General features: G+C 37.5%; 1 protein-coding gene across 4 annotated transcripts; it reads right to left on the bottom strand.

The window, feature by feature from the left end:
* Window positions 1-1,532: 1,532 nt before the first annotated feature.
* On the bottom strand, window positions 1,533-84,757 carry DDHD1 (DDHD domain containing 1). 4 transcript variants are annotated; one of them, XM_004739314.3, is made up of 14 exons: window positions 83,717-84,756; window positions 53,616-53,789; window positions 46,345-46,446; window positions 44,308-44,436; window positions 42,884-43,031; window positions 36,798-36,904; window positions 31,476-31,582; window positions 23,362-23,624; window positions 21,891-21,966; window positions 16,697-16,846; window positions 14,469-14,721; window positions 12,871-13,062; window positions 10,323-10,406; window positions 1,533-4,246 (listed from the first exon to the last, which is right to left on the bottom strand). In XM_004739314.3, the coding sequence occupies exons 1-14, from the start codon at window positions 84,549-84,551 to the stop codon at window positions 4,065-4,067; spliced, it is 2,802 nt and encodes a 933-aa protein (XP_004739371.2). In that variant the 5' UTR covers window positions 84,552-84,756; the 3' UTR covers window positions 1,533-4,064. The 4 variants fall into 4 exon arrangements, with proteins under 4 accessions (XP_004739371.2, XP_044925462.1, XP_044925467.1 ...); XM_045069527.1 differs by lacking the exon at window positions 10,323-10,406 and having other exon boundaries at window positions 83,717-84,757; XM_045069532.1 differs by lacking the exon at window positions 46,345-46,446 and having other exon boundaries at window positions 83,717-84,755.
* Between the last annotated feature and the right edge of the window lie 59,422 nt (window positions 84,758-144,179).

Raw genomic sequence — 144,179 nt, forward strand, 5'->3', positions numbered from 1 at the left:
GACCTCTACAAGCTGTACAAACCCCAAGATTTTAGGATTCTTTGCATATTATCACAAACATCCACCAAAGACCAAAACAGGATGTTTATAACTGAGGCTGTTCCCATCACAGCAGTCAGGTTTACTAAATGAGAACTTTGAGATGAAATTCTATAGCCTGCCATTTTGTACACGGCTCTAAACTCAATACAGTATTTCCTTGCGACTTCCTTTCCTCTCGACTAATGCAAAAGGAGAATATACAGGGACACAGTGTGGGTTGTACAAGCCCCCTAGACCCATCATAGAAGTGACAGAGTTAAGAATCCAGTGGCAGTGCTTCCTGCCAAATCTGCTCTTTGCAGGTGCAATGAAAGGCTTATCATGTAAGTAAATTCTTACAAAACATTAGGAAACTATACATATGGACCATACCTAATTATAAAGATATTTAGTGCATGTATTTCAAATCCAGGCAGAGTACAATCCAATTCCTGGCAGAGATGTGAGGTCCAGGGACGACAGAATACTGATAGACAACTTGAGATTATCCACGGAAGTCAACTAGCCAACACTCACAGTTTAGTAAAATTCTAGTTCTTTCTCTAGTGTAGGATTACTATATCCTCTTTCTTGCTCTGTCTTGACCCTTCTTCAATGTCACACATTTTCTTCTTTAGCCCCACTTCTATGCCAATAAGATTGCTGAAAAATACTTTTATGATGGGGCGCCTGGGCGGCTCAGTCAGAAGAGCAAGCAACTCTTGTTGCTTTTGGTGTTGTGAGTTCAAGCTCCAGGCTGGGTATAGAGATTACTTAAGGAAACTTAAAAGAATATTAAAAGAAACACTTTTAAGACATACATTCAAATTAACTTTCTCAAATTACCCAGATGTAGTAGCTGAGAAGACAGAAATATTAACTAACCTAATTAACAAGAGAGCCATTCAACTGCTTTTCCTCCACTGCAGGCCTTACAGTGAAATCTCTAGGTCTAGTCCGCTCTACTTTTAGGGGCTCAGGTGCCATTACTGCAACCTGCGCGGGACACCACTGCTTTTCCTAGTCTACTCTTCAGGGCACTGCAAAGTGGGGGTATGGTGTGTGAAATGCCTGCAGACTAGGATACTTCAGCCCCCAGTGAGGAAACAACAGAGAGAAGAGGATGATGACGAATGCTCACACGTCACTATCTGAAGGCTTCGACAGAACATGTGCAGTGTGAGAGTTTCCAAAGGCTGAGGATGCTATTCAATTGAAAGAAGTAAAAGATGCTTACCATTTGCTTCACATATAAAGGGATAGTTCCAGTACATTCTGTAATTATGTTCTATAATACAATAATGATGGATTGGAACACAAACATAATTACTGCTGAAAATAAAGTTATGAACCAATAAAAGGCTTTCACAAAAGCTTGTTTCAAAGTAAAAATAAGGTAAGTTTTAATCCAAAACATTCTGCTTATTCTAAGTTTTGATAATTCCTGGGATCCTAACTGGGTAAAAACTGAATGATCTAATCAGAAGAATCATCATAGCATGTACACAAAATAGAGAATAAAATTTTAATGGTATCAAAAACAGAACTTTTTGGCCAATTTAGTACTTGCTGGAATAAAGTGGCAAAATGTTACTCAGTAACGGACTTAGCTTCTAAATCAAGCTGGAATTACACATACTCTGTATATTACTTGAGTATATACAAGTACATTCCATGATAACATGCAGAGACATGGGAACAAGAAGAGTACTATCAAATCAAGATCACCATCTCTATTGAAGAAATAATGAGTTGAAATCAAAACACCTGTTGAGTAATCCAGAATACCTCACTTTGCCAAGGGGGTTTTAAATGTTGCTCTTTTCAAGAATTCAAATAAACTCCATATGGTTAAATTTAATTTTGTTTTCTCAACATGAAAAATGAGAAGCAGATAATATGGTATGGCTATGGGTATATCTTTTTTTTTTTTTTCCTTCCACTCAGTAGCAAATTAAAGGGTTTGATAGACTTTACTCTTCTCAGGTAAAAAGGGGTCTTCACATTCTAGAGGTTAAGAATGAATCCCTTAAAGCTCCTAGACATCTGAGTGTCACACCACCTACAGCAACATATGCTCAAGTACCTTTAAGATACAGTCATATGAGACAGGAGTTTAATTTTCCTGAGAACTAAATTAGACTTATGAAATAAAACAGGGTATGAAAATGACCTGAGTTCACAGGAATCTCTCAATTCAAAAGAGATTGCTTCAGCTTTGCTAAGATTTCATCAAAAGCCCTCTATAGCAAGCGCATCTTGGAGAGTCACATATTTGGTTATGGAGCCTTGGGATCTTTTTAAGCACTAAGAGGTGCTTTCTGTTGTGCAAATTCAGTGAAGGGTCAGAACAGACAAGAGGACTGATGGTGCTGCAGGAAAACCTACACGTGAGCCTATGGATTCCCCTAGTTTGTAAAGAAAGGAGTAGGTGAGATATGCAACTGATCCAACTTTGCTCCCAGTCTGACAACCATTACTGGGCCGCTAAGAAAATGCCTGTAAGATAAGTGAACACAGCACCTTAAGTGGAACTTTGTAGAAGCCACTGAGAAGTGAGGGTTGGTTGGGGTAGAGATGGTCCCCTCTGAGTAACTCTCCTCTGCTGTGAGAACCGCAGAACATATTTGAAAAGTAGGGTAAAATACTGGCTTCACAGTCTCTTCTCCAAATTATGCATTGCAACTTCTGTGATTATTATTGTTTGCATACTACTAAGAGGTCACATGTGAATTACTAGTCACTGAACAGCATATAAAAGAATATAGTCTAGCCTCAATCTGAGCTCTTCTGTTTGCTCTGTAATCTAATTCAAGGCACTTTAAAATGTTTTGGTGCCTTAGTGTATTAACACGTAACATGAGAAAAACACTCATTTACTTACCGCAAGGAGCTACCACACAGATGACTGAACCTTAAAGCACTTTGAGCTCCTCAGATGAAAAGCACTGTGGAGGCAATCACAGCAGAGGAAAACTCTCCCAGTGCCTTGGAATCCTGATCTGTGTACCTTGTGTCTCAACAGGATTTTCTTAAAATACTTCACATGTAAAATGTGTTAGCGGCACTCCGTCCCTTATATATGTTAACTGTTTGGCACACAGATGTTTATATATTTCAAGTAGTACTCACTATTCCAAAGTTGTTTACTAATTGTCCAATAAAGTTAATGAAATGTAGCCACAATGGGAGTACTCCGTGTCAAATTTAGAAAACTTTTTAGCTTTCACTTAGGTACGTGTGACATAATAGAAAGTTCATTTCTTTCAAAACAACTAGTGTTAATTATGTGAAACCACAAGTTTTTAATGAAAAAAATACTGAAAATATGCCACAGTGTCTATATATTCATCTGAAGAGTACAAAGATGGAGTTTTGAGGGAAAAAGGACTTAATGCTATAGAAAACAAAGGTGGTTCTTAAATTGTTCAAAGGAAACAATTTTGATTTTAAAAATGTCATGTTTGATATATTGAAATAAAGCCGTTAGAGGTAATAAATTATAAATACAGTAGTTCATTGTTTCTTTCTTAGCATTAATTTTTCTAAGCAAGTTAAAGTCAAAACACTTGAAATCTGTTATCCTCTTGTTTCAAAGGAACTGTGGAAATAGAAGCTTTCATGGAAATCTACAACAGTGATAACACCTGTGATCTTTACATAGACTATACTGGATGTTGGCCATTTCAGATTTACAACATATTTTGGTTAATACATTAGATTCAACTCATTAATATGCCTTTATATTTGGGAGAAATTAGATTGTGATTTATAATCTTACCGTTTACCTAAACTCAATTCTAGGTCGTGCTTGATTTTCGGCAGGGGGTTCTGTCAGACTCATAATTAAAATGATGAAAACTGTAAATAATTTCTTTTAGACTGAAAAAATATTTTTGTTTTTTAAATAAAGTGCTTTTAAATTCAAATGTTTCTTGCCCTAAACAAAACTGAAACACACTTAAACCTGAAATCTTCATATCTTGATACACATATTTTAACAGAAAGAAATCAGTTTTGGGCCATAAATGTCCTTCAAGAGTTCAGATTGGATCTAAATTGGGTTTTGCATTATTGTCGTGCTCATGTTTGTACATGAAGGTTAAAAGAAAGAGGGCAACATCCAAGGACGACCAATAGGCAGTATGTGATGTAACAGCAGACCAGTAGCGGCTTTCCACAAGTCCCTCTCTGAGTTCAAAATCAATTCTGTGATCCAATTCCACTAAAAAGAAAATAAAACAAAGGAAGAAGTATTATAATATGTTCTATATAGACTTCACCTAGAGTAGAGAATAAAAATTTAGCTAAAAGAAGTGATTATCTTAATAATTATCTTTTTTTTTCCCCTTTAGTGACTTTCCACTCCAAGCTTATGGGGGGAAAAAACCCCAAAAAACACAACACCCAAAACAGCCTCAATAGCTCAGGATTCTATTTGGTGGAGTCCTTTCTTTAGTATACTCAGGTCAGTATGGAATAATAAAAGAATACAACAAAAAAACTTATTTAGTATCACAGAGTGTATTTGGAGTAAAAAACACTGGCCTCAAATCTTAGACTTCCCATTTACTTTTTATTCCTAATTTGTAAAACAAGGAAAACAGCCCTCCTGCAAAATTGGGGGCCAGGCTTATGTGCCATAATGTCTGTGGGGGTGCCAGGTCACTCAAAGGCTCTTTGCCTGAGGAGGACTGGTCCATCACCTCACTCAGTGGTGACTTTTTGCAGTCCCAGACTCCCCACTTGGCTGCCATCACACTGCCTGGTCCCCATGCAGTCAGCAGGGCCTCACGTGCACCAGGGACATACAAGTGCTCACTAAACGTATGATCAATAAAGAATGCACTGGGTGGCTGGGACAGTTAGATCGGGAGGAACAGTGGTGATCCTTGGGAGGAAGAACTTCATTTTTAACAGGGCTGTCCTCAAACAAATCAGTCAATTCAATGAAGTCTTTTTCTAAAACCCACAGAAAGTTCTTGCAATACTTGTTAGAGAAAAATCAAGGCCATAAGAGAATTACAAAGGATTCATTTAATACGTCCTTAGAGGTAAAACACTTAGAAAAACAACACTTTGATTTAGGAACTCCTTTAAAATTGTCACTGAGCTATATGTTATTTTGAAGGAACGCTCTTAGAAACCAAAAACACTCAAATTGTTGTTCAGAGTGCCAGAAGATGTGGAAAGTAAAAGGTGGCAAAAATAAAGAGAGGCTGGAACAAAAGTTGGGTTTTGCTTTCCACTGAATTTGATAATTGCACATAGAAAATCCTATCACTCAAGAGAATGCTTTGATATGTTTAGCTAATGCTTATTTTAAAATAGGTACTTAAAAATGCATATAGTTGTTACTTTTCTATTCAACTATGCTTTTCTGACAAGGAAAGTCCATGGATCTATCTGTTTTCAGACAAGATTACCCTTAAGCAGTATAAATACCAATTAGATTATAAAACACTTGTAAAATATATTGACACACGGGGTGCCTGGGTGGCCCAGTGGGTTAAAGCCTCTGCCTTCTGCTCAGGTTACGATCCCACGGTCCAGGGATCGAGCCCCACATGAAGCCCCACATCGGGCTCTCTGCTCAGCAGGGAGCCTGTTTCCTCCTCTCTCTCTGCCTGCCTCTCTGCCTACTTGTGATCTCTGTCCAGTAAGTAAATAAAATCTTTAAAAATATATATATATTGACACAGGCCTTTTACAATTTTTTTAAACTGCCATTTTTCTCATTTAAGTTACAATAAGCTAATCACAATACATCAGAAATAGCTGAAATCTATATGTGGAACTGTGGGGTAGTAATGTCTGAATCTTTTGGCTTTTGTATTCCATGGGACATTTGAACTTGATTTGTAGCCACATTCTAGCACAACAGATAGGAAGATGAAAAAAGAAGGAAACGAATTCTCAAGCATGATGAAGAGAAGTCATACTGGAGTTAGTCTTAGTCATAAAGAGAAGAGGAGAAACAAGAGGAAAAACAGAAGAGATGAGAAAAATACACATTAATATTGGCGAGGACCACCAAGTTATAATTTCTACTTTAAAATGCCACTGTTGAATATCTTCCTAGTCTAAGAGTCTTAAGTTGAATTGTTATTTTAGAATCAAAGAAAGGGAAATTTTTTCTGTTATAGCAAGTATTACTTGGCTTTGATTTCGTGTCCCTGACATTTATTCTTAAATGCTTTACATTCGTGAAACACTGCCTTTCATTTCACTCAAATGCTGTATTTAATTATCACCTGTTATAGCCTTTGCCATTCTTATCACCTACAGGGACTCTATCTCCCTTGCTATTTATCTGTAGGCTGTCTTCATCAAAATGGGAATAAGGTAGCCGGCCTCTACCTGATGAATTGGTTTTAGTCTCTCATTTTCCTTAAAAGGTTTACAACAGGCAGTCAGGCTGCTAGTGCAACTGACTTCACATATGTTGGTTCTGCAGGTGGAGAGATGGCGGTTAGGTGGGCCCAGGTCTCATCTTTCCCTCCCTTTTATGCAGATCTCAAATTTCCAAGGGAGTAAGGGTCTAGATGGCAGTACCATTCTTCATGTGCTGCGAGATGTAGTCTTGGCCAAAGCAGGCCCAAATCTCTAAGGGACTGCCTTGGATCTACTTTCTCATGATTAGCGTATCAAAAATGGGTGGCACAACACAGCTTGTAGTTTTTCCTAGTTTCTCTCACCGAATTAGGTCAAAGAGAAAGGAAAACATAAAATCATTACTTTGTCCTTTCTTCTCTCTTTTGAGTGCCTAAGGACTAGAATACCTTGATCCACACAGAAAAGACAGATCCTGAAAAACTGAAGAGAAGTAAAACTGAGAAAAAGACTGTTAAATTTTAACAATCCTTAGCAGTTTGCTTCTACTTCTTGAAAATGTGGATTCTTTTCTTTTCTGGGGAGTCTTGCATACAGCCCTGTTTCTCTTCCTTTCCCCTAAAGTGAATGTCTGCAGTTCATGAAGTATGGAAGTAAAGTGTCATCAGTACTGTCTTTTCATCAGAGAACTCTCTGCACAAGGGTCCACATGGATGTAGAATTAAAAAAAAATATGTGTGAACAGAAAGGGAGCATCTTAGTATTAAAATGTGTACTAACTCGACAGGTTTCTACTGTTTTTTATTTTTTATTTTTTTAAAAGATTTTATTTATTTATTTGACAGACAGAGATCACAGAGAAGCAGGCGGAGAGAGAGGAGGAAACAGTCTCCCTGCTGAGCAGAGAGCCTGACGTGGGGCTTGATAATAGGACGCTGGGATCACAGCCTGAGCCGAACGCAGAGGCTTTAAGCCACTGAGCTACCCAGGTGCCCCCAGGTTTCTACTGTTTTAATGGAAACATCTTAACTTCCCTGGAGAGAATTTTTCAAAAACTTACCAGTTACCTTGGGGCACCTGGGTGACTTAAAGTGTCCAACTCTTGGTTTCAGCTCAGGTCTTCATTTCAGGGTCATGAGATTGAGCCCTAAATCAGCCCCTGCACTCAGCAGGGAGTTGGCTTGGGATCTTCCTCTTCCTCTCCCCTCCCCCTCACTCTCTCTCTCAAATAAATAAATCTTAAAAAAAGTTATCTTATTTGTAAGTAGTAATTATGGTCATAACTGCATGATTTTTGGTTAAAGGCAGACACCAAGAAAAATAGTAGTAAAGGAAACTGTGTTTTCAAATGACTGGCAGATTCTTTCATAAAAAAGATTATGCTGAGTTCTTGTTGGTAAATTATGCCTTCTTATTTTTGTGCTGCTTCAGCGCAGCTATACATTTCATGTGGTTAGGTGTTTTGGACATTCAAGGAATATTTACATTTTGAGAACTGTTATAATTTCAAATATACTTAAGAATATTCTCCAACTGTCCTTTATTTGAAAAACAAAAACAAAAACACTCTAAAATGAGCTTTATAGGGGCCCCCTGGGTGGCTCAGTGGGTTAAGTCTCTACCTTTGGCTCAGGTCATGATCTCAGGGTCCTGGAAACGAGCCCCGAGCCCTGGGCTCTCGGCTCAGCAGGGAGCCTGCTTCCCTCCCTCTCTCTGTGCCTCTCAGCCTACTTGTGATCTGTCAAATAAATAAATAAAATCTTTTAAAAAAAATGAGCTTTATAATTAGTTTTCATATCTGCCAAAATAATTTCCCAACACTAATCTATCCTGAAAAATACTCAAAATACCTCATATTTGATAAAGATGGGCTTTACTGGTAAATATATGCTCTATGGGTAAAGTTTGAATACAAAAAACTCCAGGAGATGGCCAGATTTGTTGGATCCCTTTACAATCCTTTTTTTTTTTTTTTTAAAAAGATTTATTTATTTGACAGAGATATCACAAGTAGGGAGAGAGGCAGGCAGAAAGAGAGAGGGAAGCAGGATCCCAGCTGAGCAGAGAGCCTGATGCGGGGCTTGATCCCACGACCCTGAGATCATGACCTGAGCTGAAGACAGAGGCTTTAACCCACTGAGCCACCCAGGCACCCCTACAATCTGGTTTAAGAAACTTTTCCATGGGACGCCTGGGTGGCTCAGTTGGTTGGACGACTGCCTTCCGCTCAGGTCATGATCCTGGAGTCCCGGGATCGAGTCCCGCATCGGGCTCCCAGCTCCATGGGGAGTCTGCTTCTCTCTCTGACCTTCTCCTCGTTCATGCTCTCTCTCACTGTCTCTCTCTCAAGTAAATAAATAAAATCTTTAAAAAAAAAAAAAAAAAAAAGAAACTTTTCCAATAGTATTTAGAACTCTTTCCTTCCCCTCAACTCTCTTCTGGTTCTCGCTATACCCTGTGCTTTGCTTATGTGGTTTCTCCTCCTAAAACATCTTTTCACCTCTGTATGTCCAAATCCTACTACCACAGAGCCATAAAAGGTGAAGGCATTTTCTCTTTCCCTAGAACTGACAGAATCTTTACCTGTATCTTTGTTATGTGGCTCACCATAGTCTACCATATACTATAATTATTCATGTAGTTATCTACCTTCCTACTAGAATAAATATTCTCTAGGAAATATTTAATTTCCACACCAGCATTTAACATCTTTGTGGGCAGTACTGAAGTCTGTTTCATTTTGGTATCTTTCCTAGTGTCGAGCTTGGTACCTTGGCTCATGGCAAACCTTTAACAAGCAATTGTTAAATGAAAAAAAGCAGAGGAAAAGAAATAGAAGCCATACACATATTACCATTTGAAACAGTTTGGTGTAGTTATGATTAGTGGTCTAGTTGCCTAAGATGGAGGGGATGGCTTTAAGATCGTAGATATAAGGGTTACTTGAATGCAGGATAAATGAATGGATTAATATTCCTTCATCTGATTAAATATGCAAAAAACACAAGTTAAATAATTTCTTCATGGATTTGACTATTTACATGAGCAGGGGCAAGAGAGAGCACTTATATAAGATCATTCCTTGAGGGAAATTCACGAAATTACATCAACACAAACTGTTGCTAGGGAATAAAAAAACCCCAAATCAGTCTGTTATATTAAAATACTGTTTTGGAATTTTTATCAAGAAAGAGGGTTTGTTTTTTTTTTCTCTTTGAAAATAGAAAAAAAGAAAAAGGATAGGATATTAGCAATTAAATAGAGAAGTTGTAAAATTAGATGTGGTTAAAAATCAAAGGAAAAACCTCCAACATATTTTCTGTTAAAATCAAATCCAATATTAAAAAAAAAAAAAAAGAAGAAGTAAAAGAAAAAGGAAAGAGAGAGCAGCTGTGTAAAAAGAAATGAAAGTTAACGATAAAAGTGATTTTAAACTAAGATTAATCCTTAGTGATACATTTAGAATTGGCTGTAAATTAAGAGACTGAAAATATCTCCTACATTATAAAATACTAATTTTTAAAAGCAACCCTACCCCTCTTAAAGAAGATTAAGTATTTGTGTTGAAACCACATACCAGCAGCTCTGGCACACCTCCAGCCCTAAGGCGTGATGTTACTGACACCTGAAATAACTGGGAATGATTATATTTCTTATACTATGAAACTTTTTTATATCTAAATGTCTTACATGAAAAGAACAGTGAACCTCTTTGGAGCCTTTAGGACAATAAAGAAGGAAAATGGCCTAATGCTTTTTCTTCCCTCTTTGTAAGTTTCCTTCTTTGTAGAAACATACAGAGTATCATTTTAGCACATTAAGTGGCTAATCAACACTTTGGTTTCAGGATACTGCTACTTAAAAATAGAAAGTACATATAAAATAGTCTACAATGGTGACATTCAAGCTGATCTCATAGAAGAACTGATGCACAGTATTCTGAATGCTATTCCTGACATATACCATACCGAGGGTATTATCTTTATTCTGCATTACATTTTCCGGAAAAAGAAGTTGTGGGAGATTAAAGAACGATTCCTGAAGTCTGAAATCTGTGAAAAAAAAAACACAAGATGCTGTAAAGTGTTGGCTGACGGTTACAGAGGGCCTTCAGTGATGTAGTGGCCAAAAGTTAGAATACTATTCCCAAATATGCTGATTAAAGCTAGCATACATAAAGAAGTACACACTTTGGTTTTTATGAAGAGCTCTTTCATGGAAAATGTAAGTGTAATTAACTTGGAAATACAATGTCATAATCTGTTAACACCCAGATATCCCCCAAATGTATAGCTCATATAAGTTCTAATGTAGAGGCAAAACGTGCTAAAAGAAACTTTTCTTCATAAGATGTTAAAAACACAGGGGAGTACAAGAAATGGAATCATAAAACCACTGTATATAAACCTGGAATTTTCAAAAGAAATGAAGAATAACTATCATAGATGCTTCAACTTGATGACAATAAAGTGGTTTCAACAGACAACAACACATACTCTTCAAAGACAGAAACCCTGATTGATTCATGAATTCAGTCTGTGTCCATCTTACCCTCATAAAGCAAGAGAATCAAAGAGTCCATAGCTTCAGAATAAAGGTTATCAAGAACTGAGGCAATCAATGTAAGCAGAAAGAAGGAAGGAAGCCAGAATCACCTAATCACAATGACCAAATTCCAGAAAGAAGATTTAAGGAAGAAAGGCTTTATGATTTGCAAGATAGAGCAAGTATGACATAAGGAATGTCGAAATCAGGATTATATAGAAAAGTGCATTATTGAAGCGAGTCTAAGAATTAGTAGGGCAAATCTTGGGAATTTGGTTTAAAAGGTGGAATTCTCTAATAGTTTAATTACATAGATGTCTAGAGATAAATATATGCTAACTAAGAGTCATGATTAGGTCAAATTTGGTGCAGTCTACAGTCCACAAGGAATTTACCAATAGGACCAACGAAGAATTTATATGCAAGAATAACAGAAAGTGTATTGTTATTAAAATATAATGATGCAATATACCTAAGCATCTCTCTAACTGTTGTCCTGAAAGAAGAAACAGGTTTCTCTATCATTGAAATTATCATTCTCTCTCATGAAATTACTATGTTAAATAGTAAAAAGACCTAAAAAACAGCTTTTTTCCCTCAGATTCTATAGATTCTTTCTTTATGTCTTCGTTACCCTTTCTCGGGGCATTAACATTACAAGGAATTGTAACTTTATACCTGCCATCTTACCCAATTCTTTGAAAGTATTTTTCCTCAGAAGTTTAGAGTTTTGACCTCTGCATGTTACAATATAATTGTGTTTTTTTATAGTCACATTCCTGATATTAAATAGAAGTGAAATCTTAAATCACCAATAGTATAGGAACTTATGTAAGAAACTAAAAAAATGAAGTCTGTACAAATATCAAAGTCTAAAATGAATTCTCTATGCACTGTTCAAAAGGCTTACAATTTTCAGTATTCAGAGTATGACATAAATAGGATTAAGGTTAAAAAAATGCTACTGGTCCAAATTGGAATGTCCAACTTGGGGATGTCCAGGGTAATTCCTTTTGTAGTAGGGATGACTGTGGAGAAAGATCCAGCCTCTAGGACTGCCACGCCTGAGATTGCTTTTTAAGCACATTTTATGGATGACAATGGATTCTGGTCATTTGAAAATTTAGAGAGCAGACACAGCAAGAAAATAAGGTTACAAGTATCTGAAATAAAATCTGTTTAAACATTTATTGAGAAAGGAAGGAAAGTTTTCTGCTTGCTATATAGTCAAAAAAAGCAGCCAGTTTGAGAATCCACATTTGCTTATGTGAATTAATAGAAACATAGGACTCATTAGTCTTATTTTAATGGACACTTAAAAATAAGGTTCAAATTTAGATGCTTGGAATTAAATATATGCTAAATGTATAAGAGTTTCACAACTATTCAAGATTTTAAACCTTAGAAATCTACTGGAAAAAATTAAATAAGTCCAGCTTAACATTCATTCCCTCACTTCTTGAATATCTACTTCTGTTAGGTAGCTGAAAAAGGACTGAAAGCCATACAGTGGATCCAATACAATACTGTAAGCTTGAAAGTCTTATAATTTGGTTGGATGAAGGGGACTGTGGAATTAGCAGCAAGGATGGGTTTGGCATAGTAGCTTTTAAAAAGTATCAAAAATATACACAGCATAGGTTTGAAGCACTTACATGAATTTTTAAGGTCATATTTAAAAAAATCTACTTTATAAAAATCAGGGGGTACTCATTTCAAAGAAATCTGTTATATACCAGGCCCTGATTATTAGTTCTTAATTAATTAATAATTAATTCACCAATGCAGAGAGTAAAACTGCATTTACCTGGGAATTATATTTAAAAATATAATCAAAGTATTTTTTCTTTAAAAGCAAACTTATGCTTTAGATTTTAGAGTTGACTGCTCCTGTCAGTGTCTTAATCCTCTCTGCCCTCAAGTTGTAAGAGATAATGGCATAAACATAAGGAAAAACGAGTATGAACTAACATGCAGAATCCAGAAAGCCAGAACTGCTGTGTGGAAGGGTTTGCGTTGCTACAGTAGTTGTGGGGAGCGAGGCAACTGGCTTCTTCTCATCTTCTATTGAGTCTTTTGATGCCTCAGACGCCTGTGATGTAGATGAACGTCCAAATCTTGAAAACAACATTCCTCCAAGGCCCTTTCCAATGCTAGCGGCCCCTGCATTTCACAAAACAGGGCAGTCAGTCTGCTGAATTATACCACATACCAAGCTAAAGAACACCAGCCATAGTTACAGCCAACTGGCAGAGGAACCAAGCCCTACTCATATTTTTCCAGGGTGGGAACATAGGAAAACTGCAATTCATATTGTTGGTTTCTAAGTAAAAATGGTGTTGAATAGAATGAGAGTTGTACAAACGGTAGGAATAGAGCTTACCAAAAAAGGGATAAAGATTCTATTTTATTCAAGTGTTCATTGTTTATTAAAGTGTGTTAAGATTAAAAACTTTAATAACAGAACCATGGCATCAACATGGGTCTATATTTACTACTGATATGCTTTATTACGGAAATTAAGTGAATATTTTACAAAAAGCTATCATAAATAATCTGTATGACAGTGAAATATCAATGAAAAGCCTATTTATAGTGCCATCTTGTGGCATTTTATATTAAGAAAACCCAGAACCAATGGACTGATTCAAGTGGCACATAATTGAGCTCCAGCTCTACACCAACAAACACTGTGGCTGGTGATCATGTAAAGAGAAATTAAATAACCTGTTTTGCTCCCAGGATGGATGCGGTTTGAGAGACACGAATCAGAGAATGGGTTGGCAGGGGCACCCTTAGAACTCACATATTCCCTCATTTTACAGATGAAGCAGACTATTAAAAATGATGTGACTTGGGGAGCCTGGGTGGCTCAGTGGGTTAAAGCCTCTGACTTTGGCTCAGGTCATGATCTCAGGGTCCTGGGATCAAGCCCCACATCGGGCTCACTGCTTGGCAGAGAGCCTGCTTCCTCCTCTCTCTTTCTGCCTGCCTCTCTGCCTACTTGTGAACTCTGTCAAATAAATAAATAAAATCTTAAAAAAAAAATGATGTGACTTGGGCGTCTGGGTGGCTCAGTTGGTTAAGCAATTGTCTTCAGCTCAGGTCGTGATCCTGGAGGACTGGGATTCAGTCACCCATTGGGCTTCCAGCTCCGTGGGGAGTCTGCTTCTCCCTCTGAACCTCTCCTCTCTCATGCTCTATCACTGTCTCTCTCTCAAATAAATAAATAAAATCTCTAAAAAAATAAAAAATAAAAAAAATAATGTGACTTATCCAAGATCTCACAGTAGGTGGCAGGGCCAAGATTAAAATGAGGGCCTTGATTCCCAGACCTTCTCTTGTTTCTCCAACTACCTCATAGTCTAAATTATAAGATCTGATTTAATTAAAGAAGCTTTAGGGCTTTTGGCTCACAATATGAACAGTGAGAGGGTAGTTCTTTCTAAACACAGGGATTAAATATTGGATGTTTTATAATACATAGAATATCTTTAAGAACTCCAAATTTAATGCCTATCTAAGAAAGCACTTATATTTACTAATAAGAAATACTTATGAGATATTACCTAATATACTTGCTTTGCCTATATTTGTTATAGATTCCCCATAGTGCCGGCGGGACAAGACTGGTGAGGTCACAGGGCTTGGTACTGTTGAAACGCCTTCATTCTCTGAAATTGAGGTAGGTTCTTTTGCTGGATGGAGAAAGCTTGGCTTCATATATTCATAAGGTAGAGGATTGGAAGTATTATACCAATGGATCTGAACAGGTGAAATGTTGCTGTAGTGTTTCAGTATTAATGGTTCTAATCTATAAGCCTTGAATTTAAAAAAATTCAAAGAAACACAACATTAAGGCACAATGTTTGGATTTTACTAAACTGTTTTTCTTCTATTGCATGCTCAGCAGACCTTAGGGAATTAAAATAAAAAACCCTGGTATTTCTAACATGCATTCCTATTTTTTACTGTTAATAATATGTAATTGGTCTAATTATATATCTTTAATGATGAGATTATTAAAAAACCAATTAGCACCGGTCTAAGCTAACAGTGCCCATTAATTTGTTTTTTAGAGAAACAGATTCATTTCATGATGTTCTGATATCATCTAACAATTAGATTTATTACCTCACCAACAAAGCTGAAGCAGTAAACTAGAACACAATAAATAGGTCAATCTATAATATAATCTTACAATCTATATATATATATATATTTATATTTACCTATAATATGTGTCTATAAATCTATAAATATAATTTATAATATAATCTTAGGAGCTCTTAGTAAGCTCTAAATTTGCAAACAGATTAACATAATAACACAAAGTAGATGCTGATACAAGACCATTTGTCTAATATGAAGAAGGGATGACAGAGCAGAAAAGGCAATGAATGGATTTGGCCAATTAGAATTAGAATTCCCCAAGTTCACATTCTGGCCTCTGTTGTTTATTAACTGTGTAACACCCGCCAAGTTGTAAGGTCTCAGAGATACCATTTCCTGAGCTCTAGGAAGGAGATTGACTTTTCCTGCCTCACAAGGATGTTGGGAAGAACAGATAATGTTTGTAAATACTGCCTAGCACAGTTCTAACATAAACTTTGTTAAAAAAAACTATACTTTAAAGAATCACAGGAAAACTGTAAAATGAATAATAAAAATAACTTAAAATAATACAATGACTTTGGAGCACCCCTTTATAATATAACAAAGTTAAGATTATATCCAGAAAAGAGTATACAATGAAAACTCAGAGTTCCCCTATGAACTCAAGTTCATGTTCAAGTTATAAGGCAATGAGTAAAATGAATGTATATTAATGAAATACTTAATGTCTAGCTGGGGGTTTTCATATACGTTTTACTTAATACTAACAACCTTATGAGGTAAAATATTATCATCTGTATCCTACAGATAACGAAGAGTCTCAGGAGACACTTGGGCAAGATTGTGCAGTCTGTATTTTAATGTAATACTAAGTTTCCAACTCAAGTAAAATTCATTTCATAAATATAGTGGTTTTGATTCTTTAACATATAGGACATTTTCTGAAACTCTTTTATTTAATCAATGCTATATTTACTTGGTACTAGCTAAAGATCTTTTAGAAGACAAAGCTATTTTTCTGAGAATGAATGCTACTTAAAATGGTTTGTTTTACATTTAGTTATACCTAGCTTTGTCCCCAAAAGGATTTAAGGAAGCATTTTTCTCACCTAAAAATCTTACTTGGTATTAAATGCTCTACCTGGATGCGAGATCACTGGAGTGTTTACATTAAAAAATTATTAACAGTACAAATATAACAGAGAAAAACCTCAAATTTTATAATCCCATCAGGCTAAAATAACTTCATTCCTTTATTCATGATTAACATAATATTCAAATATTTTCATTTTGTACCTACTACAGGTGACCTACTAGACACATTTCAATATTGAAGCATGCTTTAGAGAAAGAAGACCTTAGAGTGGGGTTTTAAATTTATGCTTGTTGGGTTACTGGTATCACAACTGATAATGGCTTGACAGTCGAGAAGACTCCTATTCCAGGAACTAATTGTCCAGAGATAATATTTTTCATTATGCTCTTACACTATAACACATACAGATCATCTCTACCTAAATTAACCAAAACACAAACGTCTTAAAAATATGCATCTATGAAAATATAATCAGACAAATGAAATCATTTCTCATTAGTTCAGTTGTACCTTGCAATATTTCTTAGAGGGTCTTTTAAGAAGGACTTAATATTGAGAGGAAAAACATCTACAACTGCAACTCACCACTGGATCTGTTGGATGAAAAATATTTAGTAACCGGTTACAAATTTCTCTGGGCAAAATATGGTCTTGACTTCCAGTGTTTCCTGGGCGGATGCCACGCAATGCCAAGAAAACTGCTAGTGGGGATCCCATGCAGAAGAAATTCTCAACCTAAAATGATAGTTATCTTAAATTTTAAAGCCGGTGAAGGGTTTTTCAGCAGAATTTGGGCACAACATAATACATGGTAAAAATGTGAATAATAAAATTATCTTCAAATATAAGTTTTCTTTTCATGAGCTTGGTTCAGATGGTATCTGCAATTATTTAATTATATGCCAACTATTAATTATTCTAAAAATCTATTTTCAGAAGCAACCTTCATTTTCCTTAACTCAAATAGAAAACAATGAATGAGAACGAGGAGGAAGACCTTCACCTTCTTAGCTTCACTGAGCTATTGCTTTGTGGTAATATTCTAGGTTCTGTGAAGTCTATGGAGACCACTGTGTAGAGCTTCTGTGCTCAGAGTTTACAACCCTGTGCAGGAGGCAGAAAAAACAAATGAAAAGTGGGAAAGATTGCTCTAAGAGAGTAAAGAAAGGAATAATTCCAATTCTGAGGGTGTTTATACAGGAAGAAGCATTTTATCCTCCACATTGTGTGAAGTTTTTTTTCTTTTAATTGCAGTGTAATGAACAGTGTTTATTAGTTTCAGGTTTATAGTATAGTGATTCAGCAACTCTCAACATTACTCAGAGCTTGTTTCAGTAAGTGTCCTCTTAATCCCCTTCACCTAGTTCACCCATCACCCCCTGCCCCCACCTCTCCTCTGGCAACTACCAATTAGTTCTCTTATTTAAGAGTCTATTTGTCGGGGCGCCTGGGTGGCTCAGTTGGTTGGACGACTGCCTTCGGCTCAGGTCATGATCCGGGAGTCCCAGGATCGAGTCCCACATCGGGCTCCCAGCTCCATGGGGAGTCTGCTTCTCCCTCTGACCTTCTCCTCGCTCATGTTCTCTCTCACTGTCTCTCTCTCAAATGAATAAATAAAATCTTTAAAAAAAAAAAAAAAAAAAGAGAGTCTATTTGTCTTTTTGTCAATTTGTTTTGTTGAATTCCACAAATGAGTGAAATCATAATGTTATCGGTCTTTCTCTGACTGACTTATTTCACACAGCATTATATCCACTAGATCCATTCATGTTGCTGTAAAAGGCAATATTTCATTCTTTTTTATGGCTAATATTCCATGGTGTGTGTGTGTGTATATCTATATATCTGTATATATATCTATATGCATATATATATATATATATATATATATATATATATATCACATCTTCATCCATTCATCTATTGATGGACATTCACGTTTCTTCCATTATTTGGTTATTGTAAATAATGCTGCAGTAAACATAGCACTGAATATCTTTTCAAATTAGTGTTTCTGTGTATTCTTTGGGTTTGCACCCAGTAGTGGAATTTGGATTGTACGGTAATTCTATTTTTAATGTTTTGAGGAACCTCCATACTGTCTTCCATACTGGCTGCACCAGTTTGCATTCCTACCAACAGTCCATGATGGTTCCTTTTTCTCCATATCCTCACCCACACTTGCTGTTTCTTATGTTGTTAATTTTAGCCTTTCTGACAGGTGTGAGATGGTATCTCATTGAGGTTTTGATTTGCATTTCCCAGGTGGGGATTGATGTGGGGAGTGATGTGGTAATTTTTCATGTGTCTGTGGGCAATCTGTATGTTTTCTTTGGAGAAATGTCTGTTCATGTCTTCTACAGAGGAGGAAGCATTCGCCTTGGCGATAAAAGGTAAAAAGGATTTCTACATTTGGAGCTGATCATTGGGGCCAGAAGGGACATTTGAGATTGACAGAATCACTGTGAACTAAAGCAGAGGCAGGAGAAAATCTGGCTCAATTTAGAAAATAGAAATAGTTGGACAGAGTTGAAAAATTGCATGTCAGGAAAATGTAACTTGGAATGAGAATGTATGGAACCTTGACTATCTGACTAAATAAAGTAGGGCTTAATTGATTTTGTAGGTAGTAAAGAAGAACAGGATTTAGGAGGTTAGTAAACCTGGTAGTAGTGTGTGGACGAACTGGAAAACAGAGTCTGATGACTCAGAGATGAGTTAGGAAACTACTCCAAGTGCTTAGGCAAAAGATAATTTGAACTGGCCAGGACAAGATGTTCCATTCAGAAATGGAAATGGGAGGGGAGAGGGTATAATCGACATGACTGAATGGAGATGGGGATGAGGAACGGGTCAGAGGCAAGTTACAAGCTTTGGGTCTGGCTGACTGGGAAGACAGTGGTTCCATTTACTATAACAGGAGACTCTAGGTAGTCTTGTTTTTGTTCATATTAAGCCTGAAGTATCTGTAACATATCTAATGGGCTGAAGTTTTAGGGTAAGAAAAATGTAGAGTTGGATATGTCTTCTCCCAAGTCTAGGTGTCACCATTACAGAAGTGACATGTAAAGCCAGAGAAGGGGTAAGATGGCTTAGGAACTGCACAGAGTAAGAGAGGGCTTTAGCTGGAAATAGGAGCAATGTCTACATTTGATTAGCAGGAGAAGGAGACTACAAAAGGGAGAGTGAAAAGAAAAGGAGAACCAGGATAATGCAGTATACATGGAAGCCATGGGAGAGGGCTTCTAGAAAACGAGTGTAGTCAGCAGCATTGGATTATATACAGAATGTGACACCTCTTCCTCCTAAAGTCACCCTATATCTCTCATATGTCCCATTACCCTGATGCAGGACACTCCCAATTCTCTCCTTCCCAACATCAAAGAAGTTATTCTAACAGACTCTAACACTGCTCCCCATGGCCTCCAATCTGGACTGCACTGTAACTATACTGTACCTAACTTGTTCCTGGCACCAATTTCATGTACCTTTAATCTCCCCCCACCCCACCGCATCTGAAGTGATTCCTCTTTTTTCCCAAATGAATCAATATTTATTTTGAAAATGGTACCTTTATGTTAAAGAATGTATGAGAAAGTTTTTGTTTTTCAAGGACTGGGTAACATCAACATGTCTGAGGGCTGAAGAAAATTAACTTGTCAATTAAAATTATAGGAAAAAGCATTTGAAATAGTGACACAGATGAAAACATTAATTTTGAAAGGATTAAGATAATTAAGAAAGGATAAAGATAAGAAAATAGTTGAGATAGAAGCTATTTAAATCCTTTCTTTTTTCTCTTATTCTCTCTCTCTCTTTGTAAATCCTTCTGCTATTTGATAGACACATATACATACATACATAGCCTAGCAAAATGCTTTATCCTTTGGTCAGGCGTTTCATAAATGTTTGTTAAATTGCTAAATCCCTGGAATTAATAACTTTTATGATTGGTATGCAGGTCACAGACAAACATACCAAGTAATTATTGTAGGAGTAATGACTGCCTTAGTGAGCTCTACATCCATCAAGGAACTTCAAAGGTGAAAAAGAGCTTCAGACATCTAGTCTAACCTCCGTGTCCATAGAGGAGCAAACAGATGAATTTGAGATTTTAAATGGATTTGGCTGACATTACATAACCAGTTAGCAGCAAAGCTTCATGATCAGAAACAAAGTTTCCCACTCTCCAGACCAGTATTTTTCAAGTTTAAGTTCAGTGGTCACCTATAACAATTTTAACACCTGTCTTCTCAAAGTAAATCCATCTATTCTGTTCCTGTTAGATCTCTGGAGTCCTAAATATTTGCCAGTTCATCAGATATTCTTTTTTAAATTTCAGATTTCTGTATTTTCTCCTCTATGAGTAATTAAATAACAATTAAAAATCCATATTACTAGATGACATGACTATGTTTTAGAAGAATACACGGTTAGTGTATAAGTTCTACAAATATGGTATTAAATTTTGAGAACCATTAAATACTTGGTGGATCATACTCAACTCTCCAGTAAAAAACCCAGGACTTGAAATACAAGAATTAACTTTTTCTATTAAATCAATTCTACATATTTAACACATTGATCATATAATAATGGTGGTAGAGATGGAACTCAAATTCCAGGTGATGAGTCCAAAGACCATGCTCATACGATTTTTAAATATAATTTTACCATGTGGCTTTTAAATGTGTTAAGTTTAAAAGGAAAATATTGTAAGTCATAGAGACATGCTCAGTAAGAAAATTCTTACCGCTTTAAAAAAAAATGTCTACATCATTTCACTTAACCTGGATACTAAGTTCCTGTAATAAAGAGATTTCAGTATAATACACTATCCCTGGGTATATATTCAAAAGCAAATGAATATTAGGGAAGTTATGCCATGCTCCATTTAACATTGCAAACAAGTTCTCTGTTATTCAGTTATAGACTGTGTCCTTTCCAACAGTCAGATCAATGTCCACATCTCTGTCATTCTTTATTCTTCTAAACCACTGCTTTCAACAGCTCCATTCTGAAGCTCAAGAACCCTGAGAAGTTTCCCACTGTCCAGTGAAATATAAGTTCTTCATTTCTGGCTTTTCCTGTATCCCACAGCCCACTGCCTGATCTTATGCATTCTAGCTAAACTGTTTTGCCTGCCCCAAACTAACCACATACACTCCCATCTTGTGTTTTTGTCATACACTGCTCATTGAGTGAAATGCCAGTTCTCCAGCCCTAAAATTGCCACTGATTATACTTCTGCTTATTTTTCTTATCAGTCACAACTAGCTGATTACTAAGGTTTATTAATTTTAAATACTAAATATTTCCCAAATCTCTTTCTCTTTTCACTATTTGAGATTATCTCATGTTTCATGAGGTACTATGAGGTCATACTCTGCCACACCTTTGTTATGCCGTTTCTTTTACACAGAATAGCAATTCTCCTTTCCTCCACTCGGCAAGATGCAATTTACTGAGATCAAGTACAAATGTCATTCCTCTGCAAACCTTTCTGGGCAAAATTAAAACCCCTCTCTCATGTATGTATTGTTCTATACACTAGTAGTACCAGTAACACTGTGTTACAGATCCTGAGGGCTGAGAACATTCTTGTCCATTCTTTTCCTTGTAGAACCCCCAATTAGCAATGTCCAACCACTGTATGTGCTCAATATATACTCATTTGAAAGAAAAATTCAGATCTCACTTGAATGCTAATATCATGCTTCAAATGATGTTTGAAAAGAAACTGAGATAAATAATGAAAATCTCATCTCTCTTTCCCTACCTTAAATTTTAAGGCAGGTGTTTGTGTCATGGATGATGCCTTCAATCCATGTAGCCGTTCTTCTATTTCTCTCAGCCTAGAAAGCAGCATGAGGTTATGAATGCATATTTATACTTATAATTTCATAAATATTAGATGCTCACTAGTTCACTCAAGAAAATGATGGCCCATTATCCAGTTCCTCACATTAATCCCTATTGACAGTATTTAATAAATGCACCTGCTGTAGTCTATAAATGGTTATAAAATGATTAGTAAAACTAGTCCTACTCTTCATAATAGCTGCTGTTAGTAGCTTTTTGGGAAGATCCTTCAGAAAACCGTGAGACAAATACAAGCATATATACATCTTAAAAAAAAAAACCAACCACACTGAATGCTCATACCATATACACTATTCTATGCCTTTTTTTCTACATTTAATAATGAATCTTGGAGGTCTTTTCATTTCATTGCCTCCTGATCTACTTCAATCTTTGTAACAGCTGTGTAATTGTCCTTCAAACAAATCAACCACAGTTTATTAATACTCTGCTGATGAACATTTGGGTTATTTTAATTTTTCCTCATTATAATGTTCTATATCTACTTACATTTAATAAAGAACAGAACTAAATTTTTTTTTTGAAGGTGCAGTTCACTTTCTAAACTTTTTTTTTTTTTACTGGATTTTTTTTTAAAATCTCAAATGCTGCTCTGGGTTTGCTTATATTTTCTTTCAAAACTATCAATTATTTTGATACTACAAAATTTACATATCTAGCCTATGGTACTTAATAATATTCTAAATGAAATCCTTAGACAACTTCTATAAGACTAAAACAAATGCAAGGCTTCTGGAATAAAAGTTTCAGTCAACTAAATTGTTTGTTTTTATACGATGCTAATTATCAAAATCAGTGGCTTTTCACTGCTCCACTAGAATTGATGAGATGCATTAAGAGGACAAAGAAGAGCAGAGCATGTAACTATAGAAGAAGATAGGAATGTGTTAAAGAATTATAAGATAGTATCAGGAAGGCCACAAGTGATCAAGTAACTGTAAATCTGTGAAAATAGTTATTTGTCAAGGAAAAAACTGTTTTTAAAATTATTTTCAGAATAATAAGATAAAGGTCCATCTCTAAGATTTGTAAGAACTACAAAGGATTATAAACTGGTAAACACTTTTGATAAGGATTCTGTGTGGTGACTCAGCTTGGAATAAGTTTTAGATTTCACTCCTAATAAACTGTGAAGAAGAGATGGAAGGAAAAAGTAGATGGTGACCAAACAACTTATTTTGTGCTACTGGAACACACATGAATTAACATGAAAATTAACAAAACTAGCTGGTCAGGCGCATTCTCTAATAATCTTTGCACTCCGAATAATACATTTTTCTTTATCATGAAAATCTTACAGTGCTCACATAAGAAGTCCACTAATTTCCCAAAGACTTAAAATGCTTTGCAGAGACTTGGTATTTTACCGTCGTTTTGTTATATAGAGTTCATCCAGCAGATGTCGCTCTTCATAGCTCATCCACCGTTCATCTGGCAACTCTTCTTCCTTCTGCAGCAACTGTTCATAGAGCCGAACCGGATTCCAGCCAGTCATTATGTCATAAGTGATTACACATCCCAAAGAATGTGACACTATTGAGACTTTACCCCCTTTTTCTTCAAAGTCTGGATTCCGAGAACAGAAAAGGGAATATAATCGATTCAGCTCTTGCTGAAGGCCTTTAACTAGCTGTTTGAAATAAGAAAACATTATCATATTAGAGTAGTCACTGACTTTGCTGTAGACTTTATCTCTAAACTCAAGTATATTATGAAAGAAAAACAGACATTACTAACCAAATATGTCTAGGTCATTAAAATTAATTCAGGTGCTTCAAACCTTGCAGAAAATGAAGAAAAGTATGCATAATGCGTACTCCATCTCATCACTAAAGAATAAAGGCAGATATACCCACCTGGAACTTTTCACAGTCCTTATACCAACTATATGAACCAGCAGTTTCATAGATTAAAAAAAGTTCCATGCAGATTCCCATATGTTTTTCCAAGAGACCCTTCAAATTTTTTCTTCATTGCAACCTACTCATATGCTACTCTAAATTTTTACACCTTGTAGTTTTAAGCTATAGTGAATTTTAGATAAAGAATTTATCTGAGTTTATGCCAATAGATGTGCCAACATACATACTATTTCATTATGCATTTAGGTAAGAGTAATGTAAAGGCCATCGAAGGATTGAAAAAAAGCTAATGTTGATCTACTTGATATTCCAACATTCCTATTAAGTTGGCAGTATGGATATGAGTAAAAAGTTATTTTATTTATTTATTTATTTATTTTTTGAGTAAAATGTTATTTTATGTGGCTGCTAAGCAGGGCTTAAGGCGTAAGGTGGGAAGTATCTTAGTCATTTTTCTTTGTAAAATTGCTTCCTTTGAAATTTAGCTTTAACAAATATTAACTGAAATATTCCATAAGGTCAGAAAAATGTTTATTACCCAACCCATACTGGGCCCTGATCTGAGTTTTAAGGCAGTCCTTGCCTCTTCTTCTCATTGCTTACTACTATTTGAGTATAAATTTCCTGCTTGATATTAACTGAATTCCTCATTTCAATATTTCTTAATATGCCTACATACAATTATGTGTTACTTCTATTTTTGGTCTTGTTATTCTATCTCAACAGTTAACTAGGCTCCACTAGATTTTACTGAACATTTCTACCTCTGATGTTAACTGAAAATCATCTGAGCATCCATGCTTGGCAGGATTAGCAGTGACATGAACGAAGGCAAGGTGCTCTCTCATGATTGCTGGCATCACAGACTCTACAATGCAATACGGAGGTCTGCTTAAAGCTACTGAAAGCTCGTGTTGGGTCTGATGACCTATTCATCCAATGAAGAAGAGGAGGATAGGAAGAGCTGCTAGCATGTGGAAGGGTGATAAGCTGCCCTTTTTCTAGGGAGAAATGGAAATGTTTTCTTTAATTGGACATTTCAATTTTTTTCTTGGGAAAAGCCAACTCAAACTTTCAAAGTGCATCAGAATCACATGGAGGGCTTATGAAGGACAGATCGCTAGGCTCCAATCCAGACTGATTCAGCAGTTCTGTGTACCGCATTTTAGGAACTACTATACTGCCTTAGTGGCAAACGCATATAAAAACCTTCTAAGACATGGGTTGTAGATAATTACAGTTTAAAGAGTATGCACCATGATATGAATATTATAGGGCTCTGTTCAAAGGGAGCTATAGTGTAGTGCTTTGAACTTAGCTTTGAGAAGAATATCAGGAAACCCTTAAAATTTATAATTTTCTTGATTTATAGTCTACATGAAAGGAAGTCCAGAAAAAGCTAATGTATAGTCAAGATAAATTCCTTCAAAAGCAACATTTGTTAACAGCTTTACTTTTGATGTCCTTGATTTTAAGACACACCATGTAAATCTAGACACACTAAAAGACAAACACTTAAATATTCTGGCAAAAGGTATCGAATCTTTTGTTTTAAAATACTACCCTCCCCATCAAAATTTAAAAATTAATAAAAGGGGAAAGATCTACCAGCATCTCTACCAGTGATTAACCTATCTTATATAAAAAAAGTTTAAAGCATTTCTCACTATATCCAATACTTCAGTAATCATATATGGATAACAAAACAAGGATAAATATCCAAGACAGAGAAAGTCCATTTGATGTTAAAATAATTTCACCATGGAATGAATACACAGAATGCACAGTTTCTGAAGAGCTGATGCTTTCATTTAATAATTGTATACTTGAACAGAAGTGGTCTTCATGTTTCCTTATTGGAACATATCTAGATTTCGTAGCATTTTTAATCTTTGCCCATAGCTTACATATACAGGAATGTTTGTGTTCCAAAACATTATGATCTTGAAAGCCAAGTTTAAACAATTGTATACAACCTTAGGATGGATAAACCATCCAGTCAGCAGCAAAAGGAGAACTCTACCTCTATTTTGTGTCCATAAAGTCAACACTATTTAGGGTTTTTTCTCCTTCTCTTCAATGATCCAATTTTATATATATATATATATATTTTTTTCCCCCAATTATATTCTTCCAGCTAGGATCCCTTTGTGACCAAGTATATTCTTTTGATATATATGAACCACGATTAATGATATACCCTGTGATATTAATTTATTAATTCTACAATATTATCTAATCAACCTCTTACATGGTAGGTAACTGACAGGTTTTCAGAAGCTTAAGTTTTTAATTTTCATAGCTGCTTAGAAGTTAAAATTTATGAAGAAAATCAACTGAAAAGGAAAAAGTCAGCAGTTTCAAGAGAGAATCCAAACTGACAAAGTATGGCTAAAGAATATAATTACTCCTTTGTCCTTCTCTCTGCTTTAGGAAATTTTAATGAGAAAAGGTAATTTACAGAGTTTTAATCATATGCAGCAGTTGAATGATTTTCAAGTAAAAATAACAAGAGATGGCCATGACCATTCTCTTTAAGATTATTGTTAAAAGTAATTGAAAAGAGAGTTCAGATGTACAAGATATATAGTTCTCTCTGGACTTTTCATGTTACTTTATTTAGGGTTAAAAGTCAGGGCCGAAGACTCTCTGATGAGGTCTCTGTAGTCTGGATTAGTTTCCTTTTTTTAAAAAGGACTTTCCTTGGAAAGTATGACCCGAGAAACACTAAAAGTTTTCCCTTAACTATGGCTTTTTAATGATTATTGGCGCAATCACTAATTAGGGTCCTCCCATGAGCATTTCACAATCTCCAGTGAAAGGGGAACTAAGAGATGATCTAATTAAACTGCTGTGAAGGCAGGAGTCTCTTCATTGGCATCCTGGTAAGTTGCTCAGCATCTACCCCAGTGAGCATCTCCACTCTAACTAAGGTGGACACTTCCAGTTTTTGCAAATTTTTTCCAGTTTATTATGATATAATTGACACATAACATTGTGTAAGTTTAAGGCGCACAACCTAATGATTTGATATATGTATAAATTGTGAAATGATCACTGAAATAAGTTTAGTTAAAATACATCACATTATTTATAATTTTTTTCCCTTGAGACATTTCTTTTTTTTTGTTTTAAGGCAGCTTTAGTTACTTACAAAGTTCTTCATTAGAAAACAAACATGTTCCTTTCCATATTTTCTATCACTGATCCTTATTCACTTCCTAGAGTTAACAGAATAAGTCTATTCCTTTTTTTTCTTAAATGGGAGCCCTTGAAATACATAAAGACAGATAATTAATCACAGCTGGAGAATCTAAGGATGAGGAATTGTACCGGGAACTTTATATACATTATATCTTTAATCCTCATGACAACTTTATCAGTAGGTATGTTGTGTTCATTTTGTAAGCAAGGAAGCTGAGAAAGTGAGAAATCTGGTCACACAGCTGGGTAAGTGACAGGTTTTGAATGGCATCTATTTTAACTGAGAAGACGGAAAAAAAAGACTCTTTCCTATGCTTCTTGAGTAAACTAAGTAAGGTTCATTTACCGGGCATGATATAATTCTCTAAAGAACTCCTGATTGCTGTTATTTATCACTGCTTCCTTAGGGAAACATATACAGTTTAAAAAACAATTTAGTCTAGGGGCGCCTTGGTGGCTCAGATGGTTGGGCATCTGCCTTTGGCTCAGGTCATGATCTCAGGGTCCTGGGATCCAGCCCCACATCAAGCTCCCTGCTCAGTGGAGAGCCCGTTTCTCCCTCTCCCCTTGCTTGTGCTCTGTCAAATAAATAAAATCTTTAAAAAAAAAAAAAAAAATAATCTAGAATACTAGCTAACATCAACCTTGTGCTTTAAGTGGCTTGATTTGAAGAATCAGCTTTCCTTTCTTAACATTAAGAACAACTTTTTGCTTTTCACTGTTTTCTTTTGTTTCTTCACAATATTTTCCTGATGGTATCACATGGGGAACTGTTAAAAAACACAAATTCACAGGTTCTACCTCAGACCCATTGAATCAGAATCTCCGGGGAGGAGACCTTGGAAACCATTTTTTTCATTCCTTTTCTTAACCTTTTACCTGGAAATAATTTCTAATTAATAAAATGTTGCAAAAAACCCGAACAAAAAAACACAACTCCTCAAAAGATCATCCACATATCCTTTATCAAAGGTTTATCCATTGTTAGCATTTTACCCTGTTTATCATTCCTTCTGTTTCTGTAGCACACACACCACCCATGTACATTTTTTTTGGTGAACCATTTGAGGATATATTACATACATCATCGTCCTTTATCCCCTAAATACTCCAGTATATACTCCCTAAGAGTAGGAATATTCTCTTCCATACTAATAGTGTAGTAATCGACTTCATAAATTTACTTTGACATAACATTTCATCTATTCTGATCTACCATCCACCTTTTGTCAGATGATTTAATATCCTTGGTAGCACTTCCCCCCATCCAGGACAAGTTATGGTCTAGGATGAGATGTATTGAGCTATTGTATCTCTTTAGCCTTTAATCTGGCACATTCTCCACAGCCATTCTTCATCTTTCACAATATTTACATTTTAAAAGAACATAGTCCCATTCTGACTTTATTTGAACTTCCTCATTCTATGTTTGCTTGATGGTTCCTAATGACTGGAGTACTGCATAAATGATGTTGTATCCTCTGAGTGTCCCTCTTAACACTCAGTAAAGGTGCTGTCTAATTTCTCCACTCTATGCCTGTTCTTTAATTAATACGCAGTGAGGATATACTTTAAGACTATGCAAATATCTTGTTCCTCATCAAAATAAGGCCCTCAATGAAGCATCCATTGACGAATCTTTCCCAAGCCTCTTTACCTTATCTTACCATGACAGCTGCAAAATGAGGATTTTCCTCTAGCATTCCTCCCACATTTTTCAGAAACCCCGCTGCATTTGTGGTGGGCACAGTAGCTTTCTCCCCCATTGTTTATCTATGTGTAATTGATTCGGATTATGAATTTTTCAGTGATTTTATAACTCTTTATATTATCCTTATTATAATTCTATATTAAAACTACTACTAATTCCTTATAAGTAATAATAATTACTTGATTATTTTGGTGCTCAAATTGTTCCAGCTTTGGCCAGTGGGATCTGCTTCTTTAATTTGGCTCCTATGGCCTTGTGACCCGCCCCATCATTCTTCCAAGCATTTTCCTACTTTCTGTCATGACAAGTTGGTTCCAGCTTTGATCTGTATCTATCCTACTCCAGGCCTGGAATCAGCCATTTTCCCAAAGAAACCTAATTCTTCTTAGAAGGTAATAGTAGTACAGGAGACAAAGATCCGGGTGCTAGGTGTGCTCATTAAATTGGGGTATCCTCGCTTCTTGGCCCTTTTAATGCACACAGGTGGGAAATATATGCATGCATATATACACATATACATTTAATATATAGCTATCTATACACACATATTTTCAAAATCATGAATTCATATTTATGAGACCTTTAATTCCAATAACCCCCTTGAGACTGTTTTTCTGGCCTGTATTTTTAATGAGTACTCCAAGTAATTGTTCTAGTTAAGGATGTCTGGGTAATGTTGCTCAAGAATGATGACAGATCTCAGCCACAAGTTCTCTGGTGCTTTTCCATAAAATTCAACTGGATTAAAAGGCAAACTAATTTAAAATGCTTGGTGTTCTTGGGGCACCTGGGTGGCTTAGTTGGTTAAGTGTCTGACTTTAGCCCAGGTCACGATCTCAGGGTCCTGGGATGGCTGCATTAGGCTCCCTGCTCAGTGGGGAGCTGGGGAACCTCCTTCTCCCTCTCCCTCTGTGTCCTAACCACCCACCGTACATGTGGGCTCGCTCTCTCAAATAAATGAATAAAATCTTAAAAAAAAAAACAACAACAAACCACTCTGGGTATTCTCTGTTTCATTTATCTTAGCGATCAGTTTCTTCTTTCTACTGAATATCTGTTTTATTCAATTCCATTCTGAAGATAATTATTTTTGGAGATAAAAGAGTAAAATAGAAAGTGACTACTTTCTCAGTCATCACTAGCCAATGGTCAGAGCTTTGAGTCTGATACTCTTCTCTTTCTAGTTTTTCTGGTTATTAATGTCAACTTAAAACTTTTTTAAAAAAGCTCTTAATATTAGTTTTGGGGGACAGGCCTCAGAACATTTTACCCTTAAACATTCAGGATACCGTCTTAGGAAACCTACCAACCATATACCTGTGTGTGTGTGTGTGTGTGTGTGTGTGTGTGTATAAGGTATACTTCTGCTTTATGAGGGTGTGTGTGTATATGTTATATGCTCTCAGCCATTCTCTTTTTTTTCCCCCTTACTGGTTTCACCTGAAATACCATAGTTCAATTTCCTAACCTTAAGGGCCAACAATGGGTATGAACATATCCAACAACAGATACGAACATGTAAATTAACAGTATTTTACTTCATGACCCACGCTGTCCTTGTTGGGTTAGAATGAGGTCCTGTATAGTTTCTTTTTACTGTTTATTATACTTTCTTTTACTGCTATCAAGCAGATCAAGGCAGACTTTGCCCCAGACTGGGACATGACAATGAGGGGATATAGAAAAAGGAATGGAAAAATCCCGAGGGGATGGCAGCCCAAAAAGAAGGCAGTTCTGTGGCACTTAACCTAAGATATTTTTGTAGATATACAAGGGATATCATGAGTCAAGTCAGGGATGACTTGGAACGAAAAAATCAGAAATAAACTGGCATGGAGAAGTGCAGAGCAGCTCTACTGGTAACTACTCCCTCACCAGTTTCTTCATCTTTTGAATAAGAATACTAATTATACCTACTTCATAGGGTTTTTATGAGCATTAGGCAAGCTAACACATTCTAGGTAATTAACAAGGTTATTTCTATGAAACAGAATTCTTTTTCTCTTACCAATAAAGTGACAAAATGTATTCAGTGGAGAGTCCCTCATCCCTCTGAATAAATTTTTACTCTTACCCCAGGGTTATTTTTGTGATACATCAGCAACATTACTATTTAAGAACAAATTTACTACAGAAATGACACAATAAAAGCAAATCTATTACAAACAAAAAACTTGAAGGAAATTTCTAAGTGTCTAAAACTTTTTCGTGAGGATAATAATTAGTCATAATTAATAAGATTTATGAAAATTGGTATTTTTCGAAGAGCTGTTTTCTTTTTTAAAAGATTTTATTTATTTATTTGACACAGAGAGAAAGCACAAGCAGGGGGGGAGCAGCAGAGGGAGAGGGAGAAGCAGGCTCCCCGTGGAGCAGGGAGCCCAATGTGGGGTTCGATCCAAAGATGCTGGGATCATGATCTGAGCCGAAGGCAGACACTTAAACGACTGAGCCACACAGGCACCTCCAAAGAGCTGTTTTCTAACTAATCTCCGACTTCCAAGATTATCCATTTTATTAAGGGTTTCCCAATGTGTAGTTTGGAGATAATCAAATTTACAATTAAATGCAGGCTATTTAAAAGTTAATGGATTCCTGTAAATTCTCATTTGCTTATATTAAAAAAGCACATGAAAATTTAAAATTCAGGACACATATCACTCTAAAAAATAACCAACAGTAACAAGATAATCATGATACTTACTTCATCTCTATAAAGTGGGCTAGTATAATACATTATGTCCATTGCACTACTGTTCAGCATATCCCTTAAACCTCGTACTTTGTCAGGAGTAATGGAATCAACAGTGTCTACAAATTAAAAAAAAAAAAAATTAAACTTACAGAAGATCTTTGTTTAAGCTCATGTTTAAAAATTCAAGAGTGGCTTTGACTCTAATGAACCTTCCCTTCTTGCAAAATGCTAAAAAAAAAAAAAACAACAAAAACAAAACAAAAACAAAAACAGAAGACTAAAGGGGACACAGGAAGAAAAGGAACATTAAGGATGAAAGCCATTATGAAATCTATAAAGATTTACTAATTTTTCTTATGTACTGGCTTTTGCATGACATTTAGGGGTACCCAGAGCAAAAGCAGGCCATCTCTGTTCTTGGAACAAGTGTTAAGGGACACAACCTCACTCTTCCTGTACCTCTTTTTCTGTTTCCTTTCTCTTCTTTGGCCTCTGTACCTTAGGCCTGGCAATACCCATGTGGAATGCTCACCGCCATTGGTAGCAAACCAGCAACAAATTAAAAAGCTTCCCTATGCTTTACATACACCTCTCTTTAGTGAACCCAAGGTCCTACAGGCAAAAGCTGCAAAATTATAAATACACACAAAGGCAGATCAGCAAAGGTCCTCTACAGTAAACAAGGTCAAGTTGGTATAATTTGCTTTTGAAAAAAGAAAGTCACGTACACTGCACTGCAAACAATTTAGTATTCATGAATTAGAGCTAACCCATGGAAATTCTATCTTGGGAAGCTTGTTCTCTGAAATGCCTAATGAAATGATCTGAGATAGAGGAAACTTTGCATTTCCCACAGAAAGACAAAGAAGCCCTATACTTGGATGAACATCATAAAATGAAAGCACATTTAGGCAGGAGAAGGATTGTATTTTTAGTCTAGTGCAGCTTCTTTTATCTTCCAGTTTTTCACTGTATCAGTTTGTTTTTATTTATTCCCTACTTTAATACAATCTAATAATGACTGGAATAATGACAATCTAATAATGACAATGATTCAAGCAGAAGCTAGAAGTCCTCTCAATGATGGAAAGGATATGGGTAGCACAACCCATTTTTAAATTGTAAAAGTGAAAGACGTGAATGCCATACTGATATGAAAAGTTTCAGTGCATTTTAATGCATTTCCAAAAAAAAAGCTTTTACTGTGAAAACACATACATATAAAGAAATTTTATATGTGCATCTGAGAGAACAGGTTATATATGGGAAAACATATTTCTGCCATCTAGTGTAAGAATACCGCCAGTATCTCTGAAATTCACAGTATATCCCCCTAAATGATCACACGCCTCTCCCTAAGTAACCATCAATAAGAAGCTGGAGCTACACTCTTGCTTTACAGGTTTATAAATCTACTACAGGTTCATTAATATTAATAACTTTAGCCAATTCTATAGCATTTACTATGTGACAGAGCCTAAATATTTTATTTCATTTTGTCTGTTTCTGAACACTATGTATATTGAACTATTTCACTACCGATAGTGTGCCTTTGAGATTCATTGATGTTGACCCATATAGCTGTAATCCACTCATTTTCACAGCTGTATAGTATTTCACACATGTCTATAACAATGTACCCATTTTCCTTTGGAAAAAAGTTGGGTTGCTTTTAGTTTTTTGCTAATATAAATTATGCTAATAACTATCGCACATGTCTCCTGGTACACATGTATAGGAGTTTCTCTAAGGTATATACATCTAGGAATGAAACTGCTGTGTCATAGGGCATGTGCACACTCAACTTTATAAGAATATAACAAACCATCTTCCAAAGCGATTGTACCAATTCACACTCCCACCAGTAGTCAATGAGAACTGTCAATGCTATACATCCTCACCAATATTTGGTATTGTCACTTTCTTAAATTTTTGCCTGAAGGCTGAAAGATATTTCATTGTGTTTTTAACTTGCATCTCCTTGATTACTAGGAGAGATGTACATTTTATATTATATGAAAATATATAATTAAAAATATATATTACAAAACACACACACATATATTGGGGTGCCTGGGTGGCTCAGTGGGTTGAGCCTCTGCCTTCAGCTTGGGTTGTGATCCCAGGGTCCTGGGATCAAGCCCTGCATCGGGCTCTCTGCTCGGCGGGGAGCCTGCTTCCCTTCCTCTCTCTGCCTGCCTCTCTGCCTACTTGTGATCTCTGTCAAATAAATAAATAAAATCTTAAAACACACACGCACACATATATATACATTTATGTGTATGTACGTGTCTGCCTATCTATCTCCATTTAAGTTTCCTGTTCTTTATTCTGGATATTAAAGCTTTGGTGGTTATATCTGTTGTTCTGTTGCAACATCTTCTCTGTTGGTGGCTTGTCTTTCATTTTTTATGTTGTTTATTGAGGAAAAAAGAAATTCTTAATTTCAATCTCATTAGACTTACCAATGTTACTTTATAGTTGTGTTTTTGTGCCATATATATATTTTTTCTAATATGTTTTAAAGTTCTGGCCTTTGCGTTTGATCTTCTGGAATGTGACGTATGAATCATGTTCACTCCCCTCCCCCTACAGTAAGTGGTTATCAAGCACCATTTATGGGACAGGCCATCCTTTCACCTCAGACTGTAATGTCGGCTTTGTCATACATCAGGTTTCCAAACTAAGCACAGATCTGTTTGAGCGGTCCTACTCTGGTGCACAGCTCTGTTTGCCTATCCTCATGCCAATCTAAATTGTCTTATATATTAAAAATTTAAAAATAGTCCAGTTATCTACCAGGACATGACACCCTCTCCACCCTCCTGTTCTGTATCTTGGCTATTTTGGGGCCTCTGATCTTTCTATAATAATTCTGGGATCAGCTTGTTAAGTTTTATGAAACTCTATTGGGATTTTGATTGGAATTGCATGGAATCTATAGATCAGTTTGGGAGAATTAATATCTCTAGATATTGAACCATCTAATTTACAAAAATGAAATTTCTATATATTTAAAAGTTATATTGAATATCTTTTTTAAAATTTTAATATAAATATATTTTATTAGATTTCTAGGTACCTTTTATTTTTATGCTATTCTGAATAGTTTGTGCTGGCATACAGAAATGTAGTTATTTTTGCATATAGATATTTTATTTCACAATGTTGTAAACTACCTTATCATTTCTATTAATTTTTCCTTATTTTTTTTTGTATATTCTGCGTAGATAATGATAAGACCTGTAAATGAAAACATAATCTTTCCCATCCCTTAAAACTATTCCTTTTCCTTATCTCATTACAGTGGTTAAGATTTCAAACTGTGTATATGTTGTAAGAGTAGACATCCTTAGCTTGTTCCTACTCTAAAGGAAACAAATTTATCCCTTGAATACTAATGAGGACAATGATCGGTAAATACCCTTTATCTATATTTCTGAATTTACAAACAGTAAAATTACACTCAAGTTTTAATGCATATATGCTTTTGCATAACTACCAGGATAATCAGGATACAGAACTGTTCCATCACCCCCAAAAAATGCCCTTTTAAATTTAAACACTCCCTTAAACCCCTTCCCCATACCTTGCCCTACTTATCTCTTTATCTGGCTTTTCATTGTATCCTTTGTAACACCCTTTTAAATCAGTAAATGTGTTTTAAACTAGTGAACTTTAAACTAGTAAATGCTTCCCTGAGTTTTGTGGGTTACTTTGTGAACCTGGTCAATTATTGAACCTTAGGATGGGGTCACAGGATCCCCCCCCTCACCCAACTTACAGCCATCAGTCAGAAGTACAAGTGACAATCTGGAATGTGTGAAGGCATCTGAAGCAGGGGGCAGTCTTGTGGGTCTGAGTCCTGAATCTGACTGCACTCTCTCTGGGGAGTTTGTGGCAGAACTGAGTTAAACTGCAGGACACCCAGAATTGGAAAAATGGTTGGTATGGGAAAAAACTTCCATAACTTTTGTTATCAGAAGTGTTGGGAAGAGAAACAGTGGTGTTTTTCCTTTAGTTTCTCTCGCTTAACATAATGCCTTGAGAGTCTATCACAGTAGTTTAAACCTGACGGAAAATTATAGGTTCCATTTTATTAAATATTAGTTCATTCATACTGCCTACATTCTTGAGCAGCCTCAGAAATTTTTGAGCAGCCTCAGAAATTTATCTGGGTAAATGGGAAAAGCCCAAAGATAGTGTTAATTACACTAGAACCTTATACGTGAGCTCCTGCTTCTTCGATCACTAGCAATTTTTTTTTTTTTTTTTTTGAATTCATTACAACTTCGGATACCATTTAGGTTCATAAGCTAAAGCTGACATTCCTAACTGACTATGAGATAGAATCACAGGCTTGGAATAATCCTTGGAAACCATCCAGGGAGGCAGGTTAGTGCTGTGATGTACAAGGGCTCTGGTATCATACAGATCTAGATTCTGTCTGCCATTCTTAGTTAAACTCATTAACCTTTCACTGAGTTTGTTTCCTTATCAGTAAAATAGAGAAAACAAAGTAGGTATATTTCAAAGACATATGAGAAAATTAAATGAGAAAATCCATGCAGAATGAACTATGGAGTTCCAGGCACACAGGAAAAGCCCACAAACAGCAGCTGATGTCAAGTTTAGAACACCACTTTCATTTTCCAGATTATGCAAATCATCAACTGAAACGTGCCATCCTAATGGTTTAAAGATTAAAAAGTCACAACTTTGTGCATATTTTAGCTTATAACTCTTTAAGGAAGCAAACAAAAATGATTTTATTTAAACAAATATACTGTATAATTTCTCTATGTTAGATTATAATTCACCAGCCCAGGGAATGCAGAACAAAAGAAAACAAAAAACCTGAGATTTTTATCTTCCAAATATAGGAAAAGAAAATTATTAGAAAGAAAATGTAAGCTCATATGGAACTGTGGACCACAAATATTTTTAAGGTTGTCAATAAATCACTTTCTGTCAAAAACTTGAGACAATATTTTGTTCCCTCCACATGCTCCCTATCCCCCTCGCCCTGTCCCCTAAGCTACAGACGGCACGCATGAAAACTGGGCTATGTGTGAAATCTACATGGTGATCTAAATCAACATATGTCAATATAATTATTTTAAAAATCAATCACAGACTCGTACTCCTGAAACAAAAATTACATTATATGTTAATAAAAAAGATAAAAAAATAAAGTCAATGGATTTTCTTAAATAATCTATAACAAAGAGTGACTATACCTCAAGACAACTAAATGAAAGACACTTTGTTCCCAATGAGCAACACTTTGTTGTCACTGATTAAATCACTTAATTTTTAAACAAACTGTACCTCCATCAAGAGTAAGTTTTGACCTCCACTCAACAGGCAGAAATTCAACATGTGTTGCGTGGTTGGAAAAATGCCTTTCTTCTATTTTTCTTGCAGCTTCTCTCATCCTAAAGAAAACAAAATAAAAACAAAAGAAAACATTATCAAAGTAATTTCTCATATGTACTTATATGGTATAAAATATCTTTAATCATATCACTTTCACTTCTAACTTCATCCTATAATGTTTCAATCATTGTTACACTATGCAGTAATTTACAATACTAGGAAACCTGAATATTTCCCTAAATTTGTCACCTGTGATTTCAAGTATTACAAGCTTCCACCTTTTATTCTAATTGTATATATAAATCTTCAGTAGAGAGAGAGGACAATGAATTTCTCCCCTTCTGACATCATTCTGCTCCAAATATTAGCAAGTCATGGCCTGCCTTATTTCATCTATTCCTCCACTCCTTCTGTCCATAATATGAATTTTTAAATTTTATTTTTAAAATTAAGATACAGCAGAATTGGGTTCTTTTTCCTTTTGGTGTCAGTTGTATAGATTTGTGGTTAGCATCACAATTAAGATACAGACTAGTTCTATCATCCCCCCAAATTCTCTCACACTAAGCCTTTATAGTAGCACCCTTCTCCCATAATATTTTATTTTATTTTTTTAAAGATTTTATTTATTTATCAGAGAGAGAGAGGGGGAGAGAGCGAGCACAGGCAGACAGAATGGCAGGCAGAGGCAGAGGGAGAAGCGGGCTCCCCGCTGAGCAAGGAGCCCGATGTGGGACTCGATCCCAGGACGCTGGGATCATGACCTGAGCCGAAGGCAGCTGCTTAACCAACTGAGCCACCCAGGCGTCCCAATATTGTAAAAGCAAATCCCAGATGTCACATCATGTCACCTGTAAACTGTTTAGTAGCTATTTCTAAAACATAAGGAAAGCATAACCTATTCAGTACTATTATCACACCAAAACTTTTAACAATTTAATTTCAGTGGTCCCATTTTCCCAGTTGACTAGAAATGTTATTTTATAACACAAAATATATTTTTACATTTGTTCGAATTGAGCTCCAAAGAGTCCCCGTGCCTTTAAATGTGGGGATACATTCTAAGACCCTTAGTGGCTACCTGAAACTGCAGATAGTACTGAACCCTATCTATACGTTTTTTTTCCTTCCCATACACACCAATGATAGAGTTTATAAATTAGGCACAGTGAGAGCTAATAACAATAACTAATAATAGAACACTTATAATTTAATGAAAGTTATATGAATGTGGTCTATCAAAATTTTATTGCATTGTACTCATCCTTCTTGTGATGACATGAGATGATAAATTGCCTTACAGAGAGATGAAGTGAGAGGAATGATGTAGGCATTGTGACACAGTGTTAGGCTACTATCACCTGCTTCCAGATGCAGATGACACCGGATAACAGACATCACAGAGAGAGAAACTGCAGATAAGGTGGGGGACTACTGTATGTCTGTGCACTGTAGTTGGTGGATATGTCTCTTATTCATCTCTTAATCTATAGGTCCCCCTCACTCCTCTTTTAGGGGGGGATTGTTTTGTAATTTATTTTTGTCTTGTAGAGTTCATCAGGGTCTGATTTTTTTTTTTAAAGATTTTATTTATTTATTTGATAGACGGAGATCACAAGTTTGCAGAGAGGCAGGCAGAGAGAGAGGGGGAAGCAGGATCCCCGTAGAGCAGGAAGCCCGATGCGGGGCTTGATCCCAGGACTCTAGGATCATGACCTGAGCAGAAGGCAGAGGCTTTAACCCACTGAGCCACCCACGTGCCCCTGATTTTTTTTTTTTTTAAAGATTCTATTTATTTATCTGACAGACAAAGATCACAAGTAGGCAGAAAGGCAGCAGAGAGGGGGAAGCAGGCTCCCTGCTGAGCAGAGAGCCCCATGCAGGGCTTGATCCCAGGACCCTGAGATCAAGACCAGGCTTTAACCCACTAAGCCACCCAGGCGCCCCATCAGGGTCTGATTTTTAATGACTGCCAACCTCATGGTGTTGTTTAACATGTTCTTTGTCTTCTATTTCCTGTAATTTTTTAGTGAGATATAGGGGCTTGATCACATTCAAGTTCTACTGTTTGACAAGACTACTACTTCATTAGTGCATACAATGTGGTCATCTCTTTTTGGTGACACTAGCAGTTATGATGATCATTATTTACATTGATTAATTTATTAAGATTGCATCACTCCTTATTTGTTTATAAAGCTTATACTTCTAGAAAGAGAAATTTTCTCACCTCAAATATTTGGCTGCTTTGTAGTACAACCCAATAGTTTATGAACTGAGAAAAGGAGGGTGAGTGGTTAATTCTTTCCTTTTATTAACAATTTTTTTAAAAAGATTTTATTTATTTATATTACACATAGAGATCACAAGTAGGCAGAGAGGCAGGCGGCGGCGGGGGGTGGGGGGAGCAAGCTCCCGGCTGAGCAGAGAGCCCGATGCAGGGCTCAATCCCAGTACTCTGAAATCAGGACCTGAGCTGAATGAAGGCAGAGGTTTAACTCACTGAGCCACCCAGGTGTCCCTGTTCTGTTACTCTTGATTGATTTTTTTTTAAAAAAACTATGTCAGACAAACTTGCATTCCTGGGATAAATTCCACTTGGTCATAGTGTATAATCTTTACATGCTGCTGGATTCAGTTTGCTGAGGATTTTTGTGTCCATAAGGAAAATTGATTTGAGTTCATAAGAGATACTGGTCTATAGGGGTTTTGTTTGTTTGTTTCTCCTTATGGTAGCATTTTTTTTTTTTGAAGGAAGCTTTTTTTTTTATTATTAATTCAAATGCTTTATTTTCTAAATGGTCAATGTAGATTATCTATATCTTCTTACTGATCATCAAATCAGTTTGATAGCAGGTATCTTTCTTGGAATTTGTCCATTTCATCTAGGCTATCTAATTTGTTGGCACAGCATTATACATAGTAATCCCTTATAATCCTTTTGATTTCTGTAAGGTCAGTAATTATGTCCCCTCTTTCATTCCTGATTTTAATAAACTGAATTCTCTCTTTTTTTCTTGGTCAGTCTAGCTGCAGGTTTCTTAGTTTTACCAATCTTTTCAAAGAGCCACCTCATTGCTTTACAACTGTATAGTTCCCATCATATAAACAGCCATAGTTTATCAACCAGTCTCCTACTGATGCACATTTGGGTAATTTCCCATTACACGTAATGCTGCAAAGATTAGCTTTGGGCATACATCTTTAAAAAATATTTTTGCTGGTATTATTCTTGATCCAGAAGTTAAGTTTGCTGGATCGAAAAATAAATGCATATATAATTTTGACAGACATTCCCTCATTCTCTCTTCTTCATTGCAGTTTCCCAGCAGTTTGAGAATGCCTATCACCTATAGTCTGGCTAAAGGAGAATACTGTCAAATTTTGATTTTTGCTCATCTCATGTCAATAAATGGCATCTTAGTGCAATTTTAATTTACATTTGATGAGCAAGGTTGAGCCTTTCCTTTTCTGGGAATTAGCTGTTCACCTCTTTAGGTCATTTTCCTAAAAGGTAGCCAGATATTTTTTCTTTATTTTTCGAAGTTCCCTATATACTAAGGATATTAATTGTTTATCTGTGATATAAGCTGCACATAGTTTCCCTCAGTTTGTCTTATTTTATGTTTTCGTCAACATAGCTTTTTTGGGGAAAATATTTATCAATATTTTTCCTTATTGTTTCTGGATCAAGTCATAGTTAGGATAGTTTTCTCTATTCCTAAAGTGTAAAAGAATTCAAACTCTCCTCAATTCCACCTTTTAAATGCATAGTACTTGTATGACTTCATTTCTTACATTTAAATGTGATCCAATAAAAATTTATCTGAGTGTGAGAAAAGGACCCAATTTTATTTTTTTTTTCCTACGGTTATCTAGCTATCCTACTACTATTTGTTTAAAAAGTCTATCTCCATTTCTAATATACTTTAAAAGGCATTATTTACAATATGATTACATTTTATTGATTATATAGCCCCAAAGTTGCCTTTAAAAATGTCTAAATACATTGTAGGTTGCCAAAAGGAAAATCTGCTTCCTTTAACAATACTGAAAATAAATGATAGCCAAAACTTCAGACTTGAAGGCATGACCTCTTTCATTACCCAGAGTCTAAAAGTTCCTTTTTTGTTTTATTTCTTTTACAGCAGATAGTCCAATAAGGGTTATAAATGCATTTTTAAGTTTCTTTGCCATCTTTTCAAATGTTTAGTTTTAACAGTATGAGAATGTATAAGACCATATTTTAAGATTTTTAATATTACTCTACTCACATATTTATGTTTGATGACTGTATAGTTCTTACGTATTTCATTTTGACATAATAATTAGAATTATCTGATCAAATATGTCAAAACTGATAGAGTTGAGGAACCCTGACTGAGCTATAAACTCAGGAAAACACTTCATTTTCATATAATACTGTCCTTTTCTCTAGTAAACTTCCACAGTCCTGCACTCCACAGGATCATTATCCTACTTCTCAAATAGTCACACGTGTAGATAATGATTAGGCAAGCAGGTATATCTTTTAAATCGCTTGGTTGTAATTAACTGGAATGACTCAAAAAAAGGAAAGAAAAAAAGATGAAAAAAGATTGTAGGGAATGGAGGAAGGGGAAAAGGAGAAGGAAAGAAGAGGAAGAAGAGAGCTGTGTAGGAGGGAGGAAGGGAGAGAGAAAGACTGGTCATGTCCCCAGATTTGCCTTACTAAAAATGGTAGAACATTTCCAAAATGTATAGGTCTTGACTACATGAGAAACACTGAGACTAATGGAGGGTGGAGGAAAAAACAAAACAGGAATGTAATATAAGCTATGAAGACTGACAGAAGTTAGGGTGGCTTGGCAGTATCTGACAAAGTTTTTAAAAGCTGAACTGTATTTTTACGTTGATCAACATCAGTTGACATTTTTTTAAGAGGTGTTACAATAAAAGGTGAAACAAAACTCAACATAGCACTATTATAGAGATGTTGATGAGGACAAAGCTCCTGGTATCCCACAGTATGTGCTCTAAAGGACTTAAGAAACACATTTACTTGAAGCCTCAGAACCAGATCAAGTGTGCTCTGAACCAACAACTGTTTGTTTTCATCACATAAATATGATTAGATTTTTTTTTTTTTTTAAATTTCAAGTAGGCTCCATGCCCAACATGAGGCTTGAACTCATAACCCTGAGATCAAGAGATGCATGCTCTACAGACTGAGCCAGGCAGAAAGCCCTGATTAGATTTTTCTTAATAATGGCTGCTAGGTTAGAGCCAAATTTGTGGTGGAAACTTTTTTTAAAAAAGATTTTATTTATTTATCTGACATATCACAAGTAGGCAGAGCAGCAGGCAGGAGATCATGACCTGAGCTGAAGGCAGAGGCTTAACCCACTGAGCCACCCAGGCGCTCCTGTGGTGGAATCTTTAACCCTAACATTTCTCTTCAACACAGTCCTTAACATTTTTCATCACACACAAACATCCTCCACCCCCATAACATGTTGGACTTTTTAGAATAAAGATGAATATAAATAAATTAATGGGGTAAATAATATACCTGGCGTGTTGGTAAAATATCCACTGTTGTTTGTGTAAAATTTAGAGTTTGGTTTCCCCCGGTAGTAATTAAATGGCCAGGTTAAACTGCTGATGGGCAATTTAAATGATTCTTAGTTTTTTTCATAATTATGCAACTTCACAATTATTCTCAGTTTCTGCAGTTCAAACAGTAAGATAAAAACTGAAAAGAGCCTTTTTCTTTGCGTTCAACCTTAGTTTAATGTAAATTAGTAAGTTAAAAACACTTTCTTGTCCTTCATCTTCTCCATGCTGTGGAAGAAAAAGAATTCAAATATCATCGTTATTACCATCGTCTGGACACAATCACTCTCAAAATTTGGTCCAGAAATTCCATCCATAAAGTAAGAGATATTAGAGTAGCTGGCACTGAAGAAACAGGTGGTGGAATGATTACACTCTGTTATACCCCAGACAAAAGTTTGGATTCTAGACTAGAGGGAGAATGTATTCATCAAAGGACTCACATGGCTGTATTTTTGATAATTCTTCCTTGGTCCATTTTCTGCCCAATGCCATGCACGACAAATACAATATGGGTTGTCTGTGATGGCTTGTCTTCTAATGTGGCTTCTTCTACATAACCTCTATGAAGTCTGGTCCCACTACTTGATGCTGTAGAAAAATTGTGGTTCTAAGTTTACTATTTATTCCAGATATAGCATTTTGACAATATATTGAAAGAAATAATAAAGTAAAAGGAATATTAAGAAAAAATTTCACTGGAGTGGGTGGGGATGAAATTTGTAAGAAGATGTATCTTGACTGGCTCAGATATAATGGACATGATGCCAAAGCCAGAAACAACAGGAAAAAAGAAAAGGAAGGAGGGAACGATAGAACACACAAAAAATTTTTTAAAATTTCTCTATCAAAAAAATACCATGAAGCAAAGATACAAGGTGAATGACAGACTGGGAAAAATTTTGCAGTATATGTGCAAAACTAGTTAATTACTAAGGTACAAAAGAGAGTTTACTAACCAAAAAGTGAAAAGACAACCATTCAAATAGCAAAATGGGCAAAACATACAAGGTAATTCACAAAACAAATACAAATGACTAGTAAACATAAAGAAGATATTCAAGCACATCTGTTACCAAAGAAGTCACAACAAAAGATGGAATAGCAAAAAAGATTAATATCAGACTTAACAAAAATTTCTGAAAAATGTATTAGTAATGCTCTCACATCTTTCTCAGGTACCATTTCCTCTTTTCTTCCCTTTAGTCACACTTCTTGAAAAAGTTGTCTCATCTCACTGCCTCCATTCTTCACCTACCTAAACTTCAACCCACACCAATCTGTCTTCTGCCCTCTCAATCTATCCAAATCACCAATGACTTCCATTTCACTAAATCCAACATAAAATTTTAGTTTTCACCTTCAATTGCCATGTTTTACTTCACATCACTGCCTGAGGTTTGATTGCTGCTGTGTTTCTAGACGTATAAAAGATATTTATTTATTTTTTAAGATTTTTATTAATTTATTTGACTGACAAATCACAAGTAGGCAGAGAGGCAGGCAGAGAGAGAGAGAGGAGAAAGCAGGCTCCCCGCTGAGCAGAGAGCCCGATGTGGGGCTTGATCTCAGGACCCTGGAATCATGACCTGAGCCGAAGGCAGAGGCCTTAACCCACTGAGCCACCCAGGCACCCCTACAAGATATTTATTAATCTTGTCAGATCATTCTAACTATATTACCACTGATGAATACATGTGAACTCAATCGCCTTAATAAAAGTTTCATTTAACGGGGCAGTAACTGTCATTAAATTTAAGGCATTTTTAAAATATACTAAAAATAGAATATGAATAGTCTATTTTGAATGTAAGAGAAAGAGATTCTTTCAAAATTTTGACAAATTGTAGTAATATTTAACAATTACCTTTAGAAAATCCCAGTTTTTGGGTCACTGTCCTTGCAATTTTAGATGTTGTTGCATCACTATAAAGATACACTTCATCCATACTGTGCCAGTCCACGTGATTTCGACTCAACTTGAAACTATGAACAGCTGTTGCAAAAAGGAAAAATTAATGTTAAGGTTGCACATTTGTGTGAAGAATTATAATACACAGATTTTTGAATCAGTATTTTAACTCTGTTTAATAAAAAACTGTTTTGCTGAAAACACATATTGATGTGAAGCAAGTAATGGACAGGGACTTTATTTTATAAATGATAAACCATTCTATAGGGAATATCAACTTGTTTCAACGACATGGAATAACTGGCTTAACCACCATAATTTTAATGTGTAACATGTAGTCAATATGTTGTGATTATTAGAGAACTGCTTTCCCACGTGATATGCCCATTTCTTAGGTCTAAGGGATAATATATACCTTCATGAACGTCCTCAATATCTTTGACACAGAAACTCAAGTTTTCTTTCTTCTACAGATTTTATTTTTGGATCTGTGAAAATTTCACTCAGTGCAAGACAAAACAAGACTAGAGGAGAACAATTATCTTTAACTGGGATGAGAACAACCTAATTGATTAGAATATAGGATAGTTCTGAAATGGATATAAAAACCAATTATCACTGGATATTGCTTACCATAACAGAAATCCAAAGCTGAAAGATGTTTTAATAAGATATCAAAAAAATACTGAAGAAGTATTTTCTACTATGATGTTCAAATCAGTATGGTTATTGCATTTCTATAACTAAGGTATGCCTGGTGAAAATAAGCTCTAAGGAAAAAAATAAACAAACCTTTGTGCTCAAGGAATACATAAGTTCTCTGTGGCAGCTACAATGTCTTGTACCACATTTTGTACCACTGGCACCAGCGTCCTAGCACAGTGCCTGACATGTGTCACAAATTCAGTAATGTTTGTGGAAGCAGTGGATTAAGAACTGTCATAACATATTCATGCATTCGTAACTTGATAATTATACTCAGATGGCTTTAAACTTTCCTTTCTGTATCTCTGGTATAGAGGTGAGAAAAATCCACATACCCATCTTCAGAAAACTAAGCACCTTAAAATTGCTATCCCTGATTTATTTAAAAACAAAAACAAAAACAAAAAAACCTTTTTAAGCAACCCAAAGGTACAAAGAGATTCAGTGACTTCCCACAAAGCTGATTACCAGCAGAGTCTAACTACTCTGATTTGAAGATGAATTGAAAATAACCTGAAGTTTAAATATGAAAGGTTATATAGCCGTGATCAAGATCTAAGATCGTAAGTCATTTTTATGAAAACCTAGTCCCTACTAAAAACACATAGAAAAGTAAATCATTTCAGGGAAATTATTCTTAGTTATGTGATAAATGTAATTTCAAAAATCTATGAAAAACCAATTTATATTTCACTTATCTGTCAGGATGTATTTTACTAACATTGAATACAGACCTAGATGCAATTAATGTAACAAACATTAATAATGTTCAATCAAAAAAAAAAACCCCCAAAACCAGTAACAATGTACAAACTCAGCTTTTCTTATAAAAGAGCTTTTTGTAAATTAGAAAAATCTTTTGCAAGAGTTTAATAATTATTTACTTTTCTATGTCTGATCCAAACCACTATTTTATTAAAGCATTTTTATCTAAAGTTTCTATGCTACATCTTTGTTAAAATAGTTTTGAGTCACATATGCTTAAAACATTGAAACTATAGGACGAAGATATTGAGAATAGTGTTGAAGCCAACAAAATTTTGTTCCTTCTCAAAATCATCCACAAACCGCCTTAAAGTAAAACCTCTTAGTATTGGGTGAATATCCCTTTACTGGACTACACACATTATTTAGAAATGTTTATGTTGCTTATAATTAGGTAACTCTAAGCAAAATAGCACAATGGACACATTTCTAAAAAACTAAAAACTTCTATGCTTTAAATGCTGAATACTATAAGCCAGGGAGAAATAACTACATGGAGAAATAAAACTACAATTACTGTACCTTGAGAACGCTTTCGTTTAAGACCTGCCGCATCTGTACTCTCCTTATATCCTCTCCATTTGAACAGAGAAGGGAGGGAGAAGGGAGGGAGGTGGTAGACAACTAAGAAAGCAAAAACACTGAGCTTCAAAGTAAATTTTAAATGAGGTTTGCCATTTTGCCTTTTTGTTTTATTAACTTTAAAAGATGAGTTGTATTTGACAAACATTATTCTAAATGCTTTATTTATATAACTTCTAATTAAAAACCAGTAAAGCAAAACATTAGGTTAATAATGTTTATCAAATAGATGCTCTACTTTTATTGAAAGAAAAAAAGGCAAATGATACCTAAAATTTATCAGTTAAAGACAACTATGTGATCATCATATTTAATGCCTTTACACAGATAGAATAAAAAATAGGTCTGGTATTTTTGTATGCATAAGGGATATATAAACCCATCTTCACAATACTAAGGTTATTTACTTTCACCAAATTAGCTGACAGCTGGTGTCCAAATTAAGAAGGCAATAAGTAACATTTTAGACATTTAATGCAGTTTTCCTGAGAAAATATCACAATATACATTCCACTAGATGCCTTCTATTACTGAAGTATATAATGGAAGCTTCCCACAGAAACAAAATACTCTTTTCACAACTCTGTTCAAGCTGTGAAAAGAATTTTAAAATGAAACTTTTGCCAAAATAAATAAAATTGGAAGCTTTTTAACTGGTTAGTGATAAAATAATGAACATTAGTAATAAATGATGAAAAAAGTCACTAGAAAAATGCATGCTGTGACATCTTTAAACATGAAACAGACAACATAAAACCAGACATAAACTTGATTTTTGGCAAATCAGTAGACAACCTTGAAGTCAACATTTTCCCTGTTGAACATTGCTAGTTACATATCAGTAAATTTCTTTACATTTTAAATAAGCATTTAAAAAAAATCCACTTGAAATTGAACCTTATAAGTTTTTTTTTTTTTTTTTCCTCCTCCTCCTCCTCTTCTTCTTCTTCTTCTTCTTCTTCTTCTTTGTTTTTAAATAAAGCAGTTTCTTAACAGTTCAGGAAATGAACCACAGAACCTTTATGACTTCGTTCAAATTTATGTTCTAAAACATTTGCCTTTTCATCCTCACTCCCTTCTACAATAATGTGACATTCAAAGGTTAAATACTGCTCAAATATGGGTATATTTAATTCCTGTTGAGCAGTATTAGATACATTTTAAAAATCTGTTGTATGTATAGATGAAGCATATTCAAAGATTTGTGCAATAAAGGTAACTGAGAAATGTTCACAAGGCACTTAATAATTACAACTATCTGTAATTAGATAGCGACAAACTAGAATTTAAAAGCTGGGTGGTAACATTAAGATTATAAAAACATTTCATTGTTACAGAGAGGTAGAAAATGACAACTGAAGCAATTTTCTTCACTGAAAAAGTTTCTTTTCAAAGGTGCCTTCTGGTTAGTTATTGAGGAGTAGAAGTACCACTTGCAGGAAACATTTTTAAACAAAAAAATTCATTAGGAAAAAGCTAAATATCAAAGTAGATCAAATTGGCATAAATTTGAGACTTTACTATTCAAAGAAACAAAATCTAGGTTTTATATATCCACTAGTAAAACTAACATGAACCAAATCTATATTTATCAAAAGAAAACTAAAATAATAAAAAAAAAAGACATTAGTAAAAATGTATGCTGTGACATTTGGTAAGCATGGAACAGCCAACATAAAGCCAGACATAGACTTGATATTTGGCAAATCAGTAGATAACCCTGAAATCAACATTTTCCCTATTAAATATTGCTGGTTATAAACCAATATAAAATGTCTTTACATTTTAAATAAGCAATTATTTATAAATCCACTTGAAATACATAGGGACCTTTGACTATACTTCAAAATTATATAAACACTTTCAGAAAGCTACTCAAGATATAAAAAAGAAAGGCTTTTCTTTCAAAAGGAACTGTATGATTTAGGGATTAAAAAAGACAAATATCCCAACTTACTAAAAATAGAAAAGCATATTTGTTTAAAACATTTTCTTTTTTTAAAAGATTCTATTTATTTATTTATTTATTTGACAGAGAGAGAGAGAGAGAGAGAGAGAGAGCGCACAAATAGGCAGAGTGGAAGGCAGAGAGAGAGAGGGAGAAGCAGGCTCCCCACTGAGCGACTTAATTCCAGGACCTTGGGATCATGACCTGAGCTGAAGGCAGGTGCTTAACTGACTGAGCCACCCAGACGCCTCTATTCAAAATAGTTTCACAAAATCAAATAGGCAAGGTACTTTATACCTTCCTCTCAAATCAAATTCTTATTTTCACTTGAAAGTCACTTGCTCTATTTGTCATAATATCTCACAGCATAGTTAGAAAGCTTAATGTTTTTCAACCCAAAGGACAGAATTAGTGGTAGTACCGTGAGCACAAGAGAGACAGAAAGTATTACTATCAATTCAACAGGGATCCCCATTAAATGAAATTCACATGCTAAAAAGCATTAGTGAATTTTTCCCCCTAAAATGTGAAGTTTTAGTTAGGAATTTTTATGTTAGCAAACATATGTATAAACTCAAAATGTTAACTTATTAAATGCTAACATTTAATTAAAATGTTATTTTATATACCAAAGCCTTACATAGCAATGAAGATTTAAGGCATTAAAACATTTCTAATAAACTTCCATAGTAATTCTTCTCCTCTTAAAGGGATTTTCTTCATTATATAATTCTGAAAGCAAAAGAGTATCAAAAAAGGGGGTTGCTGATGACATACTAATTCCCAGAATAGAACAACTCAATGACTTTTTCCTTTTTAAAAGCTGGTAACCTGGATAATCTCAACTTTAGGGAAAGCAGTTTTGACATCTCAAACATGCCAACTGTAATGACAAAACCCCTAGCCACCTTCTTGGAGCTCAGAGAAATTAAGTTAGGTAAATTTATAAAAAGTAATAACTAAAAAGCTAGAAGAGGAGAATCCTCTTAGTCACCAAAGAGGGAGGAAAAGAAAAGCTGGTTAGAAAGGATTAGCTCCCCTACTCCTCTTGCCTTTTTGACTTTTGCAGTTCTGTATTCAGAATTTGGGATATTCTTGCCCAGCAAAAGTGATAGGAATATACACTTTACATGCCAAATTGTTAAATGTTTTAAGTCCTTCAAGATACACCAACACCGGGGCGCCTGGGTGGCTCAGTGGGTTAAGCCGCTGCCTTCAGCTCAGGTCATGATCTCAGGGTCCTGGGATCGAGTCCCGCATCCAGCTCTCTGCTCAGCAGGGAGCCTGCTTCCTCCTCTCTCTCTGCCTGCCTCTCTGCCTACTTGTGATCTCTCTCTCTGTCAAATAAATAAATAAAATCTTTAAAAAAAAAAAAGAAAAGATACGCCAACACCTGTGATGTCACAGTATCCTAAAATATCTTGAACAGTGGCCTATCTATGACTTTATATTGATAGTGTGACTCTCAGATAGCATATAGTTAGATTTCACATTCTTAATCTGTTAATCTCTGCCTTTTAATTGGAGCATTAGTACTTACATTTACTGTAATTATTAACATGGGTGAATTTAGGCCTACCATTTCACATTTATTTTCTCTCTGTTCCATTTGTATTTTGTTTCTTGTTTCTCCTTCCTGATTTCTTTTGGGTTAATTAAAAATTTTCACTATTTTATTTTAATGCCCCAACTGGACTTTTTTTCTTTCATAACCTTGACATTTAAAAAAAAATCATCTTTATTGAGGTACAATTGACAATAGTGTAAGATATTTAATGTGTACATCACAGTGAATTGGTATACATTTTGAAAGTGTTCCTCTTATCTAGTTATAATTAGACCCCTCAACAATTTGAAGAGCTCTGATCAGTTATTCTGTAGAATGTCCCTCAATTTGAGTTTATCTGATGTTTTCTCATGATTGGATTGATGTTATACATTTTTTGGGTGGGGTGAAGTACAGGACTAACCCATTTAAAAATTTTAATCTTTTTAAAACTGATTATTGCTTGGATCAATAAAGTGAGTCAAACACTACTCTGGTACTATATTCAGGTATTTTCAAAATTACTTATTTGAAGTGCTGATTTTATTTGTAGAATTCATCCCCAGTGAAACTCTAGACTTCCATTTGTTAGGCTGCTAAGGTGGGGTGGGAAGAGAATCAATTTTTATTGCAACTCTATGAGAAAATAAAATTTCAAGTATCTAAATCACAAAAAGTCATGACATTTTTATGGGTTATCTTTATGTATGCTAAAAAAGTTATGCTAAACTTTCAATCTATTCACTGCTCACTTTGAGATTAGTAGGAAAATTAACAAGGAGAAAATATTTTAAAAAGCCAATTTATTTGTGGCATTAGCTACCCTAACCAAAACACAGATAAGGTCAGAAAGAAAAGAAATTATTTTAATGTCCTTCAAGGCAAGAGCTCTGTTTAGTTTCTTAGAAATTCCAGAGGGAAAATAATTCCACAGAGCACTTAAGAGTTCCTGGATATAGTATTTTAAAATGTTTTTAATTATTAAGTGGGATTTTTCCAGAAAGTCTTATTTTAAAAACTTCATGGCACTGTGATCTCCAACTCCCTGTATTCCAACTCTGTTTGCAGAATATCTAATTCTGTATTCACTGTTTACTGTGTTATATTATACTTAACTCTTTGTAACTACTCTCATCTTTGGGTTTGTCTTTCCCAAAACTTCATGATGTTCAAAACCCTGTATCTTTCACAAAAGTGCCTAGCATAGTACTATCTGCACATGGAAACATTGAAAACCTCCTAAAAATATGAAGAGTCAAGGCTTTCTCACATGTGCATGAGAAAATTTAGGTGCAAAAGATATTTTTACCCTAATGAATTAATGAGATATGAAATTTTAGAAGCTTGGAAGTAAGAAGCAAAATAAAAGATTATGTTTTTATCTTTGTAGATATGGTAAATTTGATTTTTTAACAATGGTGGCTTTTTAGACAGCAAATATTCTTAAGACAAGTGATAATTTTCAAGTACACTACAAAATTTCCCATAATCTTCAAAGTCAAATATCACATCTTAACACAGAAATGTATGTTTTACATAAAGCTGAATAAAATCTAAAATGGCTGTGAATTTATGACAACAGTATATATACCACATTGAATTTAAAATCTTTGTTAATAACAAAATATGCTGAAGCTTTACTTATATGCCACAGTGCATTTTAAAAAACCAATTTTTCTTCTAATGAACCTTAAAGAACCATCATTTTGAAAGATGACAAGGCAAAAATGTTCCAACAGTTTAAAAATTTTGTTGCTACTAATGAGAATTTTACCAAAGTACATCCTTAAAGCTAGCAAAAAATATTACTATAATATCCTAAATTGATTCTCTAGAATCAACACAGACACTCTAGGCATACTAAAAGTCTACTCACACAAATATACCATGTTCTTTATTACACTTCTTTAAATGACTGGTACATTAAAATTAGGGTACTGTGAAGAAAATGGAAGTAACCTGCTATACTTAACATTTTGACACGCAGTAGAAGTAAAAAAGACACACCAGATTCTAATTTTCATTGAAATAAAAATAAGATTCCAAATAGATGGGTCTAGAGATGAAACAGAGCTGGTAACTAACTTCTACTGACTAAATTAGTAAGAGGAAAAAGAATGTTTTGAATACAGTACAAGAAAGGGAAATAATCTACTTAGATTTTTATTTTTTATACTCCTCCTTTTTCTCCTCCAAGCTCTTGGGATTTTTTTCCCCTACTAATAGTAATGAATTCAGGTGGCTAAACTGGGTTTGTTAAGGTGAACTGCCATTTCTGAGGGAGGACTGAAGGAGAATTAATAGAAAGAAATCTAGAATTCAGCCTTATCCAGTAGCAATCTTATTTTGGTAGTGATCATGAGCCACAACTTTCCTCAGTTATGTAGACTTTTAATCAACTAGACACAGAAGATATGTTAATTTGGTGTGAACTAAGCTATATAGTTTCCTTGCTTGTGATGTGTGTGTATGTGTGTGTGTGTTCAGAGAGAAAAAATAAGAGAAAGACAACTTAGGATGTTTGATACTAACAATAAGAAAAAAAATTAGCCAATTTAAAGCTTACTGTTTTGCCATTATGTCATGTGAACAATTACTTTTTTAAAAATTAACATATAATGTATTATTTGCCCCAGGGATACAGGTTTGTGACTCATCAGGCTTAAACATTTCACAGCACTAACCATAGCATATACTCTCCCCAGCCAACTATCCTTCCCCTACCCCACCTGCCAGCAACCCTCATTTTATTTAGTGAGATTAAGTCTCTGATGGTTTGTCTCCCTCCAGATCCCATCTTTCTTTCTTTTTTTTTACTTCTAACCACTTAATTTTTTCAAGCTGCATTCTGTGAATTACTTGATCAACACTGAGTTTTTCTGCTTTAAAGATGTTTTATGAGAAGGGGAAAAAAACCCCACTTAACTCATATTTTAATTCGCTAGTTTCAACAGGGCTTGCCAAGAAACCTCCCAAATAAAGGCAAGTATAGATGAAGAAATACTTTTTAGAAAAAAATATTTAGAAAAATCTACAAATTCTAATCTACCTATATTATACTCACCAGAATAGCTGATCCCACTGCCTGCAGTAAATGGAACAATAGAAGTATTTTTAACTTTACCACACATTTTGAATTTTACTCAAGATCAGACACATAATGAAACATGGCCATCTTGGCTATGATATAAATATTTTAAGGTACTGCAAACAAATGCAAATGCTGAGTAAGGGAATATAAAGAGTAGACTGCTTCAAAGTAAAAGTTGATGTGGTTATCAATATGGAAACAACCTAAAGGTACTCATTCAAAGGAAATTAAGGTTTTTTTGTTTTTTTTTTTTTTTAAAACTTCAGGAAAAGAACTGACGTTAAAATATTAATAAAACTGCCCTTTTGATATAATGACAGATTTTTTTGTAGATTCAATTTTTACTGGTAATTACAAACTACTGAAAAGGACTAATTCACAGAACCTTTAACAATTTGTACAATAGTAAGTCATGTTAGTGTCATGCCAATGAACACATATATTAAGTAAAATAAACACAGTTTGAAATTCATAGCAGTATTAAATTCTAAAATAATCAAATGTTTAAATCTGGAATTTTAGAAATTCTAACACTCATGAATTACCATGCAAAATTAAGAACTACTCTAAACTTTATCAAGAACTTACTTGGTTTACAACATATTAATTGTATTAATTGGTCTTACCATCTTTTCCATCTATGGATTTTGACACTTCAATATCAAAATTTTCCTGCATCTGCTGACCTCTAAAACAGCTGAGATGTTCTTGCTCAATTAAATTACTTTCTTTTTCTTCTAGAGGCTGCCAAGTACCATCAATAAACCACTGTCCACGCATTACTGGAATTTTATCTGCCTCTGAAAAGAGAAAACACAGAATTATACATTTTAGGATCCAAGGGTCCCAGAGAGAGACATAGTAACTATAATTTTTATATTTTGTTACTACTGTGACAAAAACTTCCATGGCTCAGAAGACTCATTTAGTTTTAAATTTTAGATTTTAAGGCACAGTGCATATTTTTTACAGTATTTTATTTATATTGGATATTATGCAAAAATTATTTTGTCATTAGAAAGGTAGATGAGCTGTTATCCTTATAACTGAGGCCCCGAGTACCCCAAATTAGTAGATGATGGGGTTAAGACAAGTTCATGCAAGATGCTGGTAATAGTTCCAATGTTTAAGAAAATACTGATATACGTTCCCAGAAGTATTTCAGAACTAGAGTGTGTGGTAGTAGTGTGTTCTACTTTTTTAGAGTTGCCTTGAAGGTTATAGATTCCCAGTTAGAATATAGGAATAGCTGATATATTTAATTATGTAAATTCCTTACCCATTTTAGAAAAAAATTGAGTAGAAAGTTTTCTTAAATAACTGTAAACATTCCTTTGATTAAATACTGTTCCTAGAAGCACCTGAATGGCTCAGCCCTTAAGTGTCTGCCTTTAGCTCAGGTCATGATCCCAGAGTCCTGGGACTGAGCCCCGCATCAGTCCCCGCTCTCTGCTCTGCGGGAAGCCTGCTTCTCCCTTTCCCACTCCCCCTGCTTATGTTCCCTCTCTTGCTATGTCTCTGTCAAATAAATAAATAAAATCTTTAAAACAATAAATTAATTAAAAAATAAAGATTTAAATGCTGTTTCTATAAGCCTAATACTTTCCTTCCTTCCAAACTTCCCCCCCTTCCCTTTCTTCCTTTCCTTCCAGGCCCAGTGTGGAGGCCAATGCAGGACTTGAACTCAGGTCTCAGATCTGAGATCTGAGATCAAGAGTTGGGACACTTAACTGACTAAGCCACCAAGGCACCCCTATTTATTTATTTTTTAAAAATAAACCAGAACTGTTAGTTATGTTATTTTGAATCCTTTAAGATTTGTAAAGAAATAAAGTAAAAATAAAATGGAAATAACAAACCTAAAAATAAAAAGCAAAATAAAACAAATGAACTTAATTATGTAGAGATTTGGTGGTTTAATCATATACAGAAAAATTATTTCAACTGGGTTTAAAACACAGTAATTTTTACATATATGTATTAGGATATATCCTGTGAACAAAAAGAACTACAGATACATCTTAAGCCTAAATTTTGTTTCCTTGAGTTGTTCAAAATGTTATTCTAGCTTTCCTTGCTATATTATTCTTGAGAAGTCTGATGTAAGTCTAATTTTTTTTTTTAAAATTTTTAAGTGAAGTGATCCCCTGCTCACTCTACCCCAGATAATAGAAAAAAAACTGCCTTTAAAGTCTAATAGTTTCTGACTCAGAGTTCTTTATTCAGGATTAATCAATCTTGGTGGGCCCTTTTAATACATAGATCTCAATTTTTCTCTTGTTTCTGAAAAGTTCCCTTGGATTATGGTTTAGTCTTTAGTTCGGCTCCAGTGATTTCTCCCCTTCAGGGACTCTAATTGTAGATATGTTGGGTCTTCCTTTTTCTATATGGAATTTCACAGTTTCTCGAGCTTTTTATTTCTTTCTGCATTTTTTCCATTATTTTGTTTGTTTTCCTTCCTTTTATCAATCCCTCTTATGTCAATGCCCCTATTAGTATGTCCACAAGTTTGAGGAATTTTTTATTTGGCTGGAATATTTAATAGTTTCCTGAAACTTCTGGGGATGATGATGGAGTAGGAGGATCCTAAGCTCGCCTCATGCCAAGGATACAACTAGGTAACAACCACATCAGTGTAAATAACCCAGAAAACAATCTGGAGACACTCCACAGCTAAATGTAGACATGAGGGCACATCGAAGAGGGTAGGAAGGGTAGAGACTTGGTTGGGAACCAAACTGACTGGGAGACTGTCCACAGGAGGAAGTGATGCGGTAGGCACAGAAAGACAGAGGAGCAGACACCTCACCAGGCATGGGGAACCTGCACTGGGAAGAGGATCGTCATATTGTGCAGCTTTGAAAACCACAGGGTCCTAACATCTCAAGTTCTTACAATCAGTGGGGATTAAAAACTGGAACTTTAAAAAATTAGTGGGCCTGGCTCTGGAAGAGCCAGAGAGGGAGAGAATGGGAGTCCCTGGCTGAAAAGAGAGTATTAGAAAAAGCCCCACTGAGATACAGATTAGAAACAGCAGTTTAAAAAACACTTGGAGAAGATTCATTTATGAATCTCAGAACGTATGCTGGAGAGAGGGGGATTTTTAGGAGTCTTCTCCAAGAACAAAGGAGCTGGAGGGTGCCATTTGCCTCCTCATCTCCCCAGCCTAGAAACAAAGACATCTGGGAAAACCACTGGGAACTCTCCCCACCTACCTTGTTAACAGAGCTCTTTCCTGTGGACCTGCCTCTTCCAACAAGCCCTCAGCAGGAGTCCATTCGAAGCAGTCCAAAAAGTGTGGCAGTGTGCAAGTAGCCCCAACAGAGGCTAGAACTGCTCCAAAGTAACCCCTGCCCCAGGGAGAGGGGAAGACAACCACACACACACACACCAGTCGCACTGTAGCACCAGCAGTAGACAGAGGCCAGATGTGTGGTCTGACTGCAGGTCCCACCTACTAACAAAAGCTTCTTGGGGACAACAAAGAGAAAATATCCAGCAGTTCAGTGATTCTGCATCTCTGACAAAATCCTGGTCTGACTCCACTCCAGGTCAAAGCAGCCCCAGATTGGCCCATTAACAACACAAGGGCCTAACCTTGCCTGCAAGAGGCAAATGGAGTCACTGCAGATGACTGGACTAAATGCAATGTGGCTCACCACAATAGTAGGGTACACACAACACACATAGGAGACACCTGAAGTGCTAGGTTCTGGTGAACAGGGGACTCTGCACTGCAGGGCACTAAAGGAATCTTCATCTTAAGGCCACTACTGTCAGGAGCAGGAGATGTAGCTGATTTATCTAACACACAGAAACAGAGAGACAAAATGAGGATATAGAAATATGTCCCAAATAAAGAATAGGACAAAACACAACAAGAGAGCTAAATGAAATGGAGATAGTAATATGCCTGCTAGAGAATTTTAAGTAATGGTCATAAAGATAGTCAATGGACTTCAAAAAAGAGTTGAGAACCTCAGTGAGAACAACAGCAAAGAGAAAACATAGAAAGGGTCAGAGATGAACTCAATAATTGAAATAAAAAATACACTAGAGGGAATAAACAGTACAGTAAAGGGAAGAACAATGGATTGGCAATCTGGAGGACAGAGTAATGAAAAACAATCAAGCTGAACAGGAGAAAGAAAAAAGAAAAAGAAAAAATAAACATAGATTAAGGATCCTCAATAATACCATTAAGTGTAATAACATTCAAATATAGGGATCCCAGAAGGATAAGATAGAGAAAAAGGGACAAAGAATGCATCTGAAGAAATAATAGTGGAAAACTTCTTGAATCTGGGGAAGGAAACAGAAACTCAGATATAGGAAGTACAGAAAACCCCCAACCCAAGGAGGTCCACACCAAGACACATAGTAATCATAATGGCAAAGTAGAGTGATAAAAGAGAATTTTAAAAGCAGTAAGAGAAAAGAAAATATATAATAATCTTAAAAGGTAACTATAGTTACTGCACCTTTACAAATAAATAGGTTAAGTCTCAGTGAAACTAAATAACTTGCCCAAAGGCACATAGCTAAATAATATGAGAAGCAGGATTCCTGCCGAACTTTGACTCCAATGTTCATCTAGGCTTCTACTCTACAACACAACCTTCTCAAGAAAGAAAAATCCTTTTTAGCCTTCTCCCCAAGAAATACAGACTATTTAGCTGTGTTGGTAATTTGAAAACAAGTAATTTGGGAGATTTTATATTGACAGTCTATTATGAGACTTACAAACCAGAGCCGACCATGCCTCCCCATAAAAACCAGAGTGAAACAGAAAAACAAATTTATAGCAAACATCTGTACTTTGAACTCTTTTCCTCTCTTTAGCCTAATAAATCTAAACAAATACTCTTCTGATATATGTTTTTGGAGTTTTACCCAAGCTTCAAATCCTACAAGTAAGCTATCAAATATCATCTTTCCGGTTCAGTCCTCTATCTTGTCCAAATATTCAACTGCTAACTAAATGTCTCCTAGCAGATACATCACAATGACAAGAATCCCAAGTAGCCATGGAACATACTAGATTCCTGGAAAACAAAACGGAACACAAACCTGTTACTCGACTTGTATTCTGTCGCAGTAAATGGTGTGCTGACAGCATTGAACCAGTCACCCAAGACGCCTCCTCCTCTAGTGCTTCTCATAACCAGACGTTAATCAGTCTTTATACAATCTCCTAAATCACCTTCAAATTCATCTCATACTCATTGGGTCTACAGTCTAAGGTCACATTCTTATCATTTCTACCTGTTTTATTTCAGGAACTTCTTTTCTAAATGTAGTATCCCTAACTTCATCTCTCATCAAATGCCTGCTCACACATCTGTGTAAGTAGATGTGTTCATGCACACACATAGATGAATCCCCCTAACTTACTCTCTTCTTTTTAGAGAAAGATTCAATCCTTCTTTTACAGAGTTTCCAGAGAACCTTTGTAAAATACCACAAATCATGTTATTCTAATACTTCAAATTCTTTAATGGCTCCTCACTCCCTACTAAATGAACTCTGAGCTTCTTAGAATTAATTATAAGCTCATGATCTTTCTTTCACTACCTCTTCACATAACTGATGTTGTGTTAGGTACTTATTCATCTACATAATATCTGAATGTCTACCATGAATCAGGCTCTGGATGATACGTAAGATAATGCTGATGGTCGCTGTGCAGTCCATGTCAACAAGGACAGTTCTTTGAATGTGTGATGTTGAGTTGTATTTTCTGTATCAGGCATGTGCTGTTCTTTCTACCTGGATTCTCTTCCCCATATTCTTCATTTAGCTAACTTTCATCCTTCTCTCCTTCAGGAATCCTTTGGTGACCTGCCCTTCTCTCTGATTTCACTGAATAAACTCTGCACATCTGTCAGTGTTTATGTTACTTAGTCTTCCTCACTTCCATTGGATACTTGGATGTAGGTACTATGTCGTAGGAGCCTCCAAAACCTAAAAGAGGAGAGCACCTATGATAAAGTAGGATTTCAATAAAAGTATGTTGAATGTTGCTGAACAAGACATACTTCATTCAGCTTATCCTATCACCTGGCAAATGTGGTAGACTGAGCACTTTTATTATTACTCCCAATTGGGCTTTCCTCAGTTTGAGTGGTACTTGCCAACCTCTTTAAGTTGGTCTATACTGCGGTCAGCCATTAACATTCTATTTTCTGATAATTATGTGATTCAGAGGAAAGAGTCTGACCATTTTCCCAGAGTAAAAGAACAGGTTATTTTTGGGGGCGGTGTGTGTGTGGACATTTTGTTGAAGAATGACATACATATAGAAAGGTGTGCTGATCTTATGCATATAGCTCAATGGTTTTTTACAAGTTAGTGACACCCAGATCAAGAAAGAAAACATTATTAACATTTCAGAAGCCCCCTCATGCATCTCCTTCCAGGTGCTACCCCTTACCAACAGTAAACATAATTTTTACCTCTAGCACCACAGATTATTTTTGCTTTTTGGTAGTTCATATAGTAGAATCATGTAGTATGTATTCTTCTATGACTTTTTTTTTTTTTTTTTTTTGGCTCAGCATTAAGTTACTGAGAGCCAGCCACAAAGATGGCATTATTTGCATGGTTCAAGTACTTGCCAAGTGATAGCAAGTGGGCATTACATAGCTGTGACCTATGTTCTGAGGCTATCATCTTCTACTATTAAAATAATTCCAAATAGCATAGAGACATCTGCCAAAAAATCCCTAATTATATGCTTTAAAAGATATTAAATCATCAATTCATTAATGGATCTCCATAGGGAGCAAGCTCTAATGTAAGGAAACTCCCCTAAACAGGCCTTTAGCCATATAAATGAAGCACCCTCAGTTTTGAGCTAGAGAGGACTATTCCTGCCTCTCTAATATGGACATACTTTCACCCTGCCTGAGGCTCAGAATACCCCATGCCAGGCTGCCCTCATGGCTGGAAGCCCTCCTAACCTGGCTTATGCTCTGATTTCCCACAATAAGCCATGATCCCTTGTGGCTACCCTCCTCACCCCCATCCAGTTGGTCTCCAATATCCCATGCTGGGCTGCATCTCATGTGGACATCTCTTTACTCAGCTTGGGCTCTGACCTCCAAAGCCCAGCTGTCAGTATTGCTCAGGAACAGGAAAAGAGAGAAGGGCTAGTGTACTAGTTTTCAACCTGGGACAATCTCTCCACCAGGAGACATCCGGCAATGTTTTGTTGATAATTTTTGTTGTTGATTGTTAAAGATTTTATTTATTTGTCAGAGAAAGAGAGAGAGCACAAGCAGAGGACGTGACAGGCACAGGGAGAAGCAGGCAGAAGCAGGCTCCCTGCTGAGCAAGGAGCCTGATGCATTACTTGATCCCATCACCCTGGGATCATGACCTAAGGCAGATGCTTAACTGACTGAGCCACCCAGGTATCCTCACATTTGGCAATGTTTGAAGACATTTTTGATTGTCACAGCTTGGGGGTGGGACAGTGTTGCTGGTATCTAGGCCAAAGATGTTGCTAAACATCTTGCACAGAACAGTTCCCCTGACCTCACACCACCATGCCCAGAAATAATAAATCATCTGCCCAAAATGTCAACAAGTGCTGAGACAAACTCTGGGCTAGCAGCACCTTTTAAAACCTAAAACATGGGTATCTTCTTACACAGCAATTCTAGAAATATGCTTTATGGAATAAACTCTTGCAAAAATGTCCGAAGATAAAAATGTTTACCTCAATATTGTTATAAATGAAAACAAAAGAATAAAAACAAACAAAATGACCCAAATTTCTACCAACAGAGGACCAGACATACAAATGTTGCTTGGCACACAGTAGGTATGAAAAATATTCATTAAGTAAATAAAAATATGAATGAATGGATAATATAGCCATAGTGAAATAATGTTCAGAAAAAGTAGGTCTACATTTAATGACATGGAATAAGGTCTACAATAAAAATTTAAAAATTAAATCATAGATATATAAAAGTAATGTAATCCTGTTTCTGTAAGATATATACATTAGTATCTATACTACAAATAAGTGGAGAAAAATACACTAAACTGTTATTAACAGATATCTCTGGGAGATAGAACTGTAAGGAAATTTTTATTTCTACATAATAAATGTCAAATTGCTTGGTATTTTTATAATATAAATGTTTTAGTTTTATATTCAGTTAATGATGAATATAATGATGGTTAATCTTATATGTATCAAGTTAAATGGGCCACAGTGTACCCAGATATTTGGTCAAACATTCTGGGTGTTTGTGTGTTTTTGGATAGATTAACATGTATACTAATAGACTGAGTAAAGCAGATTGCCCTCCATAATGTGGGTGGGCCTCATCCAATTAGTTGAAGGCCTGAATAAACAAAAAGCTGACCCTCCCTCATATAAGAGGGAATTCTGTCTGTTGGCCTTTAAACTGGAACAGCAAGCTTTTCCCTCTTGATGGCCTCTGAACAGAGACACTGGCTCTGCCAACTACCCAGCCTCCCTCCCTAATTATGTGAGTCAAATCTTTATTATCTCTTCATCTCTGCAGAACTCTAATATATTCAGGAAAAGTAAAGATCACATATTTTGGAAGAAACTCCAAGATGCCCATACTATATCTACTCTCTCCCTATTCCTTATAACAGAATACTAATTTATTCAGGGCAGCAGTATGCAGTTAAAAGATTTTCTAGTCTTCTTGTGCAGCTAGGTTCCATCATGTGGCTGAATTTTAGTAAAAATTTTAGTAAAAAAAATACTGCAAATTACTGGTAATAGAGTTCTTTTACCTTTACCTCTTTCTTTACTGCCACCTGTATGCCTTGAGCTCCTGAAGATCTCAAGTCACCTACAATAAAACTGTGATTTGTAATATTAAAAAAAAGAAACCCACAAGCTAAAGACAGAGTCATTTATACCAGCCCAAGTCACCAAACTGAGGCTTAATACCTAATTAAACTGAAGTTCCAATCTTTCCCCTAGAAATATAGTCTTGTCAGAAATTTCCTCATCAGAAAACAAATATAATCTATCACTTGGGTCCATTCCATCCCCCAAAGGAAGATGAGGTAATCCACCTACCTAGTAAGACCCTCTGCCCTTTCCCCTAAGGGAAGATGCCTAAGCCTGAAACAATTCTTTGCTTAATAACTTCTTGACCCACTCTCCTTCCTATAAACCTTCCATTCAGCACAACTCCTGGGATACTGTCTGATTCATGAACTGCTTAATAAAACCAGTTATATCTTCAAATTCAGTCTGCTGAATTTTGTTTTTTTTTAACAATAATAAAAAGATATTTGGTCTCTGTCTTTGTTTCTGGCACAGAATTCCTAAAATCCTTGGAATTTCTTGAGATGAGAAAGATAAAGCTATCTTTTATTATGATAACAAGGTGAATTTTGGAACACCTGTAGCTCATCTAAGGATAGGGGCTGGTCATTAGAGGAACCAACCATGTAATTAGAGGGTTGGAATGTTCAGTCTCACTCCCTCACCTCCTTTGAGAGGAGAGGGGCTGAAGGTTGAATCGATCACCAATGGCCACTGATTTAATCAGCCATACCCATGTAAAAAGTAAACCTAAAAACCCAAAATGGATAGAGTCTGGAGAGCTTCTGGATTGGTGAACACGTGGAACTGTAGTAAGAATGGAGCACTAAGAGAGCATAGAAACTCTCTACCCCTTTTCCCACATGACTTGCCCTAAGAATCTTTTCATTTGGTTGTTCCTAAGTTACGTAGTTTGTAATAAACCAGTAATCCAGAAAGTGGAATGTTTCTCTCAGTTCTGTGAGCTGCTCTAGCAAATTAATCAAACCCAAGCAGGGGGTTGTGGAAACCTCTGATTAACAATAGCTGGTCAGTAAGAAGTAAAAGTAACAATCTGGGCTTATGACTAGCTTCTGAGGGTAAGGAGTGAGGGAGGACTTAGCCCTTAACCTGTAGGATCTGATGCTATCTCTGGGGAGACAGTGTGAGAACTGTTTAACTATAGAACAACTACAGCTGGTATCCCTAGAGAACTGCTTGGTCACCACAGTCCCACACAGTCCCACACTCATACACATGGAATTGGCTAAAAGAACCTAAAGACTTACATAAGACAGAATGCTGAATAACAGAAAGAACCTCCGTCCCTTGTTACAGGGCCACATCGCCCTGAATGCTAGATATCCACACTTCTTTTAAGTGGAAAGAAATACAACTTTTTGTGTTTAAGCCACTGGTATTTTAGCTTCTTAAGACCACACATAGTACAATCTCATGGTGATATGGCCTTGCACAGTTATATATGTTTAAGATGTCACCTTACTTTGTAGTTACAGCATGGTGAAATGGATACATCTGTTAAACAACAGACTATGTAGCTAGGCACCAGAGAAAAACTTTTCACAGGGATAACGCATGTAAAGAATATGTTGGAACTAGATAAAGTATTACTTTTTTCATTTATGACAACACTCACTGAAAGTCATTGTAAACTTAATATAATTAAAACTAATACTTATAATTACGACCTGCCTATCAGAAAATAAGTAAGTCATTATCCTAATTGTAACTCTTAGGCAAAAAAGAAAAGCCTTTACTGGAATCATATTCATTGCAGCATTATTTATAATAGCCTAGATATGGAAGATGTGGAAACAACCTAAGTGACCACTGATGGATAAACGGTATGCATATACACACATACACACACACACACAAAATGGAGTATTATTCAATAAAAAAGAATGAAACTTTGCCATTTGGGTCAACATGGGTGTAGCTTGAAAGCATTATGCTAAGTGAAATAAGTCAGAGAGAGAAAGAAATACTATATGATCTCACTTATATGTGGAATTAAAACAAAAACAAAAGAAGCTCACATACAGAGAACAGATTGGTGGTTGCCAGGGATGGGGAGTGGGCAAAACGGATGAAGGCAGATCTAAAGGTACGAACTTCTAGTTATAAAATAAATCATGAGGATGCAATGTACAGTACGATGACTGTAGTTAATAATATTGTGTTCATACCTTGTTTTATCGTGCTTCGCAGATACTACATTTTTTTTTTTTTTTACAAATTGAAGATCTGTGGCAACCCTACATCGAGCAAGTCTTCTGGTGCTATCTTTCCAACTGCGTTTGTTCACTTTGTGTCTCTGTGTGACACTTTGGTAATTCTGGCATTATTTCAAACTTTCTCATTATTATTATATTTGTTATGGTGATCTGTGAACAGTGATCTTTCATATTACTGTTGTAATTGTTTTTGGACACCATGAACTACACCCACACAAGATGGCAAACTTATATGTGTTCTGACTGCTCCACAGACTGCCTCTCTCCTTCTCCTCAGGTCTCCCTATTCCCTGAGATAAAATAATATTGGAATCAGGGAAATTAAGAGCCCTACAATGGCTTCTAAGAGCTCAAGTGAAAGGAAGAGTCACATGTCTCTCACTTTAAATCAAAACCTAGAAATAATTAAGCCTAGTGAGGAAGGCATATTGAAAGCTGAGACAGGCCAAAAGCTAAGCCTCCTGTGCCAGAGTTAACCAGCTTGTGAATGCAAAGAAAAGTTCCTGAAGGAAATTAAAAGTGCTAGTCCAGTGACCATATGAATGATGAGAAGGCAAAACAGCCTCATTGGTGATATGAACAAAATCTTAGTGTTTTAGATAAAAGATCAAACCGGCTGCAACATTCCCTTAAGCCAAAGCCTAATCCCAAGGAAGACCCTCACTCTTCTATTCTAAGAGGGCTGAGAAAGGTGAGGAAGCTGCAGAAAAGTCTGAAGCCAGCAGAGGTTGGTTCATGAGGTTTAGGGAGAGAAGCTGTCTCCTTAGCCTCAAAGTAAAAGTGAAGTAGCAAGTGCTGATGTAAAAGCTATAGAAAGTTAGCCAGAAGATGTAGCTGGGATATAAATGAAGGTGGCTACACTAAACAACAGATTTGCAATGTAGATGAAACAGTCTTCTATTGGAAGAAGGTGCCACCTAGGACTTTCATAGTAGAGAGGAGGCAATGCTTGGCTTCAAAGCTTCAAAGGACAGGCTGACTCTTTTGCTAGGGGCTAATGTAGCTAGTGACTTGAAGTTGAAGCTAACACTCATTTACCAATATGAGAATCCCAGGGCCCTGAATAATGCTAGCTCTACTCTGCCTGTGCTCTGTAAATGGAACAACAAAGCCTGGATGACAGCTCATTTGTTTACAACATGGTTTACTGGATATTTTAAGGCCACTGTTGAAACCTACTGCTCAGGGGAAAAAAATATTCCTCAGGAAAAAAAAAAGAAGAAAGAAAAAAAGATTCCGTTTAAAATATTACTGCTCACTGAAAAGGCACCTGGTCACCTAAGAGTTCTGATGGAGATGTACACTGAGATTAATGAATGTTGTTTTCATGGCTGCTAACATAACATCTATTCTGCAGTCTATAGATCAAAGAATAATTTCAATTCTCAAATTTTTAAAAAAGACTTTATTTATTTAATTGACAGAGAGAGAGCACAAGAGCAAGTGCACAAGCACAAGCAGGGGGAGAGGCAGGTAGAGAGAGAAGAAGCAGGCTCCCACTGATCAAGGAGCCTGATGTGGGACTCAATCCCAGGACCTGAACTAAAGGCAGATGTTTAACCCACTGAGCCACCCAGGCACCCCCAATTTTCAAATCTTATTATTTAAGAAATTCATTTTATAGGGCTACCACTGCCACGGTTAGTGATTCTTCTGATGGATCCAGGTAAAGTTAATGGAAATCTTCTGGAAAGAAGGTGCCATTAAAAACATCATGATTCAAAACAAATAAACAAACAAAAACAAATAAAAACCATCATGATTCACAGGAAAAGGTCAAAATATCAACCTGAACAGGAATTTAGAAGTCATGGATTCCAACCCTTATGGATGATGCCTTTGAGGGATTCAAGACTTCAGGGGGGGAAGTAACTACAAAAGTAACTACAAAAGTGGTGGAAACAGTGGGAGACCTAGAATCAGAAGTGGAGCCTGAAGATAGAACTCAATTACTACAATCTCAGGATAAAACTTGAACAATGAGGAGCAAAGAAAGACAGAATCTACTGGTGAAGAAGCTGTGAGGATTGTGGAAATGACAAAAGAGGATTTAGAATATGACATAAGCTTACTTACTAAAGCCAGCAACAGGGTATGGGTGGATGGACTCCAATTTTTAAAGAGGCTCCACCATGGTTAAAATGCTATCAGCTATCATTGCACGCTGCAAAGAAATTGTTTGTGAAAGGAAAAGTAAAATAGACACAGCAAACTTCATTGTTGTTTAAGAAACTGCCACAGACAGCATAACCTTGAGCAACCACCACTCTGATCAGTCAGCAGCCATCAGTATTCACGCAAGTCTGCCAACCCCACTAACAAAAAGATGAGGAGTCACTAAAGCTCAGGTGATGGTTAGCATTTCAGCAATAAAGTGTTTTAAAATTAAGGTTTGTATCTATATCTGTATCTTTAGACAGAATGCTACTGTATACTTGATAGATGACAGTAGAGTGTAAAGAAGACTTTTATATGCAGTAGGAAACCAAAAAATTCATTTCGCTTTCTTAATTGTGGTATTTGCTTTATTAACGTGGTAGTCTGGAACTAGCCCACCTATATTTGAAAGTTACTAAGAGAGTAGGTCTTAAAAGTCCTCATCACAAGAAAAAATAATTTTTTTGTAACTATGTATGGTAATGGATGTTAATTAGACAGTGTGATCATTTTATAATAATATACAAATATTAAATCACTCTGCTATACACCTGAAAGTAATATACTGTCATATGTCAATTACACCTTAATAAGCATTTTTAAAAAAGAAAAATACAGGTTCTTGTTGACTAGAAAGCAATTGCAAGGTCTATGAACACTTTCTTCATTTAAGCAAAAGCCTAAATGGATCTCTTACACGTGGATGGGGGAAACTTGGCAATAATAATATTTATATATAAAAAAGCCACACTTACATCAGGAGGCAAAGGGAACTACTATAAGATTTCTAAAGGACTCTTTTCAAGAACTATTTCAACCTATCTTAGACTCTGCAATACAGGATATGTAGAGACGAAGTCTTGATCCTTTTCCTCCAGCTTAGCTATGCTCCTGTAGCTTTATGGACTTAGGGTTCAAGGCATGCTTATCATTCACTGCTCTAAAAACTTACACAGCCAATCTGACCACACTGGGCTTAAAGAGGAAGAAAGTCACAGAATAAGGGAAAATAAGAATAGTGTAGAATTGGTATATAGGGGAAGAAGAAATCAGCAAGGATCAGATGTAAGAAAAATAAAAGACACAAGGAAAGGAGGAGAGACAAGGAAAATGGAAAAAAAAGAATAAGAGATTAAGAAAAATATTTTGTCATCCATTCTTAAGGTTTATTGTAAACTTATTATTTGGGAACTCTGAATATACTTCCCACAGAATTAATGCTGTAAACGGTAGATAAGATTCAGGGATCAGCCCCATAAAGGCCTGTGTAAACCATTACGTGCCTAACATATTGATGAACTATTTCTTCCAGATCATCCTTTATGATGGGAAAGGAAGGGGTTTCTCTCCCTAGTTTCAGTGGGCTCATTTTATTGGGTTCTTTCAGAGTGCGCATTTTGCTTTTCAGCAGCACCCATGTGCTAACAGAAGGAGCACCTTCCCAGTGGGCTGGACCCTTACCCCCAGGCAGTTTCAGACTAGAATGTGACCTGCTACACGCCCCAAACCCCAAAAGGAGCTTGCAGTGACTTCTGAGGCTAGGCACCTCCCTGTGGAAAGCGTCACGCAGCTGTCCAGAGGGCAGATTTCCAGCAGTTCCACTGGACCACTGTGACCAGTGACCACTGCCACTCTCCAATAAGTTCAGAATCTCAGGCCTGAGAGGACATGGCCTCAGGGTGGGGGCTGCTCTGTGCATCTTCTGCTTCTGTATTCTTCATAGAGCTCTCTTTACCCTCTTCATTCCTCTAATAATTCTTTATGTTACACTTTCTCTGGTGAAATTACTGTGTGGTTTCTGTCTCCTGATTGGACTCTGATATCATAAGATTTTACCAGGAAGACAACAGCAGCAAAAAAAGCAGAAAAAAAGTCAATAAATATACAGCATGAAATATACTCAGATTCACTAGTCAACAAAGAAGAGATGGAATCTGAAACAGTGCCATTCCTAGGTATATACGCCACAGAAATTCTAGCACATCTCTATAGGACATGCTATAAAAATGTTTATTACCGCAATGTTTTAATAGCAAAAAATTGTAAACAACTTAAGTGTCCAAAGAGGAAAACGAACTGTGGTATATTCATACAATGTATTACTGCTACTATATAAGGTAAAAACAAATGGCTGGAGTTATATGTATCAGCACAGATAAATCTCACAATCCTAACCTGAACCTGAAGCCAAACTGCAGAAAAACACAGAAATGGCATTTCTATGAAGTTGAAACAAGCAAAAAAAAAAAAGCCTATGGAAATAATAATCTAAAAAAATGTATGCAAATGAGTAACAAATTAAGCAGGACGGTTATTTCTGGATTGAAGAAAGGGGCCTGGGAGGGGTCATGTTTAATTTGTCAAGCTAAGTGATGGGGAGTACTCATTCTCGGTTATGTTACCTAGCTTTTTGTATATAATTGAGACATTTCATAATAAAATCAATAGTTACTGATAAAACAGTTCTCAGAAGGTGGGTGATAAAATAAAAACATTAGTTATGAAAAGAAGGTTTTTAAAAAAGATTTATCTATTTTTCTATTTTATTTATTCGATAAAGATTTATCTGTTTATTATCTATTTATCTATTTATTTTAAAGATGTATCTATTTACAGATTTATCTATTTATTTATATAATATATAAATAAAGATTATCTGTCTATATGAGAGAGAGCAAGCGAGCACAAATAGGGGGAAGCAGCACGCAAAGGGAGAAGCAGGCTCCCCCATTTAGCAGAGAGCCCCAGGTGGGGCTTGATCCGGGACCCTGGAATCATGACCTGAGCAGAAGGTAGACGCTTAACCGACTGAGCCACCCAGGTGCCCCTGAAAAGAAAGTTTCATTGGTAAACGAAATGAAAGGTAGTAAATTGGGATCTAGATATCAAAATATTACCTTCCATTTGAATACCTGAAGACTTGCTTATTCACTGCACAAGAAGCTATAATCTGGAAGAATAATGTAGGACAAAAATAATTACACAGTCTTTAACCTAATCCTCATTTAGCTTGGTTACAATGTTATAATTGCAGAACTGGGTTCATACTCAGCAATCACATAAAATTCTATCTTAGGAAAGAAATACCTATACCTCAAAATATACCTAGGCTCACATTTGAAGTAACAATTACACTAGGAATACTAAATTATGTCTAGGCAAGAGCTTCTGTGGATAATAGTACCACTCACCAAAATTTAAACCTATTTCTTAGAGATGAGAAACTCTGGACAATATAATTATATCCTAAATATTGTTTGCTTCTTTTAATTCAGGGAACAAGGGCAAATGGGTTTTAGAACCTGTGTCATTTCTTAGTTCTACATTATTGTAAGTGTAAAGTTTAATAAGCAATTTACAGTCCTTGTAGTAGTTTGCTAGGGCTGCCTTAACAGAAGACCATATTCTGGGAGGTTTAAACAAGAGAAATTTATTTTTCTCACAGCTCTGGAGGCTAGAAGTTCAAGATTACAGGGCTGGTAGGTTTGGCCTCTCTCCTTGGCTTGTAGATGGCCACCTCCTCACTACAGCCTCACAGCCTTTTCTTTGTGCACATGCATCCCTCGCGTCCACGTTTCCTCTTCTTATGACACCAGTCGCAGTGGATTAGTGCCTTCTCTAATGGCCTCTTTTTAACTTAATCATCTCTTTAAAGGCCCTGTCTCCACACACAGTCACATTCTGAGGTAGCGGTGACAAAGGCTTTACCATATGAGTCTGTGGGGAGGACAAAATTCAGCCCCTAAAAGTCCTCAAACATTTTTATTACATGGTCCTTTCAGGCTTTCTCATTACATTTTCATCCTTTTGACACATTTTAATTCACAGAAGTCATATTTTAGATGGTGTTAGCAAAAACTTTAAATCATTGGCCCTCTTGTTCTTAACTCTCCAAGTTTAATATTCAAGTGGTTCCAGGCAACGCAGAATTTTACATGCTTAGAGAAAAGTTCTCTAGTTTCCTGGCTAGTTAAAAAAATGTTTGATATAATCTGCATGGATATGGGAGGAACATCTATACCAAAAATGAAGCCTATAACACAAAAACAGACTTTTAAATTTTTAATGTTAAATTTAGCTTAATGGAGATAATTAATTCAATACTGACTAAAATAAAAAGAATAGAAATTAACATAGTTGGAACTTTTAGAATCAGCAAAGTGGCTTTAAACTTATTTTCTCATCTCTTTCTGTATCATACATGTTTCCACAGTTTTATCCTTGGTTCTCTTAAACTTGGCTGATTATCGGAATCCCTTGAGGAATTAAATTAAAAAATGGATTTTTCAGATTCCTTGCCGCACACTTAGAATCATAGTCTTCTAGAGATAGGGTCCAGAAATATGTATTTTCTAAAAGTTCTTCAGGTTATTATTGTGAAGCAAAATGCTCAGAAGTGACCATTAGTTTACAATCAACTTAGATTAGTAATTACCAGAAATATTTTGAGCATATTTTCATACATACTTATTTCTAAATTATGCATATGTATTACTATTCTACATACATTAGAAAACATTCAAAAATAGAAAATTTGTAGGGCTGAAACAGAAAGGAAATATAAATTCAAACATGTTCATTATAATATCTCCAATAGAGTGTTTGCAGACCCATTTTAGAGACCTTGGCTTATGTTATGAGGATCTTTTCATCTTTAATTGCAACACTATTTTCTTCTGAGCTCTAGACCTATATATCCAATTGCCCGGGGATGATTCCATCTGGATGTGCAACAGGCACCTTAAATGCAATCAAAATACACTAGTATTTAGCTTCCTTCTGCCACCCCAAGGTGAACGTGGCAGAGAAACCTGTTCTTCCTCCATAATCCACCAAAGTTAAAAACATTATGGATAAGCTGGACTTACGCTCCCCTTACTCATATTGCATTGATAGTCCCTTCTACTTCCTTAATATCTTCTTCCAACCCTCCAATATCCATTCAAAGAGTGTTGCCCTAGACCCTGTATTTCCCTTGTAACATAGCAGTAACTCCTTTACTAGTCTCCCTGAGTATTATAATCACATTTCCAGATTTCCATTTATCTTCCACACTGCTGCCAAACTCATAGTTTAAAATGCAAATCTGATCAAGCATTTTCCTCATTTTATACCTTCCAGTGTTTCATTCTCACAGCATAATTTAAAATTTCCAGTATGAAAAGGCCTGATCTAGTCCTTGCCTATCTATATCCAGTTTTCTTCTTCTACCCTTTCTACCTTATTCCCAGTGCTCCTACCAAACAGAAAGTCTTGAGTCCTCTGAATACAAGAGTCCTCCTTCAAGACTCTAGGCTTCAAAATGCCTAGGTGGCTCAGACAGCTCTTGATTTCATGATCCCAGGGTCCTGGGTTGGATCCTCACCTGAGCCCCCATCCCTACTCAGTAGGGGAGTCTGCTTGAGGATTCTCTCTCTCCCTCACCTGCCCTCTGCCCCACCCACAGCTCTTCAGTACACACACACACACACACATATACACACATATGTATCTCTCTAAAATAAACTAAAAAAAAAAAAAAAAAAAAAGTTAGAAAAAAAAGATTCCAGGCCTCTAGCCATGCCATTCCCTCTGCCAATAACACTCTTAAAGATCCTAGTCAAGTATTTCTTTGGAAAGTTTTTGTAAACTTGAGGTAGAGATGATCCCTCTCTTATGTAACCTAACAGACACTAGATGAGTATTTATAGAATGAAAGTAATAAAATGTGACCTAAGTTAAAAAGCATTGAAAGAAAAGAATTCACATTACAAAAAAAAAAAAAAATTCACATCACAAAAGAGAAGCACATAGTTTAGGAAGTTGGCAAATAAATGTTAATCTGTCAAAGCAGTTTTCTCTTCAGGTGGGCTTACTAGCTTCAGGTGAGTTAACTAGCTACAAATAAAATATAACCATTTCAGAATGTAAGCTCTAAACTGGGTCAAAATCAAACGAAAGTTAAAATCTTTTGTAAAAAAGGAACGGGAGAAAAGGGAGAAAAAATTTGTATAGTCAAAATTCAGAATATTAACAAGTATAAAAGCAAAAACTTAAAAATATTCAAAAAAAGTTGAGGAAAACACTTAAATTCCTAAGACTAAAGTCACAAAAAACTTATTGGAGGAATATATTTAAAAATCATCAAATAGAGGGGCACCTGGGTAGCTTGGTCTATTGAGTGTATGACTTGATTTCAGCTCAGGTCATGACTTCAGGGTTGTACGATTGAGCCCTCAATGGGCTCCATGCTGGGTGTTTAGCCTGTTTGGGATTCTCTCTCCCCTACTCCCTCGGCCCCTGTCTGTTTCTCTCTAGAAGAAATAAAAAGAAAGGGAATAAAAGAAAGGAAGGAAGAAAGGAAGGAATTGTCAAATAGAGGGAATGTAGCAATAAAAGTGGGCAAGTAATTCTTACATAGGTTACAAAATAATCAAGTACTATTAGCATATAATCTTCACATCTGCTCAGATGGTACAAAGCATCATCGATGGCATATGGGAGAAAGGGAACTAGATAAGGACTCAGAAGGCTGAGCCTAATTCCAGTTTTATCTTGAACTTCTCTCTGCAACCATCTTGTAACATGAGGATATTCTAGCTCATTGCAGGATGAATAGGGATTAATAAAACTATGTATTAATAAAACTGTGTATGTGAAAGTACTCTGTAAACTATAAAATCCCATTCTTAATTATGGTGTTAGTCTGATCTGCACAGTATCTTTTTCTTTTTAAAAAAGATTTTATTTATTTATTTGAGAGAGAGAGAGAAAGAGCAAGCAGGGTGAGTGACAGAGGGAAAAGCAAGCTCCCCACTGAGCCTGATGTGGGGCTCTATCCTGGGACTTTGGGATCATGACCTGAGCCAACTGAGGCAACCATGCCCCCAATTCATATATTATCTTTTTTTAAGTTTCTGAAACCATGTGCAGTGGTTAAATCTGGCTTTATCAAGACTAGCTTTCTAGAATCCTCAGCTATTTGAATCAACTAAATTCCCTTTTCCCCTACCATCTCTTCCAAAATGAAAACCTCACGCTATGACAACTGGAGAAGCAGGCTCAGAAATCCAGAAACTAAATATAAGCTTAAAACCTACAGATGAGATCACTGCAGACATACTGTGACTGGCAGGTCAATCCAGTTACCTTGATTTACTTCATGCTGATACCTGTAAAGGTGGGGAAAGAGGGAATCCTTCGATATGAAAACAGAGATCCTCAAGAGTCTTCTTTATGGAGGCATAAGAAATAAGATAGAAAAAGAAAGGTGGAGACTAGGAAACATGAGAAATTAAATGCAGCAATTGGTTTGGTAGACTGCATGTACTATAATATTCAGCAAACAGAGGCAGCAGCAAATAGTTTTGATGTATAAGCCTAACAATCACTTCTACCCTATAGCCCATAAAAATGGCTACAGAAGACACCTTGATTCTACTCTGAGTGGCATATAGCCACTTACTTGATCCATGTTAGCTCAATAGATAATATTGTTGTCCATTTCAACATTCCTGGACAGAAAGACATGTAAGATACGAAAAGTAATGGGGTGTGCCTAACAAAAAGAGACATAAAAAAGGCCACCAAGAATGGAAAGGGTAAATCAGTTTGCTGAATTAGAAGGACAGACTTCTACTTCTAGTCATAACGGAGTAATGTGTATTAGATTTACTGCCCACCTTTAACAACCAGGAAAATCAAATAAAATATATGGAAGGATGATTTTCATCTTTCATCATCATCAGATATTGCACAACAGGCAACAGGCAGAAGAGGACAGTGATCACTGGGAGAACTCCAGCAACTGCCCAAGCTTAGTGCCTAGAGCTTCCATACCACAGCACAGGAAGAGGAAACAGAGTCCACTAGTCTTGCTCAGATGCCAAATGGCTCAAGAGTTCAGGGAGGCTAAGGTAGTTAGAATCTGTGGGGCAAAATATCAGAAAACAGGGCTATAAAGACAGACACTGTTGGAGATCTCTAGAGGAGATCTTGAGTCCTTGGTCAGTTAGTTATCTACGCACACGTGGTATTTCATCCTCCTCAATAATTGACAAAATGAGTTTATTGAAAATTAATATAAATACAGAAATTTTAAATCAGAAGGTCAGAGCAGAAACAGGTAAAGAAAAACAAAGATGAAATAAAGATTAACCAATTTGTGGGTGAAAGGCTGGTTCCTCTCAAGCTCCATGAAATACAACCTTGGACTGACCAAATTGGCAATCCTCTGATTGAAAATGAAGACAAACTAGGATGAGGCATTTGTGAGCCATTTAGACTGCAGGAGATAATTAACAGAGTTATCAATGTTGAGGTCTATAATGCCCCCTGGCCCAGATCTGTTCCATCGAATCTCCAGGGATGATCTAAAAACCTACAGTTTTAACAATCTTGCCAGCTCAATGAAATCTGCAAACTATTGGTCTAAGATAGGATGCCATTCCATAGGCAACCCAACAGAGGCAATTCAAAGGCTGAAATGTATTTCACTGTCCTCACCATAATTTCATTCAGTGTCAGAGTCGACAAGAGCAATTAAGGTGCCTGCAATGTGATACTTCATTATGATTACCAGAACATTTGATGGGGGGATGGTAGGGGTAAGATTAAGCAGCTTTAAAATAAACACATAGCTATACATATAGACAAAGGTAAGAGAGAAGGGGAAAGGAAGACTGAGGGACTATGCGTGTATGTATGTGTTCTATATGTATATGGTCATCAAATACAGGGTGAAGTAATTTTGGTTGAGCCACAGATTCACATTCTTCTTTTTCACAAAAAAAATGGGCCAACCACACACTTTTTAATTTCTAGAAGCTAGGCTTCTAGTTGAAGAGCCAATATATCAGCCTGGCTTAAATACAATGGCTAACACTTAATGAACCAGGTACTATGCTAAGTACTCTATGTGTATTTTAACAGAATCTTTAAAATAACTTTGTGAAGCAGGAATTATTATCCCTACTTACAAAGATGAAGCTGGACAATCAAGAGATTATAACTTGCTTAAAGTCATATGGCTACGATAAATCAAGGATTCAAACTAAGGGAATTTGGCAACAAAGATCTGTTTTCGGAGCCCACTCAGCTTTTATTGCCAATGCTGGTAAGGGATGGCTGCTTGGAATCCCTGGTCTAAAAGGTAACTTCAGATTCGAAGCTAGATTTTTGCCCTAGGTGCAGAACCTAGCTGCCATTCCTACCACTCTAGGTTCAACTGCAGGTCATTTAAGAGGAACTGATTCCTTCAAAGTTTTCATGTTGAGGTTTTCACTGTAAAAGGAATTATGGGCCATTTCTTTCTTGCCAAATGGCTAAAGACCAAAACCACTACTGGCTCTGCCTCAACTGAAAACTGAGCAGCCTTTCGAAAGCTGTAAAATTCTCTATTGTATCAAAAATCCTGGTAGCTGGTGGAGATGTTCTAAATGAGCTCTGCGGATGAAGTCAGTACCTCCCACAGCTGGTGACAGGATCTGCATACCAAAAAGAGTAGATGCTCAAGAACTTGGAATGCTTTCCTGAGAAAGAATTCCTCCCTTCCCACAGGCAGTAGATATATAAGAAAATGGTGCACACCTCTGGTGCATAAACTAGGAAAACTCAAGACAGGACAGCTCTTTCTGGGGCAAAACCCAGTGAGCTTCTCACAGCGGCAGGCACCAGTTCACAGAGGGTTCTAGGCCTGTGCCTAATCATGAGCCGATTACCAAGAGTTAAGGCCAAAGAAAATGCTGTGCCAGGAAAGGAACTGCAAATTGAAACAGGAGAGCTGAAAGCCAAGAATGTCAAGTAGGTTGCAAATTTGAAAGGACAGAAGAGTCAGGAAAATGGAGAATAACTTTAGAACTTACATTTAGAACATCATGGGAGGTTTCAAGATCTCTGATTATTATAACACATTTATGTCAACAATTTTAAGAGGTAGGTACTATTAACCACATTTTATAGAATAAAGTGAGGCACAGATAATTTAAGTTACCCAAAGTCACACAGTCAAAGGTAGAGCTGGGATTCTGGCCCACACAGTTGCTATCAGCGATCATTTACATTCATAAACACAACACAGGGCTGCCAGTCTAGAAAAGCCAGTAAGAACTGAACTGGAAGGGGAAGAGATAAAACGGATGACCTGAGGTGGGAGAAGAGCTGATCTGAAAACACATGAAGTAAACCAAGTCTACCCTTTACGTGTGACCTACCGAATACTTTGATGGGTTCTAGATCTGCCCATGAAAGACAGAATCCTGTCAGGCAATCAGAATTCCAAACAATTCAGTCCAGTATTCCAGGATTAGGAAGATTTGTTATATGTGACACACATTAACACCCTTCTTTGCCCACCAAAAAAGTGTAATATATAATGTAGTTTACACAAAATAATAGGCTAAATAGTGAACAGGTTAAAAATAAAAATAAATTATATCCGGGGCACCTGAGTGGCTCAATGGGTTAAAGCCTCTGCCTTCGGCTCGGGTCATGATCCCAGGGTCCTGGGATCAAGCCCCACGTCAGGCTCTCTACTCGGCGGAGAGCCTGCTTCCCTTCTTCTCTCTCTCTGTCTCCCTCTCTGCCTACTTGTGATCTCTGTCTGTCAAATAAATAAATAAAATCTTTAAAAAAAATAAATTATATCCAAAGAGATACTCTGAAATACAAGGTCCCAATGTTTTTGTAGTGAAAGACAAAGCAAAACCATGGTTAGTGGTGCTAATCTCATATAAGAGTGGTTTGCTATACAATGCAAATGTCAAACAAAGGCAAATATTTGTTCATAAACCTCACAGACATGTATACCAGCCTTATGATTTACTGCTAACCATACAGTAAGGGTTCATTTTGGCAGTGGACAGCCAGCATGGTAAAGTGAGCGTCATTAAAAGTGCTTAAACAGCCATAATGCGCTTTCCTCAGTTTGAGTGGTCCTCAACAATTTCTTTCAAGTAGACCCTCTCTCTCTCCAATAACTGCCTTTTGATTCACAGCAAAGATTTTGTTTTCTAAAGCATAAACAAACTTGGGGGTCCTTAATGTTAAAACATACCAGATGTTACAATGCAAGCATTACTAAAGGTCTAGGTGGGTGAATCGGGTGGACAAGGGATATCCTAGGCCTATCTAGAAGCAATTCTATAGAATAAGGAAAAAATGAATTCAGTCAATAAGATACTAACTGAAAACTGATCATTTTTAATACATAGTAAAATAAAGGTGGAACTACATTTAACTCTATCTACAGGAAGACTCAGAAGTAATTCTAACTAGGCTCCCTATGCGTCATCTAAAGTTACTGAGCAGCACTTTCTATAGCATATGATCTAGAAGATTTATGTTTTGGCACAGTTAATGCAGCTCTCTGTCCCACATCATGTGTCTCAAGAACTATCCTGTACCAATTTTCACAATGACGGTTCACTGAGAAGGAGAAATAGTAACATGAGAGATTTCCGTTCACATAATTAAAATTATCCTTTAACAAATAAAAGCTTAACTCTCAACTAATTTGGAAAAGATATCCATTCAGACATAATTCACATTTCTCTAAGATTTCTAGATACCTGAGGTCTTGGGGTATAACAGTACAAATAACAATGTAATTTCTAAAGGCTGGCCTGGGCCCAAAAGTCATTCGACAGATTTATTTAAACTTACAAGAGCAATGATTATAAAGATTATCTAGATATAACTTAATGTAATAACACATTGGAACAAATACTAATGAGTATATAATTTACTTGTATGGCAATATGGCAAAATTAGAAAGCACTACATAAAACATAACTACTTTTATATGATCATATCAAAACTTCCACCATTTTTCTTTAGTTCTCTGGCACAGGCAATCTTGACAGTAAACATGGGTAGCAGTTTTTACAATCTTGAATGTCACTTGTCCCCTAATCTTTTCACCATCCTAAATTTTACCTGTCCCCTAATCTGGGGGTATCAAAAATTATTTATATAATGCTTTTCATCCTACTAATCCACTCATTTGTCAGTGATTCAAATATTTTTGAGGGCATAATTTCCCTTTACCAAAGCAGACTCAAAAAGAGTAGAATTGTAAGTTATAAACTACTAGCTCTAAAAATGATGTTTTTCCTTGTTCTACTTTTTAACCAAGCTTTTAGGAATGTATTATGGCAAAAAAGAAGAAACTGGTATCTATACCCTTTATCAGTATTAAAGTTTTTCTTGATAACATGTACATTTTAAATTTTATCACACTCATGACTTAGATTGCCCAACAATCAGGGATTCTAGAACTGTCTACCTCCCCATCTCTCCTGCCAAATAGTCATCTTAGGTTTCCATGAGTATATTCTCCATTTCTCTTTCTCCTTTTCATCCCTGTACTGTCCTCACTCAGTGTCCATAATCTCAGAGGATTCCATGACCAGAACATCTAGATTTTTTTTACACACACCCCCCCAACACCGGGGATCAGAAAAGGATCACCATCAAGGTTCTAGACATCAGATCTTAGCAAAGCAGAAACTATAGTGTGTGATGTGGAGATAAAAGACCCAGGAAATAGTATTTGGAGAAAGGAACAGTATAAAAGGACTCTTTTATGAAAAAAATAGTAAAGGAGAGGAAAAAAAAGAAGGGGGTGACAGACGGAGTAAAGAAAGACATACCAATTACTCTGAATATTTACATAAAGCACTTGTAAAACATGCATTATTACATTTGAGCTATATACAAACAAGGTGGATCAATAACTGATATGAAAGCAGTTTGAAAGTAATGGTCCAATGTAAAGGGGAAGAAAAGTCCTGAATGCCTTGATCAGATTGTGTCAAATCCTGCCCTTCTTACATCACTCAGTGTCATTCATTTCTTTGTGCTCTTTCAGTAGATTCCTGAAAAATCTAGTCTAAAGCAGGCTTGATCTAGAACAGGGTTCTCAGAAGACTTCTGTCAGGATTCTGCAAATGAGCAGCCAGGGTTCCAATGCAGCCCAGGCTGCTTTCCAGTCCAGGCTTGTGGAAGACAATGCAGCTAAAAAGAGATAGAAAAGACTCTAACACTTTTTCAGAGTCAGGCATGTCAATCCCTGGTCTCCATTCCCTATAGTTCTGCTTTATCGGAGGAGAAACTGATCAAGAAAGAGTGACTTCTCCCAGGATGCACTCCATTACTTTCCCATGATGCCCTGTACCTCATAAAGGATTATTAAGGTTATTAATCCTTAAAGGAAAAAAGACCGAAGAGATGGTTACAGGTATGCCAAGTTAATAAACATCATTTTATTTTGGTACTTGCAGAAAAAGCCCTTATTTTTCTACCTCATTTTGGTGGGAATATTATTCTTTCTTCAATATATCATGAAGACTGGTTAATTTTTAAAATGTTTGAATATGGTTTAAAATGATAATAATACAAGTAGACCACAAGATATATCAGAAAGTGGATTACATTCATATAAATATTTGGTCAAATAACTTTAGTCAATAAATGGAAATTACATCTCCCTAGTGCACAGTGCACACATAAGAATTGTTATGAGACAATTCATAAGTATCTCTATAAAGCTCCCCATGCCTTTCTACCACTATTTCTAAATAGGGCCACTTTTTTGCTAATATTCTTTATAAACATTCTTTCACTTATGGTGAGGTACAGGCCAGTAACAAACCCTCTTCTTGACAATTTTGTGCTGGTCATCCTAATGAAATTTCAGGTGAGTTTCTACAAATAAGGATTATTGTTTTCTGAGATCCACATAGATAGAGTTAACACCTAGTACTTTGTGCCAAACACCCACTGTTCCAGGCATGTTATATATAACAATTCTCAAAACAAGCCTAGTAGAGGGCTACAAGTAGCTTAGAAAGAAGAGGAGCAGCAAGGGAGTTCACTTAGCCATTACTCAGCAATAATCAGTTTTTATCTAAAATGTCTACATGCAGTAAGAAAAATATCTAAACAGACAATAAAATGAAAATAAATTTCCTAAAATTAACACTTTTTTCATTATGTAATAATATGGGCTTCCTATCTATAGAAGACAAATTCTATTCCCCTTTTGATTCATATACCCTAAATTAGTTCAAATTTTGTCTGCTAGTAAGAGTTCAAAAGGAAGAGCAAATATAAACTAAAACTTTCTTTTAGACTAGGCATAGCTAATTTATTGGCTTTGATACCCAGGTGCATTGGGCTTAATTAGGTCACAAAAACCCTAAACAACCACTGGAATCCTACACCAACCCTCTGTAAGAACTTTCTTAAGTTTTTGTTTTTAACTTTCATTTCATTCTTTAGAAAGCTTCCAGATGAACTAAAAAAAAGTAAAGTAAAATGAGAAGGAAGTCAAAGCTGCAAAAGCTGACGAGACCATACTGGGAATAAACCCTCATGAGAATGTATGAAAACTTACGTAATACAGACATACCTGAAGAACCAATTGGAGCAAAGTGACATGGGATTTTCTGAGAAATGGTCAATCAGGGACAACAAGCACCACTGTGTTTTCACTGTAGTTCATACGAAGGCCTGGGATACCCACAGGATTGTATACTATAGAAAACTAGAAAATGCTAAAATGGAGTGAAAATAGGTGCTGCTGTTATGCTAGTTCAAGAAAACTAACTTATAACTGGTCTATTGGCTATCTGCTTTTGAAAAGAAGATTTGAGAGGACTAAGTCCACATTTCCTTTCAGATTAACTTCTGTAGGCCTTCATGGTTTCTCTTGATTCAGGACACTACCATTCTAATGATATATCCCAACTCTCTAATTCCGCCTTAGTGCTGTTACTAATCACCTAAGTAATAGAGAACCTTCAATTGTCTGGTTTCTTCTTCTTTTTTTTCAAAGAGAGAGTGAGCTTGAGGAAGCGCAGGAGAGCACAAGCAGGGGGAGTGATAGAGGGAGAAGGAAAAACAGGTTCCCCGCTGAGCAAGGAGTCCCATGTGGGGCTCCATCCCAGGACTCTGGGATCATGAATTGATCTGAAAGCAGTTGTTTAACCAACTGAGCCACCTAGGCGCCCCTGATTGTTTGGTTTCTTAATGCTCACAGGATATAGTCCAAAGTTCTTAGCATTACAAATCTCCTCTTGTTCCTTTCCTAGCTACTCTCCAAATGCACCATTCAAAGGCAGGTACCCTTCACAATCTCCTCCCCTCCTGGACCAAACACCTGTCCCTGTGGTGGTCAAGCCTCAAGCCTACCCTATATGTCTTGGTCCTTGCAGGTGCAGCCTTAATTTCCTCAAAATGTCATGCATTTGCATGCTTCTGTGTCTTTGTATGTTACCCCATCTGGCTGAAATGACTTTCCCTGCATCTCACTCTCCCCTTTTATTCCCTTGATTAAATTCTTCCTTTAGGTTCAGTCCTACATTATCTGGAAGCTTTCCTGATATCCTCACCCTTGGGTGGTGTGTCAGATGCTCTTTGGACGTCACACCTATTCCCCCAGTAGACTCTAAAATGCTTCACCACTTTCTAGCTGAGTAACCTTGGACATGGTTACTGAGTCTATTCATGAACAGAATGGTAGCATTAATTTTATATCACTATGAAATAATGTGAAAAATCACTTAATAGTAAAGCACTTTGCAAGCATTAACATTTTTATCAGAGGGAATATGGGTGGCTCAGTCGATTAAGCATCTACCTTTGGCTTAGGTCACAGGTCCTAAGGATCCTTTTATAGGGCCCTCTGCTCAGCGGGGAGTCTGCTTCTCCTCCTACCCTTCCCCCAGCTCATGATCTCTCGGTCATGCTCTCTCTCTCAAATAAATAAAATAAAAAACAAACAAACCACAATTTTACCATAAACCAAAAGAGCACACAATATTCTAGGTGAATATACTTTAGCTGATTTAAGGGTAGGATTTATCCTTTGGTCTCCAGACCTCTCTCCAAGGATGTCCCTGCATTTTATCCAACTTTACTGCTCCACTAAGTCCTTGTTTTTCTACATTCAAAGGAAAAAAGCCCATAGTGATGTCTAGGACATTTGAAGAAAAGACTAAATGGGAGACTCCTGAAGGGTAAGGGTTGTTTTTTCCACCTTTCCTAAAGCCTTCGTGAGACCACTATATTATGGACATACAAATACTTGGCAAAAATGAAAAAGGTGAATGAATGAATAAATGAGTGAATACAGGCATACCCTATCCTTAGTGAGCTTGTAATCAAAAGGAGTGATGTGACAAATCCCATACGAATCTAGTCTTGTGAAAATGTTAGCGAATGCCTTCAATGTCATCCTTAAGTGCAGTAAAAAATTAAATTTTCTGCTGTGCTTATTTTATTTGATTTGACACAAACTATAATTATTATCTTAGTGACTCATGCTTCTCATATGTTTTAACATTATCAGAATCACTCATGCAGTTCAATACCTATTAAATATCTACTGCACTAGGCCCAATGAGCGTATGAAGATAAAGGTGGACTCTGCCCATAGATTGCTAAACATATAGAAAGGAAGGTAAGTCATGAATATATGTTAATATAAGGCAGAATACTGTAAAATATAGATAAGACCTAAGGCTGGTCACAACCAACGAAGACACAGTTATCTGAGTTAGGGCACTAGGTTCATAAAAACGAAAACTATATATTACAAATTACTGGTGGCCAATAGTTTGTGTCACAGCAGAGTATCTACTGTATATTATTACATATGCAACATTTGCTTTTAACCTAATTACAAACTTAATTGTGATGCTGTCTAATTGAATAAGACCTGCTGTTAACACTTATAAATCACACGTGTGCCAAGCACAGTTTCAAGCCGGTTGGGTACATTATTTCATTTAATTCCTCCAACAACTCTACAAGGTAGATACAATTATCTCTATTTTATAGATGAGGAGACCCAAGGCATAGGCCTTAGTAATTTTTTCAAGGTTAAGAAGCAAACTGAGAATAAGTAAACAAGAACGTAAGAGACAAAACGAGTATTCCACAGAGAATGAACAGACCAATTTGCCAGCAGTGGCTCACGCAGTGCTTTCCACTTCTCCCGAACGCACCGGGTGGAAACCACCTATCTCCTTTCCTTTCCCGCCTGGGATTAATGTTCTTTTCCTGAGTCCATAACTGAACTGTTGATTCTCGTGCATATCATCTCTAACATTCCCACTTCAGAGGACAGGCTGCTCTTTAAATCAGAGGCAGTTCTGGGTAAATGAGACCGAATCAGATCCCCAGGTGGACAAAGCTCAGGTAGGATCGCGAAATTTAACCTTCGGGCTGGGCATCCGTTCCTGGATCACCTCCAGGGGATGGCAGCAGCACCCAGCTCACCCAGGAAGCGCTACCCCGGCAGAATCTTCTTCTGAACCCCAGGCGGCTTGCATTTTGCCATCTGCTCGTTTACCCTTCACCTGCCGGCTCTGCGTGTCTCATCTCCACCCTTCTCCCTACCAAACGCCCAAACGCCAGGCCTCAAGCGCCTCGTTCTCTGCGGCGGTCAAGTCCCAAACCCACCCGGGTGCTCGTCCGCCCCACAAGCAGCCCGTCCCGCTCCTTTCCCCGGCCGGCTACTCACGGTTCCAGTACACCGGGTAGCACTCTCCTTGGGTCACATCCACCTCGTAGAGGCCGCCCCGCACACACACCCGCTCGATGTTCACCAGCTCCTCCATCTCGGGCTCGTGCCCCGCAGCGCGCGGGCAGAAGCCGCAGACGCGGTCCTCGTCCTCGTCCTCCCCCGAGCTGGAGGCCGGGCCGCACACACGGTCGCCGTCCGGGTCCTCGGTCCGGGGCCGGCCACCCGTGGCCTGCAGAAGCGTTCGGAAGGCGAGCTCGATGCGGAGCGAGTCATAGCCGATGAAGGGCTTCCAGGTCTTCTTGTCCTCCTTGTAGAACCAGCGAACCTCCTCGGGGCCCAGCTCCGTCACTACCTCGTAGCGGTGCCTGGCGGCTGTTCCATCAGACCGGGTGCGCTTCCTTTCCCCGAGCCCCGCTCCCGCTGGGCCGATGCCCCCCGCGCTCGACTGGACCAGCGGCGGCTGCGGCGGCGGGTGCAGCGACGAGGAGCTGCCGCAGCCGACGCTCACGCTCTCACCCTCGCTGTAGTAGCGCAGCGAGGAGCCCGACTCCGCGGAGCTGAAGTCGTAGTTCTCGTCACTAAGGCAGGAGTCCAGCGCCAGGTGGTGGTTGTGGTCCTCCGCGTCCGGCGCCAAGTGCAGCCCGGGCTCCCCGCGCAGCAGGGCCAGGGGCACCTCGTCGTCACCCGGGTCCCCGCCCGGCAAGTGGTCGAAGCAGCAAACGCCGCCGCCGAACGCCGGCTCCGCATCCGAGTCCAGCTCCCAGGCTGTGCCGCCGCCGCCCAGGCCGTTATGTTCAGGGCTCCGCGGAGACCCGCGGCCCGGATAATTCATGGTGTGGAGACGCCGCCGGCTGCCCGGCCCCGCGCCGAGCCGTGGCCCCCAGCGCTTCCGCCACACATTCAACGTTGTCGCCCTCTCCACCGGTAGTTTTTAATCTTTCAAATCCCAGCCGGGGCTGCGGAGGCAGCGGCGGTCGCTCCGCCCCCCCGAGGCCCGCGGCAGCCGCGTTCCACAGCTCGCCCCATTGTCGCGCAGCCCGACGTGGGCGGTGCTTGTGCTCGGCCCCGCCCTGCCGGCCGCGCGCGCCGCCCCGGAAGCCCCTTCTCTGCCCGGGCCTCGCGCGAGCGCCTTGGCTGCTCTCTGTGGCCTTCCGCGGTGGCTCAGCTCAGGGCAGCCGCAACTTCTCACATGCCTCAATTGTCTTTCGCCTCCACCCTCCTGTCCCTGCACACCTGCGTCGGCCCCCGCCTTTCTAGGGGTCAGAGCCCAGGTGAGGAGAGGCTTTATCCCACTCAGCCTCGTATTCTGGGTCATGAGCCCCAGGGCTTAAGCTACAGGTGAGGTCCCCAGGAAGCTGGCTTCTCCTGACACTGCTTTTGTGACCCAGGTCCTCACCTGGAGCTTCTCAGTCACCTGACTCTGGTCCCTCCAGTACTGTCGGCACACACAAAGGCGTTCCACCCCATGCCTGCGATCCCTAATGTTGACATCACCATTCCCTCTCAGAAACCCGAGTCTAAACCTTCCCTTTCAGACCATCTTCTATTATTGTTTATCTTTCAATACTTATTTCCCGTTTTCTCAACCTCATTGGAAGGCCCTTGATGGAGACCGAGTCCATATGTCTCAACCTCTCCTGCACAGTGGGTGTGCAATCAATGTTGATTATAACTGATGGTAAGTGCAGCCAGTTGTGATAGATTATTATATTGAAAGCCAGAAAACACTAGGTCCTAGACTTAATTTTACTAACCGCAGGCAAGTCACATCATCTCCTTGATCTTTTTGGTTTCCTCATCTGTAAAATGAGTTGATTATTGGACCAGATGATCTCTAAAGTGTTTTGCAGCAATGGAATTCTGTGATCTTCACGGTCTCTTCCTGTTCTTTATGCCTCTCTGATTCTGTAGCTCACTTTCTGGAATCCAGTTGAATGCTGAGCCTCCACTGTGTAGTTCTTTTATATTACCAAAAAAAAAGTTTACTTTTTATAAGCACAACACCCTATCCTGTGTTGAAAATCTAGAGAAAAACAATCCCCAACCTCATCAATTCATGACCACACAGTCTACACTGTTTCTTTCACTCCTCCTGTGGAGAATCAGATCAGTGGGGCAGTTTTTCTTGCCCTGTGATCTAACCTGTTAGAGATTAAGCCATAATTCAAAGCATGGCTGTCTCTAGCTTGTGCAGTGCTAAGTGAATTTGAAAGAAAGGACATTGCTTCTTGTGTGTAATACAAGGTATGGGATAGTGCATGGGCTGGATTTTTGCTCCAATTTGTGCCCTTGCCCAAATGATAATTTTATGTGGCAAACAACATGCCCAGTTGGACACAGCAGCCCTGACTGAAAGCATCTAAGATCAGAGCACTCATCTCCATTCATACTGCTTTCTGAGTACTCGCTTTTCAGTTTCTTCTCCAGTCTTTCTATGACATCATGCAGAATATGAAACTTGGTTATGAGTTTTGCTTTATTTACTGCCCATGAAAGCGTTTATTCTACCGTTCTTTGATGTATGTGGCAGGCATCTCTGTTCTGGGTGTCAATACAAAAGGGAATTGGAGACTCGGTTCCTTCTTTAGGGACATTACACTCTAGAAGGGAATACAGAGAAGTACACAGATACATCATAGTAGAGTGTGATAAGTACCATAAAGGGAATTCAAAATAAGGGATGTCATAACATTAAAAATATCTCTATTTCGTGATTGAACATATCCTACCTGTATAGCTTCTGATCCGATTATTTTAGCCAAATGTTAACCTGTTAGGACAGTACAATTCCCACTAATGAATATTATCCTCTGTTAAAAAAAATTACTCTCCACTCTGTATCAAATGAATGTTTTTATTATTTCAATGTTGTGTTTATTAGGTTATATATATCCTTTTCTGGTCCGTTGGGTAAGGCCATGTTCTTTTAGGCAGCATGATCTTTCTTGAAGAAGCTCTTGATCCCCAAAGATGATGAATAAAACCCCCACAATCCAGTTGGGCTTATTAGGTTATATATAGCCTCTTGTGGTCCATTGGGTAAGGCCATGCTCTTTTAGGCAGCATGATCTTTCTTGAAGAAACTCTTGATCCCCAAAGATGATGAATAAAAACCCCACAACCCAGTTGAGAATCCAGGAGAAGGGAATCCTACATTCTCTTCTGATTTCACTATCTTGCTTCAGACCTTGGTGAGGGGAAATGTCTTTCAGTATTTCTGGGGGTTGAGATTGCTTCTGCCCCTTGGAAGTGAATTGCAACTAGTAGAACAGACTCATGTAGCTGGCCGCAGACTAATAGTGAGTGAAGATACTTGAAAATATAATCTCTAATTTCATGTGACTGTATGTGTTTATTTCCTTGTATTCCTTAGCCATGTCAAGGCAAAGGCCATGAAGTTGCTCTTCTCAACTTTCTTCTCTGCTGCTTTAAAAAAAAAAAAATCCTTTATCTGGTCCTTCCTGCTACTACTCTCCTTTTGCTTTTTATTTTTAAGTTTTTAAATTTTTAAGATTTTATTTATTTACTTATATGACAGAGAAAGACAGAGAGAGAGGGGGAACATGAGCAGGGGGAGTGGGAGAGGGAGAAGCAGGTTTCCCACTGAGCAGGGAGCTCGATGTGGGGCTCGATGGGGGGGCTTGATCCCAGGACCCGGGGATCATGACCTGAGCCAAAGGCAGACACTTAATAACTGAGTCACCCAGGCACCCCCTACTTTTTAAAACATCTTTTTAGGTCATAATATCCTGACAAGAGGAGGAAGCTTCCATCTATAACAGTCCCACTTGTTGGTATAGGTGTCAGGTGGCACTCTACATCATTATTGTATGCAACGGACAGAGCAGTATCTGAACATTCATGGTTGTATGTAAAGAATGATGTTGTGTTTTCATCATTACCCAAGACCAAGCCTCCTTCCCATAAGCCAAATAAGTATGATTGATTCAGACTTCTGGCATTGTGGATCCAGGCCACTGCAATAAGCAGTGGGATGTGGAACCAAACCTGAGGGAGTTCTGGTTGGTATGGGAAAGATAAAGAGGCAAAGATAGGTGGTTTAACTAAAGCATTTCATCTGCAGGTCCTGCCACCCTCCCTTTCCCATTAGACATGACTGGAGCTATCTAACAACGACCATCTTTCCCTCCCCATCTCTCAAAAGTTACATGGTAAAATTTTATGCCACCTTTCCCTTTTCTTCTCTTTTCAAGGTTTCCTTATTGTTCATTTTAATCTATTTTCACCTGTATAAAAATATTAGGTCATTAGGCCTTATGCCATGTAGTTTATTCTAACCAATAAACCACACCCACACTTGAAATAGCTTAATCCATTATATACAGATGGAAAATTTGGAATGGAGAAAGAGGGCGGTCATATAACCATATCCCTATTTGCTCTATCTCCTGTTTGATAAATACCTTATCCACTACATTTAAATTTTTATTGTAACTTTTATTTTTAGTATCACTACCTAGTTTCTTAAAATTAGAATATCTTAGTCTGTTCATGCTACTATGACAAATACCAAAAGCTGGATAATTTATAAACAACAAATATTTCTCACAGTTCTAGAGGCTGGGAAGTTCAAGATCATGATGCTGGCAGATTGGTGTTTGGTGAGATCTTGCTGGCTCATAGACTGTCATCTTTTCTTTGGGTTTTCACATGTCAGAGGGGCTAGGGAGCTCTGTGAGTCCTCTTTTATAAGGGCCCAGCTCCTAACCCCATCACTTTGGGGATTTTGACATACAACTTCTGGAGGGTACACAAACATTTGGACAATGGCAGAGAATGTCTTTTTTTGGGTGAACAGATGAAAAGGAATGACAACCTAGACTAAAGCAGGGAACATTCATTGAACATACATTAGACGTTTGCTAAGTTCCGGGCACTAGCTAGGCCTTACTGTGAAGCATTCACAGTCTAGAGGTATCTTTAAATAAACCCAGAATGCCAACTTTTTAGTTCCTATGAGGAATATAATTGCAATGCCAGAATGACCGCAGGAGTCATTCTTCCCCTAAAGACAGATCAATAAAGGAAGCCAAATTACAATAAAAATGTAGCTACATGAGCAGAAATAACATAGGAATACATAATGAATAAAGTCATTCATTTCTATACATTCATTCAACAAATATTTATTGTCTACTGCTATTTTGCTAATGTTTTTTGCTTTTATATTACTTCAAATCACACTTAAAATGTAGAATTATCAAATGCATTTACTTAAAGATTTGTAAGAGGTCTGGCCTCAAAGTTGTACCTACAAAAACCCCGTAAAATTTTTTTTTAAATATTATTTTTGGAAATAAAGGTCAATGGCATTGAAGGTATATACTCAAATGCAACAGATTGCAGATCAATAAAATATTTATGCATTCTTTATGCATTTTCATTAGCTTGTTTAAATCTGAAAGAGAAGATTTGACTATATCCCTGTCCTTTTGTTATAGAAAAGTGAGTTAGAGTATAACCATAGCCTATTGTGAGGTCCACATTATGTATCCACTGTAGATGCATTTGATGACTTTTGTGCTCCAGGATCTTTTCCTTTCTCACACCAGAGGTAAACCAAAAGTACATATTTATTTATTCACAAACTGTATAGTATGTAATTCATACATAGTATGCTATGCATATACTATTTAATTCATATCACCTTCAACAATAAATAATTGATCATCACAAGTTTTGCTAAGACTTGGATGTAGCATATTGCTTATGTGTAGTTTATTATGATTTTCATATAAGAAGTAGAAAGGAAAGAAGAAAGGAGCTATGTTTCAGTGGGGATTTCCTCTACTGCAACTCTGAGTAACTTACTGAGTTTTTAAAGGACTGAGTGGTAGAATCAATTCATTGTTTTTGCAACTGCTGCTTAAGACAGTGTTTTTATCCTTTACATCATAAATCAACCTTTCAAATGTCAATCATTATAGACTCACAAGCCCACAAACCCCTTTCACAGCTTTTCCCATTGCCTTTGGAACCAAACTAGATAGCCATTAGGATAATATCATTAAAAAATTAAAATGAGATTGTGGAAAAGCTAAGTTCTTCATCAAATTTAATCTTTAAGACTAAATCTGTATTTTAATATAAAAAATGAGTAACAACGGCCTTGCATTTACAACTCATGCTTTCTTTACTTCTTTAATTTAGGACTTCAAATTCTTAATTGTCAGAGTTCACAGTCCTTCATCTGATTATTCATATTGTTATACTTCTCAAGTTAGAAATTATAAACCTAGATCGCTCATCTTACCATACTTTCAGGTTAGAAACTATAAATCTCTTGAAATGCTCTTGAGAGGTGCTTTGGAAATAATTTTAATGAATACATAGGACAGTGTATTAGTTTCTTAGAGCTGCCATAACTGTGTTTCTACAAACTGTGGGGCTTCAAACGAGGGAATTTCATTCTTTTGCAGTTTTGAATGCTGGAAGTCCAAAATTAAGGTGTCATTGAACTTGGTTCCTGCTGAAGGCTCTGAGGAAGGAACTGTTCCATGCCTCTCTCCTAGCTTCAGATGCTTGCCAGCGGTCTGCAGTGTTCCCTGGTCTGTAGCTACATTGCGCCAATCTCTGCCTGGGTCATCACATGGCATTCCTCCTTGTGTGTCTGTATGTCTGACCTCTCCTTTTCTTTTCCTTTTTTTTTTTTTTTTAAGATTTTATTTATTTATTTGACAGACAGAGATCACAAGTAGAGGCAGGCAGAGAGGCAGGCAGAGAGAGAGGAAGAGAAGCAGGCCTCCTGCTGAGCAGAGAGCCCAACACAGGGATTGAAGATACCTGTACCCTGAGATCATGACCTGAGTGGAAGGCAGAGGCTTTAACCCACTGAGCCACCCAGGCACCCCTGAACTCTCCTTTTTTTATAAGGATACCAGTCATTGCATTTAGGGCCCACTTTAATCCAGTATGACCTCCTTTTTTTTTTTTTTTTTTTTTTAATAGTCTCTACACCCCACGTGGAGCCCAATGCAGGGTGTAAATTCACAACTGTGAAATGAGAACTGAGCTGAGATCAAGAGGTGGATGCCTAACTGACTGAGCCACCCAGGAGCCCCCAGTATGACCTCATCTTAACAAATTATATCTACGAAGACTGTGTTTCCAAGAGAGGCTACATTTTGCGGTTCCATATAAACAAGAATTGTGGGAGAGGCACTATTGAATTTATTATAAGTAGAGTGAATAAGCAGGCACGAGAGTTTAAACAACTTTGTCAAACATGTAAATAATGACTAGATTAGTCTTTACTGGAGAACTTTTTTTTAAAGATTTTATTTGAGAGAGATAGAGATACAGAGAGGGCACAATTGGAGGGGTGGGGCAGGGAGAGGGAGAAGCAGGGTCCCTGATAAACAGGGAGCCTGACCAGGGCTCCATCCTAGGACCCCTTCAGTCTGAGCTGAAGGCAGATGCTCAACCACCCAGGCACCCTGTGGTTTGATCTTTTTACTTTTTTTTTTTTTACATTATTTTACATATTTACTTTTTTTTTTACACATTTTACATTAAAAACTCAAATCTAGGGGTACCTGGATGGCTCAGTGGGTTAAGGCCTCTGCCTTCAGCTCAGGTCATGATCCCAGGGTCCTGGGATCAAACCCTGAGTTGGGCTCTCTGCTCAGCGGGGAGCCTCCTTCCTCCTCATTCTCTCTGCCTGCCCCTCCACCTATTTGTGATCTCTGCCTATCAAATAAATAATAAAATCTTAAAAAAAAAAACCCACCACAAATCTAGGGGTGCTCAGTTGGTTGAACATCTGTCTGACTTTTAATTTTAGCACAAGCCATGATCTCAGGGGTTGGGAGATTGAGGCCCGCAGGGTTTCTTACTCAGTGGGGAGTCTGCTGGAGATTCTCTCTCTCCCTATCCTTCTGTCCCTCCCCACTATGCTTATTCTCATTCATGCTCTCTCTCTCAATGAAATAAATCTTAAAAAAAAAAAAAACCTAGAAATCCACACTATGCATATACAATAAAAATATGTGCATATATACACATATATATTCACCTATATATCTGTAAATCACTGGTAAAAATCTGAAAGAATAAGCTATAAATCACCCACATAGTTAGTCCTGGAAGGTGGTGGGGAAATGAAATTAGACCTTATTTGAACTTTAAGTGATTGAGCATATATTTGTATGTTACTTGTATAATTCAATAACTTTTTTAAACAAGTAAAATCAAATGGAGAATAATATGATGTCCACCATTCCCACTGTTTTAGAGTTTCCTCTATTCCAAGTAGCCTTCTCTTTAGATGACCACATCAGCATTCTTGACTCCTCAACTTGAATAAAATTACTATTTATTGAATTAAATCATAGATACCCCACACAGGTTGCAGACAGAACTAGAATCAGCTCTCAGTCCTGTCAAAGATTAGCTATGTGTGCTTTTAGCTCAAATTCATCATCAGTTACGTGGGAATAGTGACAATACTTGCCTCGCTTGTTGTGCTGAGAGTTACTTAAGAAAACATAGGATAATGTATATGAAAGTTCTTCTGGAACCTCCCACAGTCGTCACCTGGCACCTCTGGTGGCAAACACATTGTGTAACAGAACACCTTCCAGTATTTCCAAAGGTTTTTTTTTTTTTTTTTTTTCCCTTCTCAAACCTACTACTCCCCCCCCCCCCAACCCCGCTTTCTTTTTATCTCTACGTTTTATGAACTAGGATTAGTGGTATTCAGCATCTAAAGCACCTTATTTATTTATATTTCAGTTAGCCCTGTGATTCCTCAGTTACTTAAACTTGTTCCTCTCAGAACTCTTGCTCCACAGAGAGGTCAGGAAAAGGGAACTGGACTTCTCAGTCCTTAGATGGCCTGCGATTACTTGTATCCTCTTCTCTGGAGCTGCTCTCAACCCCTTTTTGGCTCCTCTACCTTGGTGCAGCTCCTAGGAGAGAGCATACACCCGAGTTTTAGGTAACACAAAATCCTCGTTGCAACTCTGTCCCTCTCCCCTTTAACACAGCTGGCTTTCTTACTAACAGTGGCACAGGCTGCAGGGATAAAAATGAGAATTCAAGTACTCTTCCATGCACTTTGAAATCTTCTTCTGAGGAGTCCAGGGACCTCTGAAATTCTTTGATATCTATCCATTTCTGATCTCCTTCAAAGATCATGAAAACTATGTGAACCCTATTAGCGCTAAATGAATTTTAAGGTAAGTGAAAGTTTCTTGGAGTTGTTTGATTTGGAGACTTAGCAGCTTGAATCAGAGGTGAAACATAGAATTCATTACTATCATTCTTAGGGAAGAAAGGATATAAACAGAATTTTTTTTTTCAGTGGCATCTTTTAGCTCCTATAAATAATGGTCAGGCAATATTTTCCTACTTCTAAGATAAAGGACAATTGATATGACCTCTCTCTCAAGGCATAACAGTTGTTAGGGGTAACTGACAAAAGGTCAACTGAAATGAACACATATGTATCACGTGCCTATTAAGTATGAGCCAAGCACAGCTTTAGGGAGAGAACTCACAGCCCAGTGGGAAAATGGACAAATAGGCAGGTGTAAAGCTGAAAGGAGACCTGAGAAAGACCTTGAAGGGTGATGTTGCAATGCTCAGAGGGTTGCCCAACCCATCTGTGAGGGCAAAGATGGAGATAGTCACAGAAGCCTTCCAGAAAAAGAGATACCTAAAGCAGGATCTGAAAGGAGAATAAAAGGTAACTGAAAATGTGAGTAGAGGTGGGCTGCAGAGGAATATTCCAGGCAGAAAGGATCATGTACACACTGACCTAGGATTTGAAGAACTGTGTAGAAGACAGAGAGTGGGGCAGGAGAGATAAGCACATACAGATTATTGGAAAAGCCAAATAATATAAAACCATAATCATGTAGATACTGCAGATGATGAACTTATTTTGAAAAAAAAAAAAAAGAAGAAGAAGTTATTTGATGGAAGCTTCTTTGAGAGGAACACAATCCATCATATTTGAAGAGCAGGCTTAAGTCCCTGAAATGATTGGAGAGAAGACCTTCCTTAAATCAACCCAAGTGTAAGCACTTTGATAGCTCCTGCTTCATCTGGCACAGGGCCTTGCACATAACTGCCACTTAGTCTATACTGCTGAAACCAGGTACTTCTTCTTTTTTTTTTTTTAATTTTTAATTTTTTATAAACATATATTTTTATCCCCAGGGGTACAGGTTGAAACCAGGTACTTCTAAGTGTTTGTTTCATCCCATGGTCTCTATTGATATTGCCATCATACTCACATGGGCCCACCTGGGGCCCATCCTCTGTAAGTCACTGTTCGGATTTTGGTAGGAAAGACATTGCGAAGCTCAACCTACTTTTTTTTTTAATAAACAGATTTTATTTATTTATTTGACAGAGAGATCACAAGTAGGCAGAGATAGAGAGGAAGCAGGCTCCCGGCGGAGCAGAGAGCCTGATGTGGGGCTCGATCCCAGGACCCTGAGATCATGACCTGAGCCGAAGGCAGAGGCTTAACCCACTGAGCCACCCAGGCGCCCCAAAGCTCAACCTACTTTAAAATAATTCCTCAATAGGCCTGCCATGGCGGATCTTTCCTTCTAAATGGGATCTCACGTACACCCATAATTAGAGTTGCCTAATGAAGGTAGAGGCATTATCTTCATGCATTTATCCTTAAAGTGTGTGTAATCAGTATGGCCAGACCTTTCACTAAGTGTAAATTGGGGTCATAAGTTTTTAATGCCCAGATTATCACTTGAGTCTCCACTGACCTGATCGCTAGTCAAATATTTCCAAATATTTCTTGTTGTTCCCCAGAGATGGCTTATATCAGCTTATGGTCTCTTCTGTGTACTACAATAATCATCCTATCCACCATAAACCTTTTCCCTTGGTCTAACACTGTGTCCACCCATACACCCTTCCTGGCCTCCAAATAGTTTGAAGGAACATTGCTGTTGTCTTGCTAATGGTGCTGTCTCCTCCTAATACTGGTGGCAGCCTTGCCAAGGTGCTGTGTTCTTACTCTCCCTAAGCCTCCACCATCTGGGTGCCTGCCAGAGCAGTGCCAGGCTGAGTTGGGAGGAGAAGGGATCAGCCCTCTTTCCAGCTCTGGGCCATACTTTGCACCTGGAACCCAAAGTACTACTGCTCTGCCTGGAATCATAAAGCTTCCCCCTTCAAACTTTCCCTTCAATTTCAGAATATTATGTGATCACCTAGCATCTGTGGTCAAGTTAACATACTAACAAGGTCAAGCACCTTATAGATTTTCCCAAGAACAGTTACTAGTCTCTTCCAAAGTGAAAGAAGTAGTCCCCACTCCTGGGTGCAAATGAACCTGTAAACACTCTCTCTCTCTCTCTCTCTCTCTCTTTTTAAAGATTTTATTTATTTATTTGATAGAGATAGATAGAGATATCACAAATAGACAGAGAGGCAGTCAGAGAGAGGGGTGGGGAGCAGGCTCCCTGCTGAGCAGAGAGCCCGATGTGGGGCTCGATCCCAGAACCCTGAGATCATGACCTGAGCCAAAGGCAGGGGCTTAACCCACTGAGCCACCCATGCACCCCAAACTAGCAACTCTTAAATGACAACTTCCTCACTTAGGTTTCAAAAGTCTTAAGACCTGGGTCCAGTGAAGGCATCCTGGACATGAAGTCCTGCCACCCAGAAGGAAAAAGACAGCTTTTTTTTTTTTTTTTTTTAATTAACCCAATAACTCTCAATAGTTTATCAGATTGGTAAAGGCACTAAGGGTCAGAACCCTTAAGATTGGCCAATGTCAATGTATGAAATATCTGGAGCCAGAAAACTCTGGGTAGTTCTATATGAATCTAGTAGAAAACAGCAAAAAACAGCAAGGGCAGAGGGTGAGAAGGAAACTATCCAGAAAGAAATTGTAGACATGAATTGCCAGGAAGACAAATTCTGGCCCTATAGTTAAGCTGTTTTGTGTTTTGACTTTCTAAATTCACCCATGAGTTCATATCAACTACCCTGAAAAAGATGTCATAAAACATTCCTGATATAAGATTACAAACTTTAATTGGTAGAGAGTTCCTAGTTATGTATTGGAAAAACTAATAAACCTCCATCAAAAGTTATAAGTAGAAAATTGCCAAATGAGGAAATGAAAACTTAAAAAATAGCTAAAAGAATAAGATTAAAGGTCCATCTGGCATATTAAGAATAACAACAAATATAGAAGGTAAAGCTATAATCACCTGCCACTTTGTGCCAAGCAAAATTTGTGCCAGATCACAGAGGACCCTGAATGCCATGTTCACGAGCCTAGAGTCTATTCTGTATATGATAAGAAGACATGGATAGATTTCTAGCAGGAGAATAACATTCTCTCAGCCCCCTCTCTTTTTAAAAGGGAAGATTAGTTAATCAATTGGGTATAGGATGGATTAAAGAAGATCATGGTGCCTTCCATTATAGTAAAGATGAGGGAACAGTTCCAGAAATGGTCTGTACAGTCATGTCGTTAGATATCTAGCTTTGGAAAAACCCACAAGAAGGGACTGAATAATGCACTGACTTCCTCCATCTGTTATACTGCCTCTCAGTAGACCTAGTAGCCTGATAAGTGATGCTAATGTACCGTGAGACTCTATAAATTGATAACACATAAAAACAGCCCAGAACTCATTTTTCAAATTGGACAGAAGTGTCCTTATAAAGAAATTTTGTCTTTCCACAAAAGTCAGGAAGCATCAGTATTCTTATTGGGGGATTTCCATTTTCAGAAATGGAAATGTTTTTTTTTTTTTTTTTCTTCTCAATGTCTATGACACATGAACAATTTCTCAGCTTCCTTACAATGGCTATGCCATTCATTTTTAATGTTCCTCCTTAATTGCAAAGATATCCTGTGGTAATGAGGCTTCCTTAAGTTTGGCTTTACCCCAAGGACAAAGAGTTTTCTGATACATATTGAAAAAAATATTGCAACCTTCTTAGAAGATGCCCTATGTGAACATAAACATTGTTTCCTTCTTTCAAAGAAGTTTAATTGGCAATAACATTGAGCAAAAACCAATTTTTTTTTCCCTGCCCAGATTTCTTCTGTTTATTTCCTCTGTGTTAAGCCTGTCCCTTAGAGCTCACCAAAACCATGGTGATGCAATGATGGTTTACCCTTTCCCCAAATGAGGTCTGCTATCATCCAGCCATCAGCTGACTATAGTCTAATATAGTGACTATAGAACTAATGAATTGTTTTTTAAATTATTATTATTTATTACTATTATAAGCATTTTCCAGAACTTTCCCAGGTAGAGCTCTATGGGTGGAAAAATAGAATCTCTGGATATCATTACTTTCTCTCCCTCTCTTTTTTAAAAGATTTATTTATTTATTTGAGACAGAGAGATAGAGAGCATGAGTGGGAGAGACAGAGGGAGAGTGAGAGAAAGAATCCTAAGCAGACTTCCTGCTGAGTGTGAGCCTGATACAGAGGTCAATCCCACAACCCTGAGATTATGACCTGAGTTGAAATCAAAGAGTCAGATGATTAACCAGCTGAAACACCAGGCACCTCCTCTTTCCTTTTGTAGGTGGGTCCTGTTGATTTCAGCTGTCCTTAACTGTATCCTTCATAGTAACAGAAGGGGAAAAAGTTGGTGCTATTGACAGAAATCAGGGAGAGCAGGTGTGTTTCAAGATATGTAGTGAATAGCAGCATATGGGGATGAAGGAGCAGAGTAAATATGGTCTAGGAAATTAGGACACCTGGATTCTAGACTTAGGTTTGTCACCAACTAGACATTTGACCTCTGGCAACAATTTATCTGCAGAGGGTCTGGATTTTTTTTTTTTTCATTTGTAATATGAAGAAATTGAGCTACAGTTGTTTCTAGTTATGACCTCTTATGACTATTTTACCTACTCCTAAATTCAGTATCAGTGACTACGTACGTAAGACTTTTGGCCTTTTTGCCAAATGCGGGCACCTGGCGTGCCATTATTAGCACCAGCAAAATGTGAGCAATGGAATTGATATGTCATGTGAACCTAGAGCAAAGTAAAGCCATTGAGTTAGTGGGGGTGTCCTAGGAGTAGGGGTTATATTGGATACGGCTTAGAGACCACTAACATGATCTTATGCATTATCTCTCTATACTTCTCTCATTTTTTCATTCCCGTCCTTATTTTTCTGTTTTATCTTGTTTTATATTGTTCTCCCAACCATGACCCTTTCTTTCCTTTACAGTGTTCAGGTTTCAGTGTTCTTGGAAAGGAATTTTCAGAACTCTGGGTCTGAAAGAAATGTCTTATTGCAACTCCTGCTACCCGAAATGTAATCCTAACCAACCTCCTGTGTCAGATCACACTGTGAGAAGCCCCTGGAGTAGGAGTGTGGGTGGCGCTCTCCGCCCAAGAATTCCTGGCACTGGAGTTCCAGGGAGAGGACCCTTATGCAAGTAATGCAAGTACAGATGCCGCGTGACTCCATGCCTTGAGGCAGAGGCTCTCGTTTTGCTTCTGTCCCTGTCCACGTTGTGCCCTATTTTCCTGTTTCTTAAAACTGTTTTTCTCTCAGTACACTGATCATGGTGAGCACTGAGTAATATGTGGAAGTGCTGAATCACTCGCTTCTACACCTGAGACTACTATCACACCATATGTTAACTATACTGGAATTAAAAGTAAAAATTTTTAAAAAATGTTTTTATCTCTATTTGGTTAAATTGCAACTTATTTTATTAACTGATGTGGAGGGTCCACATTCCAGGCTACATAGGCAGTTATGTAAGAAATGTGCTGTCTTTATCTCTATTCTGTCAGGTGGTAAAAAATTAATCTCAGGGTCTGAGATTCTGGGGTTCTCACCTGTGCCATTGAGTCATCCTGGAGCTGGGAGTCAGGAGCATCTCTTCTATGTTGTCATCATTTATCCATCCTGGCACCTGTCAAGATTGGCAGTATTCCTGTCTGATCTTGAATGATTGACCGGTGGGTCACTGTGGTATCTTTCTGGTCCCAATCTCAAGTTGTCTTCAGGCTTGTTAGCTTTCTCTGTGGTGTATGTTGACCATTATTCAGCTGGAGCCACACGTGGCCTGTGGAAACCTCTGTGAAGCTGTCTCAGGTACTCTGAGCAAGAAGAGACACAGTTAATTTTAGCCATGCTGACTACTGTGAGGTGGTATTCCATTGTGGTTTTGATTTGTATTTCCCTGATGCTGAGTGATGTGGAGCATTTTTTCATGTGTCTGTTGGCATCTGGATGTTTTCTTTGCAGAAATGTCTGTTCATGTCCTCTGCCCATTTCTTGATTGGATTATTTGTTCTTTGGGTGTTGACTTTGCTATGTTCTTTAATAGATTTTGGATACTAGCCCTTTATCTGATATGTCATTTGCAAATATCTTCTCCCATTCTGTCAGTTGTCTTTTTTTTTTTTTTTTTTAGATTTTATTTATTTATCTGACCGAGATCACAAGTAGGCAGAGAGGCAGACAGAGAGAGAGGAAGGGAAGCAGGCTTCTGGCTGAGCAGAGAGCCCAATGCAGGGCTCTATCCCAGGACCCCAAGATCATGACCTGAGCCAAAGGCAGAGGCTTAACCCACTGAGCCACCCAGGTGCCCCTGTCCTTTGGTTTTGTTGACTGTTTCCTTTGCTGTGCAAAAGCTTTTGATCTTGATGAAGTACCAATAGTTCATTTTTGCCCTTGCTTCCCTTGCCTTTGGCGATGTTTCTAGGAAGAGGTTGCTGTGGCTGAGGTCAAAGAGGTTGCTGCCTGTGTTCTTCTCAAGGATTTTGATGGAGTCCTGTTTCACATTGAGGTCTTTCATCCATTTTGAGTCTATTTTTGTGTGTGGTGTAAGAAATGGTCCAGTATCATTCTTCTGCATGTGGCTGTCCAATTTTCCCAACATGTGTTGAAGAGACTGTCTTTTTTTCCATGGGACATTCTTTCCTGCTTTGTTGAAGATTAGTTGACCATAGAGTTGAGGGACTATTTCTGGGCTCTCTATTCTGTTCCTCTGATCTATGTGTCTGTTTTTGTGTCAGTACCATACTGTCTTGATGATGACAGCTTTGTAATAAAGCTTGAAGTCTGGAATTGTGATGCCACCAATTTTGGCTTTGTTTTTCAACATTCCTCTGGCTATTCAGGGTCTTTTCTGGTTCCATGACAGATGTTGGAGAGGATGCAGACAAAGGGGAACCCACCTACACTGTTGGTGGGAATGCAAGCTGGTGAACCACTCTGGAAAACAGCCTGGAGGTTCTTCAATAAGTTGAAAATAGAGATACCCTATGACCCAGCAATCCCAGTACTGGTTATTTACCCTAAAGATACAAATGTAGTGATCTGAAGGGGCACGTGCATCTGAATGTTTATAGCAGCAATGTCCACAATAGCCAAACAATGGAAAGAACCTAGATGTCCATCAACAGATGAATGGATAAAGAATATGTGGTATATATACACAATGGAATACTGTGCGGCCATCAAAAAACTGAAGTCTTGCCATTTGTGACGAGGTGGATAGAACTAGAGCGTATTATGCTGAGTGAAATAAGTCAATTAGAGAAAGACAATTATCATATGATCTCCCTGATATGAGTTGAGAGGCAGGGGGGTAGTTTGGGGGGTAAGGAAGGAAAGAATGAAACAAGATGGGATCGGGTGGGAGACAAACCGTAAGAGACTCTTAATCTCACAAAACAAACTGAGGGTTGCTGGGGGAAAGGGGGTATGGAGAGGGTGGTTGGGTGATGGACGTTGGGGAGGGTATGTGCTATGGTGAGTGCTATGAACTGTGTAAGCCTGATGATTCACAGACCTATACCCCTGGGGCAAATAATACATTATATGTTAATAAAAATAATTAATTAAGAAAAAAGAAGAGACACAGTGAAGGTATCTATCACGCTAGGCTGAATGGGTAGAGATCAAGGGCTTAGCAGGCTTCTGAGGCTCTTGACTGAAGTAATGAATAAAGAAGGTCTAGCTGTAGGGGCCTAGGAAAGGCCTAAGAGTACCTGGTGGGGGTAGGGAGGACAGGGTAGAGAGGTGGGTATCAGGGGGAAAACTCTAGGTTAATATCTCAAAATATTATCCCACTGCACAAATATTAATGAGTCTGTATTTAATCCTTGATTTTTGGCACAAGGCAGCAGTGATAAGCCTGTAAACTATTTTGACTTTTTCATTCTGAAGATGTAGCTCAGGCAGGATATTGTTTTCAAAAGTCCAGTGCTGTCCATATTAATAGTTAAAATGCAAAGGGGGTAATGTTGCCCAGTGCTTCTAACTTCCCTTTCTTCTCTTTCTGTATTTTAGTGCTTTCTCTACTCTGAGTTGTTTCTGTTATCTTGATTTCTTCTGTCCTGGGGAAAAATGAGATAAATTAATTCATGCTGAAAGTCTTTGTCTTCTGGAAGTATTTACATTTTAAAAGAGGGTGGTAGGGATAGATCCCTGTTTAACACAAAGGAATGGATCACTATAGGTGGAACTCAAGATAGTAGTAGGGCAGATATTTTTATCTTCTCATTGCAATGGTTCAAGGTAAAGGAATGGCCTTCTCTCTCCCTTCCCTGAAAGGCTGGAACAAATCAGGTAAGCAAGGAATGACTCAGACAAAGAAGAGGACCCCTGAGGCAGAGTGAAGGGCTGAATTACAGAGCTGTGGTCAGAGGAGCCAGTTGGAGATAGGCCTGGAACTTGGCTGGTGAACTGGAACATTAGGACAGGTTGAGAAGTGTGGAAGAGGCTGAAGCCTTCCTGGGTGAGGTAGGTAATAGGGAATAGGACAGGCAATTTGCTTTATTTATGTGGTGTGTGCTTGTTGTGTGTTTAAAGATTCTGAACCAGACTGGTTAAAGGTCATGACGATATGATGAGGAAAGTAGACTCCCTAAAGTTCCTACCATGCAAATATGCTGTTTCTTGCTTTTGAAATTTGGTCAGAATTCATTTCCAAGAGTTGATATTTGGCATACTCCTTAAGTATCAAGAAAAGTTCATTTTAATACATGGTTTTAAGATGTATATTATTAGTGCCAAAGTTGTAAAAATTCTGTCTTAGTCCATTTGGGCTGCTATCACAAAAATGCCATAGACTGGGTGGTTTATAAATGACAAATTTCTTTCTTTCTTTTTAAAGTTTATTTATTTATTTATTTATTTGAGAGAGAGAGAGAGAGTTGGGGAGGGTCAGAGGGAGAAGCAGGCTCCCCACTGAGCAGGGAACCTGATACAGGACTCACCCAGGGACTCCAGGATTCTGACCTGAGCCCAAGGCAGTCACCCAACCGACTGAGCCACCCAGGCACCCCATGACAAATTTATTTCTTAGAGTTCTGGAATCTGGGAAGTCCAAGATCAAGGTGTTGGCAGATTCTGGCTAGATCTACTTCCTGGTTCATAGACAGCCATCTTCTTGCTGTGTCCTCACATGGTGGAGGGGGTGAGAGAGCTTTCTGGGGCCCCTTTTATAAGGCACTAGACCCATTTATGAGGGCTCCACCTTCATGACCTAATCGTCTATCAAATGCCCCACCTCCTAATACTATCATGTTGGGAGTTAGGATCTCAACATATTAATTTTAGGGGGATGCAAACATTTAGTCCATTAACACAGTGTTACTTCTAACATCTTCCAACATAGTTTCATTCCATTTTTGGCCCAGCAAAGTGGACCAAGGTCAGTATAAAAGGAATCGCCTAGAATGTCCTTGTACTCCCACTATCCAGCCTGATCTGCGTGCATGTGGCTCATTATCTCCTTACTAGACTTAGCTGGTCTCATTGCATCTGTAGCTTCTTAGTCAACCCTTCAGCTGATTCGCTGGTTGTGATTCTGGATTTTGGCGCCATTTTCTTGCCTTCCTGATTACAGGTCTTTGCTTTTGGCCAGATCCTAGATCAATGTGCCAGGCCCTAAGTCTTTCCTTTGGCACATTATTGTCCAGACATAAGGGCATCGGTTAGGGTTATTAGAGTGGGGAGGGTCAAGATCGGGAGCAGAACCCAAATAAAAACGTATAAGCTATACTCTTAATTTCTTCCACTTGTCTTCATTTATTTAAAAATATACTATATTTTGGATACGCAATGTAACTACATAAAAAGTTCTTTTCAATACCTTGGTTGTAGATTTACTTTCACAGATGGCTAATTAATTAAAACAAACAATTTTCTATGCTTCCATCTTTCTAGGTGACAAGCCATCAGAGTGTACCTTTAGAGTCAGATACTTCTGAAGAATTACTAGCAAAAGGGATTATTGGTTGCAGTTTCACAAAGCTTGCTTGGGAGACTCTCCTGAGGTGAAGGGAAAGTTAAGACGAAGGGGGAAAATGGATGCACTTAAATAAATATATACAATATTCCTAGCTTTGGATTTTTAAAATGACGGGAACAGGCAAGCCAGTCAGACTCTAAAGAATCTCAGAGGTGTGGTCCTCTCTGAGAAACATTTCAGGACAGAAGTTAATTAGAAAGACAGTTTCACAAACATGGCACAGTCTTGCAGGGAGCAGGCTTACCTTACCCAGCCTTCCTCAGAGAACAAGGGGTCCATTAGCACAGTGGCCAGAACCTGAACTTTGGAACCAGGCAGGCAAGTTGGAATCCTTGTTCCCCCTCTCTTCCACACCCCCTTCCCCAATTACCTGCTGTGGGCTCTTGTATATGAGACGACCAAATCTTTTTCAGCTTTGTCCCCCCCTCTACCCCCCCACCCCAACCATTAAACAGGGATAGGAATACACATCTGAGAGTTCATATAAATCTCTTGGTCATTAGATGATTGCCCTCGTTTCAATGAAGGAAGGTCAAATTCTAGTCACTCTCATAGTTGGCAGCCTCTTTATCTGGTTATGATGGATAATATGCATGTATTCCTGGACATGAGGGCCCAGCTCGGGATGGCCCATGACTGCCAACAAGTTCCACAGAGGCTGTATCCAGACCTGCCTTATTTTTGCCAAGTAGAGATAAACGCTGATAGAAACTGTCACTTGTCACATTCCCAGGAGATAGGCATATCTCTAATCTCAGTTTCTCTCTGAGCAGGGCTGTCAGGGAAGGCAAATCAAGAGTTCAGATGAGGGACTGCTCCTTTGGCATCCCTCCTCTGCCCACTCAGAGACGTGCCAGATGCCCAGAGCCAGCTTGGTGAAACAGACACATCCCCTTCAGAAATATCTGGAGGAGCCAGGATATTTTCATCATAAAAGATGCCTTCACATGTTAGTTTGAGGCAAAGGCATCTGTTTTTATGACAAATATTATCCCTTACCTGTGGTTATTGTCAGGATTAATCACAGCTTTAGTTAACAGTGCTGCCGTGTGAGCAAGTAAGAGGTCCTGGGACAATGTTTTGGGCTTTTAAAGTTCATCGCAATAAAATTCGTAGAACTTCTGGGTGCTGATGTGGATTCTCACTTCCTAATTACACAGGTTCTCATTTCCTTATTTCATTACCAACTTATTTCAAAATATGAACTTATGTCCCAGTAGTGACAATTGGAGAGCCAGCAATTTCATAAGATCAGGGCTAGAGTTGGAAATGAGGTTTGTTTTTTAAAAAGGGGGAAGGGTTAACAAAAATCCAGACTCTTAAATATGTAGAACAAATTGATGGTTCCCAGAGGGGAGGTGAGTGGGGAGATGGGTGAAATAGGTGATGGGGATTCAGGAAAGCAATTATTGTAACTAGCACTGAGTGGTGTATGGAATTGTTGAATTGCCATATTGTATACCTGAAACTAATATAACACTGTATTTTTTTAAAAAGGTAAATTTTAGAAATACCACTGGAGAGTGGTCAATAAAGTTTGGAAATGGAAAAAAAAAAAAAAAAGAAATGTGGTTTGCTTTTACTTGGTGTCTTCTGCTGTCTTTCAGTCAATCATGTCTGAAGTGTTGGTTCATTCAGTGCCTCTACTGCCTCAAGTTGAGTGACAAAGGATATTAAGATTCACTGTCACAGGGGACATTATCATTCAGCAGTATTTATCATAAAGTCACTGATGCACAGTGCTAAGGTAATATAAATATGCAGATTAATTGCCCACTAGTAAAGACTGTTTAAACAGGTCATTTCACAGAGCCCTTCAGACCCCTGTGCAAATATACTAATGGGACATTGGATGTTAATTTGCAACAAAGACAACTTGTTGTTGCAACAAATGTGTTTGTTGCAACAAAGACAACTTGTTTGTTGTCTTTGGATGTTAATTTGCAACAAAGATAACAAATGTGTTTGTTGCAACAAAGACAACTTGTTTGTTGTCTTTGGATGTTAATTTGCAACAAAGATAACACATTTGTTTGTTGCAACAAAGACAAAGGGTCAGGAGAGTTGGTAATATTCTAAAAGTTACTTGATAACAAAATATATACCTTATTTTCTTACAAGTTCTTCAAAAAATGGAAGTGGGAGGCAGTGTACAATAGTTTAGTGGTTTCCAGATACTTGATTTTAATAAATCAGTTAAATTTTAAAACAAAAAAAAAAATGGGAGAGACTAATCAATACAAGGTTGTCAACTCTTTTTTGCAAATTTTGTGGAGGAAATTACAAAAGAGATTTCCTATAAACTATTGTTATGATTTCATGAAGGAAGACATTCAAATATCAAAATGAAAGGGTGGGTATTATTTCAGGATAAAGAATGATCTTTCAAGATAGATAATAGTGTCTAACACTTATTGAACACTTATATGCAAGGTACTGAGACATTTGAATATACTGTATTACTCATACAACCTTGTGAGATGGATACTGTTATTATTCTCATTCTACAGATGAGAATACAAAGAGGTAACGTGTCTAAAGAAACACAGTAATGGCAGAGTGTGGATTCATTTCTGCAGAGTCCATGGTTTTCAAAACTATGTGATAAGCATTAATCACACATTACAGTTAGTATCACTAAAAATTGGTTACATAACTTGCTTTTTAAATTTGGACATCAACAGGTGGAAACATGGTCACAGATCTACACCAGTTGGAAAGCCAGGGTGTCTCTCTCTCTCTCTCTTGAAGGGGCCAGAGTAGGAGGCTGGAGTGGCTGGGGTGTCAGCTTCATGCAGAGCCTCAAAGTTAGACTTTGATGTTATCTTCGAATACTGTTATACATTTATACACAAAGAGACACCAACTGGTTTAGAAGAAAAAAACAAAAGTCAATCACCAAACTTGTTTTTACTTGCCTACTGCATCAGATGTACCACCTGCAGTGCACTATGGGTTGATTTTTTTCAAAATGCACTTTGAAATTATCTTTTTTTTTTTTTTTTTTAGATTTTATTTATTTATTTGACAGACAGCGAGAGAGGGAACACAAGCAGGGGGAATATGAGAGGGAGAAGCAGACTTCCCACTGAGCAGGGAGCCGGATGCGGGCTCTATCCCAGAACCCTGGGATCATGACCTGAGCCAAAGGCAGATTCTTAGCTGACTGAGCCACCCAGGTGCCCCTGTAATTATCTTTTGAAAGACACCATTCTACTCGTATTGAAACTACATTGTGAATGAGACAGTACTTAATTTTCTTCTCCTCATGGACAGGGATAGGCCATTCATTTTCTTCCCAGAAGGAACAGGCAAGGCAAGGCAAGACCCCTTGCATCTGTCCCCTCACTCCTCCTCCGGGGAGATGGAATAGACCTTATTGGTGAATTGGCTTGGCTCTGTATCTTTTGGGCTCATCTTTCAGAGTCAGTCTGTCTTCTGGAGGCCCACATCCTCTGCTCTTCCCTATGGGTCACACTGAAGCAGCACTGCCTCCAGGAAGAGGCCTGCGAGCTCAGATTTGAGGGGAATTCCATTTGGGAAGCATGTTATAAACCCCTTTGGCTTCATATCTAAAGTAACATTATCTAATCAGTTTTATCTGCTGTAAAGGCAACAGATATTTATTTTTCTATCTCCTGCATTTTATTTCTTATTGGTTACAGGTTGTTTTTGTTTATTTGTTTTGTTTGTTTGTTTGTTTAAGATTTTATTTGTTTGTCAGAGAGCACAAGCAGGGGGAGCAGCAGGCAGAGGGAGAAGCAGGCTCATGTGGGACTTGATTCCAGGACCCTGAGATCATGACCTGAGCTGAAGGCAGGTGCTTAACCCACTGAGCCATACAGACATCCCTAGTTACAGATTTTAGAGAGGAAAAAAAGAACTGTTATTTATTTAGTCCTTAAACTCTCTGTAAGCCATCATATGATTGTAAGATCGAGTTTAGAAGGGACCTGAAGAGGCCATCCTGAACCTGAACCACATCTAAGCTAAAGATTTCAATGCAGTAATCATCCTTTTTATTTTTCTTAGCACTTACTGTGTGACAGGCACCGGATTGCAAGCCTTCTGCATGAGTGATCTCACTGAATTCCTGTAGCAATCCTATGAATGGGTACTAGTGACGACACCATTTTACTAATTAGAAACTTGAAGCTTAGAGAGGTTAAATAATATGCCCAAACTTATAGAATATTTTAGTAGCAGGGCCCCAGTTGTGGTGGGGGTGGAGGAGGGGTGGTAGAGATTCCATCCCAGCCCTGTATGGAGACAACAGATGTCGAACAATGAACAAAGGATGGATAACAGCTGTGAGTCATCATGCCAGGTGCTTAGCACACATAACCTCTAGTCTGAAGGGACAAGGAAGACATTCCTCCCTGACTAAGTGACATTCAATTGTGAGGCTCCACAGTGTGTAGGAGTTAGGAAGGCAAAGTGCTGGGTGAATGGGTGGGGCAGGATTAAGGATGAGGAATGGGTAGTATTCCTGGAGGGAAGAGGGTCTGAAGTGAGAAGAGGAGCTCATGGCCACGGCTCAGGAGGTGGGGGAGGAGGTAACCCCAGGTGACTCTGTAAAACCCGATGGAGGTTACGGAAGAGGCTTTGCAGTCCGTGCTAAGGATATTGGATCTTGTCTCAGATCTGTGATGTCTTTGAAGGTGTAAAGCAAGGGCATGACAATCGTGCCCACTTTTCTCTGTAGCGTTCCCTATTTCTAAGCTTTTAATTCTGACTACATCAGAGAGAAAATTCCTATTAGGTGCTAATCTCTCTTTAACACCTGGTGGTTTTTGATGAACTACTCATTTCCCTCTTAATAATAAGGGGCAGCGTTCTCAGACATGGCTGTGTCTGAACAACTTTTAAATATTCTGATGCAAGGCCACGCTCAAGACCAATTAAATCAGAATCTCCAAGCATGGGAGCCAAGCATCTGTATTTTTTCAGACACAGCAACCTCTGCAATTCAATTTACTGAACACTTATTGAGCCCCTACTGATCCTCAATCCAAGCACTGTATTAGATGCTGTGCATACAAAGATGAGTAAGTGTGAACAGCTGTTTTCAGCTGTGAACTATTCCGAAGTCCTAGCAGTCTGCAGCTGCTACTAAAGCATACAAGGTTGAGGCAGCCCCAGGCGTCAGGAGGCAATTAAAAGAATCCTTGAAGTCAAAGTCAATGAAAATAATAAATCATGTGGCTGCATATCTATAGTGTCTCACCTGGTTTTTTTTCACCAGAAATCCCAGAAATCAGGGACCCAGAGCCAGGAGATTCAGAGAGCAGTCAAGACACCCTGCTAATGCTCTGATTGCTTTCCTTGCATTGGAGAACAGGCCTGAGGAGGGAGGCAACACTCCTATTTATTCACTCATTAATACATTTACTGAGCACCTACTTTGTGTCAGGCTGTGTGCTAGGCATTGGGGCTACTAAAGAACACCCACATTTCCTGAACTCAAGCTGCTCACAGGAGACAAGGGATGTATTCTGGTTTTTAGTTTATTTGTCAGAATAAATCAGAATGAAAATGCCTTCTGAATGTATTTCAAAAGGCTGAGCTGAGGATAAAAATAGATTATAAATATTCAAATGCTTTGGAAAATAAGGAGTCCATGATGAGTCAACAGAAAATCTTATACCTTGAATTGTGAAACCATAAAACTTCAAGTTTTGTCATTTATGCTACTGATCTTAGAAATATTTTCAGAGAGCAGTAATGATTTCTTCTTTACTTGTTTTATAGATCTTCTAGCATTGTATCAGGTACAAAGGGGTATTTAACAATTTTTTTTTTAAATCATCACTGAATAACTCTATCCGAGTTAGAAAGGATAATTTTCTTTTTTCCTGAACAAAGTTAAAAAAGAAAAGCATTCCAAATATGAAAACAAGCCAAATGCTGAGGCCAATAAAATTTTGAAAGTTTTTTTTTTTTTTTTTTTTTTTTTTTAAGAGAGTGAGAATGAGAGAGATCTCAAAGGGAGGGAGAAGCAGACCTGCTGCTGAGCAGGGAGCCTGATGTGGGACTTGATCCCAGGGCCCTGAGATCATGATCTGAGTCCAAGGCAGATGTTTTACCAATTGAACCACCCAGGTGCCCCCAAATTTTGAAGGTTTTAAAAGAATATAGAACCATGTCTTTATTTTTAAAGCTCTGGAGATAACCTATATTTGTGAAGGTCTCTGGGGAGCTTAAAATTCTATGATTTCAACTAGAATAAGAAGGGAGGCATGTTTTGAAAATAAATATCCAAGTTTTCATTGAAGTGTTTTAATTTCTTCTCTTACTTGGCTCTACTTTGAGATAAACAGAAAAAAAATAAAGATATATTTCATAGTCTTAGGGAATCTTAGAATTGAGGGGTAGAGGGCAGGGTTGAAAAGACTGAGGAGACATCCAGAATGGCCTAGAGAGCTTTTTCAGAGACATACTTGCTGGGTTTCTGATGAGATGATCTGGAGTATAGGAGCCATGTATGGGGAACTTAGCACGAATGCTTTTAAGAAGCTCTGCAGGGGGGCCTGAGTGGCTCAGTCAGTTAAGTATCTGACTCTTGATTTCAGCTCAAGTCATGATCTCAGGATCCTGAGACTGAGCCCCACCTTGGGCTCCACACTGAGTGGGGAGTCGACTTGGGGATTCCTTTTCCCTCTCCCTCTGCCCCCCCCTTCTTGCATGTGGTCCCTCTCTATTTCCCTCTCTCCCCAAAAATCAATAAATACATCTTAAAAAAAAAAAAAAAAAAAAGGGAAGCTCTCCAGATGATCCCTGCCTGTTCTGTTCAATTATGATCCTGCTGTCCAATTATTCTGTTTTACAGATGAAGAAAATAAGACCCAGAGATTTGAAGTGAGCTATTCAAGGTCTCACAGCTAGTTAGTGATGGAACCTATATTGTGTTTTCTATTATATCACATAGATTTCCATATTTTTGCTAACATTACCATAGCCTCAATTCCACTGACACAGCCTTTGCTCTATAAATAATTAAAACATTTTTCCCCCCGGGTGTTGTATAAGAAGGAAGCTTAGCTCTGGATGGACCAGTATGCTTAACCACCAGCAGCAGTTAGGACATCTGATTATAAATGCCTCAAACAACCATTTAAATAAAAGATAGGGATAACTTGGTATGTTCTCCCAGCATATGGAATTAAAAGGAAACTGAAAAATCATTCATTTTCTTTAAAAGACAGAATATTTATCATGATACAATCTCTTTTGTTCTACTCTGACTTTTGAAATGAAAAATACTCAGTTATTTAAATATAATAAAAAAGCATACTATTGACAACATATTTAAAGTCTTCTTTATAATATAATAATTTGGGTTAGGTATCTTTTCTCCCCCCCCAACCCCACCATTAAATATTTAAGATACTTTTCCCCCCATCTCAATTTCAAGTATGATCAGAGACTTGTATCTAGCCAAACATAATATATGGAGTGGAAAGTTGTGTCACAATTTGGGTTTCCACAGGTTCTCACTTCTATTTGTTTTGAAATACTCAAGAGATTAGTATGCATGGTGCTATTTATTCTAATGCTAAATGGGAATGCAAGTCCCAGTGCAACTCCAAGTATGCTTCTTCCAACAGCTCCAAATTACAAGGTTAACAACCTGTTTTGGTGCTCTTCTTTTCTGCTCATTCTAAAATTGCAAATTGTCCAGCTAGCTTAGACCACGAGTAAGCTGAAAAGGGGCAACGTGGTGGTTGGTGTGTGCATGAATGTGTGTGTGTGTGTGTGTGTGTGTGTGTGATGGAAGGTTACAGAAGGGAGTCCCACTGAACTACTGTGGATAGTCAGTTTACTATCACTTCCAGATTGCCACCTACTAAAGAGCCCTTTAGCCTGGCTCTGTGGCGCAATGGATAGCGCATTGGACTTCTAAAGAGCCCTTTAATTTTTCTGTTCCATGCAGCAATCTTTCTTTCACAGAGAGACAATATTATACCTCTAAATATTAGATAATCATTCCTAGTACCATAAAAAGCACTAAACATGAAGTGACAAAGGGTCAAATTTCCAGAAAATCAAAATCTTAAGAAAAAAAAAAAATCCATACTATGAAGCTATCCATGATTTCCTTCTTAAAAGATAGCCTTCGTAGACTCCGACAGAATTTTGCTTGTGCCCTCCTAATGCTGCGGGCCATCTTCTACTTTGTAATCTTAATTCTGCTGTGCAGCGTAAATGCACCGTGGCCAGTATATTTAGGTATCTGTATCTCCCGCAGCCCTTGGGCATAGTAAGCATACATAAAGAGTATCAGAACACTGCATCTCTGACCTAAAGGGAGAGGAGTCACTACTTGATAAATAATATGGCATAAAACATTCATGGAAGGTTTGAACGTACCTGTTCCATGAAAGAACTATTCTCACATTACGTAGACATCAGATGCTTCAAGAGGGAACAGGTTTCTTTCAGTGGACACGTCATGTGATGGGACTTTGAAAGGAGATATACCTAACGCTTTAGAAAGCTCATAGGAGGAGCTCCTGACCTCTCCAGGAAAGCTAAATATAGGAAAGGGGAAGAGAATAAGAAAAACCTTTATGGAGGCTCTTTTTACCTGCAAGCTCTGATACAAGAGCTTCCCCACTGGACAACCTCTCAGGGGCAAATATAACCTGGCTGTGAGGATTGACTCTCTGAGATTTTCTATGGTTCCCAAACTTTGGTTCCAAACCCAAGCCTAACTTGCTTGGGAACTGGCTAGAAATGTAAAATTTCTGACCCTCCCGGGACCTACTGAACCAGGAACTCTGGGGTGGATCCCAGCAATTGGCTCTTTAACAAGCCCTCCAGGTGATTCTGCAGCAGACTAAAGTTTGGGAACACTGCTCCTCACAGAACCTCCCTAGATGCTCTGCCCCAGGGGTTCAGATCACCTGGGGTGAGCTCCCTTGGGCCTCAGGCTCCTGGACAGTGGAGAAAATGAGTGTTTGTGGGGAGAAGGGGAATGAAGCTTACTTTCTTTTTTATCCTATTGAAAATACTTCAAAGGTCTCTCTACCACAGTAACACTTTAATTATCCATTGTAATCTTAAAAGGGATTTGCTAATTCAGCTGAGAGGGAATAGTATTTAGTTGAACACCTTAACTTGATCTGGATGCCCTGGGCTGAGTCAGGCTGAATTGTCATTTATCTTCTGTAATGGCTATGAAGGAGGGGGTTAGCAAGATAAGCGATAGTGTATGAACTATTTTAAGCAGTATGTTTCATTTACATAACCAAAAAATATCAGAGCAGCAAAAGACTTTAGGAAATGATTGTTTTTCTGATCTTGTGTTTCAGAGGTCTCACAGCTAGAGAGTGACAGAGTCAGGACCACAAAGGACTTCTTGTTCTAGGAATTCTAGTGCACGGTCTACAGTACCAGAAATACGTTACACCACCCAGCACTTATGCGTCAGCATTTTCCTTGCATGGGCTGGATGGCAAATCTGAATTCTGGGTAGAGCAAAGACCAAGATCATAACTTGCACTCAAGAGATTCAGTTGGATGTTTTCAAGGCATCTATTCAAGTTCTAGTTTGAAGGCCTAGGTATACTCATTCATTGCTTCATCAAAAGGTTCAAAAAAATTCTCTTAAAGTCTATTGTATTAATTAGAATTGTTTTGGTTGTCATAACAGAAGCCTATTTGAGCCAGTTTCAGCAAAAAGGGGGCATTAATTACAGTGGTATTGAAGAAAGTGTGGACAGGCAGACCTCTAGAGGTTAGGGGTTGGGAGCATTGTAAGAAGCCCACCTCTTTTTGGATGTCCTCCTCATCTGCTTTTTCCTGCTAGTCAGTCTCATTAATCTCTCATACAACAGAATGGTATTTTTCTATTTTACAGGATACATGGGAGAAAAAAGAAGCCACACATAGCGATATATAAAACATAAGTTTTATATGTTACATGTAGGACTGATATTTGACATTTTTCTTTTTAAAGTTTTTTAAAAAGATTTTATTTATTTATTTGACAGAGAGACAGAGATATCACAAATAGGCAGAGAGGCGGAAGCAGGCTCCCCACCGAGCAGAGAACTGGATGTGGGACTTGATCCCAAGACCCTGAGATCATGACCTGGGCTAAAGGCAGAGGCTTAACCCACTGAGTGACCCAGGCTACCCTAAAGTTATTTTTTTTTTTAATAACAGGCTTATTGGGATATAATTCAAAAACTCACATACCATAAAGTTCACTTTTAAAGTTGTGCAACTCAGTAGTGGTTTTTTGTACAGTTGGTTATTCATGGAAATGTGCACAGTGGTGAAAAATTTGAATTACTGGACTTATATGTTTCCAGCTGAGGTTAGACAACTCTCATACTAAAGACAGGTGCCCTTTTTGTGGTCTATTTAGTGTCGTGTTTTTTGCATTTTTTGTGCTTTTGTTGGTGATGTTGCTGTTTAGAATGGCTCCCATGTGTAGTGTTATCTACTGTTCCCAAGCACTGGAAGATTGTGATGTACCTTACAAAGAAAATACATAAAGTTTGATAAGCTTTTTTTTTTTCCCCCATGCATGAGTTATAGTGCTTTTCACTACGAGTTCAATGTTAGTGAATCAATAATGCAGGACATCTAGGAAAAAAGAGGAGGAAATTTGCCAATCTATTCATGAGGCTGCTTTGGAAAACGCTAAAGTAACATCTCTAGTGTATGAAGAAGCCATGGTAAAGATGGAAAAATGCATAAAGCATAGTGGATGGCATCGTTGTGAGACCAAAAGCCAGAAAAATTGACTGTTGCATTACTCAACGGAAGGAAAATGTTAAACTCTTCTTGGTTAGTGGTTTAGTATAAAGAAATGCTGCCTATAATTAATTATAAGAAATATCTATTGAATAAGGTCACTTTAGACAGAAATACAAATAAAACAAGGTTATGTATTGATTGGTTGACTAAAATGTTATCAACAGAAGTTAGTGGGAACCTACTCCTCTATTTCCCTGAGGAGCAATGGCTTAGGGTTCACTCCTTGAGTGTTTATAGCTACTTTATAGAATATAATTACATTGAAAAATGAGAATCGGTTGTATACATTTATAAAATTATGCTTTAATAACCACTATCTAATTCCAGAGCATTTTCATCATCCCCATAAGAAACCCCATACCCATTAGCAGTCATTCCCCAATTCTCCTCTACCCCCGGCTCCTGGCAACCACTAATCTATATTCTGTCTCCATGGATTTGCTTAATTTTGGACATTTCATGTACAAAGAATCATATGATGTGTGACCTTTTCTGTCTTGGTTCTTTTGCTTAACATAATGTTTTCAAGATTCATTCATGTTTTCCAAGGTGCCTGCACCATTTTTCAATCCCAGCAGGAGTATATGAGGATTCCAATTTCTCCACATCCTCACCAACACTTGTTATTGCTGTCTTTTTGATTATGGCCATTCCAGTGGGTATGAAATGTTATTTCTTTGTGGTTTGACTTACATTTCCCTGATGACTAATAATGTTTAGTCAATCTTTTCATGTGCTTATTGACCATTTGTCTATCTTCTTTGGAGACATTTCTTTTCAAATCCTTTCCCTATTTAAAAAATTTGAATATTTGTTGACTGTAAGAGTTCTTTATATATTTTGGATATAAGTCCCTTGTAAGATAGGTGATTTGCAAGTATCTTCTTCCATTCTGGGGCTGTCTTTGATGGCTGAGTGGACTTCTGATCTGGATGTTAGAGTCTCACTTGTTCAGTTTGCAGGGGTGCATACTTTTGATGGGACAACACTGCAATGGCTTTTTGTATAACCATGTGAAGACACAGGGAGAAGACAGCTGCCTACAAACCAAGAAGAGAGGCCTTCAGTGGAACTAATCCTGATGATACTTTTTTTTTTTAAAGATTTTATTTATTTATTTGCCAGAGAGAGCACAGGCAGGCAGAGTGGCAGCAGAGGCGGAGGGAAAAGCAGGCTCCCGCCGAGCAAGGAGCCTGATGTGGGACTCGATCCCAGGACGCTGGGATCATGACCTGAGCCGAAGGCACCGCTTAACCAACTGAGCCACCCAGGTGTCCCCCTGATGATACTTTGATCTCAGACTTAGTTTCCAGAAATGTAGAAAATAAATTTCTGTTGTTTAAGCCACCCAGTTTGCGGTGCTTGGTATGGCAGCCCCAGCAAACTGATAAAACTAGTGTTGCTATAGAGATGATGTTTTTAGGTATCAACATTTCTCCTGTATCTGAGAAATGCTGTTATTAAGGGCTTTGATTGTGTTCTTGGTTATTTACCAATATCTACTAATTATAATATGTCATTAAGACAGATGGAGGGGTGCTGGGTGTCTTGGTCATTAAGCTTCTGCCTTCGGCTCAGGTCATGATCCCAGGTCCTGGGATCGAGCCACATCAGGCTCTTTGTTCAGTGGAAAACCTGCTTCCCTCTCTCCCATCCCCCTGCTTGTGTTCCCTCTTTTGCTGTATCTCTCTCATCAAATAAATAAATGAAATCTTTAAAAAAAAAAAAAAAAAGACAGCTCCAGAGGGGAACACCTGGGTGGTTCAGTTGGTTAAGTGTCTGCCTTTGGCTCAGGTAATGATCCTGGGGTCTTGGGATCCAGTCCTGCATCAGGCTCCTTGCTCAGTGGAGAGTCAGTCAGCTTCTCCTTCTGCCTGCTGCTCTCCTTGCTTGTGTGTTCTCTGTCTCTGATAAATAAATAAATAAAAACTTAACAAAAAAACAACCCTTTAAAAAAAAAGATCCAGAGGAATTGCTGCTTGGATATTCTGCTAAAAGAACTGCTATATATGATTATAAATAACAAACTCTTTTAAATTATCATGTAAATATAACTTTTTACCAACTGGCTTCTCCGAAATTAAAGTTAAGTTAGGAAGGTTTTGTTTTGCTAATTTAACAATTCTGGGATTTTTATTTTTATGTTCAAAAATTCTTTTTTTTCCTTTAGAGAGTACACTGTATCCTTGAGACTACACTTATGTAGCACTGATTACGAGCCATGCTTTAGTCTGAATTTTTGTGTCCCTGCCCCCCTCCTAAACACATATGTTGAAATAAATCCTAAGCCTTTCTCAATCAGTGCATTTTTCTTTGCAAGGAAGGCTCCAGGGGTGATTCTAAAGATCATTATTGTCCTTTCTCCATCTCTTTGGAAGCTGAGGCCGTCCCTCCTAAGGGCCGAGGTTTTATCCTCTGCCCCCCTGCAACCACAAAATCAATATGAACCATTCCAGTAGCTATAACCTCACTGTCTAACTCCCCCAGTCATCCCCTACTGCATCTGGATTTTGTCTGTAAGATGAGTTAAAGGTTGGATTTTTATAAAATCAAATAAATATTTATAAGTTTTTATAAAATCAAATAAATTTATAAATTTATAAAATTTATAAAATTTTCTAAAAGTTGGATTTTTATAAAATTTTTATAAAAGCTGGATTTTTATAAAAATCACAGATATCTGTATATCCCCTATGCTGGCCCATGTGGGTCACTGTACAAGGACTTAGTGAACAGTGTATTTAATAAAGTGGTTATTATCCTTATGATGAAGGACTATGTTGATACAATGACAGAATCCAGGTGGCTGAACCAGAGTAAAACTGAGTGCCCTAGGCTGTCTTGGGGCAGCTGCCTCCTGGGAGATATACAAATCAGGCTAGCCTGGGGTTGTCATTAGGGAAAGAATGAAGTATGCCCAAAGATCAGGGTTGGATCCTAGATTTTAAAAATAGGCTCATGTACCCCTTTCAAGACCTGAGAGATTGTCTTCTCTGGAGACAGCCAAATTCACTGTAGGAGGTGGTAGAGGAGGAGGAGAGGGAGGTCATCAGAATCTATCTGGATTGATTTTTATGGTGGCTGTTCCAGGCTCAACAAATCCAGATTTGTGTGCAGGGGAAGAAGTATGGAAAGTCCATCAAACAACTGTGCTGTATGGCTTTGGTGAAAAAGGTGGTCCAAAAGCTAAACACATTACACAGATTAGTTTCAAGACTCAGAGTGGTATGGCCAGAGTCAGTAACAACAGCTGATCATTTGTAGACTCTCATAGGTTTGTGTCAGTCTAAATAGAGGCCCTACTAATTCTTTCTCTAAAAGGTCAGGTGGTAAATGTTACAGACTTGTGAGTTATACAGTCTCTGTTGTAGCTACTCAACTCTGCTACTATACTGCTAAAACAGCCATAGACAATACGTAAATAAGTAGATAAGGCTGTGTTCTAATAAAACTTTATTTATGTAAATAGCTAGTGAGTTGGATATGGCCCAGGGACTATGGTTTGCCCACCCTGGTCTAAGCTTAAGTAAGTTCATAACCTTCTTTGAGCCAGAGTCCTGCTTCTTACATATATTTATGCTACAACATAACCTTGTGTACTTATCTTTCTAAGGGCATAATTTCACCATAATAATTTAAAATTACAGCGGCTACTTTGAGGACCTTTTGATATAGACAAAGTTGTTCATTTGAGAGATCCTTTAGAATAAAAAGAGGACAAAATAGAAAATGTCCAATGTTCTACATTTTGTTGTTGTTGTTGTTGGTATGAAGAAGCACTGTAAGAAATTCAGATTCCAAAATTGCTTCCTGAGAGGATGCATGGTTAAAAAATAAAACAAAACTGTGAAAAACATAAAGTAATTTCCCTAAATCACAACATTACTTAATGGCCTTTATACTATTCTTCCTGCTTCTCCACCTCCCTCTGCCCCCATATCTCCTGACAGGCTGCCCTTCCTTCCCTTTGGCCAGCTGAGAATCCCCAAATATTGGTTAATTCTTAACTTATAAGGAAAAATCCCTTGTGGCTGATTTTATTCTCATTCTAAGCTGAGAGCCATTTTGAAGACTTTGAAAAGATTAAGTAAGATAGAGAGAAATTTGCAAAGAAATTTAGATTACTGTTGGAATGTAAAATAGATAATATGTTAGAGGAAATCTCAGACGCAAAATAACTGGATGGAAAATGTAGGAGAGGAAGACACTGGAGTAACTTAAAAGATGGTGACTGCACAGGCAACAAGAGGGATTTATAAGAGCTATAGATGTTGTACCACTTATTTCGGAGACTATCTTAAAATCTTCCCTGTGAAAATAGAATAGGCTCTGTTCGGTCCCATAAAGAAAGGATGAGTCTAATTGGAGATGTCAGGGATCAGCTCTTTAATTCTTTAGACAGCGTTCAGGAGTAGAGCCGAAAGCAGATGTGACCCCAGTTCTCTCCTGACTTTTTACAAATGACCTTAACCCAGAAATAGGAGATTTAATATTCAACAAGAACCAGAATGGGAAATAGCTCTATTGTTAGATCTCTAACACCTTGCTGAATATTGAAAAGAGTCTTAAAAACAATAAGACTCAGAGTAGTTTGATAGCCTTACAGATAAAACAACTAGATGTGCATATGTGGTCCCTAACCACTGGCAGAGAGTCTTTTTATAAAGATACTTACGGTTTCTGTAAACAGAAAAGACAATGGAAAAACAATGGTTTGTATTAACTAAGTGATCAAAGAAGGTGCTCAAAGGAAGACTCAAAATAGCCCCATTTTTTTTTTAAATCCTTGAACTGACAAGGAAAAATTCCTCTAAGTAAAAATGCTGCAATCTTAACTATAAACCCTACCATTATTATACAATTGCTTCCCCTGCATCAACAAACAGCTCAGTTTGTGGGTATCTCTAATAATTCTCAGACAATCTCTATGGCCCAGACCTTACCTGTCACCCAGACACATTCTTTCCTTCCTTGTGATATTATACTTACTAACTTAATAGAAAGGGATTTGCTATGCAAATGGAATAGCCAGTTTAAATGCTCTCTCAATGGTCTCTTCCTTGAAATCCCTAGAGATCTCTATTTATAATGAAGTCATAACTAATTTAGATATTGGTGTTCAGGTATGTCTGAGCCTAAATCAAGCTATAATTGAAAGTATCAGAGTGCCAGCAAAAAAATTATATTGATGTAGGCAAGATTACTGGGGTTGAAACCATCAAAGTTCTAAACCTTTACCCAAACTGGTATAATACTCTCTAAAACCAGAAGCTATTTCCACTAAGGTCAGGAACATGGCAGGGATGTCCATTATCACCACTGCTATTCAACATAGTACTAGAAGTCCTAGCCTCAGCAGTCAGACAACAAAAAGAAATTAAAAGCATCCAAATCGGCAAAGAAGAAGTCAAACTATCACTCTTTGCAGATGATAAGATACTATATGTGGAAACTCCCAAAGACTCCACTCCAAATCTGCTAGAACTTGTACAGGAATTCAGTAAAGTGTCAGGATATAAAATCAATGCACAGAAATCAGTTGCATTTCTTTACACCAACAGCAAGAAGAAGAAAGAGAAATTAAGGAGTCAGTCCCATTTACAATTGCACCCAAAACCAAAAGATACCTAGGAATAAACCTAATCAAAGAGGCTAAGAATCTATACGCAGAAAACTATAAATTACTCATGAAAGAAACTGTCGAAGACCCAAAGAAATGGAAAATTTTTCTATGCTCCTGGATTGGAAGAACAAATATTGTAAAAATGTCTATGCTACCTAAAGCAACCTACACATTTAATGCAATCCCTATCAAAATCCCATCCATTTTTTTTTTCAAAGAAATGGAACAAATAATCCTAAAATTTATATGGAACCAGAAAAGACCTCAAATAGCCATTTGAATATTGAAAAAGAAAGCCAAAGTTGGTGGTATCACAATTCCAGACTCCAACCTCTATTACAAAGCTGTCATCACCAAGACAGTATGGTACTGGCGCAAAAACAGACACATAGATCAGAGGAGCAGAATAGAAAGCCCAGAAATAGACCCTCAACTCTATGGTCAACTAATCTTTGACAAAGCAGGAAAGAATACCCAATGGAAAAAAGACAGCCTCTTCAACAAATGGTGTTGGGAAAATTGGACAGCCACATGCAGAAAAGTGAAACTGGACCATTTCCTTACACCACACATGAGAAAAGACTCAAAATGGATGAAGTACCTCGATGTGAGAAAGGAATCCATCAAAGTCCTTGAGGAGAACACAGGCAGCAACCTCTTCGGCCTCACCTGCAGCAGCTTCTTCCTAGAAACATCGCCACAAGGCAAGGGAAGCAAGGGCAAAATGAACTATTGGAACTTCATCAAGATTAAAAGCTTTTGCACAGCAAAGGAAGCAGTTAACAAAACCAAAAGACAACTGACAGAATGGGAGAAGATATTTGCAAATGACATATCAGATAAAGGGTTAGTATCCAAAATCTATAAAGAGCTTATCAAACTGAACATCCAAACAACAAATAATCCAAACAAGAAATGGGCAGAGGACATGAACAGACATTTCTGCAAAGAAGACATCCAGATGGCCAAAAGACACATGAAAAAGTGCTCCACATCACTCGGCATCAGGGAAATACAAATCAAAACCCACAATGAGAGACCACCTCACACCAGTCAGAATGGCTAAAATCAACAAGTCAGGAAATGAGAGATGCTGGTAAGGATGTGGAGAGAGGGGAGCCCTCCTACACTGTTGGTGGGAATGCAAGCTGGTGCAACCACTCTGGAAAACAGCATGGAGGTTCCTCAAAAAGTTGAAAACAGAGCTACCCTATGACCCAGTAATTGCACTACTAGGCATTTACCCTAAAGATATAAACATAGTGATCCGAAGGGGCACGTGCACCCAAATGTTTATAGCAGCAATGTCCACAATAGCCAAACTATGGAAAGAACCTAGATGTCCATCAACAGATGAGTGGATAAAGAAGATGTGGTATATATACACAATGGAATACTATGCAGCAATCAAAAGAAATGAAATCTTGCCATTTGCGACGACTTGGATGGAACTAGAGGGTATTCTGCTTAGTGAAATAAGTCAATCAGAGAAAGAAAACTATGGTATGATCTCCCTGATATGAGGAAGTGGAGATGCAATGTTGGGGGTTTGGGGGGTAGGAGAAGAATAAATGAAACAAGATGGGATCAGGAGGGAGACCAACCATAAGTGACCTCTTAATCTCACAAAACAAACTAAGGGTTGCTAGGGGGAGTGGGGTAGGGAGAGAGTGGTGGGGTTATGGACATTGGGGAAAGTATGTGCTATGGTAGTGCTGTGAAGTGTGTAAACCTGGCGATTCACAGACCTGTACCCCTGGGGCAAATACTACATTATATGTTTATAAAAAAATAAAAAAAATTATTAAAAGAAAAAACAGAAGCTAAAAAAAGACTAAAACCCAAAGTTGAGAGCTTAATGGAGAAAGGACTCATTATCCTTTATTACCATCCTTGTAATATTCCTATCTTCTCAGTAAAAAAAACCCAATAGATAGGGATATAAACTCATTCAGGATCTCAGAGGCATAAATGAGAGACATTTCCTATTTCCTTGTTATTGTGATACCAACTGGTCTGGTCTAATACAATTCAATTCTGTTGCTAACCACTCAGAATTAACGACAGACTCCGCAGGCACAGTATACAACTATTCCATTTCAGAAACCAGGCTATATGTACTTCTGACCAACTGGCTACAAATCCAGGGGGTTCCCATGACCCCTCCCCGCTTGGGTTTGAAATTCACCAGGATGACCCACAGAACTCAGGAAAGTATTATACTTACAATTACAGTTTTATTATAAAAGACATACATCTTTTATTATAAAAGATATAAAAAGATATACAAATGAAGAGATATAGGGTGAGGTGTGGGAGGATCCTGAATGCAAAGTTTCCATGACCTTTCCCTTTGGAATCAGGGTACGTTACCTTCCCAGTACACTGATGTGTTCACCAACCAGGAAGATGGAATTTTTATTGGGAGTGTCATTACAGAGGCACATTTGATTGAATCATTGGTTATTCGATTGAACTCAGTCTCCAGTCCTCCTCCCCTCCCCTGAGGTCAGACTAACTCAAATCACCAAGCATCTAATCACATGGCTGTCCTTTTTGGTGACCACGTGCCATCTTGAGGCATTTTACTTACTCAGGTGTCATCCAAGGGGCCCATAAATAACAAAGAAACTCCTACACTCAGAAAATTCCAAGGGTTTAGAGCCTTTCACCCAGTAATCAGGGATAAAGGCCAGTAAAATTCTTTATTATAAAATTGACCACCCTGTGGACTTTGGCCGTCATTCTTGTTATATGCCTAACATTTGGAGTAGCCGGTGTGGGGTAGGGATAGAAGGATGTTAACTTCACCTCCCAATACATTTGGTTATCAATATCAGTATTATAATCAGTATCATAATCTTACCAACAATGCCAATGTACAGTATGGGAGATGTAACCTGAAAAATAAGTTAAAAGAGGCTAGTACATTCTCAGCGTCCCATTTAGTCATTAATAGTTTAGTCCATCATCATATCATATAACCAAAATGTCTCCCAAGGTGAGATCACTCAGGTTTGCACGTTTCCATTTGATCTCCTCAGGTTCCCAAAGCAACAGTGGTCTCAATTGTATACACACACACACACACACACACACACACACACACAAATATTATTCATCCATTAAAAAAATGAAATCTTGCCATTTGCAATGATATGGACCTAGAGAGTATAATTCTAAGTGAGAAAAGTCGGAGAAAGACAAATACAATATGATTTCACCTTCATGTGTAATTTAAGAAACAAATGAACAAAGGGGAAAAAAGAGGAAGGCAAATGAAGAGACAGACAATTAACTAGAGAACAAACTGATCGTTACCAGAGGGGAAGTGGGTGAGGGGGGTTGGGTGAAACAGGTGATGGGGATTAAGGAGTACCTTTGTCATGATAAGCGCAGGGTGATGCATGGAAGTGTTGAATCACTATATTGTACACCTGAAACTAATATAACACCGTATGTTAACTGGAATTAAAATAAAAAATTTAAAAGAAGTGATCTCAACAATATATGGTTTCATCTTTTCAGCCATCTAGTATGATTGAAAGACAACTTTATCTCTTGCTCTGTGCAGAGCTAATGTACTAAGTGCTAATGACTATTTTATTTCCCTCATTGCCTTACTCATTTACTCATTTCTTTATTCTCAGTTATGATTTCTCCTTCTCTCTGTTTATGTCCAAACTTTTCCACTTGTGGAAGGGATGTTAGGTTAGGCCACTGTGTTGGTCCAGGTTATCAGCAGCGGTATTAGTCTGTCAAGTGCTTCCCACTCAGTCCACACCTACTCATATAGGGTATGGTTGCATAAGTACAGAATTAGTGGGTTATTTCTTTTTCTTTACCTTTTTTTTTTTTAAAGATTTTATTTATTTATTTGACAAAGAGAGACACAGTGAGAGAGGGAACACAAGCAGGGGGAGTGGGAGAGGGAGAAGCAGGTTTCCTGCTGAGTGGGGAGCCTGATGTGGGGCTTGATCCCAGGACCCTGGGATCATGACCTGAGCCAAAGGCAGATGCTTAATGACTGAGCCACCCAGGCGTCAAGTGGGTTATTTCTAACATTGGACAATATAGCTGCTTTCAAAGGCCAGCCAAATATTTTATTATATACGACCTGTAATAGCAATTCCAAATATGATTTCATCCTTACTGCCTCTGTGTATACTTTGTAGTTCTAGATTTGTGTTCTTCTCCCCTTAGTGTTCCTTTGGATCAAAATAGTCAGTACTTGTTGGCCTTCTCCTGAGAAAATCAGTAAGATATCTGATCTATTTAGGCCACAAAGGTTTTTGAGGTGCCCTCTTACCTTTCACAAGTCCTCAACCAGGGCTTGTGATTCTATTCTCATGAAGTATGTGAATGACCTTTTTGTTGTGTTCCAAAGAAGAGGTAAGCTTCACAACTAATTCTTCTATCAACTTACTGTTGTAACTTTGAAAGAGGTAAGATTTCCAAAGAGATGTTACAATTTCATTATTAGCTAGGACATGGTTTATCCAGAGGAAAATCCCCTACTCTTGATAGACTACAAACTATTAAAAAATTCCCCCAGACTAGTAATATGAGACAATTAAGATGATTCCTGGATTTCTCTGGCTACTGAAATTGCCATGCTATCATATGACTTAAATAAATCATGGGTAAACAAATCACTTCCCTATAAAGCACATGATTAATAGTCCTGGGTTTGTCTAAATTTGAATCTTTCTACCTTTTTTACTTGAGGGATCCAAACAAGCCCTAGGTATTCTGATTCACCTAGGAATTCAGCAAATACCAAGAGCTTACTACAGTGTCTTGACTCAGTGATGAAACCCACTGGCTTTGCTTAAGACCACTATTTTGCAGCTGCTTTACTAGTGGAAATTCTTATTGACTTGATTTTAGGATCTCCTTAAATCTAGTGATCCCTCATGTTGTATAATTTTTTTTTTTCACACTGAAAACATGCAACATTTTCAACCAGTAGGGTTACCTCTTATGAAACCCTGTTATATTCTCTCATTCATCATTGTGGTCCTTTCAATTCTGCTCTTCGCCCATTATCTAAAGAAGGAGAACCTCACAAACATTGCACCTGTTTGTGAACTATCTGTGCCCCAAACTGACTTACTAAAATTCCTCTAGAAAATTCAGACTTAGTCTAGTTTGTTGACAGTCATATCTTAAAACTGAAAGAGGAAAATATCAGATGGCATGCACTAGACCAGATCTCATTTCACCTTCAAATGGGATCTTTGTCAGAGGCAAAAATCTGTTACGTCAGAGAACTCACTGCACTCATCAGAGTTTGTCAATTAGTGATGGATAAAAAGAGTTAACATATACATTGGTAGTAGATTTGATTTTGGGTAAGTCCACGGATTGGAATGCTTTGGATACAACAAAGGTTTTTAACTTTAGTAGGAAACCCTATTAAGAATGGCCAGCAGCTTAAAGTCTTCCGCGTGTTCCAATGCTTCCTAAGGAGGTAGCTATTGCAAAGATAAGAGCACATGTAAATGCTTAGACTGATCACTATGCCTGAAAGGCAGTGCTTCCCAAGATCCTAGCACCCATGAAACCCTGATCTTTTTCTGGGTCTTTTTCTGACCCTGGATCAAATCTTTTCAAGCATTCAAAAAGGCTATTTTGAATGGCAGTAGTTGGCTTCAGAGTCAGAAAAAGATCCTGGGAGAAATTTGAATGCAGTCACATGAGAACATTCTCTGGCACTCTGCCTTCTTCACAGCACAAGAAGTTCTCCAATGGGAAATTGCAAAATATTTACATGAAATTATCCCCCCTTCCCCTCAGAGTCAGAACACATTGAGTACTGTGCTTAATGAACAATCGCATGGAAATACCTGAGAACATTTCTGATTCATGTTGCATTTGTCACCAGCATAGTCCTGGTAAAATTGTGAAGATAGGATATGGACAAGAGCCCAAATCTGTCTCCTTTGAATACCTCCGAACCGATTTCTTGTATAGTCTCCCTACAAAAGATATTTTTAAAAGTCAGATTTATTGAGCTATAATGCGTATTTGAAAAATTTGCCTTTTTAGTATACAGTCCTGTGAGTTTTGAGAAACATGTAATTATTGCCATGTTGAAGATTAGAACATTTCTGCGGTACCTCGGTTGCTCGGTCGTTAAGCAGCTGCCTTTGGCTCAGGTCACAATCCTGGGGGCCTGGAATTGAGCCCCACATTGGGCTCCTTGCTCAGTAGGAAGCCTGTTTCTCCCTCTGCTTACACCCCCTACTTGTGCTCTCTCTCTCTCTGTAATAAGTAAATAAAATCTTAAAAAAAATTAGAACATTTTAATCACCTGAATTGGTTCCCATATTACATTTTGTCCTCAATCCTCTGTCTGGCCTCTGCTCCTAGAAGCTACTGACTAAAACTAAAACTAAAATTAAAAATAAAAGGTTTTCTCTCCCTATAACTGTCCATTGTCCAGAATGTCATATGAACCAAATCATACAGTATGTACCCTTTGAAGTCTGGCTTCTTTCACTCAACATAATTATTTTGAGGTTCATGTATGTCATTGTGTACATCAGTAGTTCCTTTTTGTTGCATGCTTAGACCACAAATTGCTTATCCATTCATGGGTTGAAGATTTATTTACAGTTCTTTTATGGTTATAAATAATGCTGTTATAAACATTTACATACATGCCTTTATGTGAACATATATTTTTATTTCTCTTAGATAAATACCCAGAAGTGGTATTGCTGGGTCACATGGTAAATGTATGTTTAACTTCATAAGAAATTGTCAAACTTCTTCCTAAAGTGGCTTTACCGTTCTTATACAGCAATGTATCAGAGCTCCAGTTGCTCTACTTTCCTCGTCAATACTCGGCTGTTGTCATTACAAAAAAAATTCTAGCATAATAGGTTAAAACTTCATTGTACATGTGTGTGTGTGTGTCTTTTTTTTTTTAAAGATTTTATTTACTTATTGAAAGACAGAGAGTGAGAGAGAGGACGAGAGGGGAGAAGGTCAGAGGGAGAAGCAGACTCCTCGCAGAGCTGGGAGCCCAGTGAGGGACTTGAACCCAGGACTCTGGGATCACAGCCTGAGCCGAAGGCAATGGCTTAACCAACTGAGCCACCCAGGTGCCCTTCATTGTGTTTTAATTTTCTTTTGTTTTGTTTTGTTTTAATTTTCTTAATGACAAAATGATGTTGAGCATCTTTTTATGTTCTTCTTTAACTTTTATATATCTTGTTTGATGAAGTGTCTATACAAATCTTTTGCTTATTTAAAGATTGTTTTGTTTTATTATTAAACATTGAGACTTGTTAATATATTCTAGAGATAAGTCCTTTATCGGATATTCCTTTCACAAACACGTTCTCCCAGCCTGTGGCTTTTGTCATATTTAAGAACCCAAAGTAGCAAGTCTTAGGTTTCCCATTAGACATTTCATTGTTTCAGGTTTTGCATTTAGGTTTAATTCTCTATAAATGGTGTGAAGTATGGAATATATATATATATATATATATATATATATATGATTCTGGAACAAGTATATATATATATATATATATATATATATATACTTGTTCCAGAATCATTTGTTGAAAGACTCTTTTTCCTTTTCTCTAATGAAAGTCTCAGAGGCAAGGCTTTCTTAGTGACCTTGTCTTTCTTTCCTTGGCAGTCAAACTTTGCCTTGGCAGGTCTTACTCAGGAGAGAGTTTCCTTCTCTCATCTTCTGTGCTATTGCCAAAAGTTGTACTTGTGTTACAAACCACATTACATTTCTACATTTCTATATTTTTGCTTTAGACAGTCTTATAAATGAAATAACACAAAATTTTTATATTCACTTTCATTTTAGTGTTTCTGGGATTCTTCATTTCTTTTTATAGATCCAAATTTCTGATACGTTCCTTCTGTGTGAAGAAATTCCTTTAGTATTTCTTGTGGCACAGGTCAGCTGGTAATGAATTTGACCTGCTGTTATTTAACTGAAAGGTCTTTATGTCAGCTTCATTTTTGAAAAAATACTTTTTGCTGAGTATGGAATTCTGGTTGACAGTTTCTTTCTGCAAAAACGTGCCTTTACTGTCTTATGGGTTGCATAGTTTCTGACTAGAAGTATACTAATATTTGTCTTTATGTCTTTGTATATAACAGGTTTTTTATTCTGGTTACCTTTAAGATTGCTTTTCGCTTTTTCTTTTTGCTTTTCAGAAGTTTTCTTTTCCCTTAGTGTTCTACTTGGGGTTCTCTGATCATCTTTACCTATAGTGTGATGCTTTTTTTTTTTTTTTTTTTAGTTTTAGAAATTTCTCATCCATTATTTCTTCCAGGATATCTTCTGTTGTTTTCTCTCCCTCTTCACCTTGTAAGATTCCAATATTTGTAGTTAAAATGTTCATTATTGTCTCACATATCTTGACTGCTCCATTCTTGTATTTTTTAAATCCATTTTAACAATGTTTTAGTTTAGCTAACTTCTACTGATCTTTTTTCAAGTTCACTGATTCCTTCCTCAACTACCTTGACTCTATTTATGAATCCATTGAACTCATTCTTCACCTGTGTTTCTGTGGCTCTTAGAATTAGTTCTAATAGTTTTTATTTGTTATAGTTTCTTTCTGCTGAAACCCCCCAAATGTTACACTAGAGCCTGTAAGATATTAAGCATAGTTATTTTATTTTATTTTTAAAAAGGATTTTATTTATTTATTTGACAGAGAAACAGAGATCGAGATCACAAGTAGCAGGCAGAGAGAGAGGTGGGGGGGGGGGAGGCAAGCTCCCTGTTAAGCAGAGATCCTGATGGGGCCTCCATACCAGGATCCCAAGATCATGACCTGAGCCGAAGGCAGAGGCTTAACCCACTGAGCCACCCAGGCGCTCCAAGCATTTAAACGCCCTGTCTGGTTGTTTCAACATCTATATCATCTCTGTCTGATTCTGTTGATTATAGTGGGTTTCTTTTATTTTTTTTGTTTTGTGTGTGTGTGTGTGTGTGTGTGTGTGTGTGTTTTATAACTTTTTGTTGAAAGATCTACTTCTTGTTTAAAATAGTAAAGATTAGGGTAAATAGTATTTAGGCTAGGAAATAAGCACTCTTTTTCTAGGCTGTTTGTGTGTGGATTAAGTCAATATTATCAGGAGTTGAGTTGGGTTTGGGTTCTGTTGCTTTGTGATTACCTTTAATGCACCCCAAACTTCAACTTCTTTCAGCATTACCTCGTGCTCAAGGGGAGGGCTTGGTATTGATGGATTTCTCTTAGTATTTCAGTCCTTAGCTTTTAGCCTTCCTTGTGTGCCTGTGCCAACGAGATGATCTCCATGCTCTTGCCTTGCTCCCAGGGTTAGACTTCTTTCCTTATTACTTGCTGCATAATACCCTAGCAGGAATTTTCTGTTTTCTGGTCCACTTTCAGTCTTAGACTGGTCTTGTGTACCTAGGTCTTTGGCGGTGGAGATTTCTCAATGATGTTGTCTATCCTCCTTTGGCAGTCAAATTCTGCCTACTATCTTAGTGGATTTTGTGTAGAAGAAAATTTCTTGCCCTTTCCCCAATGCTAGGAGATCTTTAATGGTCTAAGCTCAGGACTGCTTGCTGCTCTACTCTCAAAAGTCGAGGGTTTCTTCTTTTACCTTTACCTCAGCTGCAGTGGGTCTTCACTGGTGTCCTGTATATGACAAGATTTTCCACCACTGTCTCAGTACCTTAAATTTGGGAATAGGGACTGGAAAGTGTTTTGTATCTTTTCAATAGAAAATGGTGACCTCTTCATGTATGCATTGCTGAAGGAGGTTTTTTAACCAGTCTTCTGACTTGTCCCCAATCTTTCTTGTCAGTAGCTAGTGGAAGTCCTTGGAGAAGATCCTGTGAGTAGGTATAAACTCCATCTACATCTGCTGCTTCTAGGTTTTACCCTCTCACAGGAGACCAGTAAGGGGTTAATTTTCAATATCTATAAAGAACTGATACAACTCAGTACCAAAAATACCCAAACAATCTGATTAAAAAATGGGCAAAGGACCTTCCCCCCCCAAAAAAAAAGACATACAGTTGGCCAACAGACACATAAAAAGGTGTTGAACATCGCTAATCATCAGGGAAATGCAACTCTTACACCTGCTGTAATGGCTAAAATAAAAAAGACCAGAAATAACAAGTGTTGGCAAGAATGTGGAGAAAAAGGAGCCTTCATACACTGTTGGTGGGAATGAAAGTTGGCACAGCCACTGTAAAAAACAGTATGGAGTTTCCTCAAAAAATTAAAAGTAGAAATACCAGAGGCTCCTGGGTGGGTCAGTTGGTTAAATGTCTGCCTTCAGCTCAGATCATGATCTCAGGGTCTTGGGATGGGATTCCACATTGGACTCCCTGCTCAACAGGGAGTCTGCTTCTCCTTCTGCCCTTCCTCCCACTTGTGCACACATTCTCTCTCTGTCTCTCTCAAATAAATAAAATCTTAAAAAAAATAGAAATACCAATTAAAAAAAAATAGAAATACCATATAATCCAATGATCCCACTATTGGACATTTACCCAAAGAAAACAAAAAACACCAATTTGTCAAGATATTTGCACCCCTATGTTTATTGAAGCATTATTTACAGTAGCCTAGATATGGAAGCAAACTAAGTGTCCATCAATAGACAAATGGATAAAAAGATGTGGGTTATATACACTATTGAGTATTATACCGCCATAGAGAGGATGATTTGTGGCATTTGAGACAACATGGATGGAGCTAGATGGTATTATGCTAAGTGAAATAAATCAGACTGAGAAAGACAAATACCAAAAGACTTCACTCATAAGTGGAATCTAGAAAAAAGGGGAAGAAACAAAAAACCAGAATCATACCTGTAACTATAGAGAACAAATTGATGGTTGCTAGAGGTTCTTTTTATATTTTGGGTATTAATCTCTTACTGGATATATTTGAAAATATCTTCTCCCATTTACAAGGTTGTCTTTTTGTCTTATGGATGACTTTCTTTGTTGTGCAAAAGCTTTTCATTTTGGCATAGTGGCAATAGTTTACTTTTGCTTTTGTTTCCCTTGCATTAGGAGACATGCCAGAAAAATGTTTCTGTGGTGATGTCAAAGAAATTACTGCCTGTGTTTTTGTCTAAGATTTTTATAGTTTCAGGTCTTAGATTAGGTCTTTAATCCATTTTAATTTTATTCTTGTGTATGGTGTTACATGGTAGTTCAGTTTCATATTTTGCATATAGCTGTCCAGTTTCCCAGCACCATTTATGGAAGAGACTGTATTTTCCCATATTATATGCTTGTATTTTTGTCATAGATTAAGTGACATTGATTAATCTTGCGTTTATTTCTGGGCTCTCTGTTCTGTTCTATTAGTCCATGTTGGTTTTTGTACCAACACCATACCATTTTGATTACTACAGCTTTGTAATATACCTTGAAATCTGGAATTGTGATACCTCCAGCTTTATTTATCTTTTTTCAAGATTATTCTGGCTATTCAGGGTCTTTTGTGGTTCCATACAGCTTTAGTATCATATGTTCTAATTATGTGAAAAATACTATTGGTATTTTGATAGGAATTGCATTAAATCTATAGATTTCTTTGTGGAATATGAACATTTTAACTATAAATTTTTCCAACCTGTGAACATGGTATCTCTTTCTATTTGTTTATGTCATCTTCAGTTTCTTTCATTAGAGTTTTATGGTTTTCAATGCATATCTTTTTCCTCATTGGTTAAGTTTATTTCTCGGTACTTTATTCTTTTTGGTAAAATTGTAAGTGGTGTTATTTTCTTAATTTCTCTTTTCACTATTTCATTATTAGTGGACAGAAATGCTATCAATTTCTGGATATTAATTTTGAATCCTGAAACTTTATTGGATTTATCAGTTCTAATAGTTTTCTGGTGGAGTCTCTAGGATCTTCATGTCATCTGCAAATAGTGACAACTTAACTTCTTTTTTACCAGTATGGATGTCTCTTATTTCTTTGTTCTTGTCTAATTGCCATGGCTAGACTTCCAGTATTATTTTGAATAAAAGTGGCAAGAGTGGACATACTTGTCTTATTCCTTATCTAGAAGAAAGACTTTTCAGTTTTTCACTATTGAGTATGATGTTAACTGTAAGTTTTCCTATATAGCCTTTAGTATTTTGAAGTATGTTCCATCTAAACCCACTTTACTGAGAGTTTTTCTCATGAATAGATGTTGAATTTTTGTCAAATGATTTTCTGCCTCTGAGATAATCATATGATTTTTATCCTTTGTTTTGTTAATAGGGTATGTTACATTGACTTTCAAATATTGAACCATACTTACATCCCTGGAATAAGTCTCATTTAATCATGGTGAATGATCTTTTTAATGTACTGTTTTATATGGTTTGCTAGTATTTTGTTGAGGATTTTTACATCTACATTTATTAAGGATAGTGGCTTGCAGTTTCCTTTTTTATAGTGTCTTTGTCTAGTTTTGGTATCAGGATAATGCTGACCTGGTAGAATATATTTGAACATTTTCCTTCCTCTTCTATTTCTTGAACTAGTTTAAAAAGAATAGTTATGAACTCTTCTTTAAATTTCAGTAGAATTTACTTGTGAAGCCATCTGGTCCTGGACTTTTATTTTTTGGTAATTGTTTGATTACTGATTCTATTTCATTCCTTGTAATCCGTATTTTCAGATTTTTAAAATTTCTTCTGGTTCAATCTTGGAATTCCTGTATGTTTCTAGGAATTTATTCATTTCTTTTATGTTGTCCAATTTGTTGGCATATTATTTTTCCTAGCATTTTCTTATAATCCTGTGGTCAGTTGTTACTTCACCTCTCACTTCTTATTTATTTGTCCTTTCTCTCTTGTCCTTCATGAGTCTGGCTAAGGATTGATTAGTTTTGGTTATCTTTTCAAGGAACTACCTTTTGGTTTTACTGATTTTTTTTCTTTCTTTCCCCCTTTTCCAGTCTCTGTATCATTTATTTCTGCTCTGATCTTTATTATTTCCTTCCTTTTACTTATCTTGGGCTTTGTTTGTTCTTTTTCTAGCTCCTATAGGTGTGAGGTTAGATTGTTTATTTGAAATTTTTATTGTTTCTTGAGGTAGGCCTGTATCACTATATATTTCCCTTTTAGACCTACTTTTGCTGCATCCCAAAGATTTTGGATCTTTGTGTTTTCATTTGCATTTGTCTCCACATATTTTTAAATTTCTTCTTTGATTGCTTCATTGCCCCATTGGTTGTTTAGCACATTGTTTAATCTCCACATGTTTCTGTTTTTTTTTCTTGTGATTGATTTGTAGTTTCATTCTATTATGATTGGAAAGATGGTGGTATGATTTCAGTCTTCTTAAATTGATTGAGTCTTGTTTTGTGGCCTAACATGTGATCTATTCTGGAGAATGTTCCATGTACACTTTGAAAGAATGTGTATTCTTTTGGTTTTGGATGGAATGTTTTGTATATATCTGTTATGTCCATCTGGTCCAGTGTGTCATCTAAAGATACTGTTTCCTTATTGATTTTCTGTTTGGATGATCCATCCATTGATGTAAATGGGGTGTTAAAGTCCCCTACTATTATTGTGTTCCCGTTGATTTCTTTATGTCTGTTAATATTTGCTTTATATATTTAGGTGCTACAGTGTCAGGTGTATAGATATTTACAATTGTTATGTCTTCTTATTGGACTGATTCCTTTATCATTATGTAATGCCCTTTAAAAAAAAATATTTGAGAGAGAGAGGCAGAGAGCATGAGCATTATTGGGAGGGCAGAGGGAGAGGGAGAAGCAGGCCCCCCATGTATTGGAGAGCCTGACATGGGGCTTGATTCCAGGACTCTGGGATCAAGACCTAAGACAAGCAGGCACTGAGCCTGCTGAGCTACCCAGCAGGCTGAGCCACCCAGGCATCTCTGTAATTTCTTTTTTTTTTTTTGGTCTCTTATTATAGTTTTTGTTTTAAAGTCTATTTTGTCTTATATAATTATTGTTACCCTACCTTTTTTTTCCCACTCCATTTGCATGGTAATGTTTTTTCATCTTTTCACTTTCAATCTGTATATGTCTTTAGTTCTGAGATGAATCTTTTGTAGGCAACATATAGATAGGCCTTTTTCTTTTTTTTTAATCCATTCTGCTACCCTATGTCTTTTGATTAGAGTGCTTAGGCCATTTTTTTTTTTAAGACTTTATTTATTTATTTATTTGAAAGAGAGAGAGAGAATGCAGGGGGAAGAGCAGAAAGAGACGAGCAGACTCTGTACTAGGAGCAGAGTCTGATGCTGGGCATGATCATGCCACCCTGAGATCATGACCTGAGCTGAAATCAAGAGTCAGATGCTTAACCAGCTGAGCTACCCTCACACTCCAGGCCATTTTCATTTAAAATATAGGTATATACTTATTACCATTTTGTTATTTGTTTTCTTGTTTTTGTTGTTCTTCTTTGTTCCTTTCTTCTTCTCCTGCTCTCTCTGTGATTGAGGGGCTACTATGGTGTTAATTTTGGCTTTCTTTGTCTTTATTTTTAGAGTATCTATCATAGGGTTTGTGGTTACCATGAGGTTCATGTATAACACCCCAACACCACATATAACATCCCAGGTAAATAGTGGTGTATATTAATTTGATGGTCATTGAAGTTCAAACACAGAAAAAAAAAAAAACCCAGAAAAATTTTTTTCTCTTTTGTCCCCCCCTTCCCCTTTCTTCCTTCCTTCCTTCCTTCCTTCCTTCCTTCCTTCCTTCCTTCCTTCTTCTTCCTTTCTTTCTTTCTATTCCCTTTTCCATGTTTGGTATATGTTGTCATATTTTACATCTTATTATTTGTGACTTTCTTATGTCTAATTATGGTCATTTTTTCTTCATGGAAAGAAGCCGCTTTAACATTTCTTGTAAGGCTGGTGCAGTGGTGATAAACTTCTTTATATTTCATTTATTTGGGAAACTATTTCTCCTTCCAATCTGAATAATAATGTTGCTGTGTTGAAAATCTTGGTTGTAGATTTTTGCTGTCTGTACTTTATATCATGCTAATCCTTTCTGGCCTGCAGTCTCTGCTGAAAAATCAGCTGAGAACTTAAAAGATTTTCCCTTGTATGTAACTTTTTGCTTCTCTCTTGTTGCTTTTTAAATTTTCTCTTTATCTTTAACCTTTGACATTTTAGTTATTATGTGCTATGGTGTGTGGACCTCCTTGGGTTCATCTTGTTTGGAACACTCTGTGCTTTATGAACCTGGATGTCTATTTACTTCCCCAGGTTAGGAAAGTTTTCACCTGTTATTCCTTCAAACAAGTTTTTTACTGCTTTATCTCTCTTCTTCTTCTGAAACTCCTATAATGTGAATGTTTGTTTGTTGTCCAAGAGATTCCTTAACCTATCCTCATTTAAAAAATGCTTTTCTCTTTTGGCTGTTTAGCTTGGGTGCTTTCCATTACCCTGTCCTACAGATTATTAATCCATTCTTCTGCATCTGCTAATCTGCCCTCAATTCCCTCTGCTTTTTTTTTTTTAATTTCAGTTATTATATTCTTAGACTCTGAGAATTCTCTTATATTTCCTATCTCTAGTAACTCTCTATCTATATTTTCTATCTTACTAAGTTCTTACAGTCTTCTCTCCAGCCTGGTGAGTATCTTATGATCATTACTTTGAATTCTTTATAAGGTATATTTCTTTCCTCCATTTCATTTAGTTATTTTTCTGAGGTTTTGCCTTGTTCTTTCTTTTGGAACATATTTCTGTTTCCCCATTTTGCTTGACTTTATGTTTTTGTTTCTATGGATCACGCATAACAGCTACTTCTCCTAAACTTGAAGAAAGGGTCATCTCCTATGTAGGCTGTGTGCTGGGTGACTTTTCTTGGTTGGCTGGAGCTGTGGCTGGGATGGCTTGGGGTTCCTGGGGCTTCCACATAGCAGGTGTCCTGTCAGAATATCTGGCTACATTTTACTTGTGAACTGGCTAATGCATTTAAGAAGATTGACTGTTGGATTTTCTTGTGGGAGCCATTCATCTTTCTTTGGTACTGGTTACTTGTAATGAATCTGTTGATTTTCTGGGTAATTTGATTCAATTATTAGGTGGCTTTTAAGATGGCAACACCACAAAAGGCCACACAGCCATAAATTTAAAATGCTTTATCATGTCTTATTTAGGAAAGAAAATTCTCATCTCTACCAAAATACTTAGAGACCTCTCATGGGAGCAGCTTTGTAACTGAACTTTCACAGGAATAGAGTTTAGAAGAGAATCAGGGAACAGATGGTATATTTTTAGAGACTCTCTTACTTTTATAGATCTTATAAATAAGACTACTTTTCTTTGCTAATGATATTGCTACTACAAATTTCATTACCTGGTCCTGGATCATTCTTGATTCATGGTGCCAAAATATTACAACACTATATGACAATGTCTTGAGTGTATTTTGGCTAAAAATAGATCATAGAGTACCCTCTATGACTGGTATTGGATTTGTATACAAACATCTCCTGTGCTACTTACAAACTGTACAGGAACTTTTTTTGTTGTTAAAGTGATACCTGCATCCAGGGTAGTTCCTGATCTTACACAGAGCCTATTTTCGCCTATTGGTTTCCCTCATAGAACAAGATACTACAAGATAACTTAAACCAAGAAGGAAAAAATTGGGGCTTTGACTGGAAAATTGAAACCCTATCTACCAGAGAGGAATTCTGGATTGCTTTCTTCTCTTTTGGTCTCTTTCCTTAACTTTATTTCCTTATTATAAAAATTATAACAAGTCCAGAAAGTAGGGACACCTTACATGCTATGGCATAGAAGGGAGATGGACAATTCTACCAAAGCAATTCATCCAAGTTCATGAAATTCAAAGGCATTAGTTCAGAACAGAGCATTTTAGATTTAATATTGGCCTCTTGAAGGGTATGTTTTGTAGATTTTGGGGATGAATGTTGTATTTATATTCCTGCAGACCCCTTTGGGATCTTTAATATTATTAAAAATTTCTAGGGAATAAATAAATGAAGCATAAACTAGGTAATTTAGCTGATTTTATATACCTGGTTCTGCAGATTCTTCAGGTTGGGAATGGGATCTGTTCTCTAGTTTAATTGGAGCACCTTTGGCTTGTGGATAAAAAGTGGGCTACAAATTAATCATAAACTCTTCTCTTGTGCTGCAGTGTTCAGATGAATGATATTCTGAGTCCAAGTTCTATTGACCCATAAAATAATCCAGCAAATGATCACTCAAAAAAGAACAGAAAAAAAAAAAATGGCATTTAAGGAGTTTAAAAGGAGCACCTTAAGAAACATGATGCATAATCACAACAATCAGAGTAGTGAACTTCCAGACTGATCATGTTTCCAGATGCGAAGGGTCCACCCTTCAGCTTGGGCTTAAGAAGGACCACAAGAGAGGACACTGAAAACTGAAACCATCTACAAATAAGTAGTATATATTCTAAATTAATATAACTTTCTTATTTCAATGTCTTCATTAATATGGCCTTGTTATTTCAGGAAAATCTTAACCAGGAAGATAAAAAATGATAAATAAATGCATTTTCCATTTCAAGAACATCTCTAAAAACCCATTTAAATAAACATTAAAATGTTTAATACATAGCACAAAATGACAATTTATTCTCTAAGACTCTTTAAAACTCTTGCCTCAAAACACTTACCTTGCTGTGTATACTAATCACAAACTATTACGTCATGATCCTTACCCAATATTAATCAAAACACTTCCTTATTTGACAACTTGCCTTAAGCCTAAAGCCCGAATCTCATAAACATCCCAACTTAGCCTTTCCACTCCAAGATATAACTAAGACTCTGTCAAGGTAGTGCTTGCTTGTATCACTGTAAGCAATAAACTCAGCTTTGCTTTATGAATAGATTATCTTGGCAGTATTTTGAGGGAGACAGCATCAAAAACATTTAGCAGTGAGTATAGTATTGGTACTTGCCAGTCTAGCTGTGTCACTGGAGCAGGCTCCTGGAAGTCCTGGCTGTGCCTGGCAATAACCTTTAATTGTTGGATTGTGGAGGAAGTAAGGGAGGCTCTTAGGGTGAACAAGAGTCAGGAAGGCCAAGTCTAGTGGATGGAAGAGAGTGTTTGGGGACAGCATCTGTTTACCAATTAGTTTAGAAGTTTTTCAACATTTTAACAATTAGCTAAAACATTGTACTGGGTGTAGTAGTGGGTTCCAGCTAAATGTCAGTCGTTGGTGAAGTGATCATGGCAAACCAGATGGAAAAAAAGATGACTCATTGATGCCAGCATGATTTGGAATAGATGTACTTGGCTCTTGGCTGCATTGCCATGCTGTAACCCCCTGTAACTTAAAAAGAACCCTTAGCAGAGTTAAACAAAACAAATCAACTCTTAGGAAAGCAGGGCATTAAATTGGTTAAGATTAAGTTTTGGCCACTTGGTTGAATAGGAATTTAATACAGGCATTATATCTAGTTCTGGAGAAACAAAGTCATTTGGGTACCCTGAGGGTTTTAGACTGAGATTCAGAAGTGCTATGTGAATATATTTTTTTTTTACAAATGGGATCACTGCTATTTTTCTACTTAGTAGTGTGTCTATGATATAACTTTTTAGTAACTTACCTTATTCTTTAATAGGGTTGCGTAGTATTTTGCATGGTATTTTATTATATGAATGTACTATGGTTGACATAACCATTTCTCTGATGGGCATTTATCTTGTTAGAATTGTGTTGCCATGATAAACATTGTTGAACTAAAGCATTCTTTTACATATATCCAAGGAAAAATTCCTACAAATGGAATTTGAGTCAGATATTGTCTGCCTAATTATCTAAAAGTTTACATGAATATATATTTCATATCATGTATGAAAATGCATATTTTATCATTATCAATACTAGGATTTGCAAATGTTGATATATTTGCCCATCTGCTAGGTGGAAAAAAATGATCTTTTTAAAAATGTTTATTTATTTGGGAGTCAAGATGGCGGAGAAGTAGCAAGCTGAGACTGCTTCAGCTAGCCGGAGATCAGCTAGATAGCTTATCTAAAGATTGCAAACACCTGAAAATCCATCGGCAGATCGAAGAGAAGAAGAACAGCAATTCTGGAAACAGAAAATCAACCACTTTCTGAAAGGTAGGACCGGCGGAGAAGTGAATCCAAAGCGACGGGAAGATAGACCCCGGGGGGAGGGGCCGGCTCCCGGCAAGCGGCGGAGCAACCGCGCACAAAATCAGGACTTTTAAAAGTCTGTTCCACTGAGGGACATCGCTCCAGAGGCTAAACCGGGGCGAAGCCCACGCGGGGTCAGCGTGGCCTCAGGTCCCGCAGGGTCACAGAAGGATCGGGGGTGTCTGAGTGTCGCAGAGCTTGCGGGTATTGGAACGGGAAAGCCGGCTACAGAGACAGAGCCGACAGTAATCTCGCAGCTCTGTGTTACCTTGAACCGGTCGCAGGCTCGGTGAGCTCGGAGCGCGGCCGGGAGGTCAGGCAGACGGGAGTGACTGGGCGCTGTTCTCTGAGGGCGCACTGAGGAGTGGGGGCCCTGGGCTCTCGGCTCCTCCGGGCCGGAGACCAGGAGGCCGCCATTTGTATTCCCGTCCTCTGGAACTCTACGGAAAGCGCTCAGGGAACAAAAGCTCCTGAAAGCAAACCCGAGCGGATTACTCACCCCGGCCCCGGGTAAGGGCGGTGTAATTCCGCCTGGGGCAAAGACACTTGAGAATCACTACAACAGGCGCCTCCCCCAGAAGATCAACAAGAAATCCAGCCGAGACCAAGTTCACCTACCAAGGAGTGCGGTTTCAATACCAAGGAGAGCAGCAGAATTCCAGAGGAGGAGAAAGCCAAGCACGGAACTCATGGCTTTTTTCCTGTGATTTTTTTTTAGTCTTGCAGTTAATTTAATTTTTTCTTTTTCATTTTTTTTTTCTTTTTTTTTTTTTCTCGCCTTCGGGTAAAATTTTTTTTTTTTTAACTGTTACCTTTTTCTTTTTTAATGATTTTTTACTAGTTTATCTAATATATATATATATATATATTTTTTACATTTTTCTTAGGTGTTTTCTTTTTTTAAAATTCTTTTCTTTTCTTTTCTTTTTTTTTTTTTTTTTTTCTTTTTCTTTTTTCTCTCTTCCTTTTTGAACCTCTTTTTATCCCCTTTCTCCCCACTCACGATTTTGGATCTCTTCTAATTTGGTTAAAGCATATTTTCCTGGGGTTGTTGCCACCCTTTTAGTATTTTACTTGCCCCTTCATTTACTCTTATCTGGACAAAATGACAAGACGTAAAAAAAATTCAACACAAAAAAAAGAACAAGAGGCAGTAGAGTACCGAAGGCTAGGGACCTAATCAATACAGACATCGGTAATATGTCAGATCTAGAGTTCAGAATGACAATTCTCAAGGTTCTAGCCGGGCTCGAAAAAGGCATGGAAGATATTAGAGAAAACCCTCTCGAGAGATATAAAAAGCCCTTTCTGGAGAAATAAAAGAACTAAAATCTAACCAAGTTGAAATCAAAAAAGCTATTAATGAGGTGCAATCAAAAATGGAGGCTCTCACTGCTAGGATAAAATGAGGCAGAAGAAAGAATTAGTGATATAGAAGACCAAATGACAGAGAATAAAGAAGCTGATCAAAAAGAGGGACAAACAGCTACTGGACCACGAGGGGAGAATTCGAGAGATAAGTGACACCATAAGACGAAACAACATTAGAATAATTGGGATTCCAGAAGAAGAAGAAAGTGAGAGGGGAGCAGAAGGTATCCTGGAGAGAATTATTGGGGAGAATTTCCCCAATATGGCAAAGGGAACGAGCATCAAAATTCAGGAGGTTCAGAGAATGCCCCTCAAAATCAATAAGAATAGGCCCACACCCCCGTCACCTAATAGTAAAATTTACAAGTCTCAATGACAAAGAGAAAATCCTGAAAGCAGCCCGGGAAAAGAAGTCTGTAACATACAATGGTAAAAATATTAGATTGGCAGCTGACTTATCCACAGAGACCTGGCAGGCCAGAAAGAGCTGGCATGATATTTTCAGAGCACTAAAACGAGAAAAACATGCAGCCAAGAATACTATATCCAGCTAGGCTATCATTGAAAATAGAAGGAGAGATTAAAAGCTTCCAGGACAAACAACAACTGAAAGAATTTGCAAATACCAAACCAGCTCTACAGGAAATCTTGAAAGGGGTCCTCTAAGCAAAGAGAGAGCCTACAAGTGGTAGATCAGAAAAGGAACAGAGACCATATACAGTAACAGTCACACCTTACAGGCAATACATGGCACTAAATTCATATCTCTCAATAGTTACCCTGAATGTGAATGGGCTAAATGCCCCTGTCAAAAGACACAGGGTATCAGAATGGATAAAAAAACAAAACCCATCTATATGTTGCCTCCAAGAAAACACATTTTTAAGCCCGAAGACACCTCCAGATTTAAAGTGAGGGGGTGGAAAAGAATTTACCATGCTAATGGACATCAGAAGAAAGCAGGAGTGGCAATCCTTATATCAGATCAATTAGATTTTAAGCCAAGACTATAATAAGAGATGAGGAAGGACACTATATCATACTCAAAGGGTCTGTCCAACAAGAAGATTTAACAATTTTAAATATCTATGCCCCCAATGTGGGAGCAGCCAACTATATAAACCAATTAATAACAAAATCAAAGAAACACATCAACAATAATACAATGATAGTAGGGGACTTTAACACTCCCCTCAGTGAAATGGACAGGTCATCCAAGCAAAAGATCAGCAAGGATATAAAGGCCTTAAATGACACACTGGACCAGATGGACATCACAGATATATTCAGAATATTTCATCCCAAAGCAACAGAATACACATTCTTCTCTAGTGCACATGGAACATTCTCCAGAATAGATCACATCCTCGGTCCTAAATCAGGACTCAACCGGTATCAAAAGATTGGGATCATTCCCTGCATATTTTCAGACCACAATGCTCTAAAGCTAGAACTCAACCACAAAAGGAAGTTTGGAAAGAACCCAAATACATGGAGACTAAACAGTATCCTTCTAAAGAATGAATGGGTCAACCGGGAAATTAAAGAAGAATTGAAAAAAATCATGGAAACAAATGATAATGAAAACACAACGGTTCAAAATCTGTGGGACACAACAAAGGCAGTCCTGAGAGGAAAATATATAGCGGTACAAGCCTTTCTCAAGAAACAAGAAAGGTCTCAGGTACACAACCTAACCCTACACCTAAAGGAGCTGGAGAAAGAACAAGAAAGAAACCCTAAGCCCAGCAGGAGAAGAGAAATCATAAAGATCAGAGCAGAAATCAATGAAATAGAAACCAAAAAAACAATAGAACAAATCAACGAAACTAGGAGCTGGTTCTTTGAAAGAATTAATAAAATTGATAAACCCCTGGCCCGACTTATCAAAAAGAAAAGAGAAAGGACCCAAATAAATAAAATCATGAATGAAAGAGGAGAGATCACAACTAACACCAAAGAAATACAAACTATTATAAGAACATACTATGAGCAACTCTACGGCAATAAATTTGACAATCTGGAAGAAATGGATGCATTCCTAGAAACATATAAACTACCACAACTGAACCAGGAAGAAATAGAAAGCCTGAACAGACCCATAACCAGTAAGGAGATTGAAACAGTCATTAAAAATCTCCAAACAAACAAAAGCCCAGGGCCAGACGGCTTCCCGGGGGAATTCTACCAAACATTTAAAGAAGAACTAATTCCTATTCTCCTGAAACTGTTCCAAAAAATAGAAATGGAAGGAAAACTTCCAAACTCATTTTATGAGGCCAGCATCACCTTGATCCCAAAACCAGACAAGGATCCCACCAAAAAAGAGAGCTATAGACCGATATCCTTGATGAACACAGATGCGAAAATACTCAACAAAATACTAGCCAATAGGATTCAACAGTACATTAAAAGATTATTCACCACGACCAAGTGGGATTTATTCCAGGGCTGCAAGGTTGGTTCAACATCCGCAAATCAGTCAATGTGATACAACACATCAATAAAAGTAAGAACAAGAACCATATGATACTCTCAATAGATGCTGAAAAAGCATTTGACAAAGTACAACATCCCTTCCTGATCAAAACTCTTCAAAGTGTAGGGATAGAGGGCACATACCTCATATCATCAAAGCCATCTATGAAAAACCCACCGCAAATATCATTCTCAATGGAGAAAAACTGAAAGCTTTTCCGCTAAGGTCAGGAACACGGCAGGGATGTCCATTATCACCACTGCTATTCAAACATCGTACTAGAGGTCCTAGCCTCAGCAATCAGACAACAAAAGGAAATTAAAGGCATCCAAATCGGCAAAGAAGAAGTCAAATTATCACTCTTCGCAGATGATATGATACTATATGTGGAAAACCCAAAAGACTGCACTCCAAAACTGCTAGAACTTATACAGGAATTCAGTAAAATGTCAGGATATAAAAATCAATGCACAGAAATCAGTTGCATTTCTCTACACCAACAGCAAGACAGAAGAAAGAGATATTAAGGAGTCAATCCCATTTACAATTGCATCCAAAACCATAAGATACCTAGGAATAAACCTAACCAAAGAGACACAGAATCTATACTCAGAAAACTATAAAGTACTCATGAAAGAAATTGAGGAAGACACAAAGAAATGGAAAAATGTTCCATGCTCCTGGATTGGAAGAATAAATATTGTGAAAATGTCTATGCTACCTAAAGCAATCTACACATTTAATGCAATTCCTATCAAAGTACCATCCATCTTTTTCAAAGAAATGGAACAAATAATTCTAAAATTTATATGGAACCAGAAAAAGACCTCGAATAGCCAAAGGGATATTGAAAAAGAAAGCCAACGTTGGTGGCATCACAATTCCGGACTTCAAGCTCTATTACAAAGCTGTCATCATCAAGACAGCATGGTACTGGCACAAAAACAGACACATAGATCAATGGAACAGAATAGAGAGCCCAGAAATAGACCCTCAAATCTATGGTCAACTAATCTTCGACAAAGCAGGAAAGAATGTCCAATGGAAAAAAAGACAGCCTTTTCAATAAATGGTGCTGGGAAAATTGGACAGCCACATGCAGAAAAATGAAATTGGACCATTTCCTTACACCACACACAAAAATAGACTCAAAATGGATGAAGGACCTCAATGTACGAAAGGAATCCATCAAAATCCTTGAGGAGAAACACGGGCAGCAACCTCTTCGACCTCTGCCGCAGCAACATCTTCCTAGGAACAACGCAAAAGGCAAGGGAAGCAAGGGGAAAAAATGAAACTACTGGGATTTCATCAAGATCAAAAGCTTTTGCACAGCAAAGGAAACAGTTAACAAAATCAAAAGACAACTGACAGAATGGGAGAAGATATTTGCAAACGACATATCAGATAAAGGACTAGTGTCCAGAATCTATAAAGAACTTAGCAAACTCAACACCCAAAGAACAAATAATCCAATCAAGAAATGGGCAGAAGACATGAACAGACATTTCTGCAAAGAAGACATCCAGATGGCCAACAGACACATGAAAAAGTGCTCCATATCACTCGGCATCAGGGAAATACAAATCAAAACCACAATGAGATATCACCTCACACCAGTCAGAATGGCTAAAATCAACAAGTCAGGAAATGACAGATGCTGGCGAGGATGCGGAGAAAGGGGAACCCTCCTACACTGTTTGGTGGGAATGCAAGCTGGTGCAGCCACTCTGGAAAACAGCATGGAGGTTCCTCAAAATGTTGAAAATAGAACTGCCCTATGACCCCAGCAATTGCACTATTGGGTATTTACCCT

Source organism: Mustela putorius, unplaced genomic scaffold (assembly GCF_011764305.1).
Source record: "Mustela putorius furo isolate JIRA1106 unplaced genomic scaffold, ASM1176430v1.1 tig00000129_pilon_pilon_pilon, whole genome shotgun sequence".
NCBI lineage: Eukaryota > Metazoa > Chordata > Mammalia > Carnivora > Mustelidae > Mustela > Mustela putorius.

Bases quoted from the DNA above. Each gene is read 5' to 3' on its own strand.
- DDHD1 (XM_004739314.3), bottom strand. From the start codon at position 84,551: ATGAATTATCCGGGCCGCGGGTCTCCGCGGAGCCCTGAACATAACGGC. The intron at 43,032-44,307 runs GTAATTGTTAAA...ATTTTTCTACAG, and splicing joins AAAACTGGGATTTTCTAAAG to CATCAAGTAGTGGGACCAGA. The intron at 21,967-23,361 runs GTAAAATACCAA...GCTGCTTTCTAG, and splicing joins CTCTATATAACAAAACGACG to GCTGAGAGAAATAGAAGAAC.